Raw genomic sequence first — 144,179 nt, forward strand, 5'->3', positions numbered from 1 at the left:
GACAGAGAGAGAAGGAGAGAGAGAGACTCCCAAGCAGGACATGCACTGTCAGCACAGAGCCTGACGAGGGGCTTGATCTACCAACCCTGAGTTCATGACCTGAGCTGATCAAGCCTTGGAGGCTTAACTGACTGAGCCACCCAGGCCCCCCATGCAATTGCATTCTTAAGTGAATTATAGAGATTTTATTATTGTTGGTATTGACAACTTGTATGTCAATGGTGTGTCTTGTCCCTGGCCTTAGTTCTTGAGTTAGACCAAGAAAGAATTCAGAGCCAAACTCTTAAGCATGCAAGGGTTTGATTGTAGTTTAAACAAAGGTACACTCTCAAGTTGGGAGAGTGGGCGGGCCCAGAGATGGCTGTTACACTGGGGGGGGGGGGGGGGGGTCAGGGTTGTCTCTTCTTTTTATGTTTGGATGGGTTATAGATCATAACCAAGGCAGTATCTGACTGAGGTTGTAGCCAATCATCTAAAGGGCACCTCCTACTGATTGGGAGAGGGAGTTTTTGGCTTCATATCATCCTTGTGGAAACTGTCATGGCAGCCATTCTCTGCCCAGGGGTGGGGGAGCATAGGGGGATTAAAAACCACAATGTAAATGTATTATAATGAAGTTATAGGTTAGGGTAGGGCAGTGGTCAAAGGGAAGAATGCATGCATATCCCCTGGGGTCTGTCTGGGCTATTTGGAACTTGGTCTCTACCCTTTTATGAGTCAGAAAGCACTTGACCCTTGCAGTATCTAGTTAATTGCCTACTGTATCACATAGACATTGCTGCAGTTATTTTGGTGTAAATCTCAAAAGTGTTATCATATATAGTACCTAGCACTGCTGTGCAGATACAGAAGTGAATGTTTCTTGAGTTTCAGTAAATATATACTGGCAATTCAGTAACTATTTAGACAGCTTAACTATTTAGAAAGAAGATTAAAACTTGAAAATACATGCCAGAAGCTTGCTCACTGTCAATGAGAATTCACTTTTAAAATGTTATTAACAAGTCTAAAATCTTAAAGTATCTTCAAGTATAGAGGACCATATTATATTAATGAATTAGAAGTTAATATGGCTCTAAAGAAATAAAAATATTTTTTAAATATTAAGACAACTTGTTACAGAAAAGGAAAGCTTTCCGAGCATACAAATAGATTGCCAAACAGAAGAGTTTACACTAAATTATAGCCAAAGAAACCATCTAACCTAACGTATGAGTGTTGTAATTATAGGAAGAAAACCCTGCAGAGAAAGGAGAACCATGAGGTGGTCCCCATGGATCATGGAGCTCAGAAGGAAACCAGTACTCAGTACTTAAACTTTAGAGTGATCAGCAAGGTAGGTGGAGAGAGTTGTTGCCTGGCAGTTTGTACTAACATTCTGATTCTTTAGGGTTCTTCAAGGACACATTTGTTTATGTTGTGAATGGGTGACTAACAATTGAATGTTGTATGGAAAAGAAAATGCTAAGAACAGCAACAATTAAATAACCCAATGTATTTCCATCAGTGCTCTTTCAGCTCCTTTTAGGAAAGCTCCAGTCTGTTGGCCAGTTTTGTCTTGTCTCTGGGGATTTTTGTCTTCAGATCTTTTAAATTTTTTTTTTCAACGTTTTTTATTTATTTTTGGGACAGAGAGAGACAGAGCATGAACGGGGGAGGGGCAGAGAGAGAGGAAGACACAGAATCGGAAACAGGCTCCAGGCTCCGAGCCATCAGCCCAGAGCCTGACGCGGGGCTCGAACTCACAGACCGTGAGATCGTGACTTGGCTGAAGTCGGACGCTTAACCGACTGCGCCACCCAGGCGCCCTATCAGATCTCAACCAACCAAACTATCGTGTGCATTTTCCTTTCCCTTGAAAAAAAATATAGATCATCACCCATCCTCCTTAATGCTTTCAACACAGTGAACAATAAAAGAATTCTTGGAAGGGGAGAAGAAAAGGAGAATTTATGACAGACAAGCCCACCCACCTTTCCTTAACAGAGATGATGCTTTTTAGAACTGGCCTTCTTTTTCTCTGAAGAGACACCAAAAGAAAGAAAGGAATCTGGGAATATGAGATAACTAAGTTCATCTGTCTTGTCTTTACGATAAGCCTTTTGCTGGTGTGACTTGTGAAAGGATAGAAGAAGCTTGTTCGAAGCCTTAGAAGATTGGGGACCTATACTTTGGAACCATCTCTTAGGGATGCAAGAAATTATTGTAAACAGAACGAACCGAGTTTATTAAGACCAAGACAAGTACTAAACAACTGAACAGCTGTGTACACATTTTACTCTCTTTATGCATACAAGGGACTCTCTGTGCTCCACCCAGTAGGGGAACGGAACTAACTTACAAGTGTTTATTATTCACCACATACTGTGGTAGACATTTGATTTAAATGATTTCTTCAGCTCTAAAATACCTATTAAATTATTATGACATGTTACTTATTGAATTATTACAGATTATTATGAGGATGAAATGAGATCAAATAAGTAGTGTCTGATGCATTAAATTCTCACAGCAGCCCTATAAATCTCAACCAGGTTAAAGTGACCCAGCCAAGGTCACATAGTTTAGGACATGGCTGAGGTGGTCTTATCCTCACTCCTGCTGCCACATTGTTTGACTCCATAATAGTGCATTTGCTGGATAATTGTCTACTGTGCAAGTGATAGGAGGTATCTTGGGCTGGAAATTCTAAGCAAAAGTGTATTATTATTAAACAAAACCTATTCTGAGTAATAATTTGTAGTTACTAGGAGAAGTATTTTTGTGCCTTTTCTACTCTTGAAACACAATGTTTTGCAAATTGCTTAATTTCCTCGTTGTAAGCTGAGTGCAGCAGGCAAGCTATGTTTTCCCATTGGCATGGTAGTTCTAAACCATACATGGTGATTAAGATTGAGGAAATTTGATATCCCAAACTTTGTGTAGTGAGGTGAATGTTACACATCTTTGGGAATTTTGTGTTCTCCTGATGATTATTTAATTTTTCTAAGCCTTCCTAGGTGGAATCCTTCATATCACTTCTTTGTCTCATAGAAGGATATGCTACAAGGCAGAAATGTGAGTAGAATTTAATATTCATAGAGATGTCAGAGCTGCGGTTTTAGTCCTAATACTATTCATGGTATTTTTTGATGCAAACGTTAGAGAAGGTACAAAAATGTCAGGTGAAATTTTAAAGAGTTTAGGATCAAAATACTTATGATGACAAAAGTGATGGTTAGCCCTTAGTTCATCTACTTAAGTATACCCTTAAATATAATACAATTTTAAGTATTCTAACTACTATGTATCTTTTTTGTCTAGTTAATTTTATGATAACATATCCTGGAATATAAGTTCCAAAAAGACAAAGATTTTCATCAGTTTTGGGTCAAATCTGTATCCCTAGAACCTAGAAGAATGACTGGAATATAGTAAGTGTCCAGTAAATATTATTTAAACAATGAAATACTTAGGCAAAGGGATAGAAATTTGAGGAGTTGAACTCTAGGAATGTAGGAATAGAAAGGATTTTTATCAGAAGGACAGAATCTTAAAGGAACAAACTATTAATGTAGGGGTGGAAATAATTATGTAGAGTTAAATCTTCAAATGAAATAGAGACATTTCATTACTGTTGGTATTTATATTTCCGAGAGGTAAAAAGTGTCTCCAAATGATCAAAGATAGTGTGCATAATTCTTCCAGATGATTCAGATTTGTAATATAACTTGAAGTCTGGAATTGTGATGCCTCCAGGTTTGCTTTTTTCAAGGTTGCTTTGGCTATTTGGGGTCTTTGATGGTTCCATACAAATTTTAGGATAGTTTGTTCTAGCTCTGTGAAAAATTCTGTTGGTATTTTGATAAAGATTACATTAAATGTGTAGATTGCTTGGAGTAGTATAGAGCTTCCAGATTATTCAGATGATAAAAAGGATCATATTAGGATGTCAAATGTTAAAATTTAAAATCTCATTTTAAAAATGTGTGTGTGTGCGTGTGTGTGTGTGTGTGTGTGTGAGAGAGAGAGAGAGAGAGAGAAAGAGTGAGAGAGAGAGTGCAAGCGAGCTAGATGGGCTATGAAGGAGAGAATGGAGTGGTAAAGGATGCATAAAAATATTTTAATTACCTCCCTTGATTACATCTTATTTTAGAGAACTAGCCATCAAGAATGGCTTTTCATCAATTTTATCTAGTGTCTTTTTGGTTTTGGCATTACCAGTAATAATATGGTGCTACAGTTACTTCTTCATTTAATTATCCTTTATCTTTGCCTATGCTACTTGGACTTTAACCAAGTTGCCACTTTTTCTAGGAGCTTAAATTCTCTGCCCTAAATTCTTCCATTAAACATACATATTTTTTTACTAATAATGTTTAGAAAAAAAGATAATAAAAGTACAGCAAAGAGAAAGAGTAAGGGGTTGGTAAGAAAATCTTCTCAGTTTTCTATCTTCAATTTACTAGGAAAAACATAGCACTTCCTTCGTTTGTACTAAAAAAACAAACAAAAATGGTAGCTTTTATATTTTAATTAGCTTGGAGGCATAAGGATGGGGAATAATAGAAGTTTTAAGTAAATTCAAGGAAAATTTGCCTATTTCTAGGAAAAGAAGGCATTAAAAGATTATTAAAATACTTTAGCCAGTTGATAAAATGCCTCTGTGAACATTAAATTGTTCTTACAAAACAAAATTTTGGTTATTTGTTTATAAATAAATGAGAAACATATGAATTACATTTCACATAAAATACACATGACAAAAAATTAAATAAAAAAATACTTGGCAAAACTTATTTGGGATTTGGTAAAACATAAAACGAGTTTTGGGTTTGGTAAAGCCACAGACATTTGAAAAATATCTTGAAATGATCACCAAGCCCAAAGTATTCCTAAGTTAGCCCACTCTTTAGAAACTTTTTATTGTGATGATGTCTGTGATGATTGATCATTTATTTCTTTTACTAAAGAAAAAAAATCCAATTATGAGAAATTCAAGGGAGATCAAATTTTCTTTTTCCAGTGAATTGCTAGAATTTGAAAACCCAATAATTTAACAGGCATGTTGTTTGCTTGTTTTTAAAAACCCGCAGCAGCACTATTATTACAGTTGAACTATAATAGTCAAGAATTGGCTTCCCTCCATTCACAGCTCATGTTTCCTCCTGAAGTTTGAGGAGAACTTGAGACTTTATCTCATCATCTCTTTTAAAAATTTTTTAAAAAGTTTATTTATTTATTTATTTATTTATTTATTTATTTTGAGAGAGAGAGGCAGAGACAGAGAGAGAGAGAGAGGGGGAGAGAGAGAGAGAGAGAGAGAAAGACATCAAGCAGGAGAGGGGCAGTATCTCATCATCTCTTGATCTTTCTCCTTCTTCTCCTCCTCTTCCTCATCCTTCTTCTCTTCTTGCTCTTTCTTCTTTTGTATTTCATTGTTTTTCTTGAGTATATCTCAATAATAGTATCCCTAGTTACATGTTGGAAATTGCAAAGTAGGCCAACGTCAACCCTAGTTCTCTTCCAGTCTAGCAAAACTATTCCTTCCTTATAATCCTTAGCTTCTTTCTAGGTGCCCAGTGTTCTGGGCTATGCCTACTCTTTACAGTTTCAGCTACACAGGCCTACTTAAATATCAACCACTGTGTAGTACCCAAACTATCCTCTCATCAAAGTTTACCTATGGACAACCAGCACCACACTGAGGAGAGAAGTATTGGAAATGTCTTGTATTATTTAATTACAGTTGCTCACATTACTTTGTTGGAGAAGAAAAATGGCATTAGACTTTAGTTGGAGAGTTTCTCTCTTTTAATAAATTTTTTAAGTTTATTTATTTAATTTGAGAAAGAAAGAGAGAGTGTGGGCAGGGAGGGGCAGAGAGAGAGAGAGAGAGAGAGAGAGAGAGAGAGAATCCCAAGCAGGATCTACAGGGTCAGCAAAGAGCCCATTGCAGGGCTCAAACTCATGAACATGAGATCATGACTTGAGCTGAGATCAAGAGTTGGGGGTTTAACTGACTGATCCACCCAGGTGCCCCTAGTTGGAGAATTTCTAACAAATTTCACTATGACTCTTTTGGTGCAAGAAACAGAATTCCATATGAGATAGGTTAAAGCAGAAATAGGATTCATGGCTATCTGATAGCACACAAAAATTGAGCTGCAACACCATCAGGCTCTTCCTCTGCTTCATTAACTACTCTGGATGAGTCTGTGCCATTTTTTTCTCCTACAGCCAGGCTTCTTCTACTTCTTTTGTTCACGTGGAAGAATATGGCTCATATAGTTTCTGAGTTTACTTGTAACAAGTTCAGCACTAGAGGAAAGACTAAATTTTTCTTTTGTTCCAAATTATATATTTTTGAGGTAGAACTCTTACTAGCCCAGCTTGGTTAAGGTCAACTGTGGCCAGGGGAGGGGGGTTACATGTACAACCTTAACTACTAGGAACTTTTCTTTTCACCATGTGAATGGGGATGGGTGGATGTAAGGAAGTATGGTGCTCAGATGAAGAAGGGCTAGGAGACAACCCAAAAGATACACATGACAAAAGTTTCTTTTTTTTTTTTTTATTTTTTTATTTTTTTATTTTTTTATTTTTATTTTTTTTTAATATATGAAATTTACTGTCAAATTGGTTTCCATACAACACCCAGTGCTCATCCCAAAAGGTGCCCTTCTCAATACCCATCACCCACCCTGCCCTCCCTCCCACCCCGCCCTCCCTCCCACCCCCCATCAACCCTCAGTTTGTTCTCAGTTTTTAACAGTCTCTAATGCTTACATGACAAAAGTTTCTCACATTTAAGTGCTAATTTTCTTATTAAAAAATTAAGATATTCCTTATTTATATTTTATTTACCTGAAAGAATGGAGCTCTAATTCAGATTTTATGAGGCATTGCAACATATTGGTAGAGATGCATAAAGAGAAAGGAAATATGTAACTCCGCTTTTCATATCACACTTGTAGATAATTACACAGTCTACATAAAAGGTCTTTTGTTAAAATTTCACTCAAATTTTAATTTTCTTTGTTGGAAAAAAGATTCAGGAATATCTGATACTCTCATTAAAAGCAGGATGTTATCCATTCAGCTCCTTGTAATAACAGTTGTTGAATACCTAGTGTGTTAGGTAAGAACACAGAGATGCTTAAAAACAGACTTTTCCCTGAAGAAGCCCACAGTTCGTTAGGAAGACTAACATTAAAAATATTACACATCATTGTGCTAAGTACCATGACAGAGTACATACGGGGGACAATGGTGACACAAAGGATGTGAAAATGCAATGACTTTCTGTGGATCAGGGGAAGCCACAGAGGATGAAAAAGAGTTTGGCCTGGAAGAGAGAAGAAAGGGCACTTTAAGCAAAAGAAATACAATTATTGGTGTGAATTTATGAGACAACAGTCTGTGAAGAGACCCCAGACAGGATCCTGATTCTAAAGAGGTGGAAGTGCTTTATAAATATTCATTCTCCTTCCCTCCCTCCCCCCTGCCCTGTCCCCTTCCTCCCATCCTCATACCTTAGCTGGATTAGTATTACTTCCTCTGTACCCTTGCAGGCTGACTTTATTTAGAACCTCAATGTTGCTCAGCAATCATACCCTATATTTCTAGTCTACTCTCTTCTACTCTCCTAGACAATTAATTCATTACTTCTTTATTTTTCTTCAAACTTTGAACATGTTCTCTTCCATCCTGATCCTTAGGTAATGACCTTACTTTCTATACGATTAAGAGAATAGAAGCATTTGGCAGAGAACATCTCTGAGCTCCCATTTCACCACCCAGTGTGCACATCTACACACACAGATTCTGTGTCCCCCATGTTACTATGGATAAAGTGTTCATGCTTCTATCTAAAGCTAAAATCTCCCTTTTTACATGAATTTGCATCTCTTTCCAACTAGGTAAGACCTCACTTGAGCAATTTTCCCTTCTCTCTTTACTGAGTCATTCCCAGGAGCACAGAAATGGGCTGTTCTTAAAGAACAAAACAAACAAAAAAATGTCACCTGTCTCGATCTCACTTCTGCCATTGCCTCATTTTCTCATTCTCCTTTAGAGTATGGGTACTTAAAATCGTTGTCTATACTTACAGACTCTCATGTGTGCTATCCCTTTCTTTTTTAAAATATTTTAATTTATTTTTCATTTTTAAAAATTTAATTTAATTATTTGTTTGTGGCAGAGAGAGAGGGAGACCGAGGATCTGAAGTGGGCTCTGTGCTGACAGCAGAGAGCCTGATGTGGGGCTTGAACTCACAAACTGTGAGATCATGACCCGAGCTGAAGTCAGACATTTAACTGACTGAGCCACCCAGGTGCCCTGTCCCTTTCTTTTTTGAACCTACTTCAGTCATACCTTTACTTCCAACAGTCCACCCAAGCCGCTGTTGTCAAGGCCACCAGTGACTTCTATGTCGCAAAATCCAATAGATATTTCTTAATGCTCATCTTTCTTGACTTAATAGGACCATTTGACATAGTTAATGACTCATCCTGGAAACACTTAATTTCACTTAAATTCTAGCACATCACACTCACCTTGTTTTCTTCCTTCCATGGCCACTGTCAGTCTCCTTTGGCTTGTTTCTCCTCATCTTCTCAGTATCTGTGGAGCTCTCCATGGCTCAGACCTTAGACCTCTTTTCTAACTAGACTTCCAGGCTTGTTGATGTCATTTGGCTTCATGGGCTTAAACATTGGTTATATATCCTTACTTACGGTGTGTCTCCTGTAGCAGTGTCTTTTTTTAAAAAATCTGGTTTGATAGTCTCTTATTTGCAGTATTTTGGTACACTTCATGTAAATATATACATAATGTCTTTAATTCAATCAACTTTTAATATGTTTACTGCTGATCCTACTTGTTTTATATTCTTCTTTCCTCTCTTTTTTTGTCACTTTTTTTTGTATTAAGCATTTAAGAATTATTTTATTCATCTCCAAATTATCTTGCTAGTTATCCATTATTTTACTATAGTGGTAGTGGTAATTCTACACCATACATCCTTGATTTATTAAAGTGCAATATTATTACTTATACTACTTTCTAGAGCTTAGGACACTTTAACTCCATTTACTCATTTCTTTCCCTTTGTACTACTATTATGATGCATTTTAATTCAATGTATTTTTAACCCCATAAGAAATCATTATTGTTTTACATGGCCGAGGTTCATTTAGACTTACCCACAGATTTACTCTTTTCATTGCTATTTCTTATGGAAATACTAGGCTTCCATTTAGGATAATTTTTCTTTGCCCAAAGATTTCTCTTGTATTTTCTTTAATGTGGGTAATGAAATATTTCGCGTGTTGGTGATGAACTCTCTTAGTTTTTTGCCTTCCTAAGAATATCTTTATTTCATATTTATTTTCAAAGAATATTATTGCCAAATATAGACTTCTAGGTTGGCAGTATTTTTTATTTTTGTATATATTATTCCATTGTTTTTTGAAAAGCCAGCACCAATCTCTGGGAGAGGATTTTCTATTTGTCTTTGATTTTCACCGGTTGTACAATACCCAAGTGCCTAAGTGTGCTTCCTATTGTCTTTATTCTTCTTGTGGTTTATAGAGATTATTGAATCTATGGCTTGATGTATTTCATCAGTTTTGGAAATTATTGGCCACTGTCTCTTCACATATTACCTCTGTTTGGTTCTTCCTTCTCTTGAGCTCCAATTAAGTGTATGTTAGACTTTTACACCCTGACCATATGTCTTTCTTTGCAATCAATCTGAGTATTTTATTCTGATGAATCTTCCAGGCCATAAATATTCTCTTCAGCTGTGTCTCAAGTACTGCCAAACTCATCTTAATTTCAATTATTGTATTAAAAGATTTTTCAGAATGTCTATTCTTTCTTTTTCATTATTTTCATTATTTTCAATTTCCTTATGAGATTTCACATTTTTTCATTTAATTTCTGAACATATTAATAATAACTGTCTCAAAATGTGGTTTATAATCCCAATATTTGGATGGATCTGTCCTATAGGTCTGTCCTATGTTGTTTTTTTTCCCATTTAGTATGTGGTAAGTTCCCCTTTTAAAAATTCTTTTAAAAAATGAACTTCTGGGCACTTGCATGAATTTGCTAGGATTGTCATAACAGTGTCACAGACTGGGTGACTTAAACAACATGAAATTTATTTTCTCATAGTCCTGGAGGCCCGAAGTCTGAGATCAAGGTGTCAGCAGGTTTAATTTCTCCTGAGACTTTTTTCTTTGGCATGAAGATAGCTGCCTTCTCTGTGTGTCCTCACATCATCTTTCCTCTGTGCATCCTTGGTGTTTCTGTGTGTCAATCTCAACTTCTTATAAGGACAACAGTTAGGATGAGTTAGGGCCCACCCTAATGGCCTTATTTTTTTTAATGTTTTATTTAATTTTTGAGAGAGAGAGAGAGAGAGAGAGAGAGAGAGAGACAGGCAGAGAGAGAGAGAGAGAGAGAGAGAGAGAGAGAGAGAAGAGAAGAGAAGAGAAGAGAAGAGAAGAGAAGAGAAGAGAAGAGAATCTGAAGCAGGCTCCAGGCTGTGAGTTGTCAGCACAGAGCCTGACATGGGGCTCAAATTCACAAACCAAGAGATCATGACCTGAGCCAAAGTTGGAGGCTTAACTGATTGAGCCACCCAGGCTTTATTTTAATTTACTACCTTTTTAAAGCCCCTATCTCCAAATACAGTCACATTCTGAGGTACTGGGAGGCAGGCTTTAAATATATGAATTTTGGGGGATACAATTTAGCTATAACAGCACTGTTTATGAACTGTAGAGGTAATTTGGGGCTCTGGATAATGTTGTTTTTCTTCAGAGAAAATGTACTTTTATCTCTGGGAAGCAGCTAAGAGAGGAGGCAGATCTCTTTAGTTCAGCTCAGGATTGTGCTGACTATGAGCTGGTCTTCAGTCTTGGTAAGGACTGATCTATTCCACTTTTCCCTGATTTCTAAGATATATGCTTTTAGGGATTCACTTGAAAGCCTTAACTGTTTTTTTCAGGATCCCTCCTTAGTAAGCCCCGAATTTCAATTTCTGTCCCTCTAGACCCTCAGCTTCAGGTTTCGAATCAACAAATGCCTCAAAAGAATAGCACTATCAAATTATAGGCTAATTTCTCTGTGTTTTCCTTCCCTTGAGCTTCCACTACTGGTAGCTTATGGATGCCCTCAGTAGATTTTTAAAAAATAATAATATTTCCAGATTTTCTGTTTGTTCTCAGGAGGAGGGTAGGTCTCAAACAAGCCAATCCACGATTTCCAGGAAAAATTGTAGTCTAAGTCCCTGAAATCAACTATTTGAATTCACTGAAGAATCAATCAAATGACCAACTTCCCTATTTATCTTTTGATAAATGCTTGTGTTTCTTTTAAATTTATATTGGAGAGGATAATGTTAATACTTTTATAATTTTTAGAAGTTGTTGACAATTTATGTTAGGTGTTGATGAGTTTTGATTTTTTCTTCATAACAGCTTTTAAAGAAATACTGAGTTTGTCTCTACCCCAACTCCATGCTGCTGCAGCTGAAATAAGCCAAAGCAAGGATAGGGACTCTCTCTGGAAGAAAGGAGAGTCAGTCACAGCACAATCTCAGCTGAGTGGGGGGACTAAGGAGCAAAAAACCAAGGAAGGATAGGGTCTGGGGTGAGTCTGGAGGTCTAAAGAGCTTAGAGTCCTAGCTTTCCACTGTCCCTTGTTGTATGTCCATAAATTTCTGACAACGTTATAAAAACATTAAAAGAAAGTTCTTGGTTAACTGATACAATTAGCAAATTTGACAAAAGTGGCATTTAGCAAGTTGATCCTTAGGCAAATTAGCTTTCTGCAATCATTATTAATTAGGGTACAGGATAATATAGATTCCAGGATACGGGGGCTTCAACAAAATTGTAATCTTTCCCTTAACACTCTGAGCCCTGTGTTGGTAAAGCAGCTTCTTGATATTGAGGAGCCAGGCTCTGCTGTCCCAAAGTATTGGCCTTGTACAAATGGTCAGAGAAGGTCCAAATCACAGTCACTACATCCATATGCAGCCAGCGGGGAGGACAAAGCGGGGACAAAGGAGGCACATTTATCTGTTATAAGGATGTGGGGCAAAAGTTGCACACATCCTTTTGCTTACATCCCACTAACCAGTACTTAGTCATATGGCCACAGGTAGGTATAAGGGAAGCTGAGAAATGTAGTTTCTATTCTTGGTGGCCATGGGTCCATTTAAAATGTAAAGATTTTTTTTGAGTATAGAAGAGGGGAGATTATTATTGAGATACCATGCAATCTTTGCTACTCCTGACTAAAAGCAAACTTCATACAACTTGGTTCATATTATTGTTTATTTGCCGTTTTGGCAAGCCTTATCGACAGTTTGCACTGAGAGACACAGAAATGCACACAGCCCACGCCTTAAAGTGCTTACAGGTGGTGAGTGAAAATAGCTATAAAAAAGTTTGTGTCAAATGAGGTATCTTAGGCTAGGGTCCCTAGAAAATACACTCTGAGATGGGGTTTATCGGGGAATGCACTGATCAGTCTCTGATGGGAAGTGAAGGGGTGAGAACTGAGCAGTGGAAGGAGTTGAACTGTTACCATAAAGTCCTCTCAGGAGGGCTGGAGCAGGGATGGCACTGTGGATTGTCTCATTTTGAGGCAAAGGGGCCATTGTATCCCATTCTTTTTTTTTTTTTTTTTTTTAAATATTTTTTTTCAACGTTTTTTATTTATTTTTGGGACAGAGAGAGACAGAGCATGAACGGGGGAGGGGCAGAGAGAGAGGGAGACACAGAATCGGAAACAGGCTCCAGGCTCCGAGCCATCAGCCCAGAGCCTGACGCGGGGCTCGAACTCACGGACCGCGAGATCGTGACCTGGCTGAAGTCGGACGCTCAACCGACTGCGCCACCCAGGCGCCCCTGTATCCCATTCTTTTTACTGGTTAATCATGGGTTTTGAGTTGCCTTGGGTACAAGAGGTTCATTTTGGCCAAGGACAATTTCCCTGGAGGTGTTTACCTGAGACTCAGAGCATCAGTCTGAGGCAGGGCTCTGAACAGCACATACTGCCATGTGGTACACAATGTTAAGACTCAGTGGTTGAATGGTGTTGGGATACCATAGAGAATGAAAAGGCAGTGTGTGTGTGTGTGTGTGTGTGTGTGTGTGTGTATAAGGTTTCACACAAGAAATGATGCTTGGTATGCTTTGCAAGATAGAGGTTTATCACGTAGAATAGAGAGAATGGTATTCCAGGTATGCTTACTTGTTTTGTATTTAATGATCTAAGTTATTGCCTTTTTAAGGTTTAAAAAAAATTTTTTTTTTTAGTGTTTATTTATTTTTGAGAGACAGGAGAGACAGCATGAGAGGGAGAGGGCAAAGAGAGAGAGAGAGGGAGACCCAGAATATGAAGCAGGCTCCAGGCTCTGAGCTGTCAGCCCAGAGCCCAACGCGGGGCTCGAACTCACAGACCGCGAGATCATGACCTGAGCTGAAGTTGAACCTCAACTGATTGAGCCACCCAGGCGCCCCGCCTTTTTAAGGTTTTAATTAACTACCTTGATCTTGAATTTTCTGTGTGGGCAATCATATCATTTATAAATAATATTTTTTCTTCCTTTCCAATATTTACCTCTTATTCTTTTCCTCTTATTGCATTGCCTAAGACATCTAGGATAATAGTGAGTAGTAGCTGTGAGGGTGGGGATTCCTTATTTTGTTATTAACTTCAGTGCTATTGTCTTCAGTGCTATACAATAGCCTTATCTAAACTGTAGGCACTGGTTCCCAGAGGGGAGAGCAAAGGTTCGGTAGTAAAAAAAACCTTGGGAAACAGCACACTAACCCCCACCCCCCTGCAAGGGAGTCACAGAACAAAAACCTTAGCATATTAAAGTCCCTAAGAAGTCACCCAGTATAAAAGAAACCAGTTCAATATGCTTAATAGCTAAACAAATGAACTTATTTGTTCTGGAGAAGACTCTTTTCTTTTCTAAACATACTTGTGGACACCTCCTCCCTTAATACCAGTTTGAGGATCTCTGCTTTCCTGTTTCACCCTTGAGTATTGTGTTTGCTGTTGGCTTCTGAGAAATACTTTTTTATCCCGTAAAGGAAGCTGAGTATTTTTTTTTAACTCAGGAATTGATACTGCATTTTATCAGACTTTTCTACTCTTATTGAAATGATCATATGATTTTTCTTCTTTATTTCTTAAAAAAAAAACGCCCCAATTTAATGTCAAGTCATTCTTGCTTATAATATAGAGGTTAAGAATTTGGACTTTGTGGTCTCTGCCATCTATATTCCAATACCAGGCCTGCCACTTGCCAGCTGTGTGAAAGCTGACAAGTAACTTTGCCTGATTCTGGTTTATAAAATAGAGTAAGGTAGTAGTTAACTAAGTAATGTTGAGTGCTCAGTACAGTGCCTGGCAGATAGCAGTCACCCATTGAAATGCTAGCTGGTAGCAATACCTCTTGCTTATTATTGAATATTAAAAATGGTAGCTGTTAAAAGCCTGGTGACTTTTAAGATGGTACGTATATGTATTTTTAAGTTTTTATTTATTTATTTTGAGAGAGAGAATGAGCAAGCAAGGGGAGGGTGAGAGAGAGAGAGAGAGAGAGAGAGAGAGAGAATCCCAAGCAGACTCTGTGCTGTTAGCATAGAGCTGGATTTGGGACTCAATCTCACAAACCGTGAGATCATGACCTGAGCAGAAGTTAAGAGTCAGATGTTTGACCAACTGAGCCACCCATGTGCTAAAATCAACATTTTAATTTTACTTTTTAGGATTAGTCCTTTTAGGTCATCTGCCTCTTCTTGTGCCAATTTTGATAATTTATTTTTTTCTAGAATATCACAGGTTTTATCTAGATTTTCATTTTCATCTATATCTGTGATTGTATGTAATTTTGCATATTCTTTTTTCTTTTTTTGTTCTTATTCAGACTTGCTAGATATTTTGTCTCTTATTTGTACTAGAATCGATTTTAATGTCATTTTATAATTTCTAGAAATGTTATATTTATAGTTTTTTAACCTCTGCTTCTATCACTATGAATTTCTTCTTTTGACTTCTTTTTGGCTTTCTTACTTGTTTATTTAATAGCTCCTTTAGAGGAATGTTGAATTAACTTGAATTTGATATATCTTTTCTTTTTTTTTTCTTTCCCACAAAAATTTATTTCAGATCCAATATCCTCTTATCTCCTTGAAAATCATCTCCCCTCCCTTACATCTTTAACTCCCGCTTTACCAGTATGAATTCCTCAGACTATAAATATGCTCCAATGTTTTCCATCTGAATAAGATCCTTGCCACAAATGTGTCCCTCCCCTCCAGCATATCTAATCTTCCTTGTTTGATTACATGACATCTGCAAAAAGTAGTTACTGCACCCAGCTGCTTATCATCCAACCAGTAGAGCTTTTGCTCTTTGCTCTTGTTGAGTGTTTATTTCTTTTTTTTTAACTTTGTAATTTAACTTTATTTTTTATTTTTTAAAATTTACATCCAAATTAGTTAGTATATAGTGAAGCAATGGTTTCAGTAGATTCCTTAATGCCCCTTACCCATTTAGCCCATCCCCCCTCCCACAACCGCTCCAGAAACCCTGTTTGTTCTCCATATTTATGAGTCTCTTTCGTTTTGTCCCCCTCCCTGTTTTTATATTATTTTTGTTTCCCTTCCCTTATGTTCATCTGTTTTGTCTCTTAAAGTCCTCATATGAGTGAAGTCATATGATTTTTGTCTTTCTCTGACTGACTAATTTCACTTAGCATAATACCCTCCAGTTCCAACCATGTAGTTGCAAATGCAAGATTTCATTCTTTTTGATTGCTGAGTTATACTCCATTGTATATATATACCACATCTTCTGTATCCATTCATCCATCGATGGACATTTGGGCTCTTTTCATACTTTGGCTATACATAGGGGTGCATGTGTCCCTTCGAAACAGCACGCCTGTATCCCATGGATAAATGCCTAGTAGTGCAATTGCTGGGTCGTAGGGTAGTTTTATTTTTAGTTTTTTGAGAAACCTCCATACTGTTTTCCAGAGTGGCTGCACCAGCTTGCATTCCCACCAACAATGCAAAAGAGATCCTCTTTCTCCTCATCCTTGCCAACATCTGTTGTTGCCTGAGTTGTTCATGTTAGCCATTCTGACTGTGAGGTGGTATCTCATTGTGGTTTGGATTTGTATTTCCCTGATGATGAGTGATGTTGAGCATTTTTTCATGTGTCGGTTGGCCATCTGGATGTCTTGTTTGGAGAAGTGTGTATTCATGTCTTTTTCCCATTTCTTCACTGGATTATTTCTTTTTTTGGGTGTTGAGTTTAATAAGTTCTTTGTAGATTTTGGATACTAACCCTTTATCTGATATGTCATTTGCAAATATCTTCTCCCATTCTGTCGGTTGCCTTTTAGTTTTGCTGATTGTTTCCTTCACTGTGCAGAAGCTTTTTATTTTGATGAGGTCCCAGTAGTTCATTTTTGCTTTTGTTTCCCTTGCTTCCGGAGACGTGTTGAGTAAGAAATTGCTGCGGGCAAGATCAAAGAGGTTTTTGCCTGCTTTCTCTTGGAGGATTTTGATGGCTTCCTGTCTTACATTGAGGTCTTTCATCCACTTTGAGTTTATTTTTGGGTATGGTGTAAGAAAGTGGTCCAGGTTCATTCTTCTGCATGTCGCTGTCCAGTTTTCCCAGCACCACTTGCTGAAGAGACTGTCTTTATTCCATTGGATATCCTTTCCTGCTTTGTCAAAGATTAGTTGGCCATACGTTTGTGGGTCCATTTCTGGGTTCTCTGTTCTGTTCCATTGATCTGAGTGTCTGTTCTTGTGCCAGTACCATACTGTCTTGATGATTACAGCTTTGTAGTATAGCTTGAAGTCCGGGATTGTGATGCCTCCTGCTTTGGTTTTCTTTTTCAAGATTGCTTTGGCTATTCAGGGTCTTTTCTGGTTCCATATACAGTTTAGGATTATTTGTTCTAGCTCTGTGAAGAATGCCGGTGTTACTTTGATAGGGATTGCATTGAATATGTAGATTGCTTTGGGTAGTATTGACATTTTAACAATATTTGTTCTTCCTATCCAGGAGCGTGGAATATTTTTCCATTTCTTTGTGTCTTCTTCAATTTCTTTGATAAGCTTTCTATAGTTTTAAGTGTATAGATTTTTCACCTCTTTGGTTAGATTTATTCTTAGGTATTTTAAAGTTTTTGTTGCAACTGTAAATGGGATTGATTCCTTGATTTCTCTTTCTGTCACTTCACTGTTGGTGTATAGGAATGCACCCGATTTCTGTGCATTTTTATATCCTGCAACTTTGCTGAATTCATGAATCGTTTCTAGCAGTTTTTTGGTGGAATCTTTTGGGTTTTCCATATAGAGTATCATGTCATCTGGAAAGAGTGAAATTTTGACCTCCTCCTGGCCAATTTGGATGCCTTTTATTTCTTTGTGTTGTCTGAATGCAGAGGCTAAGACTTCCAATACTATGTTGAATAACAGTGGTGAGAGTGGACATCCCTGTCTTGTTCCTGACCTTAGGGGGAAAGCTGTCAGTTTTTCCCCATTGAAGATGATATTAGTGTTGTGTTGCTCATATATGGCTTTTATAATCTCGATGTATGCTCCTTCTATCCCTACTTTCTTGAGGGTTTTTTTATCAAGAAAGGATGCTGTATTTTGTCAAATGCTTTCTCTGCATCTATTGAGAGGATCATATGGTTCTTGTCCTTTCTTTTATTAATGTGATGAATCACATTAATTGTTTTGTGGATATTGAACCAGCCCTGCATCCCAGGTATAAATCCCACTTGGTCGTGGTGAATAAATTTTTTAATGTATTGTTGGATCCGGTTGGCTAATATCTTGTTGAGGATTTTTACATCCATGTTCATCAGGGAAATTGGTCTATAGTTCTCCTTTTTAGTGGGGTCTCTGGTTTTGGAATCAGGGTAATGCTGGCTTCATAGAAAGAGTTTGGAAGTTTTCCTCCCATTTCTATTTTTTGGAACAGCTTCAAGAGAATAGGTGTTAACTCTCCCTTAAATGTTTGGTAGAATTCCCCTGGAAAGCCATCTGGCCCTGGACTCTTCTTTTTTTGGCAGATTTTTGATTACTAATTCGATTTCCTTACTGGTAATGGGTATGTTCAAATTTTCTATTTCTTCCTGTTTCAGTTTTGGTAGTGTATATGTTTCTAGGAATTTGTCCATTTCTTTGAGATTGCCCATATGAACAATTATAATTGTTCATAATATTCTCTTATTATTGTTTTTCTTTCTGTTGTGTTGGTTGTGATTTCTCCTCTTTCATTCTTGATTTTACTTATTTGGGTCCTTTCCTTTTTCTTCTTGATCAAACTGGCTAGTGGTTTATCAATTTTGTTAATTCTTTCAAAGAACCAGCTTCTGGTTTCATTGATCTGTTCTACTGTTTTTTTGGCTTTGGTAGCATTAATTTCTGCCCTAATCTTTATTATTTCCAGTATTCTGCTGGTTTTGGGTTTTATTTGCTGTTCTTTTTCCAGTTCCTTAAGGCATAAGGTTAGGTTGTGTATCTGAGATGTTTTTTCCTTCCTTAGGAAGGCCTGGATTGCTATATACTTTTATCTTATGACCGCCTTTGCTGCGTCCCAGAGATTTTGTGTTGTGGTGTTATCATTTTCATTGACTTCCATATACTTTTTAATTTCCTCTTTAACTGCTTGGTTAGCCCATTCATTCTTTAGTAGGATGTTCTTCAGTCTCCAAGTATTTGTTACCTTTCCAAATTTTTTCTTGCGGTTGATTTCGAGTTTCATAGCGTTGTGGTCTGAAAATATGCATGGTATGATCTCGACCTTTTTGTACTAACTTAGGGCTGATTTGTGTCCCAGTATATGGTCTATTTTGGAGAACGTTCCATGTGCACTGCAGGAGAATGTATATTCTGTTGCTTTAGGATGAAATGTTCTGAATACATCTGTTAAGTCCATCTGGTCCAATGTATCATTCAAAGCCCTTGTTTCCTTGTTGATTTTTTGATTAGATGATCTGTCCATGGCTGTGAGTGGGGTGTTGAAGTCTCCTACTATTATGGTATTACTATCAATGAAATTCTTTATGTTTGTGATTAATTGATTTATATATTTGGGTGCTTGCACATTTGGTGCATAAATGTTTACAATTGTTAGGTCTTCTTGGTGGATAGACCCCCTGATTATGATATAATGTCCTTCTGCATCTCTTGATACAGTCTTTATTTTAAAGTCTAGATTGTCTGATATAAGTATGGCTACTCTGGCCTTCTTTTGTTGACCATTATCATGATAGATGGTTCTCCATCCCCTTATTTTCAATCTGAAGATGTCTTTAGGTCTAAAGTCGGTTTCTTGTAAACAGCATATAGATGGGTCTTGTTTTCTTATCCATTCTGTTACCCTATGTCTTTGAATGGAGCATTGAGTCCATTGACGTTTAGAGTGAGTACTGAAAGATAGGAATTTATTGCCATTATGATGCTTGTAGAGTTGGAGTTCTGGTGGTGTTCTCTGGTCCTTTCTAATCTTTGTTGCTTTTGGTATTTAATTAATTAATTAATTAATTAATTAACATGTTCATCTTTTCTCTCCTCAGAGAGTCCCCCTTAAAATCTTTTGCAGGGCTGGTTTAGTGGTCACAGACTCCTTTAATTTGTGTTTGTCTGGGAAACTTTTTATCTCTCCTTCTATTTTGAATGACAGTGTGCTGGATAAAGAATTATTGGCTGCATATTTTTCTGATTCAGCACACTGAATATATCCTGCCACTCCTTTCTGGCCTGCCAAGTTTCTGTGGATAGGTCTGCTGCAAACCTGATCTGTCTTCCCTTGTAGGTTAGGGACTTTTTTCCCTTGCTGCTTTCATGATTCTCTCCTTGCCTGAGTATTTTGTGAATTTGACTATGATAATGCCTTGTCGATGGTCGGTTTTTGTTGAAACTATTGGGAGACCTCTGTGCTTCCTGGATTTTGATGTCTGTGTCCTTCCCCAGGTTAGGAAAGTTTTCTGCTATGATTTGCTCACATAACCCTTCTACCCCTATTTCTCTCTCTTCCTCTTCTGGGACCCCTATGATTCTGAGGTTGTTCCTTTTTAATGAGTCACTGATTTCTCTAATTCTCAAATAGTGCTCTTTTGCCTTAATGTCCCTCTTTTTTTCTGCTTCATTATTCTAAGTTTGTCCTCTATATTGCTGATTCTTTGTTCTGCCATGTCCATCCTTGCCGCCGCTGCTTCCATCCATGATTGCAGCTCAGTTATAGAGATGCATTCTGCTGATCTGTTACAATGAATGGTGTAGGGACTAAGTGGAAGGGAGACAAGTGGGCTTTAAAGTGAACATCCAGGTTGCTCCTTTCTCCATCCCTGGCCACACATCTTAAGAAATTCAGTTGAGAAATAACTTTCAGAAACCATAAAAAAGAAAATTGCAGTAGAATGTGTCTGGTATATATTTTTTTAATTTGCAAAAGTATGGATAACTGTTTATGTAATTATATATTTTGTATGGAAGCAGGTTGATTTAAAAAGAAATGAGAAAAAAATTATAAAAATGCTCAATGAAATTGTAATGTGAGAAATGTTATGAATATGAAAGTATATAAAATATAAGTATATACTTTTATATATGAAATGCAGAAGAATTATAATGTGAGAAATGTTACAAATTCACAAGGTATTATATATCATAAAATGGGTAACAACAAGCAGTAGTTGTGCTCCAAGTTTTGCCAGATCCTTTCATTCCTACTATTCCTGACTGTGTGTTATGTCCACCTTAATCTCATGTTAGTTTTATTAGAGAGGATAAGAGAACAGCTGCTCTGTGTGGGGTTGAGAACTGAGTGAGGGCCAGTCTTCTCTTTTGTGAGAGAAGAAAACCATGTTCCACAGTATCTAGATGATGGGTGCTCTATAAATATTTGTTATACAAGTACAAATGTTTGAAGATTTGGGATGAAGAGAGAGAAAGATCGAGCACAAGAAATGTACAAATTCTTCAGTGAGAAAATTTCTGCATTTATATATTGCCTTTCTCTTTTGATCACTTCAGTTTTGTTAGAAGAGAATGACAATAATAATACATTCCACTTTCTTTTTACATCTTTGCTGTGGGATTGGTCAGCAGAATTTGATTAAGGATTTGAGATCTGGATCATTATTGCATGAGTTTGACTCTCAACCCACCACTTACTAACTATGAGATGATGGGCATGTTATTTACCCTTTTTGTGCCTCAATTTTCTCATCTGTAAAAGTTGGGATAATAAGAGTATCTGCCTTTAGTACTGTTTTGAGAATATAAATTATGTTAGTGAAGTAATATATGTAAAGTATTTAAGAAAGTTTTGGGGCCTATAGAGAGTGCTCAAAAGTGTTGATTACTTTGGGAAGTTCAAGGATGCTGATGACAAACTCAGGTTTACTTATGAAAATAGAAAATGTCAAGAATTTTCCAAGTGTGTGATATTCCATAAGAACCATTATTAGATGGGGATGATTGAGAGAAATAAATAGGCTGCTCTCATCTAATGAGATCTCCTTACCTTGTTAATTACAAAGTAGGAGATCAAGACAAAGTAGCAAAATAGAGACCCTCTTACTGTGCTTCTGATGATCAAGGCTGGACTTCATTATGGAGTTCCAGGGGAGAATGACATTGGCTCTGCATAATGAGGTGGTCAAATGAGCCACTACAACAGAACCATCAGATTTAATCAAACATTAGTTTTAATGAAATCTTTTCACTGAATTGTTCTGAATGTCAAGTGTTGCTGCAGCAGAGCTGTATTGGAACCATTCTCATCACAAATGTGAGTGTACCCATCAGCTACAGCTCTTTCAGCCTTAGAGAGTTATTGGTGTCATCCTACCATTCTCTGCTTCAGAGAGGATAGCTTTTCATGTTAGTTTTGCCAAAATAACTTGAGGACCATGGGCAAGTCCCCAGCCTCTTCTGAGCCTTGTTTCCCTATATTTATAATGAGGAGTTACATTAGATGTTCTCAAATTGAACTTTCCAGTCTGTTATTATTATAAGGTTGTGACATTAGTTTTAATCAAATTTGGAGGGAACTAGAGATATCAGTTACTTACTTGCTGGGCTTGGTTAGGCAAGCTGCTTAGACTTTTGGAACAATGGTTTTTTAATCTATATGATGAAGAACAGAATAGTATTTACCTTCTAGGATTGCAATGAGGATTCAGACATAAAGTGTGTGTAAGTTACAGGGAACAATATTTGGCTTAATGGTAAGCATTCAATTAATATTAGATATTATTATGATTTATGATAAAGTTGGCAATGTATTTTAGAAATTATGACATTAATTCCATCCCATTGTTACTTATACAAAAACAGTACACTAGATCTGTAAATTTAAGCTTCCAGTTAGGCTCCCATGTAAGATACTTATTTTAGATGTAAGATGCTAGTGAACATTAATAATAGACAATATCACTTAAATCTCTTGATGCCATGCCTATTGCTGGGCCTGGCAATGGTGCATTGCTTTGCACACCATGCATCACTTACTCTGTACAGCAACCCTTTTTAAAAAATGTTTTAATGTTTATTTTTGAGAGAGAGAGAGAGAGAGAGAGAGACAGACAGACAGAGAGAGGCAGGCAGAGAGAGAAGGAGACACAGAATCCGAAGCAGTTTCCAGGTTTTGGGCTGTCAGCACAGAGTCTGAAGTGGGGCTCCTACTCAGGAATCGCTAGCTGAGCTGAAGTAGGACGCTTAACTGACTGAGCCACCCAGATGCCCCTGCATAGCAACTCTTTAAGGTAGATGTTGGTATCCATGTTCAGTTGCTTTGCATGTATCACATAATTTACTGTTTATGATAGTACAATTAGGTAGCTAATTTTTTTATCCCTATTAATGGATGAGAAAACTGAAGTTTTGAGAGGTTAAGTAGGGGGCTGGTTTTCAAACCCAGATGTTTATGACTCCAGTGTTCTTACTCGCCATTGCATATTACATATCATATTTTGTCATGCATTTTCCAATATAGCATCTCTCATTCATGTGCTAGAACAATTCTCTCCCCACCCCTCCACTTCAAAAAACTGGTATTTCACCCTTCCGTCTTTGTCTCTAACAATGGTATGACTATTTCTTCCTTTATATGTTGTTTTACATGAAAGCTTAGGTCCAAATTTGTGGCTCAAATATAGTAATTCTATAATACTGATAAATTGCATGTTTAAGCTCTCCTGGTAATGCTATCCTGGGCATATTTTGCCCAGTCTTCACTGTTATTTAAAAAATTTTTTAGACGTTTATTTATTTTTGAGAGAGAGAGAGAGAGAGAAAGAGCATGAATGGGGGAGGGGCAGAGAGAGAGGGAGATACAGAATCTGAAGCAGGCCGCAGGCTCTGAGCTGTCAGCACAGAGTCCAACGCTGGGCTGGAACTCATGAACCGCAAGATCATGACCTGAGCCGTAGTTGGACACTTAACCGACTGAGCCACCCAGGAGCCCCCATTGTTACTTTTAAACTTGCATTGTTATTTAACCATCTTTACTAAAATAGCTCCCTTTAAGCCACAGGTATGTTTTTGGTGGAACTAGACAAGTGAATGAATGAATAAGTAAAGCCTATATTCATAGGTTGATAAATTGCTCAACAAGATGGATTAAAGACCTAACAGCTATTAATTGAGAGCAGCCATTGCTTCTGGTTGTTTCCTCAAGTTTTATGAGTCCCAAATCACCAAATGCTAAAACATACATTTTTGAGAGTCAATATTGTAGATTATTATCTGGAGTTGTAATTCTTCTCTGTATGGTAATAAACATCTTTAAGAAGGTACCAAGTCTAGTATGCCATTCAGTAACTGTTGACTGAGTAGCTAAACTTTCTGAATTAAAAACTTTAAATGTATGTATCCTCAGAAGTAGTCTTTTGCAGATATTTTATAGCATATAGAAAAAACAGAAAAGTGGGTAATAATTTTAAAAAAAGGAAATGAATGGTGGGGGAATCGTATTTCAGTCTAATCATTCAGGGAAATTCAATTTAATAGCAAATTCATTTCTTCCAGAGAAAGAAATGTGCTAACATGTGACAGAGGTAATTATGTGAATAACACTAGGCAGCATGGGTTGTTTATTTATTTATTTATTTATTTATTTATTTATTAATATGAAATTTATTGTCAAATTGGTTTCCATATAACAACTAGTGCTCATCCCAACAGGTGCTCTCCTCAATGCCCATCACCCACTTTCCCCTTCCTACCACCCCCCATCAACCCTCAGTTTATTCTCAGTTTTCAAGAGTCTCCTATGGTTTGCCTTCTTCCCTCTCTGTAACTGTTTTTTCCCCTTCCCCTACCCCATGGTCTTCTGTTAAGTTTCTCAGGATCCACACAAGAGTGAAAACATATGGTATCTGTCTTTCTCTGTATGACTTATTTCACTTACCATAACACTCTCCAGTTCCATCCACGTTGCTACAAAAGGCCATATTTCATTCTTTCTCATTGCCAAGTAGCATTCCATTGTATATATAAACCACAACTTCTTTACCCATTCATCAGGGAATGAAAACTGGTGCAGCCACTCTGGAAAACAGTGTAGAGGTTCCTCAGAAAAAGTATGGGTTGTTTAAAAGCCCTTACCAGATTGTGAAATTCTCTGTGATTGGATCTTAAGATCAAATATGATTCTTTCAAATTCTGAACTCTATGTTTTAAACTACTTGTCTGGTTCTACTTTAGACAACAGTTTACTAATCCAACAGATATTTATTGATTCCCTACTGTGTTCCAGGTTTGGGCTTGAGACACCTGAGGGAACAAAATGGACAAGAATCCTATTCTCATTGTGATAGCCTGAACAGTGCCCACCAGAAATCTATGTCCTAATCCCTGCAACCTGTGAATGTTACTTTATGTAGCTAAAGGGACTTTGCAGACATAATTAAGAATCTTGGGATGAGAGATTATCCAGGATTATCCCGGTGAGTCTTAAATGTAATTACAAGTGTCTTTTACAAGAGGGAGGCAGAAGGGGATTTCCTTCAGAGAGGAAAAGGCATTGTGAATACGTAAACATAAGCTGGGGCAATGTGCTTTGAAGATGTAGGAAGTACCACAAGCCAAGAAGTGTGGGTGGCTGCTAGAATTTGAAAAATGGAAGGAAACAGATTCTCCCTCAGAGCCTTCTGCTAACACCTTGACTTTGGCCCAGTGAAATTGATTTTGCGCTTGTGACCTCCAGAACTCTAAGGGAACAAATTTAATTTGTTTTAAACCATGAAGTCTGTGGTAGTTTGATATAGCAGCCATGAGAAACTAATGTATTCATGGAGGTTTCATTCTAGAGGAAGAGACGAACAGTAAATAATAATGACGTTAACAAATCATATAGTATATTAGAAGGTAATAAGTAGTATGGAAAAGAGGAACGGTAGTGCAGGGTAAGAGGGATGGAGAAGGTCTACCCCACTCAGGTATGCTGGTGAGCCATGGAGGGAGATTTATAGTAGAAGTAGAATTGGCAGAATGGACCTCATTGAGAAGGTGAGATGTGAGGGAAGACGTGAGTTGATAAAGGAGTTAAGCTAAGTGCCTATCTGTGGGAAATACTCCAGGCAGAGAGAGCGACAGTGACGAGTGCCCTAAGGCAGGAGTCTCCCTGGTGTGTTTAAGGAAACAGGCTGGGGTGATGAAAGTGAGAGGGAGAGGAGCAGGGAGACTGGAGAAGTAGCTGTAGGCTGATGAGGTGAACTCTTCTAGCTCTTGTAAAGCCTACTGTTAGGAAGAGGAAACCATTCTACATATTTACTAGAAGTTATTCTCTAGAAGACAATATGTAGCTGGCCGATTCAACTTAATGGTTTTTGATTGAAAAACAGTTATTGATAGGTTAAGCTAGAGGATGACCACAGACACAGAAGCATCTCCTAAATTAGTTTCAAAACACCAACCGGTGTGGCAGAATGAGATCAATCAACTGATTATGTGTGTGAGACAGAAGTTTTCCATTGCTTTTGAGTGTATATATACATGGACTCTACTTGAAGCCAAATGAGTTTCAGCTGATATCACTGTCTTTTATAAATTTTTGATTATTTTAAGGTCCAACTTTCATAATTTTGATGAAATAATTTCTTAAAAATTTTTATTATCTTCTGGCGTATGGTTTTGGATTATAGCACCCACTTTTTGGTGCAGTCTGTATCTGGATTTAATGTATTTGAAACTATGGGAAATTCTGTGTGTGAGACAGGGTGTCAAAGATTAGTAGCTAAAGTTTAGTTGCAGGGGTCAGCAGCATGGCAGAACAGCATGGACTGATTGAGCACTTGAAGGCACCATGATGCAATGGTTTCCAGCCAATCCTGGCACAGTGGTTCATTTCATATTCCAGGCACCTTCAGCCTTTCAACAGCAGCAAGGTTCACCCACTGTGTTTTCCATTCCACACCATGATATGGTTAAATTCTAAAATCACCTGCAGCTGTGGTGTGATTATTAGCTCAACCTTTCTTTCTTCTTCACATGTTACACTTGGATTATGTCTACCATGTCAGTTCTATCAAAGTTCTCTTAGCCACTTAAATCTTGGCTGTATATATATAACTTGATGGCAAACTCCAGAAACAATCTAGAATTATTACATCAGACTTTTGTTCAAGCTAAACAAGTAAGTGTTGAATAAATGAATAAACTGATATTAGAATTAGCAGGGAGTGTATGTCCTTGCCTTCCCTGGCTACTCTTAACTTTTAAGTTTTTGCAGACTCCTGGGTCTGTTCTGATGTTCGATGGAGTTGTATCAGTGGACTCAGACCATCAGCCCAGGGGAGCTGGAGAAGACCTTGCACAAGTGGTACCTGGGATGAGTCCCAGGCACTAGCATGTCTAGTGAGCTGAATCTTCCACTAATCCCACCACATTTAGTCTTTATAAACAGGGTTCTATCTTGGTTTCTTATTCTATGCTCTAGTTCCTTGTGTGATTGCTACCCCAACTGTCTGGTGCTCAGACCACCTGCATGGTATATGGAGGGCCAGTTTCATTTAACATGCCAGAGTATGATCAGGGGTTTGTATCTGGGTTCTCCAGAATAACAGAGCTAAAGGATGTGTGTGTGTGTGTGTGTGTGTGTGTGTGTGTGTGTATACGCATATATACATACTGAACACTTGAATAGAACAAAAAGACAGGCTTTTCTAAGGATATGATACATATAATGAAATGTATATATTATGTATATATATCATATCTCATTCTATGTATATCTGTCTATATATCTATGTATGTGCACACACACACACACACACACACACACACACACCTTAGTGGTTCTATTTTTCTAGAGAACTTTGACCAATACAGAATCCTAAAGACCATTCTATCCTAGCCATTTCTCCTCTTTTTCTTTCCTTTGCCTATTGCTTTCCAGTGTGGAGATGAGAAAACTAAAGCTTAGAGGGGTCAAGTGACTTGTCCAAGATGATCAGCTGAATGGTGACTGAGTTGGCATGTTGAGCTCTTGGTGGGATGGGGAAGGGGTGGGATCGGTGATGGCTAATACATTGACCTCTTGGATACCTGGGATTGTTTGAAGGAATAGAGATGCCAGGAGAATGTACATATTTTGAGATAAAGTTTTACCTTGATTCAATTGTGTTTAAACCATCAACCGTGGCAGAGATATGCAGAAGGTGTTCAATGTGCAGGAAAGCCATTTTGGAATGGCAGACATTTCTGTCTGATGATTATCCTATTAAGAATAAAGATTTGATTATGTGAAAGAAAAAAACTTCCAACATGTGTGAAAAAAGCAGTTTCTATTTGTCAGGGACACAGTGTTCTGACAGCAGTTTTGTTCCCTCTGGTTAATGATAACTGGCTCTGGCTGACACTTTCATGAGATGAGCTCGTCTTCTAGTTAGAGAAGTCAAACTCTGAAAGCCAAGATTTTTTTGAACTTTAATAAAGAAATGCATGACAACTCGATTTTTAAAAATTTGACAACAAAAGAAACAATGTCAGCAATTTAAGAGTAAGTTACAACTGGCTTTTATAAAATGAGATGTGAATCTTCAACTATGTCTGGTTGTAGAACATATTGGAGAATGTGGATAATTAGGTGCACAATTCAGCCAAGAATGACTTTTCCTCTTCGTTTCCTTTTCTGCCTTGTGTGTTGGATAATTTGAGGGTTTTTTTTTTGTTTTAATTTATTCAGTCTATAATTTTTATGTCCACTTAAAATTGTATAGAGAGATATAGTCATTGAGACAAGGAAAAGACACAAATGTACATAATATTTAATATACGTTAATAGCTATCACCAAAGGAATTGTGCTAAGTTTTATGGAAGATACAAAAATACAGAGAATATAGCTTCTTTGTCAGTTTAGCTGGTAGAAAGAATTAAGTTCCATAAGGGAGAAATTGTTATAGGAATTTATTTGCTCACTCACCAAATATTTATTGATTGTATATTATAGCTTAGGCACTATAGATTTATAGATGTATAGATGCCTAAGATCCAGTGTTCAGTGAGGAAGCTGAGAGAAAAGCAAAAAGTAGGGAAAAGTACTAGAATATAAAGCTTTTTCATTTATTATTTTTGTGGTCTCTGTCTCAACTTGTCATGGTGTTATATGCTATTTGATGTTCTAAGTAAATAAAAATCAAAATGTTAAATTATTAGCATGAATTTTAATTGTTCATCTCTATATTGTGCAATGCCAATTAAAATGCAAATATCAGAGCATTTCATTTGTGTGCAATCACCAAAATTACACAATTTGTATTTTGTGGCTTGTCCTTGGAAGGTGCCTCTAGTTGGTTAGAGATAAACTCAAGACAGAATGAGGAGGATTGGAAGGAAGAAGAGAAGATCCCCTAGGCATGGAGCTGGCTGAGGGGACATTCAGCGCAATGATATTCATGGGGCTATGCAGCCTCTCACAAGCATCCTGCTCCATGATTTGGGGTGTGTGCGCATTTGCTTGGGCCTGATGGCTACTACTGGGTTTCTCTTTCCATCAGCCAAGGAACCTATAAGCAGCATCCAAGCAGGGGCCTGGGGCCATGGAGTCAAACCAGGGGTCCCTTATTTCCAGGGGCCTACCATCCCAGCCGATGGTAGATGGCAACCCCTACAGATCCTAAGCCTCTGTGCCAGGATGTATTCCATGCCTGGATGAGGTACAGAGGCTTGCTCCTGTCCTGGCCCAGACAGATCTTACCTGGAATGGAAATGGCAGCAGCTATGCCCGGTCTGAAGATGCCACAGGGTATGGCATCTGATCCCAACCCCACCCAAGCTCATGGCCAGGCCCCTTCCTAGGGTGAAGAGTGACAGCAGTTACAGGTAGGGGTAGGGTTGGGGAGTCTGGCTGGAGTCTGGGACAGGGGAATGGGTTGCCAAGAACTGGTCCCAGGGAGGCCCATCCCAGAAGGTGGGACTGTGCAGGAACCAGAAGTTCTAAGCCCCTGGGGCATGCTCCATTGTCCCGTTGCACTTCACTTACAAAACACAAGTAAAAAATGATTAAGAATTTCAAGATTTTGCTGGCTGCACAGCTAAGAAGCTACTCCTAGTCTGTACTCAGTTTTTTGATACTGTTTCCACAGGTATGATGACCCCATCTTTCAGGGAAAGCAGTTTCTTCTCTGTGCTGAGTTAGAGGAATAGTGAGCTATCAATATTTTCCCCTTCAAGCTCTCTTTCCTTGAATTGCAGTTCCAGAGACTAATTTTTAATTTTTTTTAAGGACTGATTTTCTTCATTTTTACAAGGATGGTATCATCATCCTTCCTAGTAGTTGTGGATTTGCTTTGGATTTGCATGCTGGTGTTTTGAAGCTTCATTAAAGTGAAGTTTCATGTAAAAGTTGTGGACAAGTATTGAATGCAATCAAGAAATCAAGATGATCCTGATAACCACTTAACCACAAAAGGAAGCTCCATAACAGCTTCCTTTGGATATTGGATAACCCTGTATGTCCAACTGCAGTGTGCAGGGGAGTTGTGGCTGCTTATCATTTTCAGTGAGGCAATACAGCCACTTGTTAAGGTCAAGGGAGGTATTGAACAGATCCGAGACTGAGTTCCTCCTTTATCATTATGTGATTTAACCCCTAAATCTTTCTGTCCCTCAGTTGCCTCATGTGCAAAAGGAAAATCATGGTTTTGTCTTTTCTTGTAGAATTCTTATGAAAGTTAATTGAACATGCATGTAAAGCATTTAGCATGGTAGTTGAGACATAGTCACTTCTCAAGAGATGTAAACTCTGTGTCTTTTCATATGCAAGCATGAACAAAAAAGTGAACACTATTCTCCTTTTTGACACCCTGTTCCAGGGTCCCCGTTGCCCTCAAGCATTTCTGGTCCACTCCCTTCCATGCAGCAAACTCTTGCTTGTTACCTTCACTCTTGTCAAACACTATATCTCCTGTGTCCCACCTGCTTAGGACTATTCAAAAAAATAGTTTACTTTGTGGCTTAAATTTGTTTCTTAGTTGGATCCTAGATACCTATATCAAATATTGAAGTCAGGTAAGTCAAGAAGAAAAGTTCCATAGAGCAAATAGGAGTCTGGAAAAGGATGCAGGGGGTACTCCCAGCAGAAAGCCATGGCTGCCATGGATGGCCAGAGATGAGATTGGGTGCTGCCAGGCACTGGGCTGAAGCTGGGGAGCAGTCCAGAGTCATGGAGGGCCAGGGTGGGGGGAGCTGGAGTGGGTGGAGGTTTCTGGAAGATCTCACTAGAAGATTTTACAAAAGAATTTTTTGTGGATGGTTGGTCATAGTAAACTTCCTGAGCCACTTGGGCCCTTCAGGAGTTTCTCTTCAGGCCAGTTTTTTCTTTTTTAAATATATAACTATAATATATATGAATATATAAAAATAGGTAATATTTGTGAGAATGGGGCAGGCTGACTGAGGTGTTGGGGTCAACAGGGAAGGGCCAGAGCATCCTCCCCTTCAGCCAGCACCCCTACCTCCACCCCTAGTCCCAGAGCAGGTGCTTGGAAGCCATGTGGCCTGATCTTGCAGTCACGAGGTGCCTGCTAGCTATCTCCTCTCAAAGGTCAAACCTTCTGGAATCAGAAGAGGACCACCATGGATCCACTCCAAGGAGTACAGCAGGGGCTGCTGGAAGTGAAGGTATGGAGGGCTCCTTGCCATCATGAGCTCTCCCCACCCTCCACAGTGGCCCTGCAGCTCCTTGCCTCTTCTGATGTGACCCATCTCCAGCTGGAGGTGCAGGCTTGTGGAGATCTAAAGAGGTGGCTTGGGTCAAAGGCCCACACTCTGCCTAGGAGGGGGCTTGATTCTCCAGAGCCACCCTGCCTGTCCTGCTGTGTGTCCCATCTGAGTGGGTGACAGAATAGAGAGTTTGCCTTTGGATTTTGTTCCCAAATCAATCATCTCACCAGGGTGAAATTTTAATTTAAAAACTTAAAAGAGACTTTTCTAAAAACAAAAACAAAAACAAAAAAAAAAAAAGGAAGGGATGAAGTTGAACTGGAAAGCAAAGTTAAAAAAAAAGGGGGCTGTTAAAGCACTCTAGATTTTAAGTCTCTTGAGGGCAGAACCTGGAGCTATCTGGTCTCTGCATCTTAAATGTTCTTAGCACAATGCCTTGCTCACTTTAAAAGTGCACCAAATTCTTAGAATAAATAGCAAATAGTGCTAGGCCCTCAGGGGTCTGAGGGGAGTGGCCAGGAGCAGAGTCCAGGTTGAAAGGAGGTGTGGGAATGGGCAGGGGGTTTAAGAGGGTCTGCACTGCCCCCTGCTCCCTGAATGAAGCAGAGGGAATGGACACTTCAGGGCTTGGATTGTATCTCACTTTCAGCATAGCTGTGTGATCTTGGATAAATTAATTTATGCTCTTTGGGCTTCAGTTTCTTCCTCTCTTCTCTGTGTAATAAAGGTAAAAATAACCACCTGCTGGTGTTAATGTATACATTAAAAGGGCCTGCCATAGTGCAGGGCAGGAAATCAGTAAATATTATTGTTTTATTCTGCCTCTTTCCAATTGTTCCCTTCTTCCCACCTTGCAGACTTTCTATTCTGCTCCTGTCATAAAGAGTTAACACAAACATTAATGCTAAAAATGAGCCACTGTTGGGTTTTGGGTATTGTGAAAGAATGTCGATGGATTATTGAAAAACTTTTTGCACTGAAAGAAAAACAACAGAGGCTTCTGTCCTTCTGGTGGTAGGATTAGTAGCAACAAACCTTGTGCATAAAGGACAGCACTTTATGTTTTATTAAACCCAGAGGCCATATGAAGAGTTGGTCAGAATACGGGTTTTGTGGTCAGATAGAATTGATTTTGTCACATGTGCTTGCCATTCTAATCAGGCAAGTCATTTCTTTATGCTTGGGTTTCCACCTCTGTAGTATACATATTTTATTTTTTCATTTCTTCATTCATTCACTCATCATTCATTCATTCATTCCCAAGCACCTTCTCAGCATGTAAAAAATGGTGAAAACACAATGGCAATGGCAGATGTGCAGTTGGCACAATGTATAGAAAGCACACTAACTTCTGGGGCACTGAGCCCTGAAGCCTGAATAGGAGTCAGGCAATGCATGAGGGGTTGAAGGAAAATTGTTAAAGATAGGAGGTGAATGAAGGCCAAGGGATAGGGTTCAAGTCCTGAGAGTGTCAATGGTGCTGAGACATTGAGCTCTAAGGGTGAGGAGTGAGTTAAGCCTTGCGGAGAAGCGGCTGGATAGATTAGGAAAACCATGTTGAAGAGTTCAGAGTGTCCTAAGAGTGACAATAGCACTAGGACCAGAGGGCAGGGGGACTGCTGAGCATTCTGTTCCTTCCAGAATATTCACAATGCACAGTAGTATCTGTTAATGTTCTTCAATAAAGAGTTCTATTTAATATTTGTTTGCCAGCTTTCCCAAACCTAATTAATGTTTTTAAGAAATTAGCCTCTTTCAAACTGAGGCCCCAGAGAAACTGCTTGGGAGAAATGATGAGAAATGGAAAGCCATTTCAAGGTTGTAATTTGGGACCCAACATAACCATATTTGCATTTTATAAAGATCTACCATATATGGAGCACCAGGTACTCTTCAAAGCACTTAACTAATTTAATTTAATTTTTATAACAAGTCTGTGAGATAGGTATTGTTATTTTTTGCATTATTAACATGAGAAAATCAAGGCATAAAAGAATTAGGTAATTTCCTAAGGTTATGGAACTAGTTGTAAGTGGAGAGCCTTGAATATGAACTTGGCCAGTCTGGCCTTGGAACCCATACTCAATAGATCAATGTGACTGCATGGGGCAATGGATTAGAGTCAAACAAGCCTGGAGACAATTAGGAGGAGGTTGTTGCCATAATTCAGATGAGAGGTGATGGCCACTTGGACTTCCTACATTGGTTTACAAGATTAAATATCATAACATAATTAAAATATTTAGTATAGTTTTTACTATACAGTAGGAAGTCACCAAAAATAGTTTTCCCATGAATGTATAGTTAGTGATGAAACGGCGGGGGGGGGGGGGGGGGGGTGGTGTGTGCTGTATCAATTTGCTAGGGCTGCCACAAAAAATGACCACAAACTGGGTGGATTAAATAACAAAAATTTATTATCTCACAGTTCTGGAGGCTAGAAGTCTAAAAGCAAGGTTTGGGCAGGGTTGGTTTTTTCCGAGGTCTGTGAGGAAAGATTCTGCTCCAGGCCTGTTTCCTTGGCTTGTTGCTGGCCATCTTCATGTTCACATTGTGTTCTTCCTGTATGTATCTGTCTCCAAATTTCTTTCTTTCTTTTTTTTATTAGGACACCAGTCATATTGGATCAGGGCCTACCCTGATGACCTCATTTTAACTTTACTACCCAAGACCTTATCTCCAAATAAGGTCACATTCTGAAGCACTGGGGGTTAGGACTTCAACATATGAATTTGGGTGTGAGGGACATAATTCGACCCCAAATAAAAAGATGATTTAGTAATAGCACCACAAAAATCAGTTATCTGTATGGAGAAAAAACCCTGGATTCCTACCTCACATAATACTCAAAAATCATTATCTGAAAGATTGAAGACTTAAATATGGAAGATAAGAATGATAAAATGTTTAGAAAATGTATAGTAGAATATCTTTATAATATGGAAAAACTTAAAATGTGACACAGGGGGTGAATTGCTGGGAAGATGGCAGAGTAGGAGGATTCTAAGCTCACCTTGTCCCATAGATACAACTAGATAACATTCATATTAATGTAAATGATCGAGAAAACAACCTGATGACTGGCAGAACAAACTTCATAACTAAATGTAGGGAAAAAGCCACATTGAAGAGGGTAGGAAGTGTGAAGATGAGGTGGGGAGGGACTGGTAGGCACGGAGAGGGGAGAGAAACAGACTATCACACCAGGGAGCTTGCATGGGGAAGATGAATCCCTATAACATTTGGCTTTGAAAACCAGAGGGGTTGAATTTCATGAATTCTTACACCAGCAGGACTTAAAACCTGGAATTTTAAAAATCAGTGAGCTCAGCTTTGGGAGAGTGGGGAGGGCAAGAGGAAACTGAGTCCTTGCCAATAAAAAGAAAGCACAATAGCCCCTGGAGATACAGCATAGAAGCAGTAGTTTGAAAAATGCCTGAGGCATATGGGAAGGAGAGTTATTTACTAATCTCAGAGCCACAGAGATGTTGGGAGACTCCTCCAGGAATAAAGGAGCTGGCAGGCACCATTTCTACCCCCCCACCCAGCTTAAACACACAGGCAACAGAGGAAACTAGCATGGCACTGACATTCCCTACCTAACTTGCTAATGCTGTGCCCCCTGTTCCCCCTGTTATGCCTCAACAGATCTGCCCCCTCCAGGCAGGCCTGCTTTGGTTCTGGTGCTGTCAGTCCCCTCTCTCAGAATACCAGTGCAAACTTTTCTAACACCGTATCTCCTGACCTATGTGCTTTGCGGATCTGCCCACTCAAATTTGGTTGGCCTCAGTCCTGGCAGTGGCAATGGCAGGTCCCTCTTATAGAGGACCAAAACGCAAACCTTGCTAAAACTATGTGCCCCACCCCCATGCGTGTTTTGGATCCATTCCCTTCAATGTGCTCTTGGCTGAAGCCCATCCAAACCAGGGCCACAAGCTGGGCTGTGTGAAAGCAGCCCTGAGAGAGGCCAACACCACTCCAAAGTGACTCTTGTCCTGGGGAGAAGTAAAGATAACCATACACACCAGTCAGACTATGGTCCCAGCAGTGGGCTGGGGGAAGACAGTCTGATTGGAGGCCCCACCTGCCAATGAAAGCTTCTCAGGGGACAACACAGGGAAAGCACCTTGAAGTTTGGTGATACTGCATCTCTAGCAAATGCCTGGTCTGACTCAGCTCAAGCCCAAGGTGGCCCAGATTGGCTCATTAACACCATGGTGACGAAACACTGCCTACAACAGGCAGAGAGCAGATGACTGGACTGAAGGGAAAATCAGCTTAGCCACAATAGCAGGGCACGTACAACACACATAGGAATCACCTCTGAAGTACCAGGTTCTGGTAAACAGGGGAGACTGTACTGGGGGCACTCCAGGACATCTTCATAAGGCCATTACTTTAAAGAGAAGGGTATATAGCTGACTTTCCTAATGCACAGAAACAGACACAGAGAGGTATACAAAATGAGGAGACAAAAGAATATATCCCAAATGAAAGAATAAGACAAAATCACAGCAAGATACCTATGCAAAATGGAGATCTGTAATATGTCTGATAGAAAATTTAAAGTTATGGGGGTGCCTGGGTGGCTCAGTCAGTTGAGTGTCCAACTTTGTCTCAGGTCATGATCTCACAGTTCATGGGTTTGAGCCCTGTGTTGGGCTCTGCACTGACAGCTCAGAATCTGGATCCTGCTTCAGATTCTGTGTCTCCCTCTCTCTCTGCCCCTCCCCCACTTGTGCTCTGTCCTTTTCTCTCAAAAATAAATAAATAAACATTAAAAAAAGAAAATTTCAGGTAATGATCATAAAGATACTCACTGGACTTGAGAAGAGAGTGGAGGACATCAGTGAAACATTTAACGAAGAGGAAAAAAAAAGTCAGAGATGAAGAACACAATAAATTAAATTAGAAATATACTAGATGGAATAAATAGCAGACCAGAGGAAGCAAAAGAACAAATCAGTGACCTGGAGGACAGAGTAATGGAAAGTAATCATGCTGAGCAGGTGAAAGAAAAAAAATTACACAAAATGGAAACAGAATGAGGGAACTCAGTGACATCATCAAATATAATAACATTTGCATTATAGGGATCCCAGAAGAAGAGGGAGAAAAGAGGGCAGAAAATTTATTTGATGAAATGATAGCTGAAGACCTTTCCTAATCTGGAGAAGGGACAGAGATCCAGATTTAGGAAGCACAGAGAGCCCCCAATAAGATCAACCCAAGGAGGTACACGCTGAGATACATAGTGATAAAAATGGCAAAAAGTAGTGATAAAGAGAGAATTTTAAAGTTTTTTGTTTTAAATTCTTCAAATTTTTATTTGAGAGAGAGATAAAGAGTAAGCAGGGGAGGGACATAAAAAGAGGGAGACAGAATCCCGAGCAGGCTTTGCACTGCCAGCACAGAGCCTGATGTGGGGCTCAAACCCATGAACTGTGAGATCATGACCTGAGCTGAAGTGAAGAGTCAGACGCTTAACCAACTGAGCCACCCAGGCACCCCTAAAGAGAGAATTTTAAAAGCAGCAAGAGAAGGAGAATAGTTAAAAGGAAACCCCATACATGGATTTAAAGAAGAGTTAATACCTATTATTCCCAAATTATTCCAAAAAATGGAAAAGGAAGAAAAACTTCCAAATTCATTCTATGATCTTTCATTACCCTGATACCAAAACCAGATAAAGACAGCACAAAAAAAGACAACTACAGGCCAATATCTCTGATGAACATAGATGCAAAAATGCCCAACAAAATACTAGCAAAATGAACCCAGCACACGTTAAAAAATCGTTCACCACGATCAAGAGGGAATTATTCCTGGGATGCAAGAGTGGTTCAATATTTAGAAGTTAATCAATGTGATATATCACATCAATAAAATAATGAATAAAAACTCATATGATTATTTCAATAAATGCAGAAAAAGTATTTGACAAAGTACAACATCCATTCATCATGAAAACCCTCAACAAAATGATTTAGAGGGAACCTACTTCAATATAATAAAGGACTTAGAAAAACCCACAGCTAACAACATGCTCAATGGGGAAAACTGAGAGCTTTTCCACAAGGTCAGGGGCAAGACAAAGATGTCCACTTTCACCACTTTTATTCAACATAGTGCCAAAAGTCCTAGCCACAGCAGTCATACATGAAAAAAGAATAAAAGACATCCAGATTGGTAAAGAAGAAGTAAAATTGTCATTATTTGAAGATGACATGATACTATATGTAGTAAACCCTAAAGACCCCACCAGAAAACTACTAGAATTCAGCAAGGTCACAAGATACAAAGTCAATGTACAGAAATCTCATGCATTTCTATACACTAATAATGAAGCAGCAGAAAGGGAAATTGAGAAAATAATCCCATTTACAGCTGCACCAAAAATAATAAAAATGCCTAGGAATAAACCACCACGGAGGAGAAAGGTCTGTACTCTGAACACTATAAAACATCGATGAAAGAAATTTGAGATGACACAAAGCAATGGAAAGGCATTCCATGCTCATGGATTGGAATAACAAATATTGTTAAAATGTTGATCCCTCCAAAGCAACCTATAGATTTAATGGAATCCCTATCAAGATACCAACAGTATTTTTCACAGAACTGCAACAAACAATCCTAAAATTTACATGGAATCACAAAAGACCCCTGAATAGCCAAAGCAATCTTGAAAAAGAAAAATAAAGCTGGAGGTGTCACAACTCTAGATTTAAAGTTATATTACAAAGGTATAGTATTAAAAATGGTATGGTACTGACACAAATATAGGCACATAAAATAATGGAGCAAAATAGCAAGCCTAGAAGTAAACTCACAATTGTATGGTCAATTAATCTTTGACAAAACAGGCAAAAACATGCAATGGAAAAAAGGCAGTCTTTTCAGCAAATGATGTCGGGAAAATGGACAGCTACCTGCAAAAAAAAAGAAACTGAATCACTTTCTTACACGGTACATAAAAATAAAGTCAAAATGGATTAAAGACCTAAATGCGAGGCAGAAAACCATAAAAATCCTAGAAAAGAGCCTAGGCAGTAATTTCTCTGACATCTGCCATAGCAATATTTTTCTAGATATGTCTTCTCTGGCAAGAGAAACGAAAGCAAAAATAAACTATTGGGACTACATCAAAGTAAAACGCTTCTACACAGCAAGGAAACAATCAACAAAAGTAAAAGACAACCTACCCAATGGGAGAAGATATCTGCAAATGACATATCCAATAAAGGGTCAGTATCCAAAATATATAAAGAACTTGTACAGCTCAACACACAAAAACCTACAAATAATCCAATTAAATACATGCAGAAGACGTGAACAGACATTTCTCTAAAGAAGACATCCAGTGAATGGATAAAGAAGATGTGGTACATATATACAATGGAGTATTAGTCAGCAATAAAAAAGAATGAAATCTTGCCATTTGCAACAATGTGGATGGAAGTAGAGGGTATTATGCTAAGTGAAATTAGTCATTCAGAGAAAGACAAATATCATATGACTTCATTCACATGAGGACTTTAAGACACAGAACAGATGAACACAAGTGAAGGGAAGCAAAGATAATATAAAAACAGGCAGGGGGACAAAACATAAGAGACTCTTAAATATGGAGAACAAACAGAGGGTTACTACTGGAGGGGTTATGGGAAGGGGGGATGGGCTAAATGGGTAAGGGGCATTAAGGAATCTACTCCTGAAATCATTGTACTATAGGCTAACTAACTTGAATGTAAATTAAAAAAAAAAGTCATATGGACTTACAGACTTAGGCAAGGTTATTGAAATAAAGTTTATTTAAACTTAAAAAGAAGACATCCAGATGGTCAACAGTTACACGAAAAGATGCTCAGCATCACTCATCATCAGGGAAATGCAAATCAAAACCACAATGAGATATTATCTCACACCTGTCAGAATGGCTAAAATCAGAAACACAAGGAGCAATAAGTGTTGTGAGGACATGGAGAAAAAGGAAACCCCTTGCACTTTTGGTAGGAATGCAAACTGGTGCAGCCTGTGGAAGATAGTATGGAGATTCCTCAAGAAATTAAAAATAGATGGGTGCCTGGGTGGCTCCATTGGTTAAGTGCCCGACTTCAGATCAGGTCATGATCTCACAGTTTGTGAGTTGGAGCCCATATTGGGCTCTGTGCTGACATCTCAGAGCCTGGGGTCTGCTTCAGATTCTGTGTCTCCCCCTCTCTCTGCTCCTCCCCTGCTTGCAGTCTGTCTCTCTCTCAAAAACAAATAAACATTAAAAAACAAGTTAAAAAAAATTAAAAATAGAGATACTCTGTGATCCAGTAATTGCAGTACTGGGTATTTACCCAAAGAATATGAAAACACTAATTTGAAAGGATATATGCACCCCTATGTTTATTGCTTAGTATAATAATGGAAGCAGCCCAAGTGTCTATGAATAAATGAATGGATAAAGAAGACATAGTATATTATGTAGCCATAAAAAGAATGAAATCTTGCTATTTTCAACAACATAGATAGAGCTAGAGATTATAATGCTAAGAGAAATTTGTCAGAGAAAGACAAATACCATATGATTTCCCTCATCTGTGGAATTTAAGAAAAAAAAAAAGAAAAAACAAGAGACAAACCAAAAAACAGGGGCGCCTGGGTGGCTCAGTCGGTTGGGCGTCTGACTTTGGCTCAGGTCATGATCTCTCAGTCCGTGAGTTTGAGCCCCGCATCTGGCTGTGTGCTCAGAGCCTGCAGCCTGTTTCAGATTCTGTGTCTCCCTCTCTCTGACCCTCCCCCATTCATGCTCTGTCTCTCTCTGTCTCAAAAATAAATAAACGAAAAAAAAAATTTAAAAAAAAATGTGACACAAAAATGCTAAAAGGTAACACAAAAGATAAGATTTAGAATATTTAAATTTGGTCACATTAAAATTAAAAACTGATTTGACAATTACATAGTTTACAAAGTTCTCACCAGGATAAGTGTAGTTACCATCTGTCACTATATACAATTATTACAGTATTATTGACTATATTCCCTATGCTGTACTTTTCATCCCCATGGAATTATTTATTTTATAACTGGAAGTTTGTACCTCTTAATCCCCTTCACCTATTTTGCCCTTCCTTTCATACTCTTTCCCTCTGGCAACCACTTGATTGTTATCTATCTTTATCAGTTTTTTTCTCTTTTTGTTGTTATTTATTAGTTGTATTTCTTAGATTCCGTGTATAAGTAAAATCATCGTGTATTTTTTTTGTATGATTTATTTCACTTAGTATAATACTTCTAGGTCCATCCATGTTGTTGTGAATGGCAGATTTTATTCTTTATTTATGGCTAAGTAATATTCCATGTGTGTATATACCACATCTTTCTTATCCACTCATCTATTGATCGATATTTAGATTGCTTCCATATCTTAGCTATTGTAAATAATGCTGCAGTAAATATAGGAGTGCACATGTCTTTGAATTAGTGTTTTCATTTTCTTTGGGTAAACACCCAGAAGTGGAATTCCTGAATTGTATGGTAATTCTATATTTTATACGTGAAACTAACACAGCATTAAATGTCAACTATACTTCCATTAAAAATACAAAAGATAAAACGTAAAAATATGCAAAAAATGAACAACTGTTCATAAAAATTGATAGCATAAAGAGAATGAAAAGACAAGGTGTGATTTGGAAAAAGATGTTTTCAAAATGTATAACTGAAAGAGGTTAGTATCTAGAACACAAAAGAATTAATGAGAAAAAAAATTGGATGAAAGAGATATTTTATAGAAGAATAAACATAAATGTAAAGGGAAATGTAATTTAGGTTTGCAATGTAATATCATTTTACTACCATCTGGCTGGCAATAAATGAGAAGGTAGACAGTTCCAAGCATTATCACGAAATGTGGCTGGCAAGACATCCTTATGCACTGTTTAAGGAGTATGAATTGATACAAAATTTCAGCATTATCTTGTAAAGTTGAACATTCTCACACCTTATGATCCAGTAATTTCACACAAGGTACATATTCTAGAGAAACTCCTACATAAGGTGAAGAGTATGAGACCATACTCATAGCAGAATATTTTCTGAGAACAAAACCCAAGGGTTATTGACAGAATAATATTTTAAAAATTTGGATATCCAAACAGTGAGATATTATAGAACTTTGTTAAAGAATAAACTACTACTGCAGACAACAATATGCATGAATCTTATAAATCTTGTATGAAAAAAGCAAGTTATGGAAGGTTAAGTTATAAGATAAGGAAAATTAAATAATATGTTGGTTCATCTGCATATTTATGTGATAAAACAATGAAATTCAAGAGAATGATGACAGACACACAATTCAGGATAGTGGTTATGTCTATTATTCCTGAGAGAGAGATACAGAGGAATGGAATAGGGCAGAAACATATAAATAAATGTAGCAATATCAGTAATGTTCTAATATGGTTTTTGTTATGGATTGAATTGCTTCCCCCCCCACCAAAGATATATTGATGTCGTAATCCCCAGTATCTCAGAATGTGAATTTATTTGGAAATAGGGTTATTGCAGACATAATTAATTAAGACCAGGTCATAGTGGAGTACAGTGGATCCCTAATGCAATGTGACTGGGGTCCTTAAAAGACCCCTTGTGAGATCAGAGACATGGGGAGGATGGCATAGATTGCTGATGAAGGTAGAGATTGGAGTGATGCATCTACAAACCAAGAAACACTAAAGATTACCAGCAAATCACCAGAGGGCAGGCCTGGGACATGGAATAGATTCCCCCTCACAGCCCATAGAAGGAGGTTTTGGACTTGTAGCCTCCAGACTGTAAGATGATAAATTTCTATTGTTTAAGCCCCCTCGACTTTGTGGTGCTTTGTAGGAAATGAATGCTGTCCTTATATTAGGTAGTTGATGCATGGGTGTTTATATTATGTTATAATTCACAATTAACCAATGTGTTACATGTATTACTTTTTATGTATCAAATGGTTATATAATAAAAATAAAAAACCAAAAGAAGTTATTAGTTTCCAAATCAGGGCATGTGTCTACTATTAATCTCAATGGCAAATTCCAGAAAAGATTTCTAGACAGTTTTATTAAAACTATAAAATTCCACTTCCAACACTCCCTTTAACTTTTATGGAGTTTTTATTGCCGCCTCAGTGTCACTGAGTCCCCGTTTCTCTGACTTTAATTATAGTGTTCACGTCTCCTTAGCAAAGTGTCCTGCACTGAATTCTGAGTGAAGGTGGATTGCCATGCACGCACCTGTCCCGGTATGTTATCTCCTTGTAGACCGGCTGACATCAGCTTTGCCTCCATTTCACACAAAGGGAATCCCGGACATCTAAAATCACTTTAAAGTTCCCGGCACAGGTGCCACAAAAGTAAGTGCCTTCTCTTGGCCTAGAAGTCACACCTGAGCAGGGGTGTTTTGTTCACGTAGCTGCATCTCTGCCACCTCGAAACAGCGCCTGACACAAAGTAAGTGCTCAAAAATTTTGTTGAATGCATGTGTAAATGAATAGTTTTATAAGAGTATCCACTTCTCAGGATACCAACTACTATGTTTCAGAAGAGTTTATCAGCCATTCCCCACGCCCCAATCATTTTTGACCTGTTTGTTTTTCTTGTCTGTGGAATTACATGTTATTCTTCCTTATATAAGCAGCCAAAGGCTACCTTTGGGAACTTGGAATAGAGGACCAGATTTGGGTCCCATAAGGCCAAAGTGTGTGTATGTGTGTAATTTTTAAAGAAAAGTTAGGTGTTTAATCTTCCATACTGATTAGTAGCTGGCTCTACTAAGAGTAACATTGTTTTTATCTTGAGGAGAAGAGATGTTGGTGTTTTAGAATCTTTTATGGAATCCCAAGTGAAATGTGTCTTGATTAAGGATTGGATTCTAAAAAAGAAACTCCAAGAATACATGCAAAGTAGATACTTTTTTTTAAAAAGTGGGACTTATGTAGTATTTTGAAAAATAAATTGCTATTGTTTTGCTATTTTGAATATGTCACATAAAGAATGTTATGATGCGACATTACATTAATGAGTTTTTGTTTGTTTTTTTTTTTTTTTTTTTACACGATAGAGCAGCTGATGTTAGTTAGGTGCTCCAGTGAGAGATGGAGAGTTGTCAAGGTCTCAAAAGTATGACACTAGAAATGCTGGTTGTAACATTGATAAACGCAAACAGCAGATAAATGACCAGGCACAGTCCTAGGTGAGGATGGAGAGATGAACAAGACCTCTGCAGAATTAATTTCAGTGGGAGAGACACAAATAAACAGATAATAGCAATGTAATGTGATTAAGTGTTCTTAATCATTCAAGGAAAGAATATTGCTCTATGGCATTCATGTTTTAAGTATAGTTTAGTAGAGTTGTTCTTTGGATACTGGTTACCCAGATATAATATTCCTTTACTAACCAGAATATTTGGTTAATCAAATTGTTCAATTCCCTGACCATACCTGAGTAACAGTTTATTTTACAAGTTATGATCATATCATTAAAAAAAAATCTCAGTATCTACCACAGGGGAAAACTGTGCAGTTGTTCCTTTCTATAGTTAATGGCTAATTTATTTTATCTTACTTTAGCGTTTTATGGTCCTTTTCAATTTCCAGGAATTTAGAGGCCCCTTCTGATTTTAGAACAGAAAAGAGGGTTTATTTCCACGTGGCACTGTTTTTTCACATAGGTGGTGGCAACATTTTACTAAAATAAAAAAGAGCAAGGGTCGGTAATAGATTTCCTTTAGTGTTTCGCTGGAAAAATGAGACACAGCAGGTATGGATCCAAACAATATTAGCAAAAAAGCAGTTACAGTGTTAAAATGACTCAAATCATAATTCCTAAGGAAGTAGTGGGTATTTCTTCACTTGATCATAAAACGATCTCCACAAAATTTAGATTCACAACTCTGGGTAAACACACCATTAGAAATACTGTCAACATTGGGCTTTTAAATCATTACAATGTTACTAATCCCTTATCTGCAGGTATCCTTCATGAATACTTCCCGTCCCTTCTCCTTCGCACATTAGAAAAGTTAGAAAGTAGTCCAGTCTTCTAAGTGACAGTGAACCCTTAGGCAGCGACTGCTTTCATTTACAACGCGTGGCTTGAATACTTGTTCTAAACCCCCTGGGGATATCGGCTAAGCCCCACCGTCGCTCTCTCCCTCCTTGGTTTCTTTACCCCTTTCGAGGTGGATTTGGGGCGAATTCAGTCTGCAAACTACAATCTGACAGTACAACACGCTGCCAAGACAGCTGTCTGCAGGCTGTCCTCAACTCTCCCGATTCCTATTTTGCAGCTTTAGAGGCGGCGCCTTTAGCTTGAACACAAGGTTGAAGCAAAACTTTTCCCTGAGCGGTGGGGCTGCTGCAAGGGCCGCTCTGATGCTGAGGGGGGATGCGGTTGCACCGGGGCGCGCAGCCCGGGTGTCTCGCGGTGGGGCTCTGGGCTCCTGGAAAAGGGGGCGGAGAGGAGCGACGAGAGGAAGGGGGGCTGAGGTCACCCGCGCTCTCCATCCCGCCCAGGCTGCGAGCGCCGCTGGGCGCTGAGGGACCAGAGGAGCCCAGCGCGCCCGCAGGTTCCAGGCTGGGGCAGCGCGCGGAGGGACGTGCTGCGGTGCCGAGCGGGGCCGAGCGGGAGCGCGGCGCTGCGCCAGAGGAGCCCGCAGCGGCCGGGAGAGGAGCCGGGCGCGCGATGGCACTGGGAGCCGCGCGCCCTTCGCCGACAGTCCTGCGGGCGGCCCGGGAGGCCAAGGTAACCACCTTTCCAGGGGCTGGATTCCCGCGCGTCGGCCTCCGGGTGCTCCACCCGACCGAGGCGGCGCGCTCACCCAGCCGCACTGGAGGGCACCTTAGTCTGAGCTTGGCAACAAGTTTGGACCAGATGGCCCGAGCTCGGGAGATCTTCAGAGAGAAGAGTATTCCGGCCGACGCGAACCGATTCAGAGCTGCTCGAGTAGGAAGCGGGTGGAAAGGGTCTCAAGGGAGGGAACTGGGCCAAGGGGGAGTTCTCTTCTCGTCCCGCGGTTCCCGGCCAGCGACCCTTGGGAGTCCCGCGCAGGGGCAAGCGCAGGCCTTTGGCGCCCCCCAGGGAGGAAGGGAACCGGCCCTTTGGCGTTTGAGCAATAGCAGAAAGTTTCAGCAAGTTAGGTTTGGGAAGGATGTTGCAAGCGGAGGCTTAGGGGCAGAGGGGTAGTAACGGCGAAAGTTGAGCTGTGAGTAAGACCCGGAGCAGGCGGCCGCCCTCGGGGCAGCCCGGGCGTCCCCACTCGGGCCGGGCCCAGGAAAGGCTGGCTCGGTAATTCCCAGCCTCCCGGAAAGCGGCTCGGGGAAACCCCAATCGAATTAGTTGGGGCGGGTGGGTGGCCGTGGTCTTGGGTATCAAGGTCTGTGACTCAGACCTCAGCACACTACGGAAAGGACGATAAATGAATACAAATGAATACTTCGCGTTAGATGTCGCTCCCCTGAAGCTGTCACTTGATCAACAGCATGTAGGCAGATGTGCTCACAGTGTACATGACCTGCCTCCTTTCCTACCGAGAGAGCCGGGATTTCTGCACAGGTTGTGGCTCGACAAGAAAAGCTTCTTAGCGACCCACCAGTCTACCTTCCAGGGGTTCCAGACCGTGTGGTTTGCTATTATTTGATCTAAATTCAACAGTCTTAGAACGTACTGTGGGAAGCCCCGTTTAACAACAGTGAGTTTGCTGGTCCACTCGCCCCCCTCCCAAAGTTCGAAGAAGATGGTTTTGTCCGCCTGACAAACAGGTAGTTTACCTAAAGAATAATCTGCAGTTTGGGGACAAAGCCTATGAAAGAAAAAAAAAAAAAAAAAAAAAAAAAAAAAAAAAAAAAAGCAAAACTTGAAATGGTCACTTAATTATTTAAACAGACTAGTATGCTTTTACAAATTTTCTTGGGTTTAAATCTAATCTTGTTAGTGATTTTGTAAGCTTTAAAAGTTTTAAGGTGTCTGTGAAGTGTCAGGAGGAGATTTAGGAGGCACCTATTTGCAGAGGGGCCACAGCCTTAACCAAAGGGTCTCAAGTTTGGCAGCCTCTTTACCTTGAACATGAAATGTGGAACCACAGGCAGATGTGTGCTGCTTTGGTATGATGCAACCTTGCTTATGATAGGCCAGATAAATCTGATTCTCACCACAGGGTGCTGGGGCGCTTCAGTCTTAAATGTCAGATGAGCAGTTATCCAGGGCTCATAATTCCTCTGTCTTTATGCTGCAGATGTCCGGACTAGAAGCCTGCACAGTTTTGAGAGGGAGATGACTTAAGTGGCCAGCTTTTTATCTCCACAACGATGTCTATGAACAATTCCAAACAGCCAGTGTCTCCTGAAGCTGGGCTCCTTTCAAATACAACTTGCCAGACGGAAAACCGGGTTTCAGTATTTTTTTCAGTAATCTTCATGACAGTGGGAATCTTATCAAACAGCCTTGCCATTGCTATTCTCATGAAGGCCTATCAGAGATTTAGACAGAAGTCCAAGGCATCATTTCTGCTTTTCGCTAGTGCCCTGGTAATCACAGACTTCTTTGGCCACCTCATCAATGGAGCTATAGCAGTCTTTGTATACGCTTCTGATAAAGAGTGGATCCGCTTTGACCAGTCGAACATCCTTTGCAGTATTTTTGGTATCTGCATGGTATTCTCTGGTCTGTGCCCACTTTTTCTAGGCAGCGTGATGGCCATTGAGCGATGTATTGGAGTCACCAAACCAATATTTCATTCAACGAAAATTACATCCAAACATGTGAAAATGATGTTGAGTGGAGTGTGCTTGTTTGCTGTTTTCATAGCTTTGCTACCCATCCTTGGGCATCGAAACTATAAAATCCAAGCATCGAAGACCTGGTGTTTCTACAAAACAGAACACGTCAAAGACTGGGAAGATAGGTTTTATCTTCTACTCTTTTCTTTTCTGGGGCTCTTAGCCCTTGGCGTTTCATTCCTGTGCAATGCCATCACGGGAATTACACTTTTAAGAGTTAAATTTAAAAGTCAGCAGCACAGACAAGGCAGGTCTCATCATTTTGAAATGGTCATCCAGCTCCTGGCTATAATGTGTGTCTCCTGCATTTGCTGGAGTCCATTTCTGGTAAGCGTCTAACGTTTTGACAATTTCTGCTTTCTTCCATTTTTCCATGTTTAATACAGGGTTTGTTGTGTTTTTTGAAGCTGTTAGTCTTGATGGGCAACAGTGTTCAATCTTTTAATGCTGGAGTTTATTCCTACTCAAAACGTATGTCAACACCCAGCTCTGGCTTAGAATTAAGCTACTTATGGTACATGTGGTTATTTTCCCACAAGTCCTGAGTTGAAAGAAGGGTCTTGCTAAACAATTCTAACCATAGTGTAACCTGCTTGCAGTAGAGTAGGGAGTAATTTTAACAGAGTAACATAGTTTTAATATACTTAATAGGATTGGTTTCTAAAGTGTGAAACAAAAATGACCAAGTATAATACAGTATTGGAGTGGACTCAACCAAGTCTTGGTAGCAAGTCACAGAGACTTTTAACTTATAGAAAAGGCATATTAGCTACTGAGTTTTTCTAAACATATAAGACTAAACATATAAACATATAAGTCTCGGCTTGCAAGAGGAGGTGATGACCTTTTGGGATGAGCACTGGGCGTTGTATGGAAACCAATTTGACAGTAAATTTCATATATTAAAAAATAAAAAAATAAATAAATAAAAAAAAAAAAAAAAAAAAAAGAGGAGGTGATGAGTTGAGATAGTTGGATAGTGCAGGTGAAGTCTATGGATAGATTAGGTGAAGTGATCACTAGTACCCCAACCCAAGAGCAGTGCCAATAGTTCAGGGAGAGGTATGGTTCTCAGGAGAGCCAAGGATCCTTCCCTTATCATTCCATTCCATTCCATTCCTTTTTTTTTTTTTTTTTTTAATGTAGCCAGTAGCTATGTTTCACAGCTTGATATTTTTATTTGGAAATGAAGGCTAAAGTTAAGGAATTAGCAACAAACATAAGTCATTTATATTACCTTCTTGGTAGAAGGAAAAAATACTTATAATTGATAAGTATGGCCTTAACTCCCTTCATCATTTTATGACAGAAAGGTCGACAACATGTCACAAAAGAGAAAAGAATCCTCTGTACATAGTGAGTGAAAGCAGCAAAGATGATTTTTATTCCTTTTTCTGTACCAGTGAAGAAATGGGCTAGAGGCAATAATATAGGTGGTCCGCAGGCAGAAGTAAGGCAAACCGGGGAGACAAAGGTAGATGGAACAGAAAGGTTGTGGTCATACTTTGCCCGGTACTTGTTACTGATGCAGTTTTCCTAGGCCCCCAGCAGGACCACTGTCCAAGAATTGTTGCCAGTGGAGTTTTAATCAACAATCCTGCTGATCCTGATGCACAAGAAAGTTGGGGAGAGCTCCTGTGGCTGACAGATTCCGTGACGGCTGACTTTATTTAACAAAAGGATTTCTACTTTTTGAATATTTCTTTATTCATATTATGTCCTCACACTTTGAATTTAGCGTCTTCAATTGTTAAATCACTTAAATATTTTTTCATGATGTGCCTGAACTGGTCCTAAGAACCCAACCACGGGGGGTGGGGGTCAGGTTGAGATTGTCAGTGGCAGGTCTACATTTTGAGGCCTGCTTGTTGTCAGTTTAGGAGGCCTGGGGTGAACCCAAGCAGTGATCTGATCTGTGCTCAGAGTCTAGTTATTTGAATCTGAATAGTAGAGAGCAGTTCTATCAATACTTAGAATCACTTTAGTGCTCATTCTTGGAGATTTTAATTTACACCACTCAACAAAGGGAATTTCCCTTGGACAATGCTGCTTCTTTTTTCCTTAAACTTTGAAACACAGTAACTTTTCCAAGTAAAAAGTGAGTATGAATAGCACTGAAATTAATTTGGAGGTTGGAAAGGGAATGTGAAGAAGGTGAGAAAAGAGGTACCTGAAAATATTTAAAGAAAAATTGTAAATGAGGGCCCTAGCGCTGGAGAGATCCTGAAAACAACAAAATAGTGAACTCAGTGAGATACAGATAGTCTGGACAACTGAGATAATCACTGGTGCTTTGGTTTTTTGTTTGTTCCAGTCACGTTTAAAATCCTGCTTCATTCTGGCTTCTGACTGGGAAATAGGAATGAATGACAGGTTAGCTGCGGTGACACGGTGGAAGGTAGCACAATTTCATGCTTATCATGGATATTTTGAACTTATGTTTTTCTTTAATTTCTCTTTCTGAATTCTTGGCTTCCTTCACTGTTAAATTGGATATAATTTAATTCATATTTTGAACATATTTCTAGTAGAAGCATAATTTTATTTCTGAGATCTGTGTTCTATTTACAAGTTATCAATACATCTATGACACCAATGTATCAGTACTTTTTAGTGTGAGAATTATTTCTGTGTGAGATGCATGGTAGATATACCACAGATACATACTCCTTTTATTTGAAGCATTCTTTGCATTCCTGGTTTCTCTTGTGGAGACCTGGGTCTTCATAGCACATTCTGACTAAAGGATTTATAACTTTTGTGGTCTGGACACATGTGCCTTGGGCATTAGGTTAAGGCCATCAGATAGCTCTAAATGGAGCCCTCATAAAAAACTCAGGTTTGGGAATGCCAAATAGCACCCAACACTAATATCTCATTTGAAACATTTCTCTGTTTTTTTCCCTTAAATGCTTAGAAAAAGTGCATAGATATTAATGACTGAGCCATCATTCTCTATTCTCCATTTTTATTTTATCTTATATTTTTAATTTTTAAATTTTATTTAAGTCCGAGTTAGTTAACATATAGTGTAATAATGATTTCAGGAGTAGAATTTAGTGATTCATCACTTACATAAAACACCCAGTGCTCATCCCAACAAGTGCCCTCCTTAATGCCCATCACCCATTTAGCCCATCTCCCCACCCAACACCCCTCCACCAGCCCTCAGTTTGTCTTCTGTATTTCAGAATCTCTTATGCTTTGCCTCTCCCTCTCTCTTTATTTTATTTTTCCTTCCCTTCTCCTATGTTCATCTGTTTTGTTTCAATTCCACATATGTCTACTGTCCATTTTTAAAGTGCCTCTGAAATCAAGCTTCTGGATTCCCATAGTTGTACTATAATGCGAACAGCTTCCACAGTGCCCTACTTTACATCATGTGTCTTCTTTCTATGATTGATGAGTATGAATCAACTGGATTCATACAATCTAAATCCAATAAACCATTTGGATTTATAATTTGAATGAACATCTATACACATTTTCTGACCTGTTATCACTGTCATGTTCAAGCCTCAAACTGAAACAAAGATACAGGTGCACTCATGAAAAGGAGCAGATGATAGTGTTTGTGCTTGACAAGATTTAGTGCATCAGAATTTATCATTAGAGGCATACTTTCTAAAATTATTTAAATTTGTAGCTGATGACAAAGGGAAAACTTTATTAATTTTGATGATTAGGTTCAGTCAATACAAAGTAAGATGATCCTGTTGTTTGAGTTTTCTCTTCCTTTGTGTTTTTAATAGACTTTCTTTTTCTTGAGTACCTTTAGGGTTACAGGGAAATGAGTGGTAAGCACAGAGTTCACATATACCCTCTCATGTCCCTCCCACACCCCCAGGTATCCTTATTATTAAGTCTTACCTGGGTGTGGTACATTTGTCACAATTCATGAGTCAATACATTCTTATTGACTAAACTCTGTAGTGTTTTACCTTAGTGTTGTAGATTGTGTGAGTTTTGATAAATGTATATTGACATGTGTCCACCATTACAGTATCATGCAGAATAGTTTCATTGCCCTAAAAATCCCGTTTTTTTTTAATTTTTAAATTTAATGTGTTATTTTTCCAAAGGAGGAAATGTGTGTTTTCAGGAATTAAGATTTAGAAATGTAGTACAAAAATAGTATTAGTTTAAAATATAGCTCATTAAAATTTTGAAATTAAAAATTTTACAATATCTGGATTTTATAGTTTTAAACATGGTGAGCTCATATAAATTCGTTTAATTACAATCCCAACTGAAAAATACAGGAGACTACAATGGGCACTTACTAGCTTATGATTTCATTTAGCAACAAATTAATACAAAAATCTTTAAGAGTCAAATGGCAGTTATAAAATTGTCTTGTGCATATCCTAGGTGAATCACTTCTCCTTAATAAATAAATCTTAAAGACATTCTTTCATTGTTTCTAGAGTGAGGGAAAAAAAACCCATTTATCTACACTTCAAGTAACATTTTCTTATTATTTTTGCCTTTATACAAGTAATGATTCTTTTTAATGTTCCATTTCTAGAATACGTAACCCTGAAAAGAATTTATTATTATTGCTATGCTTATTTAACCAGTTTGGCAAAGCAATAAATACTTGTTGACTGGTTGACTGTAACTTAAGTAGTATGAATGTCAAAAGATTGCAAATGATTGACCAGAATGTGGATTCGCAGTTTTGTAGGTAAGAGTTAATTAAGCAAATACTGAAACCAAGTGGTAATTTTTAATCTGTTCCCTAAGTCAGCAACTGTAGATGCTATTAAACTTCGACAATCTTTTACTAGAAGGCCATACGTTTGTTTACTTTCTCTTCAGGGATAGAAGATAATTTTGACTTGGGAAAAGAAGTGTAAAGTATATGAAAAGTACATAGATTTCTTATGTAGGTGGGTTTACCCAAGAAATGTGTTCTCTTGCATATATAAATTTTGAACTTGATTTTTAAAAAGGTTATTACTCTTACGCTAGTGTTTCTAGTCAATGTAGTTAAACATTTAGTCACTAAGATGTTTGTCAGATATAAATAACAAAATTAGGTAGCTGATTGAAGTTTGGCTGAATTACTAAAGGTATTGGCATCATAATGAACAGGTCTTAGAGGGCTAATGGCAAATGATAGGTGAGTCTTGCTCTCCGGGAAGTTACCCTTAGCCCACGGAAGCTGCCTTGACTGTGGTGCACCCTTTGGTCACTGTGTATGCAGGGACGGATGGTTGTAGAGATACAAAACTCTTACCCCCTTGCCTCATTTAGGACATTTCTGAAGGGTCATCCATACTTCAGAACTCACTGGCTGAGGCCTTTGTTGCAAATGCACTGAACTTTGCTTCCCTCTTTGCCAAACCCTGCTTCCCTCACCATCCCACACTCCCCGGAACCACTCCCTGCTTGCAGATCTCTGTCTCAAAGTTTATTTCCTGCAGAGTCCAGCTTAAGACAGTCTTTCAGAAGCCCATTTGTTCATATATTATCTAAATAGAACATATATTACACATAGGTTTACAGTCTGATTCGACTAATATATTGAGGTATGTATACATCTTTGGAGGTGAATTCCTTTCAGTTTATTATCTCCCTCCATGGAGCATATGGTGTAAAATTGGTCCTGCAAAGGTCAATCAATTAAAAAAGACATTGCTAAGCTGACGATTTTCATAAAAATCTGCTTTATATGTGTACAGTGGTGTGGAATAATTTTGGTATTTTAAGTTCATTTACTCTTAACAAAACATGATTTCCTGTTTTTAAGGAGAAAAAGTTATAAAAATGCCCAAAGATACCATAGACATTGGGATGGCACTTAAAAACATTGCTTGAGTGATTCAAGTGTAAATGAATCAGAAACATGTGGATTTATTTATACTCCCTTGGATATAAAAATCTTCTGGCTTAATGTGTCTTGGGGTTTTTATTAAGCTCCCAAACATTTAAAGAACAATTCAAGATGTTAATGTGCCCAGAATCTCTCTAGGTTGCCAGTTTTAACTTTATTTGTTTAGTCGTATCCTTACAGGGGGGTATATAAAATGCCTTCCATTTATATTTGCTCTGGAAGGCATTTATAATCACATGAAATTTACCTCGGATATCAATGCTGTTTATCTATATTTAGAGAAGACTTCATCCAATAGGAAAAAAACTGCCTTTTGATATTTGCAAATATTACTTTTCAAAGCTTGTATAAGTTTGTCATTCTGTCCATCCTCTGTCCTGGGTGTAAGTATGGTAGTGTCACAAAAGAGTGGGTACAATTATGGCTTCATACAGATGGGGAGGTGGTTTTTCTCACTCCCCCTTGGCTAATAAATCCTCAAAAAGAATTCAGACAGTGGAATGTCAGAATGGAGTGGCTGTGGTATGGTGGTGAAGGAGACAGAGACAGTGGGATTATGTAAAAGGATTTATTTTTAGCTTTTAGTGCACAGTTTCAAATTAAGCCTTCTCTTTAGGTACTGTAGTTATTCAAGTACAGGAAGGGGACAGGATCCCAGCCCTACCACCTCTTAGCTGTCACATGGAGCTACTCTAAGCCAATTTTGTGCCGTTGTCAACCGATTATAATAATGCTATTTCCTTAAAAGTGCTATCAGAAAAAATGATTTGACCTCCCTACATCGATAGTACAGTGATTGGCTCATAGTAAATCTAAAATCCCCAAATCCTGCCACCCACCATCTCAATTAGAAAAGATCATCCCTGTTTAGTTCAGATGTTTTCCGTGTTCTCCTCTATGAAGAAGCTTTGCTTGCACTGGAAAGGAGCATAGGGAGCTCGCAGCTTCATAAAACTTTTCTTGGACATTTCCACCTGAAGTTTCGGGTCACTGTTCCTTATTTCACTGTCTCATAAGAAGTAAAGATGTCACCTGCTAATCTTTTGCATCTTATTCAAATTCTCTAATATTTTATAATTATAATAATTTACAAGGTATTAATGTACAAATTATTTAAATCAAGTTAAAATTAGTTCAAAATGATTGAGACTGTTAGGTATAAGGCATTATGCCCAGGTTGTGAGTAGTTCTAGGGAGTGAGAGATAAAGCTCTTTCCTCAAAGAGCTTATAGCTTGGAGTAAAAGATATACCCTGAGAGCTAAGATAAGTCTTATTTCTTCCACTTCCTGGCTGAGTGACCATAACCACTTTGTGCCTCAGTTTCCTCATATGTAAGACGTGTTGTAATAGTTCTCAACTTCCTTGGGTTGTTGTGAGGACTGAATAAATTAATAATGCAAGTTAAAATAGTGCCTGACATAGTATCATATGCTTCAGTTATTATACTATTATTGTTATGGTTGCTGTTATGATTAAATATTAATGCAGGGGTGCCTGGGTGGCTCAGTCACTTGAGCATCCGACTCTTGATTTCAGCTCAGGTCATGATCCCGGGTGGTTGGATTGAGTCCCATGTAGCTCTGTGCTGGACATGGAGTCTGCTTAAGATTCTCTCTCACTCTCTCTCTCTCCCTCTGCCTCTCTCCCCAGCTCGTGTGCTCTTTCTCTCTCTCTCAAATTAAAAAAAAAACAACAACAACAAAACATTAATGTTGCCAGACAGTAACTTTGTCAATGAGATGATTGAAGGCACTTTTTAGTTATTAAATGAATAATGGATGCTATAGTAGATGGCTGTCCACGAGTTATTTGTTTATTTATTTGACAAATATTTATAGAGCACCTACCATTGTGCAAGGCAGCGTTTTAGATACTATAGTAACAATCTCTGTGATTTAACTGTCACAATATCTGTGCTGTAAGCAACAATACTTGTAGACGATGAGAAGAAAGGGTATGTGTAGCAAATTGAAATATGAAGATACTTGATTATATTTTCTATTCTAACAGAGTAACAGGTATTCTGTTGTGAATATTTGTGGATGAGATTGTTTTTTATAACATGAAGGTGAAAAATTTCTATAGTATATCACTTAGAAGGAAAAATTACTGGAAGTAAATGTGATCCTAAGTGAGGTCATGTAAACTGTAAAAAACAAGGAGAAGAGAGATCATAATGCATATAATTCCTAGAGATATAAAATTACAAATAAGACAGTATTTGGACAGGTTTGAAACAAGATAAGAATACAGCAGGCTGTAATAAACTAATATTGAAAGCTAGAAGAATTTTCAAGTAATGAAACAGGAGTAGCAGAAAAATTAAATCATATCATAACAAGTTAATAATTCAAATAAGTATTTTATGCTATCATTTGATAAGAAAAGTGACTCAAGATATAGAAGAGAAATAAATGGTGAAGTGAAGCATTACAGAAACCACCAACTCTTTCTGAGATTTTACATAAAGAAAGTGTTGGGAAGGACTGAAAATAAAAAAAAATGTGAACATTCATAATAGAAATGAAGAAAATAAAATAATTCATTGATGCTTTAATGTCCTCGTTATTTTACTCATTGATTTGTTCATTCAGCAGGCATTTGCTGAGCAAAACGTGGGGTGTCTCTCCAGGTGGAGGGTGAAGCCGAGATGGAGACTTGACCTGGGAAAGTACTCCTGAGGCACACACTAGGAATCATATTTTCTAGCTTCTTCATTTTACCCATGTTCTTTGCACTCCGTTCTTCAATCTCTTGCTCATATGTGCATCCTCCTTTTCCTTCTCTTTCCACATGTAATGTGAGATAAATATAACTGTTTGCATTTTTCCAGCCTTGTCTGGGAGCAGGGCAAAGGGTTGATTGCTTTATTGATTGCTCTAGTGATAGTGGAGGAACATCTGGGCCCAAAGGTGCATTAATAAGTATTAAATAATAACAGTGCTGTAGCAGTCCAGCAACAGTGGTTGACATTGTTATTATGATTACGTATTCCTTTATTTTGCTTCTTGCATTTATGTTCATGGCAGAGGACCAGAAAACAAGGAAAACGAAACCCACAGGAATGCCCAGGAAGGACTGGGAGACTGAATGCAGGAGTTGCGAGAGAAGCAGGGACTAGGCAGGGAAGGAAGCAGAAAGTCCAGGGTAGGAGTGTAAGTGAAGAGAGAGGCACTCCAGTGTCCTAGGAATTCCGTTGGAAAGGAAAGGCTTCTGTTTATTTCCACAGGTATCTTTTCCTTATTGAGGAATATTAAATTTTGTGTACTGTGTTCTCTCAAGCTATTTTTAAAAATGCAGTGTTTTTTTTTAAGTATAAAATTTTAGTGTAAAAAAATATAGTAAGCTACAAGTTAAAATTAAGGAAAAAAATCTTCCAAATCCCCACTCTCCAGAGATAACCACCATTAGCATTCTGAGTATATCCTTTTACTTATCGGATAAGGAAAATATATTGATTTAATTTCTCTGATTGACAGAATAAGCTTTCTTTTTCTTATATAATTGGGCATTATCTTCTTTTTTTTGAGAATATGAAGTTTCTGTGAATGATTTGCAAGAACTCTTTGGATAACAAAACAGATAATTCTATTATATAAAAATAATTTTAAAATCAGTTATTATAAAAACAATTGTTTTTCCATATTTATTGTTAACCTTTTAATTTAGTATTTTAATTTATATAAGTAGTGAATGAATCAATATTTTTTTGTGTGGTTACTGCGTTCATGTTAAGAAATACTTTTCTCAGGCTGAGATGATATGGGTGTTCATCTCTTTTTTCTTGTAGCTTTTTTCTTTTTGCTTTTTCATGTTTTGTATTTATGTTTTTAACACACTTATAGTTTATTTTGTTTAGTTTGCACACTAGTGATATGAATTTTCTTTTGAATGGTTAGCTAGCTGTCCCCAAATAGTTTATTCCATGGTCTTTCTGCAACTGTTTAAAATTCCACCTTTAGTATGTATGAAATTTTTAAATGTGTTTGGCCTTTCTGGACCCTTTATTTTACCCTACTGATACATCTTTAACTTTATGTACAATTACAATCTTCTTCACATTTTACTTAGGCATACTTTCAGTTTATTAATTACAATGTTCCTTTCCATGATCATGATCTCCCATACTTGAAGTCATTTTTAGAATAATAATTTATTTTTATTGTGACAAAATTCACATAACGTAACATTCACTATTTTAACCATTTTAAGGGGTACAATTCCGTGACATTTTTTACATTTAAAATGTCATGTAACCATCACCACTATCATGTCTAGAACATTCTCATCATCCCAAAAGGAAGCCCCATACCCATTTAGCAGTCATTCCCCAGACCCTGTTTCCCACCTTGTGGCCCATGGCAGCCACTAATCAATCTCTCTCTGCCTTTATGGATTTGCCTATTTTGGTAATTTTATATAAATGGAATCTTAAAATATGTCGCCTTTTCTGTTTGGCTTCTTTCAGTTAGCATGATGTTTTCAAGGTTCATGCATGTTGTAGCATGTATCAGTATTTCATTCTTTTTTTGTGGCTGAATGATAATTTATTTCTATGGATACACCACATTTTGTTTATCCATTCATTAGTTGATGGACATTTGGGTTGTTTCCAGCTTTGGCTATTGTAAATAGTGTTGCTATTTGTGTACAAGGTTTTGTTTGAACACTTGTTTCCAGTTCTTTTGGGTATATAACTAGGAGTGAAATTTGCTGGGTCATGTAGTAATATTAGGTTTAACTTTTTGAGGTAACACCAAATTATTTTCCACAACAGCTGCACCATTATGCCTTCCAATCAGCAATGTATGAGGGTTCCAGTGTCTCTGTATTTTCACTGACACTTGTTATTTTCTTTAAAAAAAAATTTTTATAATAGCTGTTTTAGTGGATATCTAGTGGTAGCTCATTATGCTTTTGATTTTCATTTCCTTTCTGACTAATGATGTTGAGCATCCTTCCATAGGCTTGTTGAGCATTTGTGTATTTTGGGGGAAAGTTGTTCATGCACAACTTTTTGTGTTTAAAAAAGTCTATAATTTTCTTCTTTTATTGTATTCAGCTTTTGATACTAGAATTATACTAGTTTAAAAAATCAATAGGGAAATTCTATTTCTATGTACTGGAATAATTTAAGTAACTTGGATGTTAGCTGTTTTGTGGTGATTTGCATCATTTTGATGTTTTTTTCATAGGGTTTCAGAGTTTTTTCCTGATTTTTGGTTTGAGTTTTCTACTTTTTCTTGAGCCAACATTGGCATATTTTCACATAACTTAATTTCATCAAGAATATAAACTTAGCAAACTTTTATACTGAGAATTTCTTTATAATTGAAGATATTGTTAACTATTAACTTATATTTATCATACATAAAAGTTATATATACATTTATATGTGTTTATTTTACCAATATTTTATATAATATTTATATTTTTTCTTTTTAAATTAGGCTTTTCAGAGGGTTATATAGTTTAATAGTTTAAAATTTTTTATATCAACTTATAAATCTTACTCTTCAAATTAGTTAACTTTTTACTATCAGATTTTGTAAATATTTCACGGGCATTTGAAAAGAGTCTACATTTTCTTTTTTTAAGTTATAAAGTTCAATACATAGCTATTAAATCAAGATTATTATTTATAGAATTCTATTTTTCTTCTTTTTTTTTTCTAAGGTAAGCAATTATGATTACAATAGTAGCATTAGACTTCTTGTATATTTTGGATTTTGTTGTGCATTTACTATTATTGATATAGTCTAAGAAAGTTTTAGGCACATTCTTATTAATAGGATGCAGCATCATCTTAACATTCAAACAGAACAAGTAGAACTTCTCCCCCCTCTCTGTCATGCCCGCATACCTCTTGGTTGGGCTTCAGAATCCTGACATTGAAAAAAAGATAATGTGGGGAGTAAATTTTCTTCTCATTTTCTGCTACCTGTATTCTGTTAGCTGCTTTGGTTTTGCTAACTTAGGAAGTATGAAGTTAAATCAGAAGGGAGTCAGTGTATGGAAGGACATGGTAAAATTTGCAGTTTAGAAAGCAAATCAATTCTGATTAGTTCCAGGAATCTACTACTGACAACTCTGGACATCAGCACTTGCCGTTGGCCTGTCCTCCATCCAGTCCTGCTTAAGGTTTTGGTTTAGAATTGCTAAAGACCTGTGCACTAGGAAGAAGCTTCTGAGAATATTCCTCCAACATAACATGTTCTTTGGGTCTGTTGATATTACAAATGCACTCTTTGGAGAAAAGCAGGACTAGAGCTGCATACAGAAAGAAGGAACTGTTGGGTGCCTGGGTGGCTCAGTCGGTTAAGCGTCCAACCTTGGCTTAGGTCATGATCTCACAGTTTGTGGGTTCGAGCCCCTCGTCAGGCTCTGTGCTGACAGCATGGAGCCTGGAGCCTGCTTCGGATTCTGTGTCTCCCTCTCTCTCTGCTCTTCCCCCATTCATGCTCTGTCTCTCTCTGTCTTTCAAAAATAAATAAAAGTTAAAAAAATTTAGAAAGAAAGAACTGTGTGAATGCCTTCTTACTCCTCATTTCCTAATGTAAAAGCTTATTTCCAAATTGCAACAGAAAGTAGCAACAGATGTCTTTATTATTATGCTTGTGATCACTGTAGTTCAGAGAATTTGTTTCTGATACAGTTTAATCTTTATATGCTTCTATAACTACATATTTTTGCGACTGACAATTTCACTATTTCTCTCATACACTATTTCTGAATCAAAAAGCTACCTGACATACCAAAGAATTTTAAAAATTCTAGAGTCTTTATAAACTTTGATAACATGCCGTGATTTTGAAATGATTGTAGGATGTGTGGTGATTCTTTTCTCTACCGAAAGTCCAAAGGCAGACTGTTTCTTATTTCAAAGGAATATAGACTTTCTAAAAAAAAAAAAATAAGCAGTTCTAAATGCACGCTTTTTAGAAGAGATCTTTGTTTTTTTAGTTCATCCCCTGGAGCTTATGGTAGGCTGATCTATGGATTTGGGTGCTGAAGCTAGTTTGCTAGAGGCTCTCCTGGATGGTGGCAGATCCAGTAGTCTGTCCGGGAATAATTTCCGCTGTGTGATATTGACCTTCTCCTAATTGCATGCTTTAGGTTTATCTGTGTAAGCTAAATGGTAATAATACAAAGCCATTTCTGCTTGTTTAGATAGTTTTAGATTGATGTGGATTTCCTTATGGTCGATTTAGCACGCCATTTATATTTGGCTGTAAAGATGAATGGATAACCTCTTTTATCTATATTGGTACCCTTGTCTCTAATACCTCCCTTGTGTATAAATTGACATTAAGATGTAGCCAAACTGTTTACGCCTTCATTTTTTTGAATTTCTTGGATTGTTTTATATGGTTGCCGAAATCTCAAGTTCAAATCAATTCAGCTCACCCAGAGATTATCTGCTAAACAATATAAAGAACTCAAAAATCACGCATCCAGTGATTTCTGAGTGATGCCCTATGTATTCAGGTACTGAGCAAAGTAATAGAACCTAAAGAATTCTGAGGAATTTCTGTTGGCCTCCCTTCCCTACTCTCCTCCCCAGTCAGGCCAAAACACTAAAAAATGCTTTAGTTTGAAAGATAAAGATCTCTGTTTTGGAATTAACTTCATTTTTCCTGACTACTGAAGGCCACTCTTTGTGGTAGGTAGAGGGAGAAACCCAGCCTTAGGGTTTCTTACTCAGTGACAGACCTAGTACCCCACACAGTCTGAAGAGGGGAGGGAGGGATGAATGTGCAGTGACTTTATTTTGATTTTTTAAATTTATTATTTTATTACATTTTAATATTTATTTTTTTTGAGGGAGAGAGAGAGAACAAGCAGGAGAGGGGCAGAGAGAGAGGGAGAGAGAGGGAGAGAGAGAGAGAATCCCAAGAAGGCTCCATGCTGTCAGCACGGAGCCTGATGCACAAACTGCAAGATCATGACCTGAGCCGAAATCAGGAGTCAGTCGCTTAATTGACTGGACCACCCAAGTGCCCCTGTGCCATGACTTTAATAATAGGTAAGTGTTGTTCTTTAAATAATGTTTATAATTAAAGTCAGAACGCTCAGGGGCGCCTGGGTGGCTCAGTCAGTTAAGCGCCTGACTTTGGCTCGGGTCATGATCTCATGGTTGACAAATTTGAGTCCCGCGTCGGACTCTGTGCTGACAGCTCAGAGCCTGGAGCCTGTTTCGGATTCTGTGTCTCCCTCTCTCTCTGCCCCTCCCCTGCTTGTGCACTCTCTCTCTCTCTCTCTCAAAGAATAGATACATAAATTATTAAAAAAATAAAAAGAGTGCTCATATATAAACGCTGATCAACTATTTTTCCTTTCAAATTTGCTCGAAGAAAGGCTGTTTCATAGATAAAATGCCAAAGTTCCATAGTTTAGCATGAAATGTCATCAAATGTGTACATACCTGGTGGCTAAAAATCATGTCTTTAAGAATATATTACTATAGCACATTACACTGATTCAAGTCTGATTTTCTTTTTATTAGAGGAATCATAATTCTGAAATTCTTTGTTTTTATTTGTAATAATTTTCTCCATGAAACCTGTTCTGATTATTCTATCCCACATATATATCTCTTTCTGTGGATAAAGTATAGCATCTAATTCTATGTAATCATAAAATTCATGCTGTTTGTTGTGTGATTGTCTAATCTCTTAAATGGATAGGGAGCTCTTTAGTGACCGAGTCAATGTCATATGTTTCCTGTGATGTCTGGTATACTTCTTGGAAAGGTTCAAGGAAAATGCAGCTCATCTAATAGAATTCTTTAATCACAATTAAATTAGTGATGAAACAATATCCTTATAGCCATGGTTATTAAATGCCTATGAATATCATATAAAGATTTTATTTTTTAAATTTTATTGTTTTGAAAAAAAAGTAAAATTTTGGAAATATAGCTGTAAAACTCTAATGGTGATGATCATTTTAAATGTAAAGTTCTTCCTCGCTTAGAAATGTTGTTTTGTAGTGTAAGGATTAACTAATTTAAAAACCTGTAAATCTTTAACTCCTACCATATGCCAGACACAGTGCTCTCAGCATTTCACAGAGAATTCAACCCATTGAATCTTTATTATATTTTTGGTTGTATATTTTCTCAACCATGACTCTCTATGTGCAGAGGATTTACCCAAAGGATACAGTCATAGAAGGCTTGATGTTATTTGCACTTAGCATCAAGAGCAGTTACACTACATTCTTGGTCGTGTGTTATAAGTGAAATTTTAGCTAAAATTAAGATGTCTTCAGATTTAAGCCAAGATTCATGAAAAAGACCTCTGATAGGAAGACAGTTCAAAGACATTGAGTTGCTTGTGATGGAGAAAGATAAACATGATTAAAAGGAAGATTATTTTTGTACTCTTATTGTACTGACCTAGGCCTGATTGAAAGTAAATCTTTGAACAAATTTGCTAAAAAACCTGCCTTCAATAAACTAAAAAAATTTCTTTGCTTCTCTTCTCCTTTCTTTTTTTTTTTTTTCTGTTTTTTTTATTTTTTTATTTTCTTTTATTTTTTAATATATGACATTTACTGTCAAATTGGTTTCCATACAACACCCAGTGCTCATCCCAAAAGGTGCCCTCCTCAATACCCATCACCCACCCTGCCCTCCCTCCCACCCTGCCCTCCCTCCCACCCCCCATCAACCCTCAGTTTGTTCTCAGTTTTTAACAGTCTCTTATGCTTTGGCTCTCTCCCACTCTAACCTCTTTTTTTTTTTTTTCCTTCCCCTCCCCCATGGGTTTCTGTTATGTTTCTCAGGATCCACATAAGAGTGAAACCATATGGTATCTGTCTTTCTCTGTATGGCTTATTTCACTTAGCATCACACTCTCCAGTTCCATCCATGTTGCTACAAAAGGCCATATTTCATTTTTTCTCATTGCCACGTAGTATTCCATTGTGTATATATAAACCACAATTTTCTCTTCTCCTTTCTAGAACACTAACAATGCCCTTAGTCTCCTACCTTCTCCTGTCCCCAACCTAAAAGGGTCCTAATTTATCTGTGTAAATTATAAATTCCAAATTAGAACAAATATGGTAGCTTTGTTAGTTGGTATTGGATATTAAAAATAACCTGGATTTTGTGCAGAATTTTTTTTTACCCTTTGAGAAGTGTTATTTTTATTCTGTCATTGAAAGGGTAAATAAGCCCCTTCCAGGAGAAAGAAGTCTTCACTGAATGTTTTGAGGGACTAGTGAGCTTTGATTAAAACCAGAAGGTGCCATGAGCATTACAACAAAACAAACTTTTATGTTGAAAATATCTTCATCTTTCACTGAACAGCCTGTTTATTCCAAATGTCTTGCAAAATCTGATGGCTTTGGTATCAGAACACTACTGTTTGCAATCATACCCAGGCATGTTTGTAGCTAGAGGATGCCATAGTCCTTGATTTTTAAAGAGAGCCAAAGATATGGCCTTAGTGAGAATTCACTGTAAAAAAGGAATTAAAACATGTCCGTAAATATAATATGTTTAGAAATGCTCATTCACTTATTCAATAAATATTTTTCTTGGCGCCAAGTTTCAGACACTGTTCTGGGTGCTAGGCTATGGTGCTGGACAAGACAGGTGATATTCCCTCTCTTGCGAAGGTTACATTCTTTTGGAGGAGTGGTTGCCAAGGGCTAGGGGCTGTTTGGAGAGCGCGCGAGAGAATGTAAGTAAATAAATTAATGGGATGATTTCAAATAGCAATAAGTACTTTAACTGAGGGTGGGTCTAGGACTCTTAGATTGGATGGTCAAGGACGGCCTCACCATGAGGTTAGCCCTGGATGACAAAAAGGAGCCAGCCATGGGGAGAGGGTGGGCAGGGTGGGCAGGTAGAGGGAACAGCCAGCTCAAAAACCCAGTGGTGGGGATGAGCTGCTTGTAATGAGGGACAAAACAAAGGCCATTACCTGGAACAAGGGAACCCAGGTGAAGTGATAGGATCTGATGATGGAGAGGAAAGCAGGGGCCAGATAAGCTGTGGTGGGTTTGGATTGAAATTCAGTTGGAAACCCTTGGAGAGTTTCTTAACAAGGGAAAGATATGATCTGATACATGGCTTAGAAAGATCACTTCGGTTGCCAGATATAGAATGGGTTACAATGAAGAAGAACTATAGCAGAAAGTTGTTTGACATTTCATTTGACACATGAATATGAATAAATTACTTTTCTTGAACTTATATTGGGAAGTAAAGCAAATAATAAGTCACTATTAAACAAAGGCTAGCTTGTGAGTAAAAAGGGAAACATTTTGGGGCGCCTGGGTGGCTCAGTCGGTTAAGCATCCGACTTCGGCTCAGGTTATGATCTCGCGGTCCGTGAGTTCGAGCCCTGCATCAGGCTCTGTGCTGACAGTTCAGAGCCTGAAGCCTGTTTCAGATTCTGTGTCTCCCTCTTTCTCTGACCCTCTCCCGTTCATGCTGTCTCTCCCTGTCTCAAAAATAAATAAACGTTAAAAAATATTTTAAAAAAGGAAACATTTTCAAAGTAATTCTCCATAAGGCTTGAAGTGTAATTATAAAGGAAATGTTTAATTATACCTTATCTATTCTGCTTGATTAATAATTTCAGTATATCTTCTCTGCTGGTTTAGCAAAGGGCATTTTGATGGGCATTAATTTGACTGAGAATATGCAATTATACATCTGCAGTTTGCTCTTGAAATAAAGTTATTTGGCTCTTTTTTAATTCTTTTTATTATTATTAATTTTTTGTTTCTGGTTTTGCACAGCCTAACACGCACACACACAATTAAATCACTTCATGTTTTTTAGAAATAGAAACAAATGGTTTTCTATTTCTTGGCTCTTGAGAAGTCAGCTTTGAAATGCTCTAATAATTATTTTACTACAAAAGAGAAATGTTCAGTCATTACGGCATATGTAATTATAGCATGAAGGACACACATGTGCATGCATTTATAGGAAAGTGTGCATTACGTGCCAGATGGACCATCGACAAGGAGTTTATATATCCCTTGTTTAGGGTTTGAGTTTGGAATAAAAGCCATTTTTTCTTTTTTGCAATTGATTTTAATACCACAGTTCCCCCCATTTAAACTGTGTCAAATATGAACAGGGCATATAATTTTATTTTGTGGAGTTTTACTACAGGGCCCTAAAATATTTTAAAACTTGAATACCCTGCAGAAGTGAATCTTTCTGGGCAAAGAAAGACAGCTGACCCCACTGTAACAAACCTCAGCAAATTCTGACTTGAGAAAAGGCTGTGCTTTCTGAGTCAGGGTGCTTAACTATTCTCTACCTTCTGTTATTGGGAAGAAAGGATGGGTATTGACTCCCAGTTGAATGGCATAGTTAGGATCTCAGTAGGATTCCCTAACTTGGAAGACTGGTGGAGTTTCCAACTTCAGTGCTGCATTCACTGACTAAATATTTAGCAGGCATGTATCATATGCAAAGATACCTCAATCTATGTTGTCTACACCAATGAGCATCTTCATTGGCATTGACTCCACAACATATGACTCTACTGAATCTCCTTAGCCTATCCTTGAATTTCTACTTTTAATAGGTGAACTCATATAGCCTATTGTGGTATGCAGAAATTTCTCACTACTTGAGTTTGGACAGGATAGACACACGTCCTTTGGAAAATTACTAAGAATCTTTGTGAGCTTCAATTTTAACCTCTGTAAAATATGAATAATAGTAATGCTGACCACATCAGTGGTTTAACCAAGTAACATGAGTTTTCACATGATACCTGGTGAACATCCAGTAAAAGATTCTGTGTAATGGTTACTGTTATGACCATTATTCCCTTTGGTACCATAGTGAAACCCAGAGGTAATTTGAAAAACATTTATTGAGTGTCTAGCATGGGCATTCGCACAAGTGCTGCATGGGTATATAAACATGACTAAAATGGGATCCCAACTTCAAAGGAATGTGTAGTTTATTTGGGGACGCATGAGCAGAACTGGCTGTATTACAAAAGAACAAGTGTGAGCGGAAACTTCATCTGTGTTTAGTCTATGCCAAGAGGCGAAGGGCAGTAAGTTCTTGATGGAAGCCTCCTTGAGTTCAGGTTCACTGTGGTCTCTGGTGGTCTCTGGGTTTAGTGAAGTAGGCTCTTAACTGCCAGTTCTCTCCTAGGAATGCAATTCCTGTCTTTTGATTTAATCATCAATTTATACACTTTCTGTTTTCTTTTCTTCCTTGGATTAAATGACCTCATCTTTTTCCTCACACTGATTTCTTTTCCATAGACTTGTAGTCAATGCCATTTTAGGTTTATACCTCCTCCTTTCTTTTCATGATGTGCTTCTTAATATGAATGTGTTTAATAAGGTCAGTTCTTCTCTAAGATGCCAACCAGACACTGTTTGACTCTTTGGGATTTTGGACCTTTACCTACAGGTCTAAAGGAGTCTTGGCTCCTTGTATCTTTCACTGGTTAATCCAACCAGGGAAATCTGAGGGCTACTTAAGGCCATTTTATCAAATCACTTACCTGAATGCAAAGCCTAATTTCTTGTTGATTACAGATGTTTCTTACCTCTCGTTTATTTCTGGAAAAAGTCATGGTCTTTTAAGTGAGGCCATTTTTGGGTTATTATTTGAAAAACCTCGTAAGATCACAGTGTCTTCTGTACAACCACAGAGGAAGGACTTGGCTTTCTGGTATTGCAAATAATACCACAAAGGAAAAAATAATAGAATTTGTACTGGAAAGGAGGGAGTGGAATTGGAGCCACAGGTTTACAGTATGCAAGGAGGAAATTTCCTGAGCAAAAACTTCCTAAGGGAAGGAGAACAGTCTTGGTGTTTTTGGTGGTCATTTTCAGACCTGTTCATAGGATTACTTAGACCTCTCTTAGTGATGGGAGTGAATCATTTGAGCAATTTGTGATGATTGGCTTTCATTGTGGGATGGATCATGGTTAAAATATACAGAGGGTGTTTCTCTCCATTGCCTACCTTGAATATGTTCATAAGGTGAAAATAATTTGACCTCCTAAGCTGCTTTTTGTATTAAATTTACATACTGCTCTGGTGCATTTTGTAAAGGTACTTATTAAGTATGTTGTGCATTAATCACTATCTTTTGATTGCCCCTGGGATCTGAGAATCAAACTCCATGAGGGATTTTTAATCCTGTTGTTTCATAATTTGAAGGCAGGTAATGGCAAGGTCCCCAGTGTTCTCATTCTTGGAACAGCTGAGTTCATACAGAGAGTTGCAATATGAGCTACATGCACTTTTTTGTTCTGTCTCTTCAGAAAGGACAGGATGGTCAGGTGCAGCCCACGTGTGCTAATTCCCTTTCCTGCTTTTCCATTCTCCAGCCTTATAGACATGTCCTACTTTCCATGCCAGCTCAGTTTTTTGCTCTCTGAAATCTTTTCAGTAAACCATCTTGCCTTCTTGATCTTCTTGGGCTGTGTTCCCTTTTTCCTGACCACAGTACACATAATTAATTCAGAGCAATTTCTCAGAGAAGGTAGAAGGCTGAAGTTTATCTTCCCAGACAGTTCAGAGACAGAAATATAATAATCATTTAATTAACAATTGTAAGGTGCAAGGCTGAACTGCTTATTTATTGCCGGTGCCATTCTGACTGATTGGTGCCAGTGTTCTACATATTTTGAATATCACCACTGCTATATTTTTATTAGCAAAGTAATGTGTGTTTATTATGTGAAATTTGAAAAGTACAGAAAAAGATGAATTAAAATGTAAGCCCCTTTAAAGGCCCTGTTTATTTCTTAAGTAAATTCCTAGAAACCTTATAATTTCTATGCTATTTTGAATGGGAGTTTTATTATATTCTGTGGTTTGTAATGTTAGTTTAGAGAAGTTTCTTTGACTTATCTAAGTTGGTTATGTATTCAGAAACTTGCTGAATGCTTTTATTGGTGTTAATCATTTTTTTAATATTTATTTTTTTTTGAGAGAGAGAGACGGGGGTGGGGAGGGGCAGAGAGAGAGAGGGAGACACAGAATTTGAAGCAGGCTCCAGTCTCTGAGCTGTCAACACAGAAGTCAGATGCTTAAGCGACTGAGCCACCCAGGCACCCCTGGTTTTAATCATTTATTGATTCTATCATTTTTAGATAACAAAAGTTTATATTTTTCTAATTCTTATAACCTCATTTTTTTTTTCTCAAAGCATTAGCCAGGAATTGCCATGCTTTGTGTTTGTTTTTAAGTTTATTTATTTATTTAGAGAGAGAAAGAGTGTGCAAGTGGGGAAGGAGCAGAGAGAGAGAGAGAATCCCAAGTATGCTCCACATCACAAGTGCACAGCCCGATGCAAGGCTCAAACTCAAGAACCGGGAGATCATGACCTGAGCCGAAATCGGATGCTCAACTGACTGAGCCACACAGGCGCCCCACCATACTATGTTAAGCACTGGTGGTAATAATGGGTATCTTTGTCTTGTTCCAGATCTTATAATGTATCCATATTTTCTCCATTAAGTGCAATGACTGGAGATTTCTACTATTTCCTAATTTTAAGTCCTGCATAAGTACAGCATTAGCTTTCCATTACTGTATAACAAATTCCAATAAACTTAGCAGTATGAAACAGCTTTAAAGTATCATAGTTCTGTAAGTCAGAAGTCTGGGTAGGTTCATCTGGGTTCTCTCCCAGGGAACTGAAAACAAGGTAAGAGCAGGCTTGGGCTCTAACCTAGAGGCCTGGGAGAAGAATTTTCTTCAAAGTTGGCAGAATCCAGCAGCTGAAGACCTCAGGTCCCTGTTTTCTGGTCGGCTGGTAGCTGCTCTCTGACTTCTTGTGCTACCAGCTGGAGAAAGTTGTTTGCTTTTTTTTTTTTTTTAAAGTTTATTTATTTATTTTGGGAGAGAGAGTGTGCGTGAGCAGGGGAGGGGCAGAGAGAGAGGGAGAGAGAATCTGTCAGCCCAGAGCCCAACGTGGGGCTTGAACCCACGAGCTGTGAGATCATGACCTGAGCTGAAGTAGGATGCTTAACTGACTGAGCCACCCAGGAGCCCTGAAAGTTCTCTGCTTTTAAAGGAGCTCATGTGATTAGATTAGACCCAACTGGATAGCCTCACTGTGTCACCTGTGTCATATAGCATAATTATGATGGGATTTATGTCTTATATTCACAAATCCAGGGATCAGGAGCGTTCACAAATCCACAGGGATTGGGGCATTACGAGGCCATTTCAGATTTTTTTTTTTTTAACCGTAAGTACATACCCAGCCTCTGTTAAGCAGTTACATTTTTGTTTATATTCTTCCATGCTTTTCTCAAAGCATATACACATGTATTAGAGAGAGTATATTAAGAGTGTGGCTTTGGGATCCAGATTATCTTTACTAATGATTTGGCTTTGGGCAAGTTAATCAGCTTTCTTTTGTCTCTTTTTCCTTATCATTGAAATGGGAATATTGGTACTACCTGTCTCAGAAGATACATAGTAATTACGCAATAAGTTCTAGCTATTGTGATAATTATTATGTTAATCAAACTGAAATGCTATTATTTAATAATCTTTATTTTCTTAACTGTAACATATTTTATTTGCAAGCGTCCTTAGGCAATGCCATTTTAATGGCTGCAAGCTATCCCGTTGTGTAGATATACTATAACCAATTTTGTTGGGGGTTGCTTCTATTTTTCTATTTTATAAACAGCACTGAGATGAATATCCTGTGAATTTTTGCACACTATTTCTGTTTACTTGATTAGAATAAATTCATGGACATGGAATTGTTTTTTTTTTTCAAGGGGAACTACCTTATAAAGGCTGGTGATGTATTTTACCAAATTGCCCTGCAGAAAGATTGAACCAGGTTGCACATTTCCCTCTCTTTCCCCTCACCCCCAGAAGTTTCACTTACTTTTTATTTATTTATTTTTTAAATTAAAAAAATATTTTAATGTTTATTTATTTTTTTGAGACAGAGAGAGACAGAGCATGAACAGGGGAGGGTCAGAGAGAGAGAGGGAGACACAGAATCTAAAACAGGCTCCAGGCTCTGAGCTGTCAGCACAGAGCCTGACGCGGGTCTCGAACTCACGGACTGTGAGATCATGACCTGAGCCTAAGTCGGATGCTTAACCGACTGAGCCACCCTCACTTTTTAAATGATGGAATAATACTGTTAGAGAGTGAGCCCTAGAAATAACTACCTTAGAACAGTGGAAGGAGGAGAAATAGTTCAATTTGAAGCTCATGGGGAAGTTCTCATGAATAAAAGTCTGAGTTGGAGAAAAGTCTGAGTTGGGGGAAAGGAGAATGTGAAAGTCAAATATAAGTAACTTTGGACTAATAAGGAAATGAAGAATCTGGGAGTTGGAACTCTACATAGCGTTCAGATGGGACATAAAGTTCAATTTAGAAAGCAGTATTTTTTTTGGTGAGGATTACTAACATTGCAACAGAATTTTACTTCAGTTAATTTTTTGTGTCAGTGGCACACTATTTAAAAATTTTTTTTTTCAACGTTTTTTATTTATTTTTGGGACAGAGAGAGACAGAGCATGAACGGGGAAGGGGCAGAGAGAGAGGGAGACACAGAATCGGAAACAGGCTCCAGGCTCCGAGCCATCAGCCCAGAGCCTGACGCGGGGCTCGAACTCACAGACCGCGAGATCGTGACTTGGCTGAAGTCAGACGCTTAACCGACTGCGCCACCCAGGCGCCCCAACTATTTTAAACTAGCTTACACAATAGGTAGACTGCATTGCTATGGTGAGCTATAAATGGTGGGCTCTCAATGATAACTTACAAATGAATGATATTTCAAAAGTTTGTAAATCGGGCACTGTCTGCATGTCATTGTTTAAAAAAGAGATCCATTTTTATTTATTCATTTATTTCATTTATTTCATTCATGTTCACATGTCCTGACACTCTCCTAACTCTTGGGAACTCTATACCTAACATATCTAAAAGTGGCATCGGATCCAGCAAAAGTATTAACACCAGATTTCTGAAGAGAAGATCTCAGCAACACTTCTGGCAGGCAGAGATAAAGTTGTGGCTGACAGCATATAAGCAGTGTATGGATGCCTTCTTGTTGGTGTTGCCTTTCAGGCAGCTGCTCATTAACAGAATGATGTAACTTGATGAGGGCACTTGTTCAAAGTGAGCGAGAACTTCTCCATCCCTGTACTTGTCCCTTTCAACTCCCACCCCTCTCACACCACACTCAGCAACTGCATACACTGGATGAGTTGGTTTGTCCCAGACGTATTGGGGCAGGGTTACCCTGTCTGGCTCCAACTAAGTGAAGGAAAGGATAAATGCATACTATCTACAATAGTACTGGACTTTTATTAGTTCTTTTTTTTTAAGTTTATTTACTTAGAGAGAGAAAGAGTGGGAGAGGGGCAGAGAGACAGAGATGGAATCCCAAGTAGGCTCCATGCTGTCAGTGCAGAGCTTGATGTGGGACTGGATCTCGCAAACCGTGGGATTGTGACCTGAGCCCAAATCGAGTCGGACACATAACCGACTGAGCCACCCAGGCGCCCCAAGATTTTTATTAGTTGTTGAAGTGACTCCAGGATCAGAAAAATCCTAATAGTAACAACTATAATAATGACAATTATAATAATTATGATAATGTTCATATGCAAATGCTAGATATACTTTTTAAGGAACGTATTATGCACCTGACACAATACTAAGTGTTTAAATACATTATTTGAGTTAATTAATTACTTATAATTTTTTTTTTAATTCTCATTTTACTGATGAGGAAACTAAGGCACAGAGAGATTAAGGAATTGTTCAAGGTCCCATTGCTAATAAGTGATAGAACCATGTTTTAAACCCAAGACTACTCAAAAATCTCTATTTCTTTAAAAAAAACATGTAAGCTTTTAAAATTTTTAAAAAATAATTTTAAAGGTACTGAAGAGTTTGCAGAATTATTATGGAGAGTTCCTGTATGTCCTTTACCCATTTTCCTCTAATATTTTCTTTTCTTGGGGGAGGAATAGAGAGAGAGAGGGACAGAGAGAATGAGCAAGGGAGAGGCAGAAAGAGAGGAGGACAGACGATCTGAAGTGGGCTCTGTGCTGTCAGCAGAAAGCCCGATGCAGGGCTCAAACTCAGAACCATGAGATCGTGACCTGAGCTGAAGTCAGACGCTTAACTGACTGAGCCACCCAGGTGCCCCAGTTTCTTCTAATATTAACATTTTGCCTTTCCATAGTATAATTATCAAAACTAAGAAAATCACATTAGTACAATATAAAGACTTTATCTGGATCACCAGCTTTTCTACTTATGTCTTTGTTCTGTTCCAGTGTCCAATTCAAGATCCAGCATTATATTATCATGGCAGCCTTCATTGTCATGTCTCCTTGGCCTTTCCTTGTCTTTCGTGACTTGGACAGTTTTGAAGAATTCTTGCATTATTTTGTAGGATACTCCTCAATTTGGCTCTGCCCAATAATAATAAAGCTGATATTCTTCACTGCCAGGCCTCTCAATAAAGATTTATTCCGTTTTCTAGATGAGTATATGATTTTTGCATAATTGGTTTATATTTGTGTGTTTTGATGGACTGTATCATTTTGAGTCCCTGGGATCATGAGGAGCAAAAGTTTGTATAGGCAGTAGCATCCCCTCCGCTGCTGCTTCTAGAAGGACCTCTGCAGCCAGAATCTCCTACTTGCTTTTCTCCCCAGATGGTGCCTTGGCCACTCAAGGGGCTGGAGGCCTGAGGGGTTGTCCTTGAATGTGCTTACATGTTGGCTGTGGGTGCCTGATTCTCTCTATCTGGTTCAAGTTCCTTCCTGCCCCTCACTGGAGCCAGGAATTAGAACTGAGTTTTAACTGTTCAGACAAGGAATCAATTCTACATTTTTTACAAGACTTCTATAATAGAGGCTGATGAATACAAAGTTAGAAGTGTGCCTTCTTCATGGCTTTGGCAAAGTCACTGTTGTCACTGAGCCACGTAGAGAGGAAAGCAACAAGATAAAGCATTCCTGTCAAAAGCTTCAAGCAAGTTGGCAAGGTCGTGCCCCATGTATGCAATAGGGAAGTTTGGTTTCCTTTCTTTTCCTAAAATCCTTCAATGACTTGACATGTCTGTAGAATAATGGCCAAATCCCTTTGGCAGAGAAGTCCTTTCACGATACCCCCAGCTGTCTTCACGGTGCTCTCTTGTGGCCTTTGATTACAGGACTTACATAGCTCCATTTATGCTTTTATGAGGATGAAGTTCCTTCCATTAGAAAAGAAAGGCCTAACAATTCTTCTTGACATCTCTAAATGCCTAGTACTGATTTATAATAGATGCTTTACAAATGCTTCTAGAATGAGTGCGGATCTGCATAGTCTACCCCTTTTGTTACGGAGGTCAGCAGAAATGTAAAGAAGACGTTAAAAGTGCTACTTTAATGATCAACAGAAGAAAGACAAGACATTTGATTATCCTGCGTGCCATTTTTTTTTTCTGTCTCAGTGGCAAGGCAACCTGACTAGAATTTATCTGCCTTAGTTCCTGAACAATGTGTTACCACAGGAGGATAAGAATCACAGTATGATTTTAGATACTACAGATCTTATCTTGTCCCAGTTGGATGTTAAAATAGCTGTTGGGCAAATCACTTTTCTCCCTCACCTCAGCTGTTTTTGTCCTTGTGAAATGAACAAATTAGGCTACACAATTTTAAGGTTCTTTGCAGTCCCAACCTGGGACTGGATTTTGAATTCCATTCAAAACCCTACATTTAGAACAAAATGCTGAGAATTTTTTTATTTATTTAAAATTTTTTTTTCTTTTACTGCTAGCCATACCTAGGTTAACCAGATGGCTTAATTGAAAAGTTCATGCATATCCTCCCAAGTGCTTCCTAATGGTATGAAAATGGTATGCAGTTCCAACTGGCAAGATCAATATCAGGATGCCTAAACTGAAGCAGTCCACGGCTATTGCAATACTTCCCGTGTTACTTAACTTTGTTACTCTGACATGCTCAAAGATGTTACCAGGTACCTGCAAAGCGGTTCTGACGCTAACTGCCTGGAGTTATTTCAGATCTCACAGATTAGGGGCACCTTCTCCCTCCAGATTGCCCTCACTTCAGACACTAGCTGCAAGCCTGAGGATTCCCAGGCCCCTTGCTTTTCTGACCAACTGACTACAGAATCAGGAGTACCCACTACATCTTCAGATATGTTAATTCTCTGGAATGACTCACAGAACTCAGAAAATACTATACTCATGATTACAGTTTTATCGTGGAGGATACCTATCAAGCTCGCCAAAAGAAACCACCCATGGGATGAGACCTGGGAGGGTCCCCAACATGAAGCTTCCACGTCTTCAGGATGTTTTACCTTCCTAATACATCACCGTGTAGCAGCAACCAAGAATGCTCACCTGAGCTTTGAGTGTCCAGAGTTTTCATCAGGTTTCATTACCTACCCATGAGTGACTGAATCATTGATCGTGTCCATCTCCAGGAGGTCAGGCTAATTTCTCATGGCTCAAAGCCTCAACCCATCACAGATCTTACTCAACTCATGAGGGGATTATGATGTCCTGATAAACCCATTGTAAGTTGAGAATATTATAAGTCAAAAATGCTTTCATGTGTTTAAAACATTTTTCCTTTTTTTTAAGTTTATTTTATTTGGTGGGGGGGAGGGAGAGAGGGAGAGAGAGAGAGAATGCACAAGTGGAGGAGGAGCAGAGAGAGAGGGAGAGAGTCCTAAACAGGCTCCTCACTGTCAGCGCAGAGCCCAGTGTAGGGCTTGAACTCACGAACCATGAGATCATGACCTGAGCCAAAATTAAGAGTTGGGTGCTTAGTTGACTGAGCTGTCCAGGCACCCCCAAAATGCTTTAACTATATCTAACCTACTGACCATGATAACTTAGCCTAGCCTACCCTAAACATGCTCAGGACAATTACATTAGCCTATAGTTGGGCAAAATTATCTAACATACGACCTATTTTATAATTGCCTTCAATACCTCCTGTAGTTTATTGAATACTGTACTGAAATTAAAAAAAAATAGAGCAGTTGTATGGAACAGAAGGGTGATAAGTGTATCATTTTGTTTACCCTGGTGGTTAAGTTGCTGACTGGGAGCTTTGGCTCACTGCCACGTGCTGCGCAGCATCACAAGAGAGGATCATACTGCATATGGCTAGCCTGGGAAAAGATCAAAATTCAGAATTTGAAATACCATTTCTACTGAATGTGTACAGCTTTTGTATTATTGTAAAGTTGAAAAATCATGAGTTGGACGATCATAATTTAGGGACCATCTGTAACTACATGAGGGGTCTTTCCAGCATGGCCTGCCCTCATCCTGAAATTATCTAGGTGTCTATCAGGAATCACCTAATGAGCATAAACACCCATGATTCCAGGGGTCCACCATGAATAGTAAAGACATACCCACCATTTAGGAAATTCCAAGGGTTTAGAGGCTCCCTCCCAAGAATCAGGGACAATGGCCAGCCAAATTCTTTATAATACCACAATACTAAAAGCAGTATAACAATATTTTGTTTGTTGCTTTAGAATCTTAGAAACTGTTCCAATTCAATAGTTGTAAATTGGAAGCAGTCTTCTGAAATTGGTGATATGCTTATATAATAATTCTTCACATAATGATTATACCAAGGAGACGTGGTTTGTTACTGTGATTAATTTATACCAGATGAACAGTATGTCTTTAAAAAACAAAAACAAACAAATTAAAAAAAACCCACCCAGGTCCTGCTCTGTACTACAAGAACTATACATAATTTAAGTTATTCATTGGAACTAGAACATTATTGCTAGACCTGTATTTGAAAGCGATATCCTATTCAAGTGACAGAAAATTGAAGACAAACTGATACTTTTTTTTTTCTGAGAGGCTACTGAAGTATAGGGTTAATGTAGCATCAAGCCAACACTATACTGAGATCCTAGGACGCAGGAGCATTCCTGAACCTCCTCTATGGGCATGATTCATTTCTAGAGATAGTCTTACATGAGATGATTGAATCCTACTAGGCATGTGCTGGTGCTTTTGTCTTTTGCTTTGTTTGGTGTCATTTGTCAGCAGGAATGATGCAGATGTGAGGTGTAAATTGACACGTATAACTTGTATAAGCCAAACACCCCATTTGCCACAGATATCTAGGGTCCCAAACAGTTTTACGTACAGATCTTCCTGAACAGCATGGTGCAGGGAAAGAACACCAGTGATTTTATTGGAATGAAGCCAAGTCATGGGCTTTTTATAATAGGGGTCCTCAGGATTGGACGAATAAAAAGAATGAGATCACCACGTATATAATTGGTGAGCAAGCTACAAGTGAGGCAGTAAACAATATCTTAGTCAGTAGCACAGCAAGGAAATATTCATGACAGGCATTGTGATCTGTGAGAGGAACAGGAATGAGGTGCCTTCAGTGAAGCAAAAGTTTGGGGTCAGTAGTGAATTAGGAAACATTTCATGGATGGGTTACAGTAACACATTAAAGGGGATAGAGTGCACTTGTGCTCATGGAAGAAATAACCAGGACTTATCCATAAAATAGATGGTGGACTCAATCCACTTCATAAAAGCCAGGTCTGGCAGGACTGTGAATCCCTTGTTAAGGATAAATGATAGCATGGCTGATGTGTCCTTTCTCGCAGACCACTTTGACACATTCTCAAAAGTTTTCTTACACTTTCATACAAGCCATAGTCTTCAGCTACAGAGGCAGCTGATATACAGATTTTTACTAGCAACTGTGAACTTTTAGGCAATCAGTAATTTTTTTTTCCAGAAAGATCAGCTCAACCTAATGACTGTATATTCTGCATTGTAAAATGGTTCTTTTTATTTAAAAGTTGAGTTTTTGTGATTTCTGAAAAAGCAATGGGAATCTTTATTTAGAAATTTAAATGGCATAAAGGCAGTAAGCTTTCATATTTTAGTAAGTTTGATTTTTAGACAATGATTGCTGGTCCCTCAGTACTAACTGTAACTAACAAAAGAATTTAGTGAAATTTATTATTATTATTGTTATTATTATTATTATTATACTGATAAAGCAGTAAGTGATTGACTTTTTGAAGTCTTAGGGAAGTAACGATTAATGAAATGTAAAAATGTCATCATAATTGCATCCCTAAAATCATACCAAAGATATACATCAGTGACATACTTATGCTAAACTTTCAAGGCCCGATTTTACCACTTTAAATAACTTAGTCTCTTACCAGAATAGATAAGTAAGTAAATAAGTAAAATAAAATGAATTTAAAAAGATCTCTCTTCGGGGCACCTGGGTGGCTCAGTCCGTTAAGCGTCCAACTCTTAGTTTTGGCTCAGGTCATGATCTCGTGGTTGGTGAGTTCAAGCCCTGCACTGGGCTCTGTGCTGACAGTGTGGAGCCTGCTTGGGATTCTCCCTCTCCCTCTCTCTCTCTGCCCCTCCCCTACTCTCTGTCTCAAATAAATAAACTTAAAAAAATTTTTTTTGAAAGATCTCCCCTCACCCTCACTTAAGACCCCACAACTCATTAAATCTGTCCTCTATTGGATGTTGAACATAACGGTATCATGAACATTATGAATGTTAGCTATTCATTTATAATGGTGGTGTAGCCACTGAAGTAAATTGGAATAGCTTTGTGCGTTATAGAGAAGGTTGTATGCCAATTAATAATTAGTCACCCACTATGTGCCCCGCAGTGTGCAATAATAATCATGGACCTCCATGGACCCTAAAATTTCTAATTTATTTATTTCTTTATTTGGTATTTATTGAGTGCCTGTTATGTACCAAGTATTGAGTGTGGCTCTGGGGATAAAGAAGTCCACAAGACAGATTAAATCTTTCTCTTTCTGGGGTACATGGAGCTGTAGTATCTGGTTCTGAGACAGTTGAAGAATAGACAATGGATATCTTTTTATTTTTAAAAGCACACTCATTTCATTAAAAATTGTCATTAACTTGAAAATTATGGTCCTAGAACTTAGAGTGCGTCAGAAAATCTTTCTGAACTTCTGTAATAATAAACTAACTTTGCCAGTTGGAAACATCTCTTTGGAAAAACATGGTATGCTTCAGAGCAGACATTTGCTGAATCACCTTACTGCTACAGTCTGCATTTGCTATTGAAACAGTTTTGCCAACAGTCAGAGTAGTTTTTCGTTCCTGAAACAGCGTGCCTCCAACACTACCACTAATTTCCAACTAGGTCTTTTCTCTTTAACTCACACATTAGTTGCTAATAATTACTTTAGTTATGACATTTTAGATAAAAAATTCTTGATTAGGATGAAAATGTCTTAAGTGTCTATCATTGCCAATGTTTAAAGCATAATCCACCTGTGGTACATGACCCTACCTGTCACTTACATCTGTTGCTATGGGCATAAGAGATTTGGAGCAAAGTATTTAATAGCATATGTTCCTGATTTTCACAAAAGATATTAGTGAAATGCATTAATAGAAATACTGAGTGAGAGAGTGCTAGAATTGTAGCAGGATTCTCACACAGAGAGTCATGACACTGAGGCTTTTTAATTTCCAGGAAGCAACTTCATTCATGCCAGCACCGCTTAGTTGTGTTCGTACCGGAAAAACTGAGCACCAAACGTTACGTGGCATAGTTTTTTATACATTTTCTGTTTCTTTGTCTCACATATATGGTAACACACACAAACATGTAGTCTGATTAAGTAGTCTCAGTTTATAAGGTCCTGAGGGATGCTGTCACGTAGGCACCTAACCAGCTTACCTTGAAGTTTTCTCTCCCTTTTTTTCTCTCCTTAGGGAGGGGTCCCTACCACAGAATCAGCTAGAAAGAACACTAGATATGGGCAGAAAGAGATAGGAACCTAGTGAGTTCAAAATGAGATCTGTGAATGCCAAGGAGGCCAACATGTTCATCCTCACTCACCATCTGCAGCTCTTCAAATCCTGACCCTATCACATTTTAGTGCCATGACCTTGGGCAAGTTACTATACTTCTCCATGCTTCAGCTCCTTCATCTTCATATAGAGATAACACTGTTTTCTTCAAGGACTGGTAACAGGATTAAATATGATGATAGATGCAAAATATGTTAAGACAGTGCCTGGAACATAGTAAGTACTCATAAGTGTTTGTTATTATTTTCTTTTTATCCTCTTGTTCATAAATGTATCATACAATTATTGGTTTCATTACTGGAAATGGTTTATTAAAGATCATAAGTTTTGAAGCCATATAGACTTGGGTTTAACATTTTTTTAAATGTTTACTTATTTATTTTTGAGAGAGAGAGAAAGAGAGACAGACAGATGGAGCATAAGCAGGGGAGTGGAGAGAGAGGGACACATAGAATCCCAAGCAGGCTCCAGGCTCGAGCTGTCAGGACAGAGCCCGATGAGGACATGAACCCGTGAACTGCGAGATCATGACTTGAGCTGAAGTCGAACGTTTAACCAACTGAGCCACCCCGGTGCCCCAGACCCAGACTTGGGTTTAAATCCTGCCTCTTCCACCAACCAGCAGTGTGAACTTGGCAAGTTAATGTCTCTCTGATTTTGTTTTCTTATCTGGACTATCAGAAAAATAGTAACAATCTGTGTGAGTTTTGTGAGGATGAAATAGTTAAAATATATAAAGTGCCAACAGGACTTTTCCTTTCCCTTTCTCTCCTTTCTTGTAGACACGTTGGGGCAAAGGAATCCCATCATTCCTACGGCACCTAAGTCACTCCAGTGGACTAGTTTGGTCTTCCTGCAGCCCCCTGTGGCTGGAGCTGTCAATGGCCAGCTGTAGGTGGGCCAAAGCCTCTCTCAAGTTAGATCAAACTCATTTGATTAGTCAGTGAGTTTGATTTAACAGCTGATGCAGGAGGTGCAGGGATGGCAGAAGCCCTTTAGTCAGGACCTCTAAGACAGAGAAGTCTCTGGTGTAGCATTTTGAATGTACCCCCTTGCCCTTCCCCAGGCTCCCAAACCCTCCTGGGGTCTGGCCAAGGTGGGAATCTCTGCATCTGCCCTGCTTCTTTACCCTCTGCAATGATTCCCCATTTGACCAGAGGACGAGGGACATTTCTCTGAACTGTAAAGGCTTCCGGGGGGAATGTTTGGTTAATCCCTTGAAAAAAATAAAAAATTTGGGGCTCCTGGGTGGCTCAGTAGGTTAAGTGTTCAACTCTTGATTTTGGTCTGGTCATGATCTCCTGGTTCTTGAGTTCGAGGCCTGCATTGGGCTCTGTGCTGATGGTGTGGAGCCTGCTTGGGATTCTCTGTCTCCCTCTCCCTCTGCCCTTCCCCACTCACGCTCTCTCTCAGCATAAACATTAAAATAATTAAAAATTTAATTTTTAAAAAAAATTTTATTTATTTTTGAGAGGAGAAAGAGCATGAGTCGGGGAGGGCCAGAGAGAGAGAGAGGGAGACACAGAATCTGAAACAGGCTCCAAGCTCTGAGCTGTCAGGACAGAGCCTGATGCGGGGCTCGAACTCATGGACCGTGAGATCATGAACTGAGCTGAAGTCGGACGCTTAACCGACTGAGCCACCCAAGTGCCCCAAAATAATTAAAAATTTAAAACTAACTTTAATTGTACCAGGTTCTTTTAGTCTTAAATACATGGGTGCTCTGGGTAAGCTATAGACGAATGGTCAGAGAGCCTGAGGCATTCGTTGAGACACAAGTCCACATAAGCTTTCATTTACTTCCCTTATTTTTCAGTAAATCCTTGACTTCTTGGATCTGGGACTGCCTGACCTACTTTCTGCTTAACCCTCCAAAATTCTGTGCTCAGAATTACCTGTTTTTTCTTGTCTTTCTCATCTCAACTGTGGGAGTCTTTTCCCCAATTATCCTGTCAAAAGTAGAGGAGAAGGATTTGAGAAAGTTAAAGATACAAGGCATTTACAATATAATTGAAGGGCTATTATGCTGACTTGATTTGGTTATATTTTACACATGGTACCAGTGGGATGGTGAGAGCATAATGGGAATGCAGAATGAGAGAGTACAAGCCATAGAGTGATTTAGGAAAGACTTCCCAGAGAAGATTGGATAGGAAAGGTGGGAGATTTAGACAGGTCCTGCCTGGTGAGGAAAGGACAGGGAAAATGACCTGTTGTGGCATTTATGAAATATTTGACAAATAAAATGAACAAGTTAAATAAGATAAATGAAAAATTACATTGTGTCTGGAGGATAAGTTAGGAACGTACAACATAATGGTCTGGTTTTTAAGTGATCAGACACTGAACAAGAGAGGGCAGGTGTCGGTTTGAGAGACATCATGCTAGTGGATCAAAGAGCATATACAGAGGTCCTACCACGGGGTTGACATCTGAAGCTCCAGAACTGGGTATTATACCACAAAACAAATCCATTAGGATAGCCACAGATATGTGCTATAACTGTGCATATTTATGTCTAAATATTTATTTATTTGATTTGATTTAATTATTTATTTTTTTAAATACACATAAAAATTAGCATATAATGAAACAATGATTTCAGGAGTAGATTCCTTAGTGCCCCTTACCCCTTTAGCTCATCCCCCTCCCACAATCCCTCCAGTAACCCTCAGTTTGTTCTCCACATTTATGAGTCTCTTCTGTTTTGTACCCCTCCCTGTTTTTATATTATTTTTGTTTCCCTTCCCTTATGTTCATCTGTTTTGTCCCTTAAAGTCCTCATATGAATTAAGTCATATGATTTTTGTCTTTCTCTGACTAACTTCACTTAGCCTAATACTCTCCAGTTCCATTCACGTTGTTGCAAATGGCAAGATTTCATTCTTTTTGATTGCCGAGTAGTACTCCATTGTATATATATACCACATCTTCTTTATCCATTCATCCATTGATTTTTTTTGAGGAACCTCCATACTGTTTTCCAGAGTGGCTGCACCAGCTTGCATTCCCACCAACAATGCAAAAGAGATCCTCTTTCTCCGCAGCCTCGCCAACATCTGTTGTTGCCTGAGTTGTTCATGTTAGCCATTCTGACAGCTGTGAGGTGGTATCTCATTGTGGTTTTGATTTGTGTTTCCCTGATGATGAGTGAGGTTGAGCATTTTTTCATGTGTTGGTTGGCCATCTGGATTTCTTCTTTGGAGAAGTGTCTATTTATGTCTTTTGCCCTTTCTTCACTGGATTATTTGTTTTTTGGGTGTTGAGTTTGATATATTCTTTATAGATTTTGGATACTAACCCTTTATTTGATATGTCATTTGCAAATATCTTCTCCCATTCTGTTGGTTGCCTTTAGTTTTGCTGATTGTTTCCTTCGCTGCGCAGAAGCCTTTCATTTTGATGAGGTCCCAGTAGTTCATTTTTGTTTTTGTTTCCCTTGCCTCTAGAGACGTGTTGAGTAAGAAATTGCTGCGGGCAAGATCAAAGAGGTTTTGCCTGCTTTCTCCTCAAGGAATTTGATAGCTTCCTGTCTTACATTGAGGTCTTTCATCCATTTCCAGTTTATTTTTGGGTATGGTGTAAGAAAGCGATCTAGGTTCATTCTTCTGCATGTCGCTGTCCAGTTTTCCCAGCACCACTTGCTGAAGAGGCTGTCTTTATTCCATTGGATATTCTTTCCTGCTTTGTCAAAGATTAGCTGCCCATACGTTTGTGGGTCCATTTCTGGGTTCTCTACTGTGTTCCATTGATCTGAGTGTCTGTTCTTGTGCCAGTACCATACTGTCTTGATGATTACAGCTTTGTAGTATAGCTTGAAGTCCGGGATTGTGATGCCTCCTGCTTTGGTTTCCTTTTTTCAAGATTGCTTTGGCTATTCAGGGTCTTTTCTGGTTACATACAAATTTTAGGATTATTTGTTCTAGCTCTGTGAAGAATGCCGGTGTTACTTTGATAGGGATTCCATTGAATATGTAGATTGCTTTGGGTAGTATTGACATTTTAACAATATTTGTTCTTCCTATCCAGGAGCGTGGAATATTTTTCCATTTTTTTTGTGTCTTCTTCAATTTCTTTCATAAGCTTTCTATAGTTTTCTATAGTGTATAGATTTTTCACCTCTTTGGTTAGATTTATTCCTAGGTATTTTATGGGTTTTGGTGCAACTATAAATAGGAATTGATAAACCACTAGCCAGTTTTATCAAAAAGAAAAAGGAAAGGACCCAAATAAATAAAATCAAGAATCAAAGAGGAGAGATCACAACGAACACAACAGAAATAAAAACAATAATAAGAGAATATTATGAGCAATTATATGCCAATAAAATGGGTAATCTGGAAGAAATGGACAAATTCCTAGAAACATATACACTACCAAAACTGAAACAGGAAGAAATAGAAAATTTGAACAGACCCATAACCAGTAAGGCAATCGAATTAGTAATCAAAAATCTGCCAAAAAACAAGAGTCCAGGGCCAGATGGCTTTCTAGGGGAATTCTACCAAACATTTAAGGAAGAGTTAACAACTATTCCCTTGAAACTGTTCCAAAAAATAGAAATGGAAGGAAAACTTCCAAACTCTTTTTATGAAGCCAGCATTACCTTGATTCCAAAACCAGACAGAGACCCCACTAAAAAGGAGAACTATAGACCAATTTCCCTGATAAACTTGGGTGCAAAAATCCTCAACAAGATATTAGATAACTGGAACCAACAATACATTAAAAAATTATTCACCACGACCAAGTGGGATTTATACCTGGGATGTAGGACTGGTTCAACATCCACAAAACAACATGATTCATCACATCAATAAAAGAAAGGACAAGAACCATATGATCCTCTCAATAGATGCAGAGAAAGCATTTGACAAAATACAGCATCCTTTCTTGATAAAAACCCTCAAGAAAGTAGGGATCGAAGGAGCATACCTTGAGATCATAAAAGCCATATATGAATGACCCAAGGCTAATATCATCCTCAATGGGGAAAAACTGAGAGCTTTCCCCCATGTCTAAATATTTATACATCCTGACATATAAGCCTGAATAATTTGGAAGCAAGCAGGGAAATATGATGGTTGTCTTGCTCCACATATTCATTAGGAGTACTTTTAGTAAATAAGAAGCCTGTTTCCTGTAATGAGCCAGGATCTGTTCACAAGGGGAAGCTGGCTGACATAATCCTGGAGGCACAGATAGGAGTGGTTTCTCCAGATTTCAAGAAGCGATTGTTCCCCTGAGCTCTGTACTTGTCGGACTATATAAGAAAGTGTTAATTTTACTTCCAACCAGTGCATTTTTTTAAAAGGGAGATTGAGAAACTCAGGTATAAGAGGTGGATAGCCAGGCATTTGCAAGCCATGTTGTATGAGGAGCAGTAGAAGAAATGGAGAAATAGATAAAAGTGTTATTTATAAAAGTTGTGAAAAGCTGACAGCACTTATCGTACGGTGCTCTGGAAACCAAACCTAGAATACATAAATTTCAGCTCATGATAATAGAGAATGTTCAGCAACTCACACAGTTTAAATGGAAGAGATTCTCTCATGAGTAGGGCTGAGTCTTCTCCACCAGATGCTTAAAGACACCTGCAAGGAATTTCCACTTTATACAGAGGATTGGACTAGATGAAGGAAGGTTTCCTGCTTTCTCTAAGATTTTGTGATTCTGTCTTCTCATGTGAAGTGATGTAGACAGTTCTGTGTATATAATAAGCAAAGCAGATTTTGTTTGCCTTTGCTCTTAGAATCCCTTCAGTGACATTCCTGCTTTTCTTTCTGAAGTATGAACTTGCGTCTTGGTGGTAGTGATCCCGTGAACACGTAATTGTGCCCTCTACATCATCTCTAGCTTTGGGCCAAGAATTTTGAACGGAATTCCCTGGACCCCTCTGACTAGGAGACATCAATCTGGAATCTTGTTTACCAGCCTCTGCCTTGTCATCCTTGTCCTATCTCAGGGGCAAGGTGTGTATATCTGTGTTAATCTGAAGGGAGAAAGAGAAGGACTTCTTAAGGCATTTTTATGATTGGAGCAGGGCCTTAATTCAGCATTGTTTTCTCCTATCCCCACCACTGCCTCAAGGTGAGTGGGGATGTTGGCAGAAGAAGTGGCAGGAACAAGGCCAGGAAAGGCACTTTTCTTGATGCTGAAACAGATTCTAACGGCGTCCTTTCCTTGGCGTGCTTGCTGTGAGGTCTCTGTTCCTTCAGGCAAGTGCCTTCCTGAATGTGTCCCAGTCCTGAGGAGGCTTCGTCTACTCTTCCTGGGTGAAGTTTGGTCAGAGGATTGAGCCAGTAAGCTGCAGAGCCTGGAGGTAGTAATTAGGAAGACAGGCCTTGGACAGGCTTTTATTCAGGCTCTGATGCTTACCATGGTTGGGTCTCTTATCTTGCTGGACCATACTTTCCTTATCTGTAAGATGCAGATAACAATACACAGGTCACAGGGTTGTTAGGAAGATGATATGATCTGTATATCAAAAGAGCTTTCCTAGCACAGGGAAATACTCAGTTTTAGTTTCTGTTGTTAGTATTCATGGCTATGTCTCTCACTCCTAGGTGGCATGTTCTGGTTTAGAGGAGACTTTGTGTCTTTCCCATGATCCAGGATCCCATCACTGCTGGAATGACCAGTCCTTATGGACTAGTGCCAGCCTGGGTTTTGATAATGGTCAAGTTCTATGAGGGGTCTGCAGTTTGTAATAAGGATGTTCTCTTAACTGGGTAGTTGGTTTTCATTCAGTTATGAATAATTTACTTTTATTGTAACTCAGTACAATCTCTTTGGTCTCTAGAACATATCTTTTGATTGTATTTATTTTACATTTTCTTTTTTTTTTACTTAAATTTTTTTTAATGTTTATTTATTTTTGAGAGAGAGACAGAGAGAGAGAGAGAGAGAGGCAGAGAGAGAGGGAGACAGAATCTGAAGCAGGTTCCAGGATCCAAGGTGTCAGCACAGGGCCCATCTCGGGGCTCAAACCCGTGAACTGTGAGATCATGACCTGCACCGAAGTCAGATGCTTAACTGACTGAGCCACCCAGGCCCCTATTTTACATTTTCTATATTTTTTCTTAAAGACATGATCACCTGTGACATAACTGATATATACATTTTATTTATTTGAAATTTTGTGATATTTGGTGTTTTGGGATAAATGACTGTTTTATTCCCTTAAAAAGTATCAGAAGAAGAAATTACAGCATTCTTTTGTGAGTACTAACAGCCGAGGACAACATGGACAGTTATACCTCGGGCGTCTGGTATAAATCTTCCCACTAACAGACTTAAAAAATGATGCAGACCTTGGAGAAGAGACTGCAATAGCAAATTAAAATACATAAATTCAGTTCTACAACTGAATCTTCTTTAGAAAGATGAGCTTTTGGATTTTTCAGGTAGCACACATTTTTTTTTTTTTTTTTGGTCTCTGTGTACTGTTTAGTTAAAAATTTTTCCCATTGCTCATTTTACACATCATTTCTTCAGCTGATGTGAAGGAGCAAGGATGCATGTGAAGTATTATGGGTATTATGGTTGGGATTGCACCCATTCCAAAGGGGGCAATATCTATACAGCACTCCCTGTTCTCTCATTTGTTTACAACTTTGTAAGTCTTTAGGCAGGCGCAAGAATGTGCTGTTGACTGGGTCTTTGGTTAATCTTCTTCTTTTTTTACATTTACTTATTTATTTTGAGAAAGAGAGAGAGAGACAGAGAGAGAGAAGGGGAGAAGCAGAGAGAGAGGGAGAGAAAGATAATTCCAAGGAGGCTCCACACTATCAGCCTGGAGCCTGACTCAGGGCTTGAATTCACGAATCATGAGCTCATGACCTGAGCTGAGTCCAAGAGCCAGACGCTCAACCAACCAAGCCATCCAGGTGCCCCTTGTTAATCTGTCAACAAATCAAGTAGAGAATAAAAATTTAATCTGCACAAATGTTTGTATTTTGCAGCACTGATCTGTACTTTGGGGGTGGCAACATTTTGTAGCTGTTCTACAGTTGGGGTATAAGAAATACCATACGCTTTTGTCCTCTCCCTATTGTAGTATTCTAGTTTTACTTATCTCTAAATCATCTACCATGTGCAAAATACTGTTTAAAAAATTTCAATGAGCAGTCTGTAAATGGGAAATGACTGAAATATTGCTACCTTCTATATTTAATGGTGTAAAAGTTTACATGGTATAAATTTAAGTATGGAAAAAATTCATAGTTGTAAAGAAGTATCCTGTTAGAGCCTCTATGTTTCTGTTTCTGACAGTTTTTTTTAACCCATTTTTCTAGATTTGCACAAGAGTAGTTTGTTTTTTTTTTTCCCTGAAGGCTCTTGTAGTCACTATTGTAGAGATACAATACTATTCTAGTTCCAGAATAAATGCTATCTGGTTAAATCACCACAAATATATTTAACTCTAAAAGTCACCCATTTAGTTGAGACAGATTCAGTAACTTGTATGAATACTTTTCCTTTTCCAAAATTGCCATTACAATTGAATTAAATGGAATTTCTCCTTTGAAGATACTCTTAGGTGCTGTGGCACTTAAAAATCCATTATCTTTACCTAGTTCTTTATAGTCACTAGTCATCCAAATAACTTAAGCTAAACTTCTCAAACATGGAGATAGAATGGAATGGTCCATTGGTAAAGCTTACAGATGGAGCTTTTTTTTGTCATCCAATAAGGCTGGATTGTAATTGCATATTCACAACTATCCCCTATCTCTGTGGTTATTCAAGTGCCAGACCTAAAGATCAGTGTTTGGTTGATAATATTATAAGGGACAGTAACTTGTAATCAGTGGATTGTACTTCTGTATACACTATCATTCCCCAAAGAAACTGTCCCTGAACTGGTGTTCTGTGATGACAGAAAGGACGGAAGTTATGGTCTGCTTCTTGGAATAAGATAATTACGTGTGAAAACACCTGCTTCAGGGACTAGATGAGAACCCTGTATAATTGTCATAGACATTGTTCATATGCAAATAGATGATAAAATTCTAGAAAATGGTTTGCTGTCTAAAGAAGTTGGACATCCCACCAGAAATGGTTTTGATTATGTATTCATTTAAATTTCCTTAAAAACTAGTGACAAAGAAAATTTTGACAAACTGCAGCAGAATCACCATGAATTCAAAATTAGTCAAGTATGAATAACTATAGTTGTGGTATACTGGGAAGATTGCAAAATGTTATAATTTCCAATGACCGCATCTGAGCTCACATGTCAGTAAATAGCCCTGCCTATGGCATCTTTTACCTGCCTGTATTACACTATGACATTATAACGTCTGCTTTCTCGTTGGGCTCTCCTCATAGGGACATCCTTCATTTAATGCCTTCAACAAATACCGACTGCCCTACTGTATGGCAGGTGCTGGGGATACAACAGAGAACCAACGAAAGAAAAATATATGCTTTCTAGAAGATTTCATTTTGGTGTGAGAGACAGAAGTAAAAACTAGATTCATAAGCAAAATATGTTAGATGGGATTTCTCTATAAATATTCATCTCTGCATCACTACTATCTAGCACAATACCTGAATATAGTAAACACTCAAAAGCTAATCCCTGCTAGATGGATTTACTTATTTAAAAAAACAGATAAAACTGATATATAACATTATATTGGTTTCAGGTTTACAACATAATGATTTGATATTTGTGTAGATTGCAAAATGATCACCACAATAAGTCTAGTTAAGATCACCACAAAAGTCCCTCACCTGTGGCAAGCACTGGTCTGTTCTCTGTATCTGTGAGTTATTTTTTATTGTTGTTGTTGCTATTGTTTGTTTGTTTGTTTTAAATTCCATATATATGTGAGATCTAGATTGATTTACTTTTATGATTGCTCAGAGGAAAGGAAGCATGATTTTTGAATTTACCATTGCTTTTAATTGTGAACAGCCACTGGGGTCCTGATAGTGGCCCAAAGATACATAGACTTACAGTAGAGGATGATAAAATAGCTTCCAGAATAAAACTGTTATCTATGAGTAAATACTCTGGCCGATTTATTAATTTTGGTGACCTTAACAATTCATATAATTGTATTACATGGTCCAAATGAATGGATGATTTATTCCACCATCTATCTATTTTGGTTTTTGCAACCAGCAGTGAACATAATCCCTTCCCCCCATATACTTCTTTGACTTCATTATTTGTCTTTCATCTTAGTGCAGAGTGTTTAGAGGGATCATGTTAATCAGTTGGTTTTTCCATAGAATATGCAAACACTTGGCCCTGTCCATTTCTCAGAATTCTAATCATTAGTCAAGATGAACATGTCAAGGTTCAAAGGAAGATATTTTAGAAAAATAACACATAATATTCCTCTAGTTCCATGTGATGGATAGCACTTGGAAATTAGATGAAAGGCGGAGTGTGTAATGAGAATCTAATCTGTACACAGCTCTCTGGAATCCAAGTTTGGGTGGGCTGACCAGAGAAGAAGTCTTTCAAGGATTATGAGGTGACTATTGACAGACACAGCCCAGGGAACATGGCAGACTTCCTCATTCACTTCCCAGCCCCCACACTTCTCCTGTCAGGGTCATACATAAATAATCCACATAAGTTCTGATTCTTTAGTACAAGAGTATATTTCAACTAATTACTTGGAAAATGCATGAATTACAAAAGCAATGCATGATCTACCTAAAATATTAGTAAATTAGTGCTTAACCAAAGGCAAAAATCAAAATTATCTGTAATTCTATCTAGATATAACCAATTGAAATACTGATATGCACCCTAGTCTTTTTTCTACACTTTTGCAAAATTACATATTTGGTTTTGTTTTTTTTTCCTCCAAAATTGGGATTACTTAGTTGATACAGTTTAGTAACTTGCTTTTTAAAAAGTTAACTCTGGATCACAAACATTAATGCTTGCATACTTTTCCATTACACAAAATTACCATAATTTATCTTTTGTTGGTTACTTAGGTTGTCCTGAATTTTCAATAATATGCTAATAAATATATTAATATACTTCCGCTAGCCGAGGACACAATGTCTTTGCACAGCTGGTGACCACACTGCAAGGAGAGAGGAGAGTTTGAGAAGCACGTGTCATGTTATTCAGGTGTTTTTAATTTGCATGTCTCTAAACAAGGCCCAGCTGTTCTAGGCAATTACATGAAGCATCTTTGTTCCCAACTTTGTTCCCAGTGTCTTGTCTGGGCTCTGAGATTCCTAGGAACATATCTAATCATTAATAGAAAATACATTCATTTAATACTCACAAGGCAAGAGAAATACTTATTCCTTCATCCCCGAGCCAACTCCCCATCTCCCAAACCCCAGCAAATAGATTGCAAATTCCGTGGGAGGCAGGCACACGTCTACTTGTATGCCACTCCATCCTTGCCTGGCCCATAGCAGATAATCAATAAATATTTGATTAGTAAAGAAAAAATGTAAAGTGAAAATATCTCAATCCAACTACCTGAGTCTTGGCCCTGCTTTATTCTAAGAGGAACTAGGCTCATAAAGGTTTATTTGTTCTATGCTGTTGGATAACTTGGGGAACAGTGACATAAGAGCCTATACTTGACCCAGGTACTTATTGGATGAGGATTTTTATTTTTATTTTTTTTCTTTTTATTTCCAATTTTTTTTCAATCTTTTTATTTTTGAGAGAGAGACAGAGACAGAGTTAGAGTGGGGAAGGGACAGGGAGAGAGAGGGAGACACATATATGAAGCAGGCTCCAGGCTCTGAGCTGTCAGCACAGAGCTGGATGAGGGGCCTGAACTCATGAACTGTGAGATCATGACCTAGCCCTAACCCTAACCCTAAACCTAACCCTAACCCAAAGTCAGGCGCTTAACCAACTGAGTCACCCAGACATCCCAAGGACTGTGATTTTTTTCTATGTTGAAACTTGGTTGGCCTTATTTAGCTACAGAATGGTTAGGTCTAACGTTTGATACATTATTCCCCTAGGAAATGAACCCGAAGGAAAGAGCCATTTCCCAAGGCATTAGCATGGAATGCAAGATCCTGTTCCTTTGAGTGACAATAAAGCATTTTGGAATCTTTCACTAGTGGATGCTGTTGTTTTAAAACTTCCAGAAACATTTAAGCCTCAAAATATTAGTTGGTTATGATGGATGATCACATGTTTTGCTGTACTTCTAGAAATAACCTCAATAAATAGAAAATAATACAATTTTATTCATTCTAATACTGAGTACGTTCTAGGTGTCAGCTTTTGTCCTGGATATTAGAAAAAAAAAAGAGATGCTTACAGATAATAGAGATAAATGCATGATTATCACACAGTGTGCTAAGAGATATAATTGGTTATGGACAGGAGGTTGTGATAGCACAGAAGAAGGAGCAACTCATCTTGGAGCTAATTCATCTTGGTAAAGTTGGGGAAAATGTCATGGAGATGAGCTCATTTTCCATGGGGCTTGAAGGATGGATTGGAGTTTATCAGGCAGAGAAAGGGGACATAGGAGTTTAAAATAGAGTTGCACAAGCCAAAGCTCAGAAGGGCAGGGTGCTTCTGGGACAGGTGAGGACTTCACAGCAGTTGGAGCATAGCATATAGAATTGCAGCAGACTTCAGATGTATCATCAAGGAGCCAGCCAGCTAAGGAGTTTGTACTTTGTTGTGTAGGTAATGAAGGTTTGGATGAGGGACGTTCATCCTTCAACCATTCATATCAGGCCAAATTAAGACATTTCTTTCTGATAATCGTCCATTAAGAAGACAAGAAAGACGATTTTCTTTTCATTTGGGTTTTAGGCTTTGTTATACCCTCTCTTAATGCTGGTGGTGTAGTGGTCTGACCCTCCCTTAATTTTTCAGTTTCACCTTTGCTTCATTTTCTCTTTCTTTCTTTCTTTCTTTCTTTCTTTCTTTCTTTCTTTCTTATAGCCAAGGTTTTTCAAAGCCCTCTTGTCTGTCTGTTCTGCAACTGTTTATTTGGAAGTCAAAGCTGGGCTCAGTGATTGGACCAGTTCTGACATGTAGCTGGGGCCATTTATGGAACTTATTCCACAAAATGATCTCTTTAACATCACGGGAGGTCAGGAAATGAATACATGAGGCCAAAATCTACATTGTTATTGTTGACCAAGTGGTAGTATAGAGGGGACTCATTTCCTCAGAACCCTTAGAAAATTCCATTGCATTTTTGGAATATTTTAGCCAAGTTAAAGCGAGGGTGAGGAATCAGAGAAGGGAATAAGAAGAAAGCGGTATTGTGGTTACAAAGCAGAAAATTCTAAAAGTAACATTCCAGAACAATACCATTTCCATGTGCAAATTGTATCAGATGCTCTAAATTAATTTTAAGAACCTCTTATCTATAGTTTATCTACACTTTAGTTTATCTGAACTTTAATTGGTTTACATAAATAAACTTTAGTTTTTTTCATTGAAACTTCCAAATGTATGTTGGCTTTGAACTTACTATTCCCAAAAGTAAGAAAAGGTCTGTTCCTGGTCTCATTTTTTTGTCCTCTCTTGGGTCATTCTATTTGTGTACATTTGACTTGCCAAATAAGTTATCATTGTTGTAGTTGTAATGTCAATTTGAACTCAAAGGATCCAGATGTCTACATCAGTGTTTTTGCTACTGTTCCTTTCTTTCTGTCAGTATTTTGCAAAATAACATCACTTTGTGGAAAATGAAATGGATGCCCTGTAGCCTAGCTAGTTAAGCTAAACAACTATATGACCGAGAAAATGCCTGTATCAACTGATTTTGTTATTTTGTTTGTTTCTCAGGTGACAATGGCCAACATTGGAATAAATGGAAATAATTCTCTGGAGACTTGTGAAACCACGCTTTTTGCTCTTCGAATGGCAACGTGGAATCAAATTTTAGATCCCTGGGTGTATATTCTGCTACGGAAGGCAGTCCTTAGGAACCTCTACAAACTTGCCAGACGCTGCTGTGGAGTGCATATCATCAGCCTGCAAGTTTGGGAGCTCAGCTCCATTAAAAATTCCTTAAAGGTTGCTGCTATTTCTGAGTCACCAGTTGCAGAGAAAACAAATCAGCGAGCACCTAGTTTAATAGAACAGTAAGTCAGTGTAGGTCTAAGACAAAATTAAAAGCGTCGTCAGTATTTCAGTTAATTGGCAAGAAATAGAAAGCCTAACTGGGAAATTCAGACCTCAGCAGTTAGTTTGGGGGCACTATTGTCAGACTCGGCTTTTGAAATTTGTTAAATTAACTGTATAATTACATCTTTTCACTTGTTTTTGTCAACTGGAGGTAAACACGATGGGATAATTCCATGGGGGAGTCAAATTGAAAAAAAAATTGAGCTTATTTATGTTATTTACACTTTTGGAATGAGTGACTGTGTTGAAACCTAAAGCATTGACTCAGCCTATCTGACAAAGAACATCTCAATACTTACCTTCACAGTGAAATGGCTGATTTGGGGGTCACTGCTCTGCAACTGTTCCTTATAAATGAGGCTCAACGAAGGGGAGCACCCTCACTGTTTGATCTGGTCTGTTACACCCCTCATTATGTTGCTTCTATCTATGTATGTATGGTCATGTCACGTGGGAGTCACTGTGGCTTATAGTTATAATGACCTCCCTTACACCAGGTGTGGCTGTCAGGTTGCCTGACTTGGCGAGCCTCTATAGAATGAGCCTATCCTTGTCATTTTGACAAACATGACTGCTTGCATGTTTTACTATGGAGGTAAATTGTTGTTTGAAGGTTTTTGTTTTGTTTTGTTTTGTTTTTTGTTTTCTGGGTTTTTTTTTTGGCAAGCTATAGATTTGCACGGTTTTCAAGCAATCTCCTTTTTCTCTGAAAATTCTAGTGCACAGTAAGTAGTTTTTAGAGAAACAAAGGCTCTATGTCAGCACATAAACAGGTAATTTGCAGTATAGCAGATCCTAAGAAACTCTGCCCAGTGATAGGTACAAAGAATTTTGGCAAAGGAGCTCTACTTTGAGCTCTCATTTTTGTATCAGAGAACAAAAGAAACACAATCTATATATAATATTCAAAGACTATCTGTAGCTTATTTGTGCTTTCTACACACACACACACACACACACACACACACACATGAGAAATTTCTGTTGAAAGCTGGTTCATTAAATCTCTAAGATGGCATCTTTAAAGCCTATGCTACCTGTGTCAAGGGGAAATTGGCAATTAGTCAGGCATTTGGAAATCATTATTATGGTTGACCAAGAGATCAGGGGATGATGATCTCTCCCCAAATTTCCCAGTAATACTTTAGACTTCTTTGCTCGTTTGTATAATTCAACCCCCCAAATTTTAGTAATCATTCAAAATATCCTGGGGCCATCAGAACATAGAGTAGGCAGTTCTGTTTCATAGTAAGGAAATGTATTTCTGTGAAAGAATTTTTTGCCTTCATTAACTGTGGTCCATTTTAAAACTAACCTTCTCTGTGAGACTGATTTCACATTCCCCAGGAAATCTGTGTGGTTCAGCTAGACTTAAATTATTATATTCACAAGTTTTTGCTTTTGGCTGGTAGTTTACATTGGAGGTTGTTAGCTTTTATGAATTTTGGTAAATTCTTATGAATAAATTAAAAGAAATGAAGCAAATAGTCTCATTAAAGGTTTAAAGGAAACTACTTTTTCCAGTGAATTCAAAGAAAGGAAACACCCTCCCCAACACACACAAAAAGGCACATGATATTCTTAAAGACCAGTAAATGATGAGTAACACAAAGGTTATTCTTATATATAGAACACATAGAAGATGCTCAGTAAATACTTGTCAGTTGAATTACAGACAAGAATTTTTTGATGCAAAATAAGCATGGAATTGCAAAGTTTTTGTGCATTTTGTTTCAAATGACAGTTACATATTGGTTATTTATATATATATATATATATATATATATATATAAATATCCAGTGTATATACTTTAAAAAAGCCATTGCAATTTTTGATTGCTGTTACATTACATGAATGTTCTCGTGTTTCAAGAGCACTTAAAGCCTAGAACTTTTAGATGGTTTAGAGGAGACATTTGTTTCCCATAGCTACTTAAGAGAATGTTGGTTTCCTGGGAACTGAGGCATGAGGAACCAAAATTTCATCCTTCCTCCTCATGCTGGATAAGATGCTGTAGCAAACACTTCCATGTGTTGTGACTCAGGATTCCAGGCCTCTTCTCCTTAAGGCTTCTAAGTAAATGGCATAATGGTTGCTCTATTGCCATGATGTAACCCTGGCCATGTGTATCTGTATTGAGGAGAATTTGTGACATTACCATATGTGGGAATGCATGGGTGTGGAAGGTGTTAGGGAATGACAGGTGAGTCACTCTCTGCATATCCTGGAAGGATTATGTGTATTATCTGAGTGTAGGTTCAGGGCAACTAAGTTGGTTTTATAATGATGTTAAACCCAAGAAATAGACACCAAAAAACTGAAAAAGAAATAAAATAAAAGAATATGCATTTACATTGTTTTAGGCTTTTTGTTCAAGGAAAATGGAATAAAGTGAACACGATAATATGCATATATCTGATTTCAGAATTTTATCCCTGTTATTATATATATTTCTTTGTAGTTTGGCATCCTAAGTTGAATAATAGAGTGTAGCATCCATCAATAACTTTCATATAAATGTTTAACGTGAAAGTACATTTATTAAGATGAATGGAAATAAATAGCACAAATAGTGGTCAACAGGTTAACCAATTTTGAAATTTTAAGCTCTGTTTAAAACTTATAAAATGTATAACTTAAAAATGTATAATTAGATTACCAGAATAACTGACTTTCCCTTCTCATTGGGTAAAGTAGTATCGAAGCAACTTCACATAATATTTGATCTTATTATTTCTGGGAAATTATTTTATTCTGGGAAAATGGCTTGCAAATGACAGGCTTTTTCTTTTTTTAGTGACTTTAAAAAATGAGCCAAAAAAGCCAATGGCATGTGGGTTTTTATGATTATGATACAAAGACAGATAATACTGACTCATAATTAGTTGTAGGTGCATCTCAACGCATCACACGTTTTACTGAGGCTTTAACTAGGTGACAGAAATTTCTAAATTTTTTCCTAAAGGCCAAAAGTTGCTTTTACTTGTTTGTATTGCTGAAGTGCAATACAGTTTGTATTGCTGAAGTTAACCCAAAAGCTAACAAATGCGTGCGTGCATACACGTGTGCACGCGCGCGCACACACACACACACACACACACACACACACACGTCTTATGGAATAAATGGTCTTGTTTGCTCATTTCAGTCTGTAAAAGAAAAAGCTGCTTTAGTATTGTGTCTGTTCTGAATTTAGAACCCAGATAAGAGCACCTGCTAAATACATAGATGAACTTTTTATGAAACCTGCTGCTAGCTTCACCTGTATTGCCATCATTGCTCCAAATTAATAAACTAAGGTCAGAAGATGAAGGATGGGAATGGACATTTTCTTGCTTCTTCAGCTGGGTGTCAGAATATTTTACCACCTGGTAAATAATGTTGGACTTCAACTTGTTGCTGATGCATTTTAACAGTAGACGCAACGTGTGATGTGAATAAATATATTTTGTGTTCTTCATATGTGCTGCACTGTATGAGATTAAAGATGTGTATATTTTGTTGCTTGTATCAGTATGCAACTCATGTAATTTTAGTGTTTTAGCTTAAAACTTCAAACAAATGATTTATAATAAACTTGGACTAGTGTTTATCAAGAATCTATTTTTGGGAAGGTCATTTTTGGGAAGGAAGATTCGGAACTCTTGAATCTAAACTTCTATTTTTATCTATTCGGTGGGAAGAATTTCAACTTGTTTTCTTTATTATCTTTGGTAAGTCTCTCCTTCCTACTTTTCTGTGACATTGGCTTTCTTTCTCTCTTTTTCTTTTTTCTTTCTTTCTTTCTTTCTTTCTTTCTTTCTTTCTTTCTTTCTTTCCTTCTTTCTTCTTTTTGGTTCACCTAAGCAGGTCATAATTAAAAAAATATTTTTCTATGTTTTATTGATTTTTGAGAGACATAGAGACAGAGAGTGAGCGGGGGAGGGGCAGAGAGAGAGAGAGAGAGAGAGAGACACCCAGAGAATCTGAAGCAGGCTCCGGGCTCTGAGATGTCAGCACAGAGCTAACAAGTGTCTGAGCTGAAGTCAGACACTTTGCCGATGGATCCAGCCAGGCATCCCAGCAGGTAGTAATTTTGATGGAAATCTGAAAATTTCCAAATGCATCAGGATAGTAGAGAAATGTCTGTGATAACAAATAACCCCCCAAATTCTCACCTATGGCTCCTGTCCATTCAGAAAGGGAGCTCTTTTCATTGTAATGACTCAGAGACCTTAAGTGACAGAGCAACCACCATCCTACATGTTGTTCGCCATGCTACAGGGGAGAAAACACGGCGAATCGCGAACTGGCTCTTAGAGCTTCCACCTAGAGGTAAGACATAATACTTTTGTTCACGCTTCTCTGGCCAAAGCAAGTTATGGCCCTGTGACCTTTGAGGGAAGCAAGTTAGTACAATACTATGATATGCCCAGGAGGAGAACTGAAAATAATTGGTAGACAGCACAAATGATTTCCATATCATGTTATATATTTTCATTCTTGCCTTCCTAATATAATTCGAACCTGAACATAAATTTTTTTTTTTTTAAATTTAAGAGTATCATGGGATGAAAGCATTTAGGATTCATTCCTCTGAGTAGCTTATAATCTATAAAGATAAGGGAGAATGAATGCTACATATGTTGTTGGCAATTAATAGAAACGTTAGAAGATAAAAAACCACTATAGAATAAAAAGTGAAAAAACTTGGTTTTAAAAAAAGGCAGGAAGTGAGACGCTTCTGTGCACTGCCCAAACATTGCGTAAATTGCAGCTCAGTCTGGAATGGCTGCTTTTCCAATAAATGAGGATGCTTGAAATACATTTTCTCTTTGTACTTTCAGTTTCCTTATGATAGAATATATTTACCTTTGTATATCCCATGCCATTGAATTCTATCAAATGGTCAGAAAATCTAAAGTAGTGTAATAGCCCTAGAGAGAGATTAAACTGTTCTTTTTCTCCAAGTAAGAACAGTCCCTTCATTTCCAACCTAAACATGAAGTATATAAAACAAATCAGGGGTGCCTGGGTGGCTCAGTTGGTTAAGCATCTGACTTCAGCTCAGGTCATGATCTTTGTGAGTTGGAGCCCCACGTCAGGCTCTCTGCTGACAGCTCAGAGCCTGGAGCCTGCTTCAGATTCTGTGTCTCCCTCTGTCTCTGCCTCACCCCCACTCACGGTCTGTGTGTGTGTCTCTCTCTCTCTCAAAAATACATAAAGATTAAAGAAAAAAATAAAAAAAAAAACAAATCAGAAACCTGGCTAAAATTAAATCATAATCTTGAGATGTACGTTCATATTTACCAAGTATTTTGTTCAAAGCTGCCAGAGGGAAAGAATTGCAAAGATTGCAATTATAAAGAATTTCTGGGAGAGCTGCCTTTCTGCCTGCAAAAATACCACCTGAACACAATATGATGAAGATACGCTATACAATAGGAGAAGTGTGAAGATTTTTATGCTGTCAAAAATCTCACATTCATTAAACATATTTTTAGTTAGCAATCTAGATAGTTTATGAAAGAAAAATGAAAATGTCATTTTATATATACTGTACATCTTATAGTACAGTAGGGGCAGAATTATTGAAATCAAAGGAACCATATTTTGGATTTGAAGTGCACTTTACATTTCCACTTACAAAAGCATGGAAACTCTTAGGTATTTAATAACATTTGAGTTATTTTTAAAAAATATCTGATTGGTAAAACCCCAAACTAACAAAATGACTTCTGTTGTTGTAGTACTGACTTTCCCATGTTAAATACGGCAATCCTATCCTTGTCTACACCTAAATAATGAGATTCTACTAGATATACTCTTGGGTTGTAAAACTTGTGGATTTCAACAACCCATTTTGGTACATACAGAGTATTCTTCTTAACAACTAACTACTCTTACATAATGCAAGTGTTCCGTGATGTAGATAACAATTTTTCTGTTGAAGGAGAGCTGTTTTTGTTTTTGGTTATTTGCCTCTTTCAAATAACGCTATTTCAACACATATCCTTACCCTTTGTTATGTTCTGTGGGATCGCTAGGTAAAGGGCACGTGTATTTTCCATGTCCATGGAAACTGCCATATTGCAACATATGTACTCCCATTTTCTTCTTCTTCTTCTTCTTCTTCTTCTTCTTCTTCTTCTTCTTCTTTTTCTCCTTTTAAAAGTTTATTTATTTATTGAAAGAGAGGGAGAGAGAGAGAGAGCACATGGAAGGGGCAAAGAAAGAGAGAGGATCCCAAGCAGACTTCACACCATCAGTGAGGAGCCCAATGCAGGGCTTGAACTCATAAACCTTGAGATCGTGACCTGAACTACCCAGGCGCTCCCTCCCATTCTTTTCTTAAGAAAAGGCCCTATTCTTGACACCACCTACTGTTTATTTCAGCAATCTTTTTATTGTCACCCATGTGATTAGCAAAAGTAAATCATATTTAATACTTTGTTATGTTACTTGTATTTCCCATTGCGAATGAGGCTGAGCATCTTTTCATACCTTTATTAGTCATTTCCACTTCCTCTGTAAATTTTCTGTTCCTGACCTTTCTTTTCAATATGTTACTATTATTTTTTTCTTACTGACTTGGAGGAGGGCTGTGTTTTTTAAGGATATTGTTTTAGACAGCCTGGGCTGCTATCACAAAGTACCATAGACTGACTGCTTAAACAAGAGAAATTGATTCCTCACAGTTCTGGAGGCTGAGAAGTCCACGATCAAGGTGCCAGTCAGTGAGGTACCTGGTGAGAGCGGTCTTCCTAGCCATCTTCTTGCTGTACCCTCACACAGTGGAGAAAGGGGGGAAGTTGAGGGGGAAGGAGAAAGAGAGAGAGAGAAGAGAGAGAGAGGGAAAGAGAGAGAATAGACAGAGAGAGGTCTCAAAGGTACAAATCCCATCATGAAGATCCCACCCTCATGACCTCATCTAAACCTAGTTAGTTCCCAAAGGCCCATCTTCAAATACCATCACACTGAGGAATAGGCCTTAATATCATGAATTTGGGGCTGGGGGTGGACACCATTCAGTCCATACCAGACTTTTTTTTTTAAAAATTTTTAAAATGTTTATTATTTTTGAGAGAAACAGTGCAAACGGGGGAGGGACAGAGAGAGGGGGAGACACAGGATCTGAAGCAGGCTCCAAACTCTGAGCTGTCAGCACAGAGCCCGATGCAAAGCTCAAATTCATGAACTGCGAGATCATGACCTGAGCTGAAGTTGGACGCTTAACTGACTGAGCCACCCAGGTGCCCCTATTTTTTACCAGTGTTACAAATACTTTTCTCCCAGGCTGCTATTTTCTTCTGACTTGAAGGTATCTTTCACCATACTAGAGTTCTACATATTTACTTAGGCAGAACTAACCTTTCATGGATTCATTGTTTTGTTTCTTGTTTAGAAAGACGTTCTGCTCTTGGGGTGCCTGGGTGGCTCAGGGGTCTGACTTCAGCTCAGGTCATAATCTCATGGTTCATGAATTCGATCCCTGCATAGCGCTCTGTGCTGACAGCTCAGAGCCTGGAGCCTGCTTCAGATTCTGTGTCTCCCTCTCTCTCTCTGCCCCTCCACCATTCTCTCTCTCTCTCTCTGAAAAATGAATAAACCTTAAAAAAAAAAAAAGACATTCTGTCCTCAAAGATTATAAACATATCCCCATATGTCATTTTCTACAGTTAGAGTTTTGTTTTTTATCTTTAGATTTTGTAGTTTTCATGGAATTCACTTATTTATTTCTTTTGTGCCATGTAATATAGGGACCTTTTTAAAAAATTTTTTTAATGTTTATTTATTTTTTACAGAGAGAGAGACAGAGCATGAGCAGGGGAGGGGCAGAGAGAGAGGGAGACACAGAATCCGAAGCAGGCTCCAGGCTCTGAGCTGTCGGCACAGAGCGCGACGTGGTGCTCGAACTCACAGACTGCGAGATCATGACCTGAGCCGAAGTCGGACACTCAACCGACTGAGCCACCCAGGCGCCCCTGCCTTTTTTTTTTTTTTAAATACCAAATGTATAAATAATAGACCCAACACCATGATAACAATTTTAGAAAAAACATTTTTTTTTCTAGCTGTATTCTTGGACTCTTATCTGGGGTAGATTTTTATTAGGGATTTTGAAATATTGAGCTTAGCTCACCTGGCCTCTCTTACTAATTCAGGTTGGGAATACTAGTCCAGACATACACAATAATAAAAGTAATACTACCCTTAGGATTCAACAATGACCCTAAGCCCTATCACCAGTAGAATATGGCCTTTAAATTGTTTTTTAGTCAAAGAATTTTAGGTATATGCCACATAATTTTATGTAATGCTATTTTCCCTTTTTGCCAGATGTCTGCTGTGGCCAGTAGTTTCCAGATGGTTAAGTGGGTTAATTAGGAGTTGTATTAGTGTGCTAGAGCCGCCATAACAAGTACCACACACTGGGTGGCTTAAACAACAGAGATTTATATCTTCACAATTCTGGAGGCTGGAAGTCTGAGATCAAGATGTCGGTAAGGTTGATTTCTTCTGAGACCTCTCTGTCTTGTAGGTGGCTATCTTCTTCCTGTGTCTTCACATGGCCTTTCATCAGCATATAATCTCCTCTTCTTATATGGTTACTAGTTATAGTAGACCTAGTGACCTCATTTAACCTTAATTACACCTTTAAAGACCATATCTTTAAATCCAGTCACCTCCTGTGGAACTGGGGGATTAGGACTTGAACATGCTAATTTTGGAGGGACACAATTCAGCTCATAACAGGGATATAGTCTGTGATATTGAGATAAAGTTACAGAAACTGACCCACACAGGGATTGAGCTTGTTATCACTGATTTATTACCCAGTGGTTCTCAAATATTAGCATGCATCTGTTTTACATGAAAGACTTGCTAAATTGCTGGGCCCCACCCCAGTGACTGATTCAGTTGGTCTTAAGTAGGGCCAGAAAACTTATATTTCTAACAAGGTCCTGGGGAAGGTCCCAGGGCACTGCAGATCTGAGGAATACACTTTGAGAACCACTGGCTTAATCAACTATGCTAAGCAGCCACAGATGGCGTGATATGAAACATATAAAGAACCGTGAAGCTTTCTGTCAATGCAAAATTGTACCACTATTTTAGTACTGGCAATTTAATTCCTTTCCTAAGGACTGTTTTTGCTCCAACCTGGAACAAATTGGACTTGAAAAATGTCAGAGCTATGCAGGAAGGGGCTAGAAGAACACAGGATACTAGAGATTGACAGTAAGAGTCACATATAAAAAGACAAAGCAGACAAAAGTGAGACCATGGTTTAGCAGCTCACGTATTTCTTACTGGTGTCAAAAAGACTTTTGTTGCCACGTAGACTGGCAAGATTCCCATAGTAGCCTGGAAATTGTGCTATATTGGTTATGTTTTATCAGCAACCTTTTGTTGTTTTTTTTTGTTGTTTTTAAAGAAAAAGAACAAGGCTATTTGGATTAATTTTACATTTTCCTCCCTTACACTTCCAGTGTTTATAATCTTCTTTGATTCTTACATTTTCCATTCTTATTTGAGTCCAGTTGGTTTTAAAATACTTTTCTACTCTAGTAAAATAAATCTTGAGTCAGTTGTTGGGTTTCAAGGTTGGGGGGTAGTACTGAAACTTTTTCAGTTTCCAAATAAAATATAATACTAATACTTTTTGGGACAAGTAAATTATTATAGTGGATTTTGTTGAAGACAATTAGAATGACAGTAGAGAATAAATGGACCCAAACTAAACAAAAATGCTTGAACTCAAAATCTCATTCTGAAGGCATTAAAAATACAGTGTCTTTTATATAAGTCCAAGTAAGTGGCATTTCTAAGGTAAGAAGAAGAAAAAAAACTACAGAAGAAAAAACCCAGGCCGAGATTTTTCAAGACATGGTTCCACTCGGGAAAATTCCTCTCCCTCTTAAGAAGAATATGTCATTGGTCTCTGGGAGATATCAAACCTAAGCACAGAGAAAAATGTTTGAAGTAGTCAGTTATTTAAATATATCATTCTGAAATCTCAGAACCAAGTATACCAGTCTGTAAAATTTGAACTATTAGAAGAGTTGAAAACAGCAATAGGATATAGTTTCCTGATGATTGTGGCATTTGTCATCACTTATGATTATGGCTTTATAGGATTAGTGATTTCCTCAGAGCAATACTCAAACGCAAATGCAAAACAGAGAGCTCAAAAATGTTTTGAGAATTAAAGAAGCTAAAATTAGAAGTACTACATAGCTATTTGCTTTCTTAATTGTGGTGAGGCAGCTATTAAAGTTGTCCTTTAATGATGTTTCTGGTGGTGCCATAAAAAAATAATGACATTTCCCATGAGGCAGAATTCTCCAGAAGACCTAGCTATGGCTCCTGTGAATCTTACCCAAAACATAAGATTTGTGGTACACATCTCCTAGCCCTTCTTAGTTGCACCAATCAGTAACTTGTAATCATTGGGAAGAATTTTCTAAGAACTCCATGTGCCAAGGCCTTGGGATGAAAAGGAGCTTGGATTTGTTTGGTGGCTATAGTTTTACGCTATAATAAAGAAGCATCAACTGACTTGTCTCCTACATTCCCTAAACATGTTAGCCCACCCTTCAGGCCTGTGAAGATAGGTGATTTGTCCAATACTGATTTCAGCCCATTACCGCTTATATCCAACTAAAGTATCAGTATATTTTGGACCAGCTTGCCTTCACATGTCAGGAGAACCTATTGTGGATTGTGATTCAATTCAGAATGGAGGCAGCAGTTCATTTTGACCTAATGAAGCATTGGGTCTGGCATTTTTGTCATTCACTTGTACTTGTGCTTAGGAGCTTTCCACATTTCTGCTTTGTGAGGAGTAGTCATGGAGTAGGATCAAGAGGGAGATGATTTTAGTGTCTCTAGCCTCAGAAGAAAAATCTCTGCCGATTTCAAGAAAGGAAGATATTCTACCATTACACTACAACATTGCTCTTGGAAATACTTCAACTCTCATAAGCCTTACCAGTGATTCTTTACAAGATCATAGCCACCCTCCACAATTTAACATTTCAGCTGTAATTCTGAGTAAATTTTGCTAGTGGGTAAGAGTGTCATTATTAAATTTGTAACTATTACTACCCTCTTAGCAAAAGCCTGTGATTTAGACTTCACTTGCATAACAACACATTTCTTTATGGACTACAAGTCATTCTTTGCTCTGATGATTAAGAGGTGATACCTGGCTGTTGAGTCCCAACATACAAGTTTCTTGATTTTGCTCTTCATTGCAATTGCCACTGTAGATTAAGTTTCATCATGTTTTTCCTAATGTGTAGCTGCCTAGCTGTTTTCTTTGTCACCACTTTGTTTCCGAAAGGGTCACCACTTTGCCTCTTCATATTGAACTTATAATTTCCTTCCTAAAAAATAACTATGACTGTTTTATCTACCTGCTTTCAAATAATTTCTTTCCTCACTGCCTTCAACATCAGGTCAAACTATTAGCATGAAAACAGCTCTTCATTATCTTGTTTATAGTGGATCTTTTCTGAGGAGTCTAAGCAGCCTTCTATCCTCCCTTCTCTGAGATTTCTGAGTCTCCTTCTATCATTATCAGGGGTAGTTATTTACCAATAACTATGCTTGTACCTTGAGACTCACTGGATCTGACCATGAGTAGGTGAGTAGGCCTCTTTATCAAGTTGTGAAACTCAGATTCTCCTGAGTGGGATTTTAGATTCATGGAGTACATTGATTATCTAATTTGATCTTACTGTGGTAATATTATTCCATTATATTATCATATTATTTTAAATAGACAGAATCTATAGCTTGAAGAAGCTATTTGCTTAGAAACACATAGAGAGGTTTAAAACACCAGTCTCTTAGAATCCAGGTTACATTGCTGCCATGAAAAAAATTTTTAAATGTGGTTTTATAATTAAAGTATAATTCTACATGAATTACCTAATTTGTAAGACTGGACATCAGAATCATTAGCAAGAATTCCATTTGTCTAATGTCATTTAATAGTGATTAAAGGAACATGAACAGACAATTTCTCAAAAGAAGACATCCAGATGGTCAACAGACACATGAAAAGATGCTCAACATCACTCATTATCAGGGAAATGCAAATCAAAACCACAATGAGATATCACCTCACACCTGTCAGAATGGCTAAAATCAACAACACAAGAAAACAAATGTTGGCAAGGATGTAGAGAAAAAGGAACCCTCTTACATTGTGGGTGGGAATGCAGACTAGTGTAGCCACTATGGAAAGAGAGTGGAGGCCCCTCAAAAAGTTAAAAATAGATCAACTCCATGATCCAGTAATTGCACTGCTGGGTATTTACTCAAAGAATATAAAATCACTAATTCAAAGGGGTACATGCTTTCCTATGCTTATAGCAGCATTATTTACAGTAGTCAAGATATGGAAGCACACACACACACACACACACACACACACACATATGTATACACATACACACAATGGAATATTATTTAGCCATAAAAAGAATGAAATCTAGCCGTTTGAAATGACATGGATGGAGATAGAGAGTACAATGCTAAGTAAAATAAGTAAGTCAGAGAAAGACAAATACTATATGATTTCACTTTAATGTAAATTTAATAAACAAAACAAATGAGCAAAGGGAAAAAAGAGGGAGAGACAAGCCAAGAAATAGACTCTTAACTATTGACAACAAACTGATGGTTACCAGAGGGGAGGTGGGTAGGGGGATGGGTTAAATAGGTAACAGGGATTAAGAAGTGGACTTGTGATGAGTTCTGGGTGATGTATGGACTTGCTGAATCACTATACAGTAAAACCTTAGATTGTGGGTAACTTGTTCTGTGAGTGTTCCACGAGATGAGCAAATATTTCTAATAAATTTTGAGTTGATAAATGAGCAGTGTCTTGCAATACGAATAGTACCTGATACCGAATGTGACATGATCACAACTGAGCCCAATGGTTCTTGAAATTCTCTTTGATACACAAGTGCTTTGGATTACAAGCATGTTTCTGGAATGAATGATGTTCACAAAACCAAGGTTTTACTGTATTGTACACCTGAAACTAATATAACATTGTGTGTGAACTAACTGGAATTAAAAACTTAAAATAAAAAAGAAAAACATTTAAAAACCAGTAAAGGGGCCCCTGGGTGGCTCAATTGGTTAAGCGTCTGACTTATGATCTCATGGCTTGTGAGTTTGAGCCCCACATTGGGCTCCGTGCTGACAGTGCGGAACCTGCTTCAGATACTCTGTCTCCCTCTCTCTCTGACCCACTCCAGCTTGCTCTCTTTCTTTCTCAAAAATAAATAAACAGCAAGAAAATTTAAAAGTAGTAAAAAAAAATAAATTCTATGTTTAGTAGACCTACCTCAAATATGACTCATGAATTTTTTTGTTTTTTCCAGAATTATGCCTGACCATTTCTAATATTTATTGTAAATATATTTAATAAATGAACAATCGGGATGAATGTAAATTTTAAAAATAAGTATTTATTTATAGTTGATAATTGGCTTTATAAAAATTGGGGGCAATAAAGTCATTTGGAATTACTGATGCTCATGTATTTCTGCACCAGTTGCAAAAGCCTGGTTGGAAAAGGGAATATATGTGTGAATAGGGAAGAAAGGTGGGAAATACATTTTTTGAGTATGCTCTATCCCAGTCATTGTACTTGACGCACATTTCTGAATCCTCAAGAAACCCCAAGAAACATGTATTATTATCATTATTTTACAAGGAAACTGAAGTAAAGAGGAAGGGCTTTGTAGATTTCTAAGAGACTTTATGTATTTATCACATCACAACCATACTATTAAATATTAAATGTTGTAGAGGATCATGTTAGAAAAAAACCCCTGAAATCTGAAAAAAAAAAAAAAACCTGTTAGGACAACTGCACTGATACCAGGTGTTGGTTGGCAGGACAAGAGAAAATCGAAGGTAGTCAATCACTCCAGTGACATCTAAGTTTAATTGTTGTCATGGGGATGTTAACTTTGTGAAGTACCAAACTGTGGCACACAAAGGTGATGCTAGAAGTTTGCAGATCTTCAGTTTTAAAAATTATCTGTGCCACTTTCTTTCACTGGTGTAGATGAAGAAGGTCATCTAAAGAAAGATCACAAAGAATGGATTAGTTCAGCACACGGGGCAGGCAACAGAAGACACAGTTGCAGGTGCCACCGGATACGATACATTCGGGAACTTTTTGGCACATTAGAAGGGGCTATGGTACGATGTTCATGTTTCCTCTTGGACTTGGGTATTTCATGTCTTCAGGATTTCCGTATTCCTATACTAGCTTCTTTCAAAATTGTAATGCATGAAAGATAAACTGTTAATTGATGTTGTTTAAACAAAGTTTTTCTTGGTCAAACATATTTGAGAAACAGTCTAAATCTTTCCCAAGGTGTGCCAAAGTCTACAACAGGGTTAAAAACCTGTTTAGTTTGTTTAATGGTTTTAAAAATGTATTAGCTAGGGCAAAAACTGTTTGCCTTGTATACTTACTATAATCCTTTAAAACCATTTTTGGAAAACACCATTCTTGATAAACAGGACATCATTTCTTGCTGCTCTTAGCTATAATTTGTGGTTTTTCTCTGAGTACTACTATCTTAGATACCAATTACACAAGGAACATTCTAGAGCAGAAAGCCATCAAATAATAAAAATGCCAAGAATTATCAATATTAGTATGCATTCTTGATCTTTGAGAGAATAAAGCAGACGGCTTACTGACTTCTGAGCATTCATCTTAACCATAAGGGAGGATAACCAGGATCAAATAAAGTCACTTAGGGGGCTAGATGAAGTAATGCTTACATTGTTGCCTTATTTTCCAGGGTTTACTTGCTTGTTCCTAAATAGAGATATTTCTGCTCTCACATTCCAAAGCAATGCTTGATGTGGTTTCATCCTTGAATGTCTGAGACAGTTATTAACTAAGTGAGAAGGTGTTAAATGGAAACTAGCTGAGAAAGAAAACTTTGACATGGATTTCAGAAATTGTTTCTGGCCTTCAGAATACTTTTATCCAGTACCAAATTTGTACTATGCATGGTCTACTCTTAGCCATTCCTAATTTTGCCAGTGCTCTTCCTACAACAAAGTAAGTAAATGCAAGCATTCGTTAATAGTGAGAAATGTAGGCTTAGTCCATGAAATCAGGTTCCCAGGAGTAGTCATAACCAAGGATAGCCCAGTGGAAAGGCACAGTGTATTAAATGTGTCTTTAACCAATAAAATAGAAAGTAGGACAAAGAAAATGGAGAAAGTATTTTGGGTAAAATACTTTCTCAGGCTAACCAACTAGTTTGTTAGTTAGGCTAACTAACTCAGGCTAACTAGTTTTTCTCTTATATGCCTGTTTGATTTCTTTCAGGGTATGAGCCCCTGGAAATATTGCAGATTGAATTTTACAAAATGAATGAAAATAATCTAGACCAGGCAAAAGAAAATCTCTACCTTGATTGTTAATTTTGTCATGTTACTACTATCAGTTACTTGGAGCAGTAGAATGACTGATTTGAGCCAAGTGTTACAACTTGAGGTTTTATTTATTTATTTAAAAATTATTTTTTTTAAATTTATTTTGAGAGGAAGAGAGAGAGCATGAGTGGGGAGGGGCAGAGAGAAAAGGAGAGAGAGAAAATCTCAAGCAGGCTCCGTGCTGTCAGCACAGTGCATAGGGTAGGGCTCAAACCCACGAACTGTGAGATCATGACCTGAGCCAAAACCAAAAGTCAATTGCTGAACTGACTGAACCACCCAGGCGCCCCTCACTTGAGGTTTTTGAAGGATGTTCTGCACTGTTTCTTAGAATTGGCTATTCCTGTTTCTGACTTCCATTGACTCTTCTCCAGAAAGAGAAAGTGGAAATGGATACAGCGTTGTCATCACTGATGGGTGAGTCCATGGGACTGAGTTTCAGAAGTCGGTCAGTTGTCCGATGACTATTGAAGGTGAGGAAAATTTTCCCTACCCAGTGGGAAATCTCCATCAGCTATCAGAGTAGGTTTCCTTGGGACTGAATGACAATGGCATTTCTCTTTGCAGTTGTGGTACATCTACCAAGAATTCCATAGCTTACCTTCCACACTGCTATTGCTCAGTCCGAGAGTCACAGAGAAGTTTTGAAGGAATAGTGAATTTATTGACTCATGATAGCATTTTAAAACACAACTTGTATTTCAAACAGATTTCAAAAGTTTCATGTCTGGTTAGTAAAGTGCAGTGAGACTATAGTAGTGATTTTGCATTGCGGTGTTAGTCACGTGAATTTGCAAGGGAGAAATGGCAGGGGCAATGCGTCTTGGCTAAACCACAAGTTAGTCCTCCATGGAATGAAAGATTCTGAATTAAGATTTCAGAACTCTCCTGGAAATGTGATTAGGTATCATGTTCCCATGCATCCCACAGAGTGTGAAACAAAGTGTCTGTGCAAAGATCAGGGCACTAGGTAGCTAAGCAAAGATATTTACACAGATTTACAAGAAGATTAGAAAATCTAGACAGTAAACTGATACTATACTTTTTCTTTTTCTAAAAAGAATATGGGCAACATATTTACAAAAAAAAAATTCACAGTAATCAAATACAGCATTTAAAAGATACTCATAGTTTTATCGGGAAAAAAATCTGACAGTTGTCAAAGATACTAGAAAAACCAGTGAAGTAAGAGGGTGGATGGAATAGCAGGTGAAGTAAAAACAAAGGATGAGAAAAATTCCAGCTTTGTGAGCTTCCTGGATTGAGGCTGGGCTGCAGTGAGATTGACTGCATCTTTTGGCCTGACCTATCTGACCTGAGCTGCAAGAATTCAGGTAAAGGGCCCTGCCCTGATGACCTTCGTCTGCCTTTCTGCTTTCTCCACCTCCTCCTAGTTTAGAAGAAAAACAAAAGTGCTTCCTTGATCTCCTTTTGTATCTTTCCTTTTTTGATTCCCTCTTAATTTTCCCTAAAATTCCCTTTTTTTTTTAAAAAAAAGATCTTGGTACAATTTTCAGATAATGTAGGTTGCTAGAAGAAAGAAACAAAGTGAATTGAGTGGCTAAACTGTTATTTCTTCTGCTTTTACAGCTTATTTATCCTGCAAGTAATATTCCAAGAAGATCTGCTTTGGTCTTAACAGTTTTTATCATTAGCTTATAAAGCAATTGATTTTATTAAATGCTTTTAGCAAACAAAAGATTGTTTTCTTACTGGAATCCTGGAATTGCCTAAATACAACCCATTATGGATGATCATTTGCTAAAGGTTTTTAATCAGTGGCCGCTCATCTCTTAAATGCTTCAGTAATATATTTTTGGAATCAAAATTGTTGATATTTTTGAGATATTGACTATGCTTATGATATTTTAAAGAAGTTTTATAAATACCCAGCAGGCCTACCTCTACAGAGTAATCAAGTACCTTAATCACTAATAAAATGAACCCAATCTTGTTAGTGTGTACCTCTTTCATGTCAGTTAATCATCACAGTGCATTAAGGAACTCACTAGGTGAAAAATATTATACTGAGAACTTTAGAAATCAATGTGGAAAATCTTAAAAGTGGAAATGAAGGCAGCAGATCCATTTGAAGTGTGTTTTTTATTTACAAACCTGCAGTCTTGTGCATTGATAAAATAAATAAAAAGTAAACAATAATAACTATTTAACAGATTAGGTCAACTGTCGCAACCTGCTTTGATAAACATGAATGTTTACTAAATCATAAATTATGCTTTAGAATCCTGTGTCTGCAAAGCTAGAACTGGAGCTCTTTCTGAAATTGACACAGAAATGTATCAAATTCAAGTACGTGGAAGAGTCCTCCAACCCAACAGATTAAACTCTTCAACCTATCTGTTCTCTGGGAGGATAATCTGGGGCCTGGCAGGAGTGATGAGGACACTCCCATCAGCACAAATTAATGAAGGTAAGAGAAATAGGACTTGCACAGTTAGGGAGAGCACCTTACCTCAACCAGTTTGGAGACTATGTTTATCCAGGGGTTTTCACCAAGTTTTACGATGTTTAAGACTGCAGTGAAAGGCAGGAATGAGCAAAGTGTAAACCAAGTTCAGGATTGTTTCTTATTTCTTAAAGTGTTTATTCTCAGATGGCTGGGGGAAAGCTCAGAGACCTGACAAACAATGACCGTCTGATATCACGATGATAATAACATGAATGGGTGGCTTCTCAAGAGCTGTTAGTTTCTGAAGTCAGCATGTATGGCAATGAGGGAGTTATCCTGATAAAGTGGCATACCACCTCTGAAGCACAGTATTTGAGGTTTTGTGTATACAACAATATGGGGCAATACATACATATAATGAGTATAGAAATATGTAATAAAGAATATTAATATGCAGAACAATCCTCATCACTATTTACATACTTCCTCCTTTACTCCTTTTTTCTTCCTTTTCCAAGCAAATGATGTGACTCCACTGAGATAATATTAATAACTATTTTATTATGGCTTCCATTTAATGAGTGGCTTTATCTTCACCAGAACTTTGCTGATGCTTTTTTATTAATTCAATGTATTTTATTTCATTTAACACTTACATTAATACTGTGAGATGGGGATTGTTGATCAGTTAACAGATAATGAATTGGACACTGACCAGAGTTAATAATCAGGTAGCCAGGATTTGAACACAGGTCTGTCTGATGCTGAACCTCACAGACTAGTTAATGTGTCTGTCCATATAACATGAATGCACAAGTCACTATATGTATGTATATATACACACATCCATAGCACACAGATATATAATACAGTGCCACTGCACTTTTCTCTCAATGGTGTGACTTTAACGCAACTGATAAAATATTACAATTTGATTCAAACTGTTCTAGTTCTTATTTTCTAAATTTCTGACTAAGAATCTGTTGGAGAAAAGAATCAATGTCCTGGGGACCTCAAAGAAGAGTAAGAAAGAAGCCATCCATATTGATATCCATGTTGATATCTTTTATAACCCAGACTTTGTAGAACCATGGGCTAGAGATAGATACTAAAACCTTAAATACTTAATTTTTAATGGGGCTTAATTATGAATTAAACACTTCATATGCATTGCTATGAGTTGAATTTTATCTCCTCAAAATCCATATGTTGAAGTGCTAAACCTCAGTACCTCAAAATGTGATCTTACTTAGAAATAAGGTAATGTAATTAGTTAAGATGATGTCATACTGGAATGGATGGTCCCCTAACCCAGTACAACTGGTGTCCTCCTAAAAAGAATGCCACGTGGAAGGAAGAAAGAGACACCCATAGAAGCAAAATGATATGAAGACACAGGGAGAAGACATCCATCGATAAAGCCACGGAGAGGGGCCTGGAACAGATCCTGCCCTCATAGTTTTCAGAAGGAACCAACCCTGATTTTAGACTTTTAGGCCCTGGAACTGTGAGACAATAAATTTCTGTTGTCTAAATCATCCAGTTTGTGGTTCTTTGTTTTGGCACTGCTAGCAAATAATAATATTATCTCGTTAAATCTTCACAGCAAACCTGTGAGGTAAGTGTTATTATTGTCTTTAGCTCACCAACAAGGAGAAGTTAAGTACCAGTGAGCAAGGGGCACTCTGGGCTGTGACACCAGGTCCCATTTTTATGACTTAGAGGCTATATTGCCCCAACCCAGGAGAAGAGATAGCCATTGGCCTCAATATTGAGGAGATGTCAAAATACCCCAAAAATTCACTGGTGTGAATTAAAGGGATTGACTGACTATATTTTGTCCTCCAAAGTCTTAGAAGAGTTAATCATGTACTTTCCTGGGGAGTGATATAGAGTGAACTAGCTTGTCAGGCTCCAAAAGTGTAACATCCCTGCCAGTCACAATCATGAACATAGGAAAACACACACATGCACTCCTGATCTGCTCTTTATAATATAGGGAAAAAATATATCTGGGAAACCTCTTTCCCAGTTTCCCTCAAAAGAACCCCAAACTCACTTGGCTTCTTTGCACAAGCACCTGGTGAGTGATCACTCACACACAACATGTGTCAGGGCCAGAAATACAGCTCCTCTCAGGATATGGTATCCGGTATTTTCATTTCATACAAATCCACCAGTCTCTTTATTAATAACAACTGAAGGATGGACTGCTTATGCTGCCGGTAAAACAGGCCATTATTTCCTCAGATTGTTGTGAACACTTTGTGATGATTTATCTTTCCCTTGTAACGTTTTGTTTGTACCTTTGGTGTTAGAGAACAGATTTAACCCACAGTGTTCATTTTTTATTTTCTAAAATAGCATGAGGTTAGTTCTAAAGTAATGTCATAAGGAATGCTTAGTTTTTTTGTAAATGATCTTTGAACATTTGAAAGTGAACCAAATCAAAATCCCATACATTGTATCCTCTTTTCTACTTTGTATATATTTCTGTTTAGAGGCAGTTAGAGGGAAACCATGCTTTTGTAAATAAAGTAAGAGGGTTGGAATCAAAATGGGTTTGAATTCTGTTTCAGTATTTTGTGTTGTCATGTTTTCCTTTAACAATTTGAGCCCCTGTTTCTTCACCTAAATAGAGGTAAAAATCAATAACTTTTTATGGACTTTATGTTTTAAGTAAGATGATGGATAAGAAAAGGTCATTGCAGAGTGCCTGGCATACAGTAGGCATCATTATTTACATTTTCTATAGTTCGGGAAAATGTGATTTTCAACCACTTTTAAAGATACATTTGTAATCCCCAGCAAGAGAGCATGAGATAGACACTTATACCTACTAAAACAACAAAAATTAAAAAGTTAATAATACCAAGTAGAGGCAATAATGTGGGAAAATGAAAACTCTTACAAACTGTTAGTGTGTAAGCAAAACTTTTTAAGAATCTGGAGAAAATGAGAAAGTATTCAACAAAATGAAGTAGGTTCACATCCTAAAGGCCCAGAAATTCTATTACCGGAGAAATTCTTTCACATACGCTTGAAGAGGCACTGATAATATTCACTGTGGCGTTTTTTGAAATAATGAAGTCTTAGAAGCAACTATTCTAATAGATAGAATAGGAAATGGACGAACAAACTGTTCATGTCGTGAGATACTATGTGGTGTCAAAGGCACGAATTAGATCTAATTATAGGCAAATTGGTAGATACCAACATTTCAAAAACACAATTTTTCAAGGAAAGGGTAAATACACAACACTGGATGGGCATGAGACGTGATGGAGAGGTGGACAAGCAAGGTTAGGGGGATAAAGGAGATCAAATATGAGGGACTGGGTCTGGAAGAGTTGATAAATGTACTGTGAGCTGAGGACAGGTTTTATCAATCTCATTATGTTTACCTAAGATTCATACAATAAAAATGAAACGATAACAAAAGTAGATATATTACATATTTTTATTCCTCAAAATATATGCATTGGATGCTGATGGAAACAATTTGGGGCCACTAAAAAACAAAGCTTAAGCAAGACTTGTTTTTTTTTCTGGGGCTTTTCCCCCTTCAATTGTACGGGATCTAAATACAGCTTCACATGAGCTCCTCCTCCTCCTCCTCCTCCTTCTTCTTCTTGCTTTATTTATTTATTTAGAGAGAGTCACAGTGCAAGTGGGGGAGGGGCAGAGAGAGAGAGGGAGAGAGAGAATCTCTAGCAGACTCCACGCTGTCAGTGTAGAGCCCGACACAGGTCTCAAACTCACAAACTGTGAGATCATGACCTGAGCTGAAACAAAGAGTCAGACGCTTAACTAACTGAGCCACCCAGGCATGCCTGTCACATGAGCTCAGTCTTAAGGAGCCTCCATCTTGTCCCTATAAACACTTACGCAACCTTTGCCCTGACAACTCCCAGCTATTGCCAATGAGCCACTTTTCCTTTGAGTTTTCTACCAGGTTTTAATCAGCTTGCCTTTTGTCCTAAAATTGTAAGACATCAAGCATCACTTCATTGTACCTCCTAACAGCAAGAGAAACAAATTGAATTCCCAGAGAAGACTCTGAAAATCATTATTGCTTGGGCTACCATAACAAAATACCATATACTGAGTGGCCTAAAACAACAGACATTTATTTCTTACAGTTCTGGAGTCTGGGAAGTCCAAGATCAAGGTGCCTGCAAATTCAATTCTTGGTGAGAGCTCTTTTCTTGGCTTGTAGAGGTCCCCTCTTCTCAATATAGCCTCACATGAGATGGTGAGGGGGAAGAAGGAGGTGGGAGAGGGAGAGGGAGAGAGAGAGAGAGAGAGAGGGAATCTTCTTATAAAGGCACTAATCCCATCATGGGGGCTCCATCATCATGACTTCATCTAAACCTAATTACCTCTCAAAGGTTCCACCTTCTAATACCATATAACAATTCCTAATACATAATGATTCCTAATACATAATGTCACGTTGGGGATGAGGGCTTCAACATATGAATTTTGTAGAGATACAAACTTTCAGTCCAAAACTATGACAAAAACTATGTTACTAGGCTTGAGGTAAGAAGAAAGTGCTGCCTTTTAGAAAGACAGGACACAGAGCAGAGCTTTGTTCGATGAAAGCTCTCACAACCTCTCTTCCTGTGATCTTCAGCAACCCTATCATTTTGTACTCTTGGCGTGGGATGGGTTTAAGAGCTAGGCTCTTTCTCCTTCTGTCTGGTACCTTCCATGTCATCTGTGCTGTACTCGAAGGTCTTATTACATTTACTCTCTGCTCCTAAAGCCCAAGGACACCCTTTTTTTCATATTAAAATCTCCATGCTTACACGCTGTCATATAGTAAGTACTTAATAACTGCTGTTTAAACTCACCTGCAATAGTACAGTAGTATCCTAACTGCCCCTTTGCTTCCAATTTCATCATTCCCACCATCACTCATTTTCTCACATAGCCAGCAAAATGAATCTTTAAAAACATAAATCTGAAATGTTACTCACCAGCCCTAAACCTTTCAATGAGCACTTGCTTAGTGAATACACCCCAGTCTTTACCATCGTCTATAGGGCTCTGCCTGATGCAGGCCCTGACTATTTCTTCTACTTCCTCTAAGATTTCCTCACTTCTCACCAGCTGCACAGCCTTATTTCCTGTTCAGTCACCATCCGTGTGAGATGCCACCCCAGGACTTTTGCACTTGGTTTTTCTTCTGGTTCATAGATTCTTCCTTTAGATATTGTCACAACTTGCTTTCACACTTCTGCTCAAATGTCACCTCATCTAAGATGCCTTCTGGAACCACTTAACCCAAGACGGCATCTCATCTCAACACTTCGATCTCCTTGTGTGGCTTTAGTTTTATTCCCAGCACTACTTGGAATTGTATATTTGTTTTTCTCTGCCCATTAGAATGGGAGCTCCACGAGGACAGAGATTTTGGTGATTTTGTTCACCCAGTACCCAGAACAGTCTTTGGCATATCGTAGGTTGTCATCTCACTGATAGGGGATTGACTGCTTCTCCCATTCTAAGAGGTTGGTTGATTGAACGCTTCTGGCAGAAAACCTTCAGAATGCCACGGAAAGCTATGCAGATCTGCCCCCAACTTCACCTCCTTTCCTTTGTACTTTAATATTGCATCAATTGCCTTGCTTTCTAGTTCTGAATATTCTGTGAAATAAATTCAGATTGAGGATGGTTGAGTTAGCTCAAATTGTGTTTTTCTTTGCAAATTAAATCTGTAAACCTTTATGTGGCACGTTTGCTCTGGTTCACTCCAGTCTTGGTGAATCTGTATGATATGGTTTCTAGCTGGGTGAGGTTGTTTGCATTACTCACCTGGTTCCCCTACCCATCTGGGCAAATTTGTTTAGTCACTATTTCTTACATTTGCCATTAAAAAAAAAAATGTATGATCACTGTGATTTTTCCCAAGCACTTCCTTTTACCTAAAACTTCCTCTTCCCTTTTCCATCTATTAAAATCCTATCCATTCTCAGAATGGCACAATCATTGCCTGGAAGCCTCCTACAATGCCCACTTAAGGGTGTGATTTCTTCATCCTCAGAATGCCTTTGGTACTTTACGTTATCATTTCATTGTTTATCTAGTGTATTTTTGTGCTGGTTATTTATATACCTTTTGGAATCTTTCCTCTTGGAGGAAAAGCGTTTTGCTTTATTTGTTTTTGCATTCTCCATAGCACCTACCTGCTGGAGCCCAGTATGTGTTTGCTGAATGAAAGCTGACTGAGGAACGAAAACAGAAGCAATATCCACAATAATTCTGAACCAAGTAGGACAAAGACTCTCCTCTACTGTCACTACATGGGGACCCAGACAAGTTAAATGTTTGTCCAAGGTCCCCAGTGAGCCATTACAGCGGGTGATTAAGAGATGCTGGGTCTTCTGATTACTTGCCAGCATGCTGTCTGCACTCACTCATTTCCATGAGTCATATCAGTCCCAGACAGTCATCAGATATGCCAAATGTTAGATTGCTTTCCTATGTGATATGGATAGTAATAGTGCAGAAGATGACCCTTATTTAAACAAAATTTTTTAAATGTTTATTTATTTTTGAGAGAGAGACAGAGCGTGAGCAGGGGAGGGGCAGAGAGAGAGGGAGACACAGAATCTGAAGCAGGCTCCAGGCTCTGAGCTGTCAGCACAGAGCCCGATGCGGAGCTCGAACTCACAAGCCATGAGATCATGACTTGAGCCGAAGTTGGACGCTCAACTGACTAAGCTACCCAGGTGCCCCTGTTTTTTTTTTTTTAACTTCACCTATATTTCTCCCCACTAGTAGTTTTATATTTTTACTTTTCAATAGCTTTCTTATTGAGATGGAAACACAAAGGTCAAAGCCAGCATTTTAAATTTAGCAAAATATATTCATTGGTTCAGGTAATAAATATTTTTTCCTTTTCATTTTATATATGTAAAAAAATGTTTATTTATTTACTTTGAGAGAAAGAGAGAGAGAACCAGCAGGGGAGTGGCAGAGAGAGAGAAAGAGGGAATCCCAAGCAGGTTCCACACTTAGTGGAGAGTCTGAAACGGGGCTCAATCTCGTGACTGTGAGATCATGACCTGAGCCGCAATGAAGAGGCGGACGTTTAACTGGCTAAGAAACCCAGGTGCCTCATTTCCTTTTAATTTTAAATATGCATATCCATTTGTTTGTTGGGTGAAGAAATTAATTGTGACCTTTCGTTTGAAGGCTTCTGATTAATTTATTCTATGAGTACAGCATATCATCATAGTAGCAATGTGTACTTCCAAACTATTTACTGAAAAAAAGATTCAATTCTAATATTATCTTGTGATGACCTCATTTTGCTTTAGAGAGAAGTCATCCATGTAACGGCAGGTGAAAAAAGGCATAGAACAAGTATGGAGTGATTGTCTTATAGTTTGTGAAATGGGTGCTGCTTTCTGATGTCTGAGAAGGCTGTGCAGAGGTGTGAAGAAATCTATATCCACACCACTCATCCATGCTATATCTGTCAGCTGAATATATAATATGCCTCTCTATATAAAGAGTTCTTTCCCCAATTTTAGACATGTGGCTAATAAAATACTTCATTTAAAATTATTTATTATTAATTTTTTGCTATTTATATTCCTGGTCATTGAGTATATAAAAGTACAGCTATATCATATGGACTCAAGAGAAATGTTTTCAGCTTAGAAGAAATACTTACGGCCCCTAAATATTGTGGAATACTGATCTAATTGATGCTCATCATTTTAAAGCTAAGGAAATAGAGCTGCATAGAGCAAAGTGAAACACCCAAGGTCATGCAGGTGGTGAGAGGCAGGGCCCGCCTCGGGTGTCTCTGCCCACAGGGTAGTGCTCTTTCCTTTTGGCCAGTTTGTTTCTCAGTCAAGTGAGCCTTGACTTAGGGTCTGGCCTTTCAGGGCCTTTGCCTTCTCACTAGTATTTTCCTGACACTTAGACACCCCCTTGTTTTGTGCTTCATTTGTTCTAGTGGATCTGGGAAATGACTCGCTTTCTAATACATAACTGAACTATTAACTGTATTGTGGATATGTGTGATTATGACTCTTTTAGCCCAGGGCAATTTGCTTTGTAGCAGATCACAGCAAAGATAAACTCTATCATGACCCACCTTGGTCAATGATCTACACCACCTTTGACTAAAACTGAGAATAACACTCAACAAACTTGTCAAGTGCGTAATGTTGATCTAGGCTCTGAGACTCATCTGTAAGAAAATAGCTAATTTAGACCTATGCAACACTATGTAATCAGAGACAGAGCTGTGGCATCGTGAACTACTATGGATATGTCAGAATATTTTAGTGACCACAGAATAAGTGTCCAGAAACTCCAAAGAAAGCATGAACACACATTTAAGTTAACTGAGTAAACTAAGATTTAAAAAACACGTTTCAATGCATTTTTTTTCTTTTAGCTTTTTGTTTTGACATAATTTCAGAGAGAAGAGTTGCAAAAATAGTGTTGAGAGTTTGTAGTCACTGCTGTGACGTTATGTGAAGGTCACTTCAGCTTCTCCCTGATATCCCATAGCCCCAGTCCAATCATGAGCAAAACATCAGACAAATTCAAGTTGCAGAACCTTCTACAAAATACCTGACCAGCGCTCCTCTAAACCAACAAGGTTGTGAAAAACAGGCAAGACTAAGAAATTGTCACAGGCCAGAAGAAATGAAATGCAACATGGTATCCTGGATTGGATCCTGGAACAGAAAAATGACAGTGGAAAAACTAGTAAAATCCACATAAAGTCTGCAGTTTAGTCATAATGTATCAATATTGCTTTCTTAGTGTTGATAACTGTACCAAGGTCATATGAGATGTTAACATTAGGGAAAACTGGACATACGGGGATTTTCTGTACTATTTTCAAAAAATTTTTTAATCTAAAATTACTTCACAAGGAAATGCTTATTAAAAATATATTAAATCATATTCTGACCATTTCTCACCAAGTCAGACTCTACCTGCCAACTTAGTCTAACTCACTGTGTTACCATGAGTCTTTCTGAATTATCATACTAGACCACCCAAATGATCTCCATGTCTCTACCTTTATCACCTTCCAATCTTCTCCATGTAGCAGGCTGTATTTCTCTTCTCCAGGTGGCTTCTCATCAGTCACCTTAGAAAAAGTCCTGACCATAGACGATGAGGGCCTGCAAGGGCTGAAATTATCTTCTTACCTGCATTTCACTCTACCCAGTGGGCCTCCTTGTTCCTCGAATACACTAAGCACTTCTACACTTGCTGTTCCTGGAATATTCTTCAGATGGCCTTTGGAGTGTGCTATTGTTATTCATATTTATTTTTCCCACTTGGAGCTACAGGGGAGCCATACATGTTTTCTTGTCCACTCCTTTTGCCATTTGGATTTTTTTCCCCTCACACAGATTTTTTTTCTTCCTTCTGAATATCTAAGCTTTATGCAGGGGCTCGAGTTCATTTCTTCCAAAGCCTACTTGCTTGTTAAATTTTTGGGAGGAGAGACAAGTTAATTTTCAATATTTTCTTGGGAGTTAGACAGTTTTTTAAGCATAGATTTCACTCATTCAAGAAATATGTATTGAGCACAGTAAAGAAAGAGAAATATATAAAGTTGCATCCCCACCTTGATCATTCTTTTATTCTGTTTGGATAATTTTAATCAGCAACCAAATATATGGTGACAAATTCTATCATAAATGACAACCAAATTTCCACTTTTATTAATATCGTACAAAAGATATGTATATTATCTAACTCTTGAGACTGTTGGAACAGAAAACAATAAGGCTAGGAAAAGCAGAGATTTCTGAAAGATGGACATCATGGACAAGACTTGAGTCTGTATGGAAAAAATGGTAACTATTTTCAGGAGAGAGAGATTTTTTGTTTTGTTTTTTTCCTAAATGAGAGGTAGGGATTAAGATTAAATTCAGATGGGGAGAAGAGGTGATCAGAGGGGGTAACCCTATTCTCATGAAAAATTGCAAAATGGTTTTTTAAATATTAGAAATGAGTCTCACAGTTAATTGTTAGGCTAAAAAAAAGCATTCAATTCGAATACTCCTCAAGGAGCATATCCCATTTGGGCCTGTTGGTTTCCCTTTATTATAGCCTTTGTTTATAATTTTGGCAGCAAAAGAACAGCAACATCAGTTCAGAGCATCTCTGACAAATGATGCAAGCTATTGGACAGCACGGTAGCCACAGACACCATTGGAGATGGCTTGACCAGAAACTGTTGAGTAACTGATAACTGAGCCAGGAAATTTATTTGAAGATGAATGAGACTTGCGCTCATTCTCTCAACCCCTCATTGGCTGAGAGTGGGTCTGAAGGGTTTGCCAGTGCATTTCTGATCTCCACTATATTTATAATTCTATGACAACCAGAAGGATGAGTTCTTTATACTTTAAAACTTCCTTCATGTGTTGATGCAATACCATGCACTGAATACTGTTTAACAATTTGATTTTCCTTTGTTTTATATTAGTTTACTCAGCTACTGCATTGACTCACTTATCTTTTCTACTTGACAACAATCTACAAACCTGAGATTTTAGCAGGCATTGATCCCCAAATGATTCTGCATTCTTCCTACCTAACCGAAACCATTTGTTTCTAGAGAAACTATGAACAAAGACGCAGACAAACCCAATTTGGGTTTTCAATATCATCAAATAGCATCTATAGTGGTCATGATAATAAATTAATACAGGATCAGGGGTGCTTGGGTGGCTCAGTCGGTTGAGCCTCCAACTTTGGCTCAGGTCATGATCTCACAGTTTGTGAGTTTGAGCCCTGTGTCAGGATCTGTGCTGACAGCTCAGGGCCTGGAGCCTGCTTCGGATTCTGTGTCTCCCTCTCTCTCTGCCCCTCCCCTGTTCATGCTCTGTCTCTCTCAAAAATAAATAAACATTAAAAAAATTAAAAAAAATAAAGATTGATGGGAACAAACTAAATGTCTAATTGGAAGTTAACCTTATTATTTTAAAAACGTGGGGCACGTGGCTGGCTTGGCTCTCCCGTGCCCACACTGGTCTCTCTCTGTCTCTGAAAAATGAATAAACCTTACAAAAAATAAAAAAAAAAAACTTAATTAAATGACAATTTGGATACGAAGAAAGATATACATGTTAAAAATTACTGTTTAATGTATAAATATAAACAAAAAAAGAGGAATGGTGCCATATAGAAAAAGAGATAAGAACTGGATTGCGAAGATACAGATATCTGTTTATAAGCTTAATCTGCTTTATTTTATTTAACATTTATTTATTTTTGAGAGACAGAGACAGAGAGCGAGCAGGGGAGGGGCAGAGAGAGAGAGAGAGGGAGACACAATCTAAAGCAGACTCCAGGCTCTGAGCTGTCAGCACAGAGCCTGACATGAGGCTTGACCTCACAGACCCTGAGATCATGACCTGAGCTGAAGTCGGAGGCTTAACCAACCGAGCCACCCAGGTGCCCCTAACCTGCTTTAAAATCATCACTAATTTCCTTAAGAGCAAAATCATATGGATTAAAATTCTGAATGATAGTACATTGGACACAACTCTATTTCAATAATGTGGAAAAATCCTACAGAGTTAAAGGCCTGTATAGTTGGAGATATAAATTGGAAAGGAAGAAATAACGTTATGCCTATTTTCAGATGACATGAATGTCTACATAGAAAATCCCAAAGAATTTACCAAAAAATTCTTAGAAGCAGGGGGTGAATTTATCAGGATCATAGGATATAAAGTCTATATACAAAAACCAATAATATTTCTATTTACTAGCAATGAACAAGTAGAATTTGAAATAGAAAAAGAATATACCATTTACAATATCACCAACAACCTTTAGGTAGAAAGCTAACAAAATACGAACTGGATCTGGATGCTGAAAACTATGAAAATTAATGAAATAAATAAAAATATTTAAATTAATAAAGAGATATCATGTGTCTATGGACTAGAGACTCAATATTATTAACATGTCAATTCTTTCCAATTTGATCTATAGTTTCAATATAATCCTAATCAAAATCCCAGGCAGCCATTTTATGGAAATTGACAAATTGATTTTAAAATTGCATAGAAAGGCAAAGGTATTAGACTATCCAAAATAATTCTGAAGAACACGATCAAAGTTGAAGGACTCAATTTTGTGATTCAAGATTTGCTGATGTATGGGGCATCTGAGCGTCTCAGCTCATTAAGCATCCAGCTCTTGACTTCAGTGCAGTTCATGATTTCACAGTTTGTGGGTTCGAGCCCAATGTTGGGCTCTGTGCTGGCAGTGTGGAGCCTGGTTGGGATTCTCTTTCTCTTCCTCCCTCTCTGCCTCTCTCCTGCTCACCTGCTCTGTCTCTCTCTCTCAAAGTAAATAAATAAACTTAAAAAAAAAAAAGGACTTGCTGATATAATTACTGTAAAGCTTCAGTAATGAAGACAGTGTAGTATAGGTGAGAGAATAGACGTGTACACAGGGCTGGCCTTTTGGGTGTGTGATCCGTGTAGTCAGACAGGACCCTTTCCTCTGAAGCATTCTGTGCTTGGCTTATGCTATGCTCTCATAGTTTTGAAGTTCTTAATAGGTTTTGAACATGGAAGCTGACTCGACAAAAAATACAAGATCCAATTTAAATCACTTAACTTCTTTTCATTGATGTTCCAGAAAAAAAACAAAACATGCAATTTAAAATTCTATTTTCAGTGTTTTTCTATGTACTGAAGATAAAACAAGAGGAGAAACAAAGAAATCAAGGGGGGGTCTATACACATAGGGTGCATTTTTATTTTCATGTAAAGGTCTTCAGCATATTTCATGTTGGAAAAAACTTACCAGGCAAAAATACCCTATTTTAAACACTATTTATTATTCCTGTTGCAAGAGTAACATGAGCTTTTTATATTTTGAGACGCCACTTAGAAAATGATGGCAGCAATTTCCCCCTGCCAGGTTTCTTCACAGTCTCTCAAGGTATAGATCACAGGATCATAGCAGGATAGTAGAGGCCCTGGAAAGACACTGTGTTCATTAAATTTATTTCATTTTGTCCTGGCCATTAAAGAAAGGCTAGATTTTTCAACTACTTGCAGTTAGGAGTGGAGACAAAGTTCTGGCTGATGGAATAAATGAAATGTAGTTGGAAGCTTTGTATACCCTTCCAGGGCTGGCTTCCAAAACCTCTCCCATGATCCTATATGTCTTTCTTCTTCAAGTGCTGGGAGGATGTCATTACCAAGGGTGAACTGAGGAGCCATGTGTTGAAGATTGTGGAGGCTTTGTCAGCTTGGATGCCTGAATGACTGTGCAGTAGAGGGACAGTCTCCCTCCAACCCCCTGCTACCATTTATTGGGCTGTTTTATGAGCAAAGAATAAACTTCTCTTGGTTTACCCATTGAGATTCTGGGGAAGTTCTTGTAGCAGTTATTTGCCAGAATTAACATTCAAATTAACTGAACTTTTTAAGGAACAAATTGCCAGCAAATGAAGCAGTTTCAATTCATCAGCAAAGAAGAAATTACTTCAAGTATATGGAACACTTAGATGATTTTATGAATTGTTTTAATTCAAAATTTAGAAACAGAAGGTTTTCTGTAAATTGGGTTCGGGTAAAAGAGAAATGACCTTGCGCGCAGACTCCCAAGAGATAACGGCAGTGTGTACTATTATTTACATTTTAGAGATGAGTCAAATGAGGCATGGAGGAACTTCATACACGTTTATACCATTGGCAAGGAGGCAATGTGGCTGCAGAAGTTGTGTGTGTAGTCCCCATGCTGTACTGGTTCTTATTGCTAGAAGGCCCTGGTCAGCAGTTGGGGAAATCATAGAGCTGTTGACAAATCAACAACTGTATTCTTGTGGCTGTTAAAACATCGAGGCATCCTTTGCAAGAAGAGCAAATGATAATAACTTGAATCTCATGATACATTGTTTTGTGCAAACCATTCTAGCTTCAAATTGCTTTTCAATGATTCATTATGCATGAAGAACTATAGTATAAAGTTTGAGTTTCAACACTTACAGAAACTTTCCTCTAGATTCATATGGAGAAACTGACTTTTCTTTTCCTGCAAATTGCTTTAGTGCTGCTAGCTCAGCATGGCTCTCTATCCTTAGTGCACATTCAAAACAAATAGGCATTTTGGAATTGTCATATCAAGACTGATTAGCAAAACTTAGCAATTCAAATGCAGTGCAGAGACTCAGAGATATGTCAATCATAAACATTTTTTCAGTTCATGTTAAAATCTTGAATGAGAATTTCTCGCTAATTTGTATACAAATAACTAATCTAATTTGAATATAAATAACTCTTTGTAGCAGAGTACCCTGCCAACTTTCATTTATTCATCAAATATTTATTATGCACCCGTCTGTCATTAGACACTATTTTAGGTGTTTGGGATTTATTGCTCAAAAAACAAAGATTCTAGCCTTCATAGAGCAAATTGTGAATGTTTTCTTCAGGGAACAATCCATTATAATGCCACTGGAAGAAGTTTGAGCATACTGGCTCTTTTTTTTTTTTTTTTTTTTTCAAGAATGCCAAGCACATGATATTTGCATGTAATGGGTGCCATAGGGTTACACTAGTGTGCTCCATTTGGGTTCCAACCTGTGACACTCCTGGTAACCCTTTTGTTGCCTTTGGGAATATAAATCATTTCTGAGTCACAAAAGATAGTTTCTTCTGAGGACGAGGTATGTCAAAGGTTTGTGCCTTCCTTAAAGGAAATCAAGATTTACTCTTCAGAAAGTTGAAGCAATCAATGGAGGGCATGGATGAATCAACCTTTTATGTATGGGCAAAAAAGTGAGATCTCACCAGGAGTTGTTCTCTCACTAAGAGAAATAGAAATAGATGGTGTGTATCTACATAGTGTGCATATCATGAATAACGTATCACGAGTAACTAGATTGGTAACTTTCTATTGCTTAAAGTCAGATTTCTCATAACTCAGACCTTCTAGAACATGGCCACAGAGCCAAAAATATGTGAAAATATTCTTTTTAAAAGGATAATTACACTCTTAACAAAGTCCCCCCCCCCCCCCCCCCCCCCCCCCGATCTATCCTCTGACCTCAGCTCACCATGTTGAGCTGCACTGGCCTTCTTTCTGTCCTTTAAACAAGCCAGACTTGTTAACTCCGGTGGCTTGGCTCTCTCCTGGGAGGACTCTTTCCCAGATCTGTAAGTGATGGTTGGTTCAGTTTTCTTAATCAGGTTTCTGATTAAATGCTCCCTTCTCAGACAGGCCTTCCTTGATCAGTCTGACTGAAATACTGTTCCCCATCCACTCTTGAGCCTCCATGCAATCAGATATCTAGTTTATTATTCCCATGGAACTTGTTACTCTGTTGTCTCATTTATTAGGTTTTTTTTTGCCTCTCCTACATGGGCTCACCACTCTAAAAGTTAGGCCCTATTAGAACAGGAACCTTGTCTGTTCTGTTGTATCCCTGGCATACAGAATCACATCTGGACCTTAGAAGGAGTTCATGAGCATTTGCTGAATGAATGGATACAAGCTGCATTTCATAAAACGAGGCCTGACAGCTACCGAAAAACTATATTTGCTTGAATTCAAAGTTATTATAAATCTAGTTTACAAACTTGTTATTTAAACAGTAAAAAGTGTCAGACTACCATCATCCAACAGATATTTCAATATTTTGCCCAGATTTTAACCTAAGACATCATGTATTCTCACCATTTGTCTCCAATTTTCATTTTGTTTATATGTATACCCACGTATACTAATATATTTAGTTATAGGAATATAAACACACAGTGAATTCAGCAGAAAAGTGTCAGGAACACAGGCAGCCTGTGGTTAATAAGCCATGACCTTGAACCTATGCCGTCAAGAAGTGATTACTGGATCGGGGCACCTGGGTGGCTCAGTTGGTTAGGTGACTGACTTCAGCTCAGGTCATGATCTCACAGTTTGTGAGTTTGAGCCCCGCATCGGGCTCTGTGCTGACAGCTCAGAGCCTGCAGCCTGCTTCAGATTCTGTCTCTTCCTCTCTCTCTCCCCCTCCTCTGCTCACGCTCTGTGTCTCTCTGTCCCTCAATAATAAATAAATGTTAAAAAAAAAAGTGATTACTAGATCAAAGGTAACACTTCTGTAGAGAAATGGTAGTAGGAGGAGAATCTAAACTTAACCACATGGCCTCAATTCTAGGCAAGTACAGTTTTATAACAAGCGTTCTTCTATAAAATCCTAAGCATCTGTGCCTAGAGCTCAATGCATTCATGATGCAGAAGTCAAACATTAATGGGCAGCAAACATTTCCTGTATTGTCTTCTGTGAGCCAATCTCTTTATCCGCGAAGTAGATAGACTGATTCTTGCCACACTGAATTTTTGTGAGACTAAAACAAAACTACATATGTGGCCTTGCCTGTGCCCAAAACACAATAGGTACTTTGTAAATATTCCCATATTCCTGAATTCATTCAAAAATATTGTGCTTGGTGTAAATATAGAATTAGTGGAAGCAGTTAAAAAAAGACTATCTTGGGGCACTCGACAGCCTTTCTGATTCTTACTATCCAACTATTCTCTGTTGGGTTGCCCGTCCTAAACAGTCGCTGTGTATGTTGATGTGTGCTGGGGAGCAGTGAGGATCGTGATGAGCGGTGGCGTGAGAGAAGAAGTACAGTGGGATATGGTAAGTTAGAATACATGCGAAGTGATTTTCCGTTTTGTACATGAGAAGGGACTGGATGAATATGTGAGGTCACTATTTAAAAATTTTTTTAACGTTTTATTTTATTTTTGAGAGAGAGAGAGAGAGAGAGAGAGAGAGCAAGCGGGGGAGGGGCAGAGAGACAGGGAGACACAGAATCCAAAGGAGGCTCCAGGCTCCGAGCTGTCAGCACCAGCAATCATTCAGCAGCTTGTTCCACCAAATGATATTCTTAAGACCTGTAAATCAGTGTTATTTAAGGCACTTGGCCATGAGAAAACCACTGTAAATACCTGGGGGATGTGTTTATTTAACCTTTGCTTGCTTCATAACTAATATTCTAATAAACGCCATTCAAATTTTCATACTCCAGTGGAATAAAAGACATCCAATCTTTATTCTTATCCTAAAAGCTTTTATACATAATATTTACCTCAATGCTAAAGTGATGTGTATAAATAGTCCCGTTAAACCGGCCTAGATGTCATTTTAAAAGTGTATATTAAGATCTGCTGACTAGCATGAAATATTAGGGTTGTATCTAAATACTTCTGATATATCAAGTGTATTTCACATCTGTGGGAAGAGAGTGAGTTTCAAAGCCTACTTCTGGCTAAATATTTGGCTCTGTGAAAAACTTTGGAAAGGTGATATAATAGCTTTCTGTTATAATAGCTATTAGTGGTAGCTGCGTGCTATATGCTTTTGTTATTAAAATTTTTTTTTAAATGTTTATTTACTTTTGAGAGAGAGACACAGAGTGTGAGTGGGGGAGGAGCAGACAGAGAGGGAGACACAGAATCTGAAGCAGGCTCCAGGCTCTGAGCTGTTAGCGGAGAGCCCGATGCGTGTGGCTTGAAATCACAAACTGCGAGATCATGAGCTGAGCCAAAGTTGGCGTTCAGCTGACTGAGCCACCCAGGTGCTCCTGGCTTTGTTATTTTTAATCCTCCTGTATCAATGAGAGCCTTGATGGAAAATAGAATTCCACGTAGATAATTCTACTGAAAAGACTTTAACAAGGGTGGGGACAGGGTTAAGAGAACCCTGATGAGGGGTTGCCCAGGAGGCAAGCAGCCCAGCAACAGTGGCAAATAGTTATCACTTGAGGAGGCTAAAAGGGAAAAGGGGAATGTCACCAGAAGCCAAGGAGAGATAGAGCCCTGAAGGAAGATGCAACTGGCAGAAGTGGAAGTCCTGAGACGTTCAGCCACTGTGTGAGCCTTCTCATACTAAGATGGAGGGGGGAGAGGGAAGAAATGCCACAGCTTCTCTCTTTTCCTGATCTCTGATCTTCTACTGACAGGTTACACTAGCAGCAGAGTCTGTGGATGCAATCCATTGTTGTCAGCCTATTGGAGCATAGATTAGGGCAGAGAAAGATGGAAAAAGGTTAATCCTCTCAAGGGGCAAAAGCTATATTATGAATATGAAGACACTGAGCATGACAAACTACACAGATTATAAATGGGAAAGTTGCGACCTGAACTCATACTCTTCCCATGATAGCATTAGGATTATTTAACTCGGGATGAAAAAGAATGGGTCTAGACTAGCATGCAATCAAGAGTGACAATGGTGGATAGAGTAGATAGGATGACAAAAAGAAGGAATGGAGGGTTAAGGGTGAATTCCAGAAAAGAGACAAGGTAAATAAAAGATAGTCTCTGAGACAGTCATTACATCATATCAAAATAGTCTCACCATGATTGAAAGAATGGTAAACAGACTTTCTAAGCAACTGGGATCATATAATAAGCCAAAGGTTAAGTGTATGGTAGGTGTTAAATAAACACTTGTAGAATGAATGAAGACAAATATATTAGTCATTAAGGTCATGAGTTGTGCAGAAAAAATGACTAGAGGGGACCCAGGCTCTGGAATTTAGGTAATTGGGAGCAAGGACCTCATTTCCCTTATCTGTAAAATCAGACTACCCCATAAGGTTGTATACATTGAATAAATATAAATGAATAGATATAAATGTATGTGTACACACACATATGCATACACACATTGCTTGGTAAAGTGCCTAGCACATAGTGGTGTATAATTTTTATCTATTTTATATTCTAACGAGACTGATGTTAACCCCAACCGTTACAGGAACATCATTTGTAATCATGTATACTACTTAAAAAAGTGTCTATTTATTTACTTTGAGAGAAGGTGAGAGAGAGAGAATGAGTGAGTGTGGGGGAGGAGCAGAGAGAGAGGGAGAGAGAGAGACTCCCAAACAGGTTCCGTGCTCTCAGCACAGAGCCCCATGTGGGATTCGATCTCAGGAACCATGAGATCATGACCAAGAGTTGGATGCTTAACCAACTGAGCCACCCTGGCACCCCTCATGTGTACTGCTTTTGAGTAGACTACATTGAGATATTTAAAGTTTTCTTTAAAACCCGCTTTGTATATTGTAATGGCCTTGAGCAGTATGCCCTAAATGCCTTTAGTTCACATCAAAATACACATTGACATCTCAAATAGCTATAGGTCATCAAGTGCTGTGATTTATAACTGAACACTCATTAACTGCATCAGAAGACACAAATGATTTACTGTTTCTTAATGTGAAATGAAAGGTTTTGTGATTTATCCTCTTTCCTTTCTTTTTTTTTTTTTTTTTAATTTTTTTTTTCAACTTTTTTTTTTTTTTTTTTTTTATTTATTTTTGGGACAGAGAGAGACAGAGCATGAACGGGGGAGGGGCAGAGAGAGATGGAGACACAGAATCGGAAACAGGCTCCAGGCTCCGAGCCATCAGCCCAGAGCCTGACGCGGGGCTCGAACTCACGGGCCGCGAGATCGTGACCTGGCTGAAGTCGGACGCTTAACCGACTGCGCCACCCAGGCGCCCCTATCCTCTTTCCTTTCAATAATCCGAACACCAGTGCTTCCAAGAGAACTAACTAGATGAATGCTTGTCTTCATTCAGGGCACCCAACTTCTGCCGCACTTCCCGGCACTTCCAAAAATAAATTTACTGTCTGTAAAAAGATTCTGATGCTGGGGCAATGTTTCATTTCACTTATCACTCTATTTTATAGCAATATCACTTATTTTATTTGCGTTTAAAGAATAGTAGAAATTTCAGTCCTTTTTTCCTGGCACATTAACTTTTATAACTTGCATATTTTTTATACCACAGTTGTAGCTGTCACTATGGTTTATTTCATAATGGAGTCTTATGTTGTATCTTTTTTGACACAGAGGTACTTTATTTATTCAAACATGCATTCCATTTGTTTTTTATCTTTATTTTCCCACTTTTGAAAGAGAAATGCCTTTGGAGATGCTGTTGGTGTCTCCAGCCGCATCCTTTCCACCCGCCTTTGATTTTCACTGTGATCTGGTAGATACTTCTTTGCTTCCCACTTCAAGCACCATCTGTATCTGTTAGTTTCTGTTTTGTTTTGTTTTGTTTTTTCCTGCCGGAAGGCTTTTCCCAAAGCCATGGGAGCCTAAGATTCTGCCTTAGAGTTGGGGGATGGGGGTGGGATAGATGTATCCCTAGGTGCCACCTCCAAGTAACGTGGAGTAGGGGAAGCAGTGGGTGAATTCACCTGCCTTCCAACAAGAGCAGTCATATTTGTCTCTTTTTACTCAGCCTCAGTTTTGGAATAAAAGCAGTGGAGGGAAGTAACTTGGAAAGGGTATTCCCCATGCAAAGGGGACAGAGCAACTAGAGTGCAGCCAACTGGTAACTAGGGGGAACAGCCCAGATCTCTCCATTTTTTGAAAGAAGTTAGAAATATTGCTAATTCAAGTTTTTGAAATGAAGATAAAATTCAGAATAAAATATCTTGCTTTTAGTCTGGATTCAGCCATTGATTCCCAGTTGCAAAATAAAACTATAATGTCAGTAACTGGCTTTCCTATGTGATAGCCAAACCAGTTAGTATCAAGTATCTGGGAAAAAAATGTAATGAAAATGTTGTGTAGGATCTAAATGCAAAATACAGAGTCTTATTGAGAGACATAAAAAATATTCAAAAATTACAAAGATGTAAATTGTCCCTAAATTAACTGTTAAAATTACCACAATACTAATAAAAATTGCATTAGTTTTTTTCTGAAGCTGAAAGAATTATTTTAAAGTCCATTTGGAAAACTAAATAAAAATATTTTCCAAAGAAAAACAGGAAGCACATATTAAATGTATTATAAAATTACGGTACTTGAAACCCTGTAGAACCACAATGAGATATTATTTCATACCCACTAAGATGGCAATAATAAACAGGAAATAACAAATGTTGGTGAGGATGTGAAGAAAGTGGAGGCCTTGTACATTGCTGATGGAAATGTCAAATGGGGAGGCTGCTATGGAAAATAGATTGAAGTTTCCTCAAAAAGTTACGCATAGAATTATCATATGACTCAGTAATTCTACTTCTAGGAATATATGGAGAAGAATTGGAACAGGTATTCAGACAAGAACTTGTGTACAGATAGATGTTTTACAAAAAGTGGAAACAACCCAAATGTCTATCAGACGTCAGTTTGGGCCCATATTTACAGAATTTTGAAGAGAAGACTTTTAAAAATGTTTACTGACTTATTTTGAGAGATACATATAGAGAACAAGTGGAGGGGAACAGAGAGAGAGGGAGAGAGAGAATCCCAAGTAGGCTCCATGCTGTCAGTGCAGAGCCTGATGCAGGGCTTCATGTCATGGAACATGAGGTCATGATCTGAGCTGAAATCAAGAGTTGGATGCTTAACTGACTGAGTCAGTCACCCCAGTGCTCCTAAAGAGGAAATTTTTGATCAAAAAAATTATAACCATTCAAATTGTAGTTCATATATGATACTAATGAAAAAATAAAATCAGATGCACAGTAGTGCAGAGAATATATCCCAAAAGTATGCTTCTTGAGAAATATGTCAAGGCATGCACAAGTCAACAGAGAAACAAAGTTTATAATCCAAGAATGAGGAGTTTGTGGTGTTATAGCAATGGGATGAGTATGGAAAACATTTCAGTACAGAATAAATAATCAGCAATTATGTTAAATATTGCTTTAAAACATTGTAAATGTCAAAAGTAATTTTTAAAAGAAAAAACATGTAATAACGAAAATAATATTTTGATGTGACTAACCTATATTGAACACCCCGGATTATATTTACAGATGTAGGATGGGGAGAAGAAAAGCTAAGTAAATTCCCATTTTACATAGAGTGAAGTAAGGCAAATTCATTATTGATTTTGGTAAACAGAAAATTATAGTATTTTAATTTTATTTTTTATTTGAGAGAGAGAGAGAGAGAGAGAGAGAGGGAGCATGAACAGGGGAAAGAGGAGCAGAAGGAGAGAGAGAATCTTAAGCCAGCTCAGTGTGGAACCTGATGCAAGGCTCCATCCCATGACCTTGGGATCATGACCTGAGCCGAAATTGAGAGCCAGAGCTTAAGTTATTGAATCACCCAGGTGCTCCAGTATTTTTACATTATAATCTTAATGTGACTAGAAGCGTATATTAAAGTTGTGTATATATCTGTGAAATCAGTGGAGTAGATAAAAACTAAGAATATTTAGCCTATGCAACAAAACACAAAAAATTAAGAGTGTATTTTTTAAAGTAGGAAATAGGAAATAAAAGAACAGTTATATCAGTCATTAGAATAGACACCAATAGGTTAATGTCCCCTATTGCATAGCAACATTCTCATGTTGACTTAAAAAGGATATTTCAACAGTAAGTTGCTTGTTAGAGCACATCTAAAGTAGCGACACAGGTGGTTAAAAAATGTAGAGATGATGAAAAGTTATAAGGCAAGTAGAAATGAAGAGCAAAGGAAGCAACATTAAATTTCAAAGAAAGGATAATTCAAGACAAATTATTAAATGAGATAATTTTATACCAATAAGTATGGTTCACAATGACAATATAATAGGCATGAACCATTTTAGCAGAATATGTAGCTTTGAAATATTTCATGTGAAAAGGTGTTAGAAGTATACAGATAACTTGATAAAAACAATTGTGGAATATTATGAAACAGGCAACTAATGAAGCAAATTATATCCAAAGGAGAGATATTTCAATGACAAAATCATTTTATTTATTTATTTTTACATTATTATTATTATTTTTTTGAGTGAGAGAGAGCACACACGTGTGTGTGCAAGCAGGGGAGGGGCAGAGGAAGAGGGAGAGAGAATCCCAAGCAGGCTCCATGCCCATCACGGAACCCGGCTTGGGGCTTGATCTCACCACCATGAGCCAAAATCAAGAGTCAACACTTAACCGACTGAGCCATCCGGGCACCCCACAAAGTCAAGTAATTTAAAATTTGTATACATTAAAAAAATGAATTATTATATACAACCACCTAAATTACTACCAGATATAAAGTAATATCCAAACTCAACTTTATACTATTTAGAGAAAGTAAGACTATTTCATATCAAAACATGAAATATGCCCAAAGAGCTACTCCAAAGCAAATCCAAAACCTTAAATATTTAATAGTTCAAACAGATGAAATTTAAAAATAATTGAATTAAACACCCAACCAATGAAATTTGAAAATGAACAACAAAAGAATTATTGAAAGCATTGTGGACTAAAGGGAAATTCTACAGGAAAGGTAAAAGCAATGTTATTCCCAAAGTTCAGAGAAGAGCACAATGCCAAAAATGATGCAGAATATAGAGCAAACAAGGAACCAATAACTTAGAAAATAGTTAAAACAAGAAAATTGATAAAATCTAAATCTTTGTTATTTGTCTGAGGGAAACTCAACAATCCAGTGTCCTTGAAAAGCAAACTTAATTGGGATAAAGAGGAAACCGCTAAAATCAATAATGAGAAGCTAGATATAGTAACACATGTCTAAATTATTTTTTAAAATTAAGAAAATATTGTACACAATTCCATGCTATATATTAAATAAACTGGATAAAGTTGGTTATTTGATTATTTCTATTCATCCCAATTGTCCTGTATCAACACATTGTAAAACATGAACAGTATTTTACAGTGTACAAAACCATGTTGTTAACTATAGGTATTATGCTGTAGAGCAGATCTTTACTACTTAGTCATTTGCATAACAGAAACCTTGCATATGTGCAAACTCATCAAGAGTTTGCAGACTTTAAATGTGTGCAATACTTTTGTGTACTAGTTATATCTCAATAAGCTAAAAATGTGAACAGTATTTAACCAGGCTTTTATAAGGGCACAGTCTCAATCAGACTTCAGAATCTAGACTCCATTACTGTTTACTTTTGTCCAAATATTGTTTGATCTATTATTTAACTGTTTTGTCTCCAGTCACTTTCTCCAATTGTCATTTTGTATACTCTATCTACCTTCATGATAATTTGTCTATCATCTGTCTCTAATCTCATCGTTCATAAAATGTTATTCATATAAGCCCTCCAATACTTGCAAAACTCTTTTAAGGTTTCTTGAAGCAGTTAACAGATAATTTGGAGTGTCTTTGTAAACACCAGAATATACACTTATCCTGATAAGCTACCAAAGCATCAACATAAATTTATCTGGTTGTACAGCTTCCTCCAAATACATTATGCCTTATTAGTCTTGGCTGGAAATTTGGGCTAAAATAAAGGACCTCAGTGAGACGCTCATGCTTCATTTGAGTTCAGCTTTCCAAGGCCATAAATAATGAAAGACAAATTTTAACTTAGTATTTCCAAGAAGTCATCAGGCATTAAAGCATGGCAGTGAAACAGAGCATTAGGACATGAGCAGGCTCTTTGTACATCAATAGAAACAACATCTGTTTGATCCTGATCTCTGCACTCTGTGTTCTTCAAAACAGGTGCTTAATTTTCCTGAGCTAATAAGTCTGTGTAAATTGAAATGTTATATCTTCTTCATGGGAAGTACTGATTCTTCCTTCCCTCTAAACAAATATTTGTTAAACGCTTTCAATATCTCCTAATTTTAGAAGCCATACATTAAAACTACATATTAATCATTAAGCTCATGGCAACTAAGTGGCCAATATTACTTTTATAAAAATACAAAGCACAACGAGAATTTGAAACTTATATTGGGTATTATTAACTTAATAGCACCTGGTGGTTTTAAGCATAAAAGAATTTGTCCTTGGTTTCTTTTTCAAAAACACTTTTATTATTGAAATATAGTTTACATACAATGTTATATTAGTTTCAGGTGTATAACTTAGTGACTGGACAATAGTGTACATTACACAATGCTTACAATGATAAGTATACCTTCCGTTATTATAATATTATTGACTGTATTCTCCATGTTGTACTTTTCATCTCTGTGACTGATTTACTTATTTTATAACTAGAAGTTTGTACTTCTTAATCCCCTTCACCTATTTCTCCCATTTCCTTACTCTTTTTCCCTCTGGCAACCACCAGTTTATTTTCTGTATTTATGAATCTGTATCTGTTTGTTCATTTGATCATTTGTTTTGTATTTTAGATTCCACATATAAATAAAATCATATGGTATTTATCTTTCTCTGTCTGACTTATTTCACTTAGCATCATACCCTCTAGGTCTACCCATGTCATGAATGGCAAGACCTTATTCTTTTATTTTAAAGCTGAATAATACTCCCTTGTGTATATATATCACAGCTTCTTATCCATTCATCTACTGGTGGACACTTAGGCTGCTTCCATATCTTGGCTATTGTCAATAACGCAGCAGTAAAAATAGAGTGTACATATCGTTTTGGACTGGTGCTTTCATTTTCTATGGGTAAATACTCAATAGTGAAACTATTGGATCATATGGTGTTTCTATTTTTCATTTTTTGAGGGACCTCCGTATTGTTTTCCATGGTGGCCGCTCCAATTTACATTCTCACCAACAGTGAGAAAAGATTTCCTTTTTCTCCACATCCTTACCAACACTTGTTGTTTCTTGTCTTTTTGATACTAGCCATTCTGACTGGTGTGAGATTATGTCTCACTGAGGTTTTCATTTGCATCTCACTGATGTAGTGATGTTGAACATTGTTTTGCGTGTCTGTTGGTCATTTGTATATCTTCTTTGAGAAATGACTATTCAGGTCCTTTACCCTAATCAGATTACTGGTGCTTGTTGGTGTTGAATTGTATAGTTTCTTTACGTATTTTTGATATTAATCCCTTTTGGATCTGTCATTTGCAAATACTTTCTCCCAGTCAATAGGCAGTTTATTTTTGCTTTTGTTTCCCTTGACTGAGGAGACATATCTATAAAAATGTTACTGAGGCCAATGTCCAAGAGATTATTGCCTATGTTTTCTTTTAGGAGTTATATGTCTTCGGGTCTCACATTTAGGGCTTTAATCCATTTTCAGTTTATTTTTGTGTGGTGTAAGAGAGTGGTCCAGTTTCATCCTTTTGCTTGTAACTGACAGTTTTCCCAACACTGTTTATTGAAGAGACTGTCTTTTCTCCATTGTGCATTTTTGCCTCCTTAGTTGTAGTTTAACTAACCATATAAGCATGGGTTTATTTCCAGGCTTTCTTGTTTCCCTGATCTGTGTGTTTATTTTTGTGCCAGTACCCTACTGTTTTTATTACTATGTCTTTGTAGTATATCTTGAAACCTGAGATTGGTAGTTAGAGGTGAAACGGTTATAGTAACTGAATCTTGTGGGTGGCAGACTAGCATGGGATTCAGGGACTCCCACTGTGGTAGGGTGGCAAGTGGACCAGAGGTTTAAAGCTTCTAGTGCTGTGAGAGCCAACAGCACTGTAGTATCTTTTCTTCCTGTAGGGTCAGGGTGCTTGGCTTTTCTTGCATTCTCTTGACAACTAACCATGTGCCTATGATTCCTACTTCTGTCATTTCCATGCATCCAATCAGTTAGATACTCATTAACTGAAATAACTTGAGTAAAACTCTGTATTTTGCCAAAAACCTAAAGCACACACACACATACACAAAATTTATTCACTATTCCATCAACAGTATTCCTAGATTCTAACCAATGATTTAAAGTGAAACCAAACATTTATGAAATCACGAGAGCAATATCTCTAAATTTAAGGTACGTAATGACACGGAAACCATTCTGAAAGTTAATGAATTGAATGATTCTCACCAAGGTTAATGACCTTATATGGAAGGCAAAAAAAAATACTATTCATATTTTGAAAAATAATAGTAAGAACTGTGGAGTATACAAAAGTTAAGTTCTAGACACTTTGAAATTTTAAATGAAGTCTTGTCAAAAATAATCAAACAAATTTAATATTATATTAGCAAAGATATTAAGATATTAAGAAACTGGAGAGTATAATTCTATAAAATACAATTCTAAAGGATCTTAAAATTTCAAAAATTATAAATTATCTATTAGTTGGAAAAAATAAACATAATGTTTATACAGTATTGGATATATGACTTACACACAAAATTGTACTTTCCTGAATAAAGTCAGATTATATGAATCATAGATATAGGATTGTATGAGTCAGGAATAATCTTAATGACTAGTATTTGAGAAACCTAAGGAGATTCAAAGCAAAAGACACTCAGGTGCAATGTTCTCACTGCACATATTTTTAAAGTGCCAAATATTTGAGAGAAGACCAGAAAACAAATTTATAAGTTATATTCCAAAGCCACTGGCTAGTATGTAGTCTGAAGTCGCAACAAACCAATGATTATGACAATGTTGTTCCTCCTCTCTCCTTGTCCAATGGTATGTGTGATCTCATCCCATTATCAAAGCTTGCAAATTTTCTATCCAGCTATGTTCAACCCTACACTTATGGAACTACCTTGATGCAAACATTTAAAAAATAATTTTGTTGGGTGATCGAAAAAGGGTGGAGATTTAAATTGTTATGACCACCATCTGTAATTTATGTATGTTTGTGTGGATGTTTTCTCAAGGTCTGTGTCCTGCACTACATGGAAATCTCTGTGAGAACCAGCACCATATGTATTCTGTACACAACTTTCTTCTCAGTACCTGGCTTAGTAACCAGGCACATGCGAGAGTCAGTAAAGATTAAGTAAATTAATAATAATGGAAAATGGTTTAAAAAAATTTCTCTGTCTGCTTCTCCAACCCTGCCATTCCTTATCAGTTGTTAATTCTTTATTTCTTGACCCTACTGGTATAGTTTAGATACACTGGAATCTTCTGCAAGATAACAGGGACTATATGAATAATACACATGAAGAGGTTCTTTAAAGTTTGACTTTCTAGAATAGCGAAATGTAAAGCTTGATCAGTATAATTCTCTCAAAATTTTATTCAATTTTCTTGGACAATTTTTAGGAGATTTAGTAAGCTAGAGTTTTGATGATTTGCTGCAGTAGGCATAAAAGCCAGGGTTATTTGTTGATTGGACCTAAATAGAACCAAAGATTCCAACGCAGGCCCTGCCGGCTGCAGTGACTTATTTTCAACATACCACAGTGTTTTCCATAACACTCTATTTACCACTGAATTGAAAATCAGACTTTGAATGATAAGGGAAACTTTTATTTATATACCTATATTTTCTATTATCATTCTCTATCTTTTAATTTTTAAATACTTGCAGGGAGCAGTGTTTGCTGATCTGTTGGAATATGGAATGCTTTTCTTTAATTTCAAAAGGTAAATATATTTATGATCATCTTGTAAAAAGAAAAGAGAGTTTTATTTATAATTATTTTAATATTTGCTATTTTGTAGGTAATTTCCATTCTAAGAAAATACATTTGTTGTCCATGGTACTGTCACTATTAATATATCCTTTTATTATTCTGACTGAATATTGTTTTAATATTTTACTGAACAAACTGTAAAAGTGAAGATTTTATTTACAGCACCTTCAAGATATAAAATCTTTAATTACCAGCAGGCCTAAATATTTATAAACAAAGCAATATATTTCTCTGTAATCTGTTTCTTTCCTCTTCTCCCTGTCCTTATCTGTCCATTTGTCTGTCTGTCTGTCTGTTTCTGTCACTCCTTCCCTCTCTTGCCTGGCTTTCTCATTATTTTATATTCTGACTAAAATTAAAACATGCTTTTTTATGAGTAGTTTTCTTTAAATCAAAAAGTGAAGTCATTCAGTGAGACTGATACTTAAGTGTTGTCCAATGCCACTTAGGTAAATCTCCCTCTATTTTGCCAAACAGGTTTAGCTGCTAGGATTGACCTGACCTATCAGGTTACTGGAGAAAACAAACTTAAGTCAGGCAAACAATGCTTTTATCTGCCTTATAAAAAAATTGTCAAAGTTTTGGTCTTTGAGCTGGCTTAAAAGTGTTTTTTAAATGGCAAAATTTTGTTTACAGAATCTCTGTTTAATTAATGTGTTTTATATAAATATTAGCATTAGTTCAGGTAATACAAACATGGACACACACACAAAAAATCCAGTTCCTGATTTCCGACAAGAAATCTTTCCTGATTCCTGCAACTTTTTACTCTCTGGGGAGGGGAATGAGATAAAGGTACAGTATATAAGGCAGGTTAAACTGCACACTCTGTTTTAAGTAATGGCTATTCGGAGACATGTTAGGCAGTGGGGGTTGAGGGGTGAATCTTTGAACATTATCTAAATAAAACCTGGGATATGCATTCTACTAGAATTTCCAAAATCAGCTTGCAGATGGAGAGAGGAGGGGAAAGTAAGGGGCTGAACAAATCATGAAGTGATGGGCAACCTTAGGGAGCCCCTCAATTCTCTCATGTCTAACAGCCATGAAACACCATGTAGGTGTTTAGCATCCAGCCTTGTACGTTCAGAATGGAACCTTTGCATCTGGCTTCCAGATCTGATCTTCCTCAGTTTCCCTTTGGCTCGGGAAATGACACCTATATGCTTAAGCCAAAAATTTAGAAGTTGTTCTTTGTTTCTCTCCTTCTATTAGTCCCTTATACAATCCATCATCAGCAAGGTCTCCTGGCTTTACCTCCAAAGTATTTTCCCTATCTTTTCATTTATTTTTATCTTGACCATCACTACCCCATGCCAGTCCATCATTACCACTTGGATAAATAACCCAATTTTGCCACCTTCCCTCGCAATCCATCTTCTTCCCAGCACCCACAGGAATGCTTTTAATTTATCAAAAGGATCATAGCTTTCTTTCATTGGAAATCTTCAGTGGCACCCTATTACACTTGGAATTAAACACAAACTCCTAGACATGGCTAAGTCAGGTCTCAACTCAAACGATCCTTTTTCAAAGAGGTCTTCCCTGACCACAGGTATCTTTTCTCCCTGTAACTCTTTACTGCCCCAGGCTTGCTTTTATTAGCTTAGCAGAACTTACTGCGATGTGATGTTAGCTTGCTAATTTGTTTGTTCACATATTTATTTTCCATTTTTTTAATGTTTATTTTGGAGAGAGAGAGAGAGACAGAGGGAGAGAGAGAGAGAACAAGTGGGGGAGGGGCAGAGAGAGAGGGAGACACAGAATCTGAAGCAGACTCCAGGCTCTGAGCTGTCAGTGCAGAGACCAATGCGGGGCTCCAACCCATGGACCCGGACCATAAGATCATGACCTGAGCTGAAGTTGGATGCTTAACTGACTGAGCCACCCAGGCACTCCTATTTTCCATTTTTATCCCACTGAAAATAAGGCTTCTTGAAAGTAGGAACTGTTTGTCATATTCAAGGTCCCCATCCCCAGCTTCTAAAAAGTTCCTAGCATCTTGCAGGCACTTCATATATGTTTGGCGAATGAATGATTGAATGAATAAATGAGCAAACTTATAAAGGAAAGCAATTATCATCAGGTACCATCATAAATTAGTCAAAAAAGAGGTCCTGCCAGAAAAACCCAATTCTCTTTGTGAAGTAGGTTTGCTAGATCCAAAGACTTAGGTCATGCTGTAGACGTAGGATATATGGATTTCAGGAAAAAAAAAAGAATAAATGCTTAAAAAAATATAGAGACAAGACAGAGAAATGTAAATTCACTTTATAATCATTTTGGATTCAAATTGTTCTGTTCCTAAATATATTATTTCATCAAATTGATGAAATGAATATTATTGAGTATTACTTTATGCTAGACTCATAAGATATGAGACATTCAGTATATTTGTGTCTAACCTAAGATTTGTGGAATCTAGCTTAATAATTGAATCAGATTGAAAATATCATAATAGGCTGAAATGATTGTCTAACCTTAACAGAAAGCAAATAAGGATTAATGTAGGAATTAGCAGAGCCCTACAATGTGGATTATACAAATGGTTTCAATATGACGACCCTCAGAAAAAAACCCATCTGTGGGTATCACCCAGTTGTCTGTTCAAGAGCAGAGACAAGATGTAGGTGATAAAAATACTTCAGTTGCCTTCATAGTTTATACTGTGTCAAAAACAGAGGATTTTGGTCATAAGAAGCAAAGGAAGAACAAAATCTAGAAATGACCAGGAGTAGATTTAAATATCAAATTAGGATGCATTTTTCTAGTAATCAGATACAGGTTTTTGGAGAAACATGTTCCAGTACTTGTTGGATGACTATTTTCAGAGTAATTGTGAAGAAACTTCATGCTTTATATTGTATTCTGTACATTTATGGATTTCAGCAAAGGGTGTGCCATGTTGAACCCTTCAAAGATAAACAGGTAAAATGCATTAGAACACCAACACAATCTAGAAAATATGTACTGCCATAAATAAAAGAGTGTAGCAAGAGAACCCCCTTGTGGCCAGAGAATATTTGTTCCAAATGAAGACTGCAGCTAGAACTGGATTTTTCCTACCACAGACCCAGTACACTTAAATCATGAGTTCATTATACGCCATTCACTAATTTGATGTCATCCTATTTTCTGGTTTTGTTTGCTTTTCTTTTCTCTCTTTTAAAAACAATTTACTGAAGTATATAACATACATACATACAGAAAAGTATATGTCACAAGTATGTATCGTGCAGTGAATTACCACAACTTGAACACACCTATGTAACCAGCACCCAGATCAAAAATAAGAATATACCCAGCACCCAGCACATTTCCTTCATCCCTGCTTCTAGTCACTATCCCTGCAATGGCAGCCACTATTTTGAGGATTAACGCCACAAGTAAGTTCTGATTATGCTTGAACTTTGGGAAATCACCCAGTATGTATTCTTTTTCCCTCTGGCTTCTTTTTCACTTAACGTTATATTTGTGGTGCTCATGTATGCATATTGTGTTGTAGATGTGGTTCTTTTGTTCTCAGGGCTGTACAGTATTCCATTTTGTGCATATACCATAATATATCTGTTCTATTGTTAACAGGCATTTGAGTAGTTTTTAGTCTGGGAAATTATCAACAGCAGTGCTACGAACATTCTTGTGCATGTCCCATAAGCTTATGAGAACACATAGGTAGTAGAATTGCTAGGTCATAAGCTATGCACACACTCAGCTTTCATTGATATTGCCTGTGGCCTGTGAGTTTTTATTTTTATTTTGAGAGAGAAAGAGAGAGAGAGAGAGAGAGAGAGAGAGAGAAGGGGAGAGAGGGGCAGAGGGAGAGAGAATCTTAAGTAGGTTCCACGCTCAATGCGAAGCTCGACACAGGGCTCAATCCTACAACCCTGGGATCATGACCTGAGCCAAAATCGAGTCCAATGCTCAACCCGACTGAGCCACCCACGTGACCTGCCTGTGAGTTTTTAAAGTAACTGTACCAGTTTCTAGTTCAACCAGAACTGCCACTGTGCCACATTCTTGCTAACATGTGGTTGGTCTTTTTAGTTTTTGGTGAATAGTGGTATCTCTTTGCGGTTTTACTTTTTCATTTTCTTGATGACTGACAAAGTTGAGTACCTTTGCATATGCCTATTGGCCATTTAGGAAGCGCTCATTTTTCTCTTGGTTTGTTTATTATGATTTGGGGGTGTTTTTGAAATATTCTGGAGATGAATTCTCTGTTGAATATGAGAATTGAAAATCTCCTCTCCAAATTTGTGGGATATATTTTCATTTCCACTGGTGTGTCATTTGATACAAAATCCTTCATTTTAATATTTTTCACTTTATCAGATTTTATGGTTGGCACTGTTTGCATGTTATATAAGAATGCTTCGTCTACTCCAAAGTCTGGAAATGTTGTAATGTAATTTTCTTCTAAAAGTATGATTGTTTTACCTTTCACGTTCAGATTTGTAATGCATTTGGAATTGATTTCGGAGTGGGATCAAAACTATTGTTTTTTTTCTGTAAGCCTATCTGGTTAACTCAGAACCATTTATTGAATAAATCATCATTTCTTATCTGTACTGCAGTGTGAGTTTGTCACTAATCAGGTGACTAAGCATGTGTGAGTCTGTCTCTGGACTCTCTTCTGTTCAATTGGTCAGTTTGTCTCTCTTTCATCAATAACACATTGTCATATTTATGATGGCTTTACAATAGTTTTATAATAATGATCCCTCAAGTTTTGTTGTTATTCTTCTGTTCCTGTTATCAATTTATTGTCTCTTAGTTCCACATTTGTCCTTCATGCTTAGTCTCTGAAATGGAAATGGTCTCTTTAAATGTTTTTTTTCCCCTTGCCTGCCGGCTCAAAGTTCAGTTTTGTCAGTAGAGGGCGCCAGAGAGACATTGCAAGAGAAGGGTTTGGCTTCCTGGTTCTGCCACTTCTGGCTTCTGTGGCGGGCAAGGCGGGGTAGAGAACAGGTCCTGCTACCCAGCGCCAGGGCCCTTTGGTGCCTGGTGGCCAGCAGCACCCAGAAGCCTGCTGCTTCCCCAGTATTCTCCTTTGAGGGGTTCTATAGTCGCGTGACTCCAGTAAGACACCTTTCTGAGCCTCTTTCCCTAGCCCTGTG

At 37.8% G+C, this 144,179-nt stretch overlaps 1 protein-coding gene across 1 annotated transcript; it reads left to right on the top strand.

The window, feature by feature from the left end:
* The first annotated feature begins 44,932 nt into the window (after positions 1-44,932).
* On the top strand, positions 44,933-94,558 carry PTGFR (prostaglandin F receptor). The gene is made up of 3 exons (XM_042951372.1): positions 44,933-45,012; positions 46,502-47,372; positions 92,522-94,558. The coding sequence occupies exons 2-3, from the start codon at positions 46,575-46,577 to the stop codon at positions 92,822-92,824; spliced, it is 1,101 nt and encodes a 366-aa protein (XP_042807306.1). The 5' UTR covers positions 44,933-45,012; positions 46,502-46,574; the 3' UTR covers positions 92,825-94,558.
* The last annotated feature ends 49,621 nt before the right edge of the window (positions 94,559-144,179 follow it).

Source organism: Panthera leo, chromosome C1, assembly GCF_018350215.1.
Source record: "Panthera leo isolate Ple1 chromosome C1, P.leo_Ple1_pat1.1, whole genome shotgun sequence".
NCBI lineage: Eukaryota > Metazoa > Chordata > Mammalia > Carnivora > Felidae > Panthera > Panthera leo.

Coding starts and splice junctions, on each gene's coding strand:
- PTGFR (XM_042951372.1), top strand. CDS start 46,575: ATGTCTATGAACAATTCCAAACAGCCAGTGTCTCCTGAAGCTGGGCTC. Junction 47,373..92,521: donor TTTGCTGGAGTCCATTTCTG/GTAAGCGTCTAA, acceptor TTTGTTTCTCAG/GTGACAATGGCCAACATTGG.